Here is a 144179-nt window from a genome sequence, read left to right on the forward strand (position 1 = left end):
AAAGAGGCAAAGAAAGTGATGTGGGAGGGGCAGAGCTCTTAGAAACCATTCCTGGTTTTGTAAATAGGAAAAAGCAATTTTAATTCAAGATGATGTAGTTTCCAAGTGATTAAGCCAGAGAGAAAGATGATTTATTTTTCCAGTGGAATTGGAAAAGGCATGTAGGGATTCACTAATGCACTCATGGGTCTAAACTGCCAGACAGAGAAGCTAACACTATATTCCTAAAATCTCAGGCTAAGTTTATCGTTAGCCACTGATTTGACATTATAAGCACAAATAAGTCCATCGAAAGTATTGATATTGAGGCCCCTTTATTTCCAATTCGTAAAATTCAGATTAAGTTTAGTCCAATCCCCTGAATTGAACGTGTGTTGCCCCAGGCATTTACCAGTTGTTCAAGGGCTGCATTACAGGCTTGGACCCTCACCAGCTGCCAAAGTGGTTTTGGTGTGCAAGCAGAGCAAAGCTTCTGATTTAGTTTCTCTGAAACGAAACAAAATTTAGTTAACTCATACCAAAAACATTTTGCAGACTAAACCAGAGCTCTGTAAGTAGAGACAATTGGGGAAATAACTTCAAAACTGCATTGCTGCTCCAACTTGAAATACCATGCACAGCCTCAGGCACCTGAAGAAAACATCTTGATTTTCTTAAAGCAGTCAAGTGCCAAGAGTACCCACTTACTGTTTACCTTACAAAACAAAAACATAACATTAAGATACATAACAATGGCCAATTATTATTTCTTTTAAGCCATACACAATAAAAAAATATTGAAGTCTCATCTATTCTTTCTAAGGTCTTGTATGATAAATTACAGAATTAGAGCTCCTAAACTGAGTTTAGAACAGGGAATGGGAAGCCAAATATTCAGGCCAAAAGCTACAAAGGTCTAAGGCACCAAGCAGCTGTGTAGATGGCCAGCTCACATTGAAATAACTCAAACACAGTGAGGTGTCTAAATAACATTGTGTCTCCTGTCTCCTTCTCCACCAAATAAACTAGGGCAAATAATCTTTAGATTTCTGGGGTTAGATTAATAGATCTTTGCTCAGACAGTTATATAATAATTTTACACTTCACTTCAAATGCAAAAACAACTGAGAGATTTTCAGAGTGTAGATAAACTAATAATACACTGCACTTTTAGTTTGTTATTCAAGGGATGTTACACAAAGAGATTGATTTTGCAGCTATTGCACTTGAGCAGCTCCTATTTGGGGCAATGGGTGCTTGTGTGGGAAGAACTGCTGTGGAAGCAGTCCCCATAATGCACTTATTGACAAGATTAATCCTTAGTTTTCCTTCAAAGTGATTTCAAGCTGCATCACCATCTCAGTGATCTTAGATGGTTTCTGTGTATTTTCCCATATGGTTTTTGCAAGAAGTTTTAAAAAGTTATATGGCAAAAGCTTGATTAAAAAGAAAATAAAATCCCTAAATTGGGTCATATGTAGGACATTTCTCTTGGTAATCTCTCTGTATTATAGAACAGCCTCACAATTTAAATAGAAGTCAACCCAATTTACAAAATTGGATTGGACAAAACACTAGAGAACATGTTACAGTATAGGGAGTCATCATGCATACACAGTGCAGATGCACTGCTGAATGACCTAACTTGCCCATTTGCATCTCTAATTTCTATGATATAATCTCCATTCCACACTGCAATTATTAGAGAAAGAAATTAATTTCTTGGTTTCAAGGAAGTTGGTAGAGGAATAGAGGGGTGTGGAGAGGAAATAGAATTTTGCAGAGCCATGATTCCAAAAATAATTCAGAAAGGAAAAATCCTGTGGAAGAAGAGGGTACAAAGTTAGGGAAAAGAATTGACATTTAGCATGCTGTTAAAACTCTGCATTGCTAGAATAGTGGCAACAAAGTCACTCTTTGTTTCTATTGCATTCCAACTGTTTTGTTCTCTTCCACTATTCTTTGCCATTTGTTTTTATATTTACTGTTCCATATACCAATTAAGAATTCTTAGCAGGTCTTCCAAGCAGTAGAAATTTAAATTAGATTACAAAAAGAACCTCAAAAGCAGAATGAGATTTTAAATGGATCATTGAAACTAACTGCAAAATTCTTTTATCGGAAGGGGGGAAGGTAATACTTTTTAAGAGTGCCTTAAAATTAATCCAAAATGAGTGTCACTTATTTTAAGCATGTCAAATTTGGAAGGTCTGCTCTGAGGTTAATGTGAAAGTGAATGTAAAAATATTTTAAGCTTCTTATTTGCCAAACTAGAATACCATGAAATGAAAACTTGAGGAAACCATGGTGGTATCTACAGTACCAGCCATATAGTAAGTATAATGCCCTAAAGTATATTCTATTGAGGGAACTGAATTGGGGTGCAAGTTGTTTAGAGGAAGAATTGCTGCTTCTCCTTCTGCCACATGGAATAGTGACAAAGGTATCCACATTTCTTGAAGGAATCTGCAGTTCTGCCATAGAGTTACTCTGTGTTGTATAAACTGGCAAAATAGGTGGTCCAGTCTTTCCCTCACACTACTCCCATCTTTGCCTCCTGCTCCATGCTGGCATGATGGTCATATGTTGGCCAGAATCACAGCTCATCTTGCCACATTTAAACCTGTTATTTTTCACTAGCAAAAGCCAACAAGTAGTAAGCAAGGCAACCTGCAAAAATTGCAGTGTGTGCTGTTTGGGACGCAGTGGCCTTGTCTGCACCAGAGTTTTTTCTGTAGTCTCTGAGGACTGGCAAGGCTGGTCTAACCCCATCAGTATCAGGGATGCTCAGTGCACAGCTGCAGATGGAGGTCCCTAGACAATGACTGATTCAACTCCATCCACATTGCCAAAGGTTTAACAGGAGCTGTGCCCCACGCATTGCCAGTGCTTCACAGCCACTGAATTTAAAAAAAAAAAAAAAAAAGGAAAAGGAAAAAAAGAAACAAACACCCACACCAAATCCCCTTAAGGGAGAAAGTGTGTCCCTTCCTGTGAAAGGCCTCAATTTCAAAGAATCTCTGCTCTTGGGTGCTGTACCACTTCCCACACACTGTCACAAGTCTCTAGTACTTGGTGCCATTCCTTTCTGCCACCAGGTGATCTCAAATCCTTTCTTTTTTCTAAGTCACTTTCCATTCCTCACACCTATGAAGAAGAGTTTAATAAAGGTGAATCACCTAAAGCTAGGTGATCTCTGTGCACAGTTTTGGCTCGTTCCCTGGGCCCAGCCAAGGGACTCACCACGTAGGACCACAACTCTCCTCCAGGCTGACATTTCCCAGCTCGTGGGGACAAGACAAGCCTGCTCCAAATTGCAAAATGTGCACAGCCACCTGTCCCAACAGGCACAGCAGCAAAGGGCACTTGGGCAGGTGCTGCTAGCTGAGGTGGTGTCCAGAGAGAGGAGGGCGATGAACTTTGAGGATTGAGGAGTTGTGGAGGTTGTTTTGTGAGGCCTGAGAAGAGGCACCAAGGATGAGCAAGGCTGGGGTGAGGCAGCTGGAAGGCCCTGGAGTGTCAGGCAGAGAGGAGCTCTGGTGGGGAAGGGAAGCCCAGGCTCATACACCTCATAGATCTGGTGTCTGAGCTCTCCTGCAGGCCAAACAGAAACCTGAGGAATTTTCCTGAGGGACAAGGTGGCAGCTGCTGATCAATCAGTACCAAATTTAGTCACCAAGCATGGGATCACGGGGTTAAAAGTGAAACCTCAGCAAGCCCCAAACTGGGGTGTGGGTATGTAGATGCATCACTGCTGAGGAAACTTAATTTCTCTATCTTTTTTCTTCAGCTCCTGAGTGGCTGAGAGAACTGCTTCTGCAGAGACTGCTACTTGTACGAAACACAACATTCTGCTGAAACAGATTTAGTTTATAAAGTAGCTCCCCATCCCAGCAGCACTGCAGTAGTACAGACCTGAAAGTCACCTGTACAGAACACTGAAAAAACAACATTCATAGCAACGAAATCTTCTGGGTCAACAAACAAAAGTTTGTGAAAAGAAAGGAGGCTTTGATGTCAGTTCTTTGGATTTTGAGCAATTTTGTGAAGTGGCAATGGGGAACCAGGGGATGTTACTTAAACAGTGCAAAGGCTTTGAAATAAAGAGTGTTCACAAAAGGCTACTAAGGAAAGTCAGTTGTCAGGAGGAGAAGAGTGGGTAACACCCAGCCAGTCATGGATGCAAATCCAGTTAGGGGATAGCACGCAGGGGCAGAGCAGGAATAATTGCTTGGTTCTCTTCACAGCATTTAAGTAGTGGGGTGCCTCTAGGATCAATACAAACAGTGGCATTGTTTAATGTATTTATTGAGGTCCTACTAGAAAAGCTGGATCTGTAAGAGCAGTGGGCAAGACAAGGCTGGTGAGGCACCTTGGTAAACCTTGACAACACTAAGTAACTGAGTAATGCAGCAGCAAAGGGAATGCAGTGTAGATGAGTGCACAGTAATGCACCTTGGAAGGCATGATTTAAACTAGTAATATACACAGATAGGCTCTGAATTAATTGTAACCTTTCAACAATAAGATTGAGGCATCAGCATGGACAGCTTAACGAAGATGTCTGCTCAGTGTGCTGCAGTGGTCAAACCCAGAAAATAAGCTGTAATAAAAAAAAAATGGATGAGAAGATATTGTAACATGATTATATAAAAAACATTCATAGAAAATTTCAGTTATCCAGCCTCAGAGGGATGTAGAAGAGAAACCTGCCTAGAAAATAGACCAAATGAACTTGTAGAGGTCAGTCATGCCAAGTGCTGCTTATATCCTGAGTTACTGACTGCAGTACATCCTAGAATCTCAGCACCTCAACTGAGCAGATTGATGACTTTTAAAGAAAGACTACATGAAAGTTTGTTCAATGAAGGATGGAATGGATGTGGCACATGGCATACTTATGTACCTAGTTCATAATAAGGAAACATGTAAAAAGACATAGTCTTTCAATGCCGCCTGTAACTAATCTGTAGAAAACTGGTCATAAACTGTTACTGTGGTAAATAGCTTTTTTTACCACCAAAACCAAGCAGACTTAAACATACATAAAAAAGGAAAGAAAACACAGCCTCTCTGCTCATGTAAATAGAGTCAGTCCATTAACTGTTGTAATCAGTCAAACTGATTATACAAGCCATAGAGGTATTATTTTATCAGTTGTACAGAAAATAAAAATGACAAGAGCCTTCAATTTCCAGTGTTCAACAGTCGACAAGGTTAAGATACAAATCCCTCAGATTTATGTCTCCACCAGTGATGATATAGCTGGCGAGTTGCTTTATATTAAAGTTTTGTCCTCTCAGTTGTACAGTCATGAGGGAATCCTTCTTCAGGTATTGTTGAATGCCAGGTGCATCAAAAATTCTCTAGAAGACATTAATGTTGGCATTGCTAGTTAGGCAGATACTGAACTTAGTGTACCAGCAGCTTTTCCTGTGCTATGAATACCTGTCTTCAGGCAAAATACATGTGACTGAATTTCAGGTGTCCTTTTAGCTATTTGTTCTTTCTGAAATCAAGTTCCCTTGAGCTGTGCCAAAAAAAAAAAAAAAAATTGAGCAAGGGATTGCTAGCCATATTACATGAGAAGCAATATGACAGTTTAAAATAGCATTAATCAGAGCTATAGATTGAATTTAAGTCAGTATTTGTCACAGAACATTTTGTTTTATTATGCAAGACATAATAATAATAATAATAATAATAATAATAATAATAATAATAATAATAATAATAATAATAATAATAATAATAATAATAATCTTGAGCAGTCAACTAGCCTGGAGATTTTATACATGAAAGACAATGAATGAAATGTTCAAAACATTGCAAACTGTCAGGAGTTTTGCCCTTAAATGGGAAGACTTACAGAAAATCTGTAAATGAAAATACAGAGTGGTGAATATTTCTCAAACTCTTGGAGGAGTAAAAGCAATATGCACATGTCCATTATTAGTAACAGTAATAGTAGTAGTAGTAGTAATAATCCTCTTCCTAACCTGGCATGGGAATGGTGGGTGGAGGGAGGAGGATTGGAAGTATACTGAAGTACAAGTGTAGGTCAGCCTTCGCCCTTGGATAAATATTTTTCTTAAGATCTTGGAGACAACTTTAGATGGATGCAAGAGCCCTAACACATATTCATGCTTTTGCTGAACATCTTCCATACCAGAGCATGGTATCTTCCATACCAGAGCAAATTATATGATGTTTGGTTTATCATGTATGAGCATAATAGCGAGGGAAGTTGCTGGATTTAACATTTTCTAAATGAATGGAAATTGGTTATTGGGGTGTCAGAGTCTGGAGGAAAGAAAGAGGCAGTGGATGTGGTTATGCAAAGAAGTTGTCAAAGAACTTCGCTGTGATTGATAATATGTTGCTGGACTGCTGCCATTCATCCTGTGAGAGATTTGATGGGGGGTGTTGCACGTAGCTCCAGGAAATGGGCTATTTGGAAGGAAAATTGCAGTGATCTTCCTGGACTAGAACTATGAGGATTGAAAGTTTGCAGGGATAATTCATCCTGGAGCAGAAAGGAAGCAAGAGCCTCCAAAGAGTCTTGCAGAGGTAATTGGTAAGAGGCACTGGGAGTGGAATATTTAGGACACAGGGAAGGCAGAGAAGAGAGGGGAGAATTTTGTCCTGTTGCTTGGGTGGGACTGAACACAAGGTTATTGGAAGGGTTACTTTATGGATAAGATTGAAAATGCCAGAGTGGATCCTGCCTACACTGAAATCAGTGATGGTAATGACTATTTCTACTGACATTTAAGGTGGTCTGAGCCCCTCTCATGATCAGAAATAAATGCAAAAAACTAGGATAGCTGTAAAATGCTTTGATGTCAAATGTCTGTGGCCACAGTAGTGATTCTCAGGCATTAATCCAAAAAGATCTCTGCAAGGCATTTTCGAGGAGAAATATATTATTTTTTTCCACTTTACAGAGAGATAAACTGAGGTCTATGTAGGACTTTCAGGAGGAGAAAGGAATTTGGGTGCTTAAGTCTGATTTTAATTACACTGCTGGAGCTGGGAGAGAGGAGAGAACAAATACCCTGGCTCCTGGCCTTTTGATGAGACCACTGCACAGCTATTAAAGGACTTGTTTTCCTTTCTGATTACATTTGACCATTTAAATCCATTTAAGCTTCTACTCTAAAAGGAAAAGAGTGCATGCTCAATTCTGGAGTAATTAGGTAATGTTGGTATTATGCTCTGAAGCTGTGAAGTGCTAATTTATGTAAAAGGCAAGTAGTAGTATTATTAGTGCTTGAGTATGATATCATCAGGCTGATGCATAAGAACAGCAAAGTGTGAAAAATTACATTCATCTGCTGTGCCTTCCTAAAAACAACTGAAACCAAAAATAATCAATTAAAAAAAAATTGATGGTGTAGTTTGCAAGATGTATCTCATCAAGATATGTCTGATCAGAAAACAGGGTATGTGCTTTCAGATAAGGGGCTACCAAACTTGAGTTTTGAGTAGTTTTAGGAAATATAAACTATATTGAATATTTACAATTCTTTGTTTACATTTCATTATTTTTCAGGGGTTTGACTGACTTACTGTACATATTTCAGAGCAAAACTTAAAACATATGAGAATGGAGTCTGTCGTTTCCAAATTCTAGGGCCCACGAAACAGCTACTTACACAAATGGAAACAACATTTGCTGGTGCCAACCAAAATGAAAGTCTGAAGGAAAGCAGGAAGTAATCCACATAGAAAGTATGTAACTAATCTTGAGAGGGATAGCAGCAAGGCTCCTCTGCAGCAAGCATTCAGGAAGGGAGAAGCACAGATAGGCATCTTCTACACTGAGAATGGCTTGTCTGAGTGAGATTAACCCTTGCCACAGAAAACAAAGATAGCCTATCAGTGTTCCAGAGAACAGACAATGTGAAGTGCTGGATTGAGATGAGGCCAAATCTGAAATATAAAGCCTCAAAATACAGCTCTGCAGTAAAAAGGTTCTCAACTAAAGAAAAGCAGTGAAAATCCACTGATACGACAGGTCAGACTGGAATGATTCCCAGATTCTTCATCGTTGTAAAAAAATGAACCACTGGAGAAGGTGTATGCAAAGTAAGTTGCTTAAAATGACAAACAAGATGAGAAGGTTTATTGCTTACAAATTCTCCTGAACCCACAGCATATTTCTAAAGGCCTGGAATGGATGGTGCTGCCATTACCACACAGTACACACATTAGAATTATTTAATTTAGGAGAAGAACATAATCAAATCAAAGGAGAAAAATGTAACTGAAACTGCAACTGTCTGCTGACAATGTATGAGACGTGACACCAACACCCCAGCTGCTTGTAACCCTTTATCATCAGAAGGAGGACTAAGCTACTCCCCTATTTCTTTAAATAAAAATTTGAAGTGGCAAAGTTGCTGGAGAAGCCTTAATGACCATAGTGGTTATATGGAACAACTACTTTCCTACATATTACAACACCATTTTTGCACACATTTGTTTGCTCTACATGGAACTCTTGCAGTCCCATGAAAGTATTTCTCATGTGATTTAGAGAGATTCTGCTGCATATGATACCATTAGGTCCAATAAGCATATCCAAAGTATGTGCTTATCCATATCTAAATTGGTGTTCAGCATTACAACAGAATATTTCTCTTATATAATAACCATTATGTTAATTTTACTAACATTTTCTTCAAGTCAGAAATACTGAAATTGCAAAGACACAATCTGGAGTTAATCAATGGAATAATATAATTATATTTTTAATTGGGTATTATTAAATTTCAGGCCAGACACTCACACTGATCAGTGTCTCAAGTGGACTGTTGTGCTCTAAAGATGCGATCACCTGAAAATCCAATCCCAAGTACAGACAGTTGTGGGATCTAAGTTGTGTCAATTCAATCGGTTGGAGGTCTGAGAAGATAAGATTTTGTCAACCTTACTCATACTGAGAAGAATCTTACTTCCTGCATAGCCTCAACCAGTTAAAATAGAATGTTTGTATGCAGATACAAGAGAGTGGGGTACTGTGTAAAGTGATCTGCCCAAAAAACGTGATTGTTAATCATGTGTATAAATGTACCTGTATTGAGCCCTATATTTGTAATAATTTTTTTTTTTAGCATTCCAGTTCATTCTAATAATAAGTTTCAATTATTCAGTGGACTTTAAATAAATTACTTGTCAACTACCCATTCAATTAATTACAGAATATATGCAACAAATGCTTTAAGTGTACTCATCCAGGTCTAATACATACTTAGATGTATGCACACTGCTTTCTAATAATTTTTAATTAAATAAAGCATCTCATTGTACCTAAAAAAAAAAAAATTGAAAGTCTTCCTTGACCCAAACAAGTAGTATTAGTACGTGGCTTGGTCTCCAAATGAAAAAAATATTTGTTCATACAACCTAGCCCCCGTGACTGCTTTCCACCTTTGTGCTCTATTTGAAGCTTGTGTTATTCAGTTTACTACAGAAGCTGCCACTGCTTTGTCAAAAGCACCTGAATGTTTCCTTTTGTTATTCCTGGTTCCCACTGATACCAAAACATAAAAGTAGTGAAATGGTCTGTGTTGGAGTTCTGTGTGACAAAGTACAAATGGAATGATGCTTGATCCATTATTTCCTTATCTGTATGTTTATCTTAGTGTATTTACATCCTCTTGTGCCTATATATGTATTAAGAAAAATTATTCTTAAGTTTTTCCATTTTTGCGGAGTTACTTTTTCAAAAAAGATATCTCACAGTGAAATTACACTTAAGGAATACTCTCAGTTGTGATTACACAAGTTTGAAAGACTGCACAAGGAGGGCATATAAGGGTAAAAAAATGGAGTTTTCCATGCCTCCCAAGACATTCTCACATGAATAAGATCATGCAGATAAAGGGTGCAAAGTGACATTCATTATTATCAAAATAAAATATACTGGCACATTACTCGATCCATCTAACAAAACACAAAAAAATGTGGGTGGGAAGAGAGTAGCACAATTTGCATAGCCTGTGTTCCTTAGCTTTGACCAGCAATTTTATGTGTACATTTTTGGTTCCTGACATACCAACAAGAGATTCAAGTATATGAAACCCTCTAACATATCCCCTAATGCTTCAATGAAGTTCCTTGCCCTGGGTAACTCCTTTCAGAATGATTTGCTGCTAATAAAGCACTCCTGTAACCCAAATTCTCAACACAGTAGCCACTTGCAACCACCACAGAGATAGTTTATCCTGTGAAACCTGTCAAAGAAAAAATTAATCCCATACAGACAAATTGAGATAGCACATTCTATGTCTCTTTCTGCATTTCCACTGACTTTCTCCCACTAGCCAACTCTTAGGAATACAATACAGATTAATATAATACATTACATTAATAATGTAAATAGTACATTACAGGTTTTGTAACTCCTGGTAACATAGGCCACCACTGAAAGAAATCCCCAGTGGGTCATCTCATCCACACTTGGGCTGCCCACCTGTATGTCAGGTGCAGTACCTCTCTGAACAGTGGCCTTCCTTGGGATAGCAGATTGTTGAAATGGGAGGCTAGATGCTCAGCTCTGGGGAATGCCCAGCTAGTGTCTGGACCAACAGAGGGGATCTGTGATGGGTTTAGGAAGCTTGTGTCTGATATTGAACTAAGTAAATTGAGTTAATCCTGTTTTCTGCCATAGTCTGGACTTTGGGGCTGTTCGAACAGTCAAACTTTCCATGGTAATTCTTTCCCACCTGGATACACAGAGGATCTCATGACTAGACCCATGGTTAATCTTCTGTCCAATCTTTCCCCTCAATCCCATAAGAATAACAGGTCATCTCTCAGTAACACAGAAAACAGAGTTCCCTGTTAATCAAAACCCCAACAGCAAAAAAAACCCTAACTGTTCTTCTCACAAAGGGAATTCCAGGGGGTAAGAAACAGGCATGTTGAGAGACCAAAACATATTTCTCTGCTTCGTGGGTGCCCACCTGGAGCAAAGTTGTCATTTTTCCTCAGGGTAGGCAGTGAAACTAGGGACAGCCATCCAGCAACGAACTGGAGACCTCCTGCACCACAGTTCCCTCTTCCACCCCAACTGTCAGGTGCCTCTGGGAAGGGTGGGATTGAAGGTAGCTTTGAGGAGGTCAGATGCAAGAGCAGCCATAAAAACCATGGCTTGTCTTCTCAGAAGCAGAGTGTCATTTCTACAGAAAGGGCACTTCTTCCAGGATATCATTATAAAATTTCCTATCAGATAACCCTAGCAGCTATCCTGACCTGGATTTTCCTGACTGCTTTGTGTCAGCGTGGGAGGGAATACACAGAAACTCACCTTCACAATCATCTGGGACAGACAAGTTATAGAGAGTTAGGGATTACATTTTCAAAGTTGCAAAAAAAGGACTTGAAGATCCAAGTCCTCCTGAAATTCACTGCCCTGGGTGTCTTGTTCCAGGGATATACCCCCACCACTCAGCAAGCTTAAACATTTCCAGTAAACACACCATCTGGGATTCTCCTTTGTGATTTTCCTTTCCTTCCTTTCACCACACTCAGCAGACATTCCACTCTGGAAGGAGTGAACAGGGCCGCATCTGCAAGCCAGCCTTCCAATCCAAAATGTTAATTTTCAACTGAGAATCCATCTTTCTCTTTCTTTTCCATTGTTGTGTTTGATATTTCTCAGTGATTTGTCCTAGACAGGCCCTTCAGTCTCATTCTGAGACTTCAGCTTTCAGCTCTACTCCAGTTCTTCACTTGAGAAGCAACTCTGTGAATCCTGCTGTTTTCATTCCCACCCTTGGCCATCTCTGGCTTTCTCCTGATATGCAGTGACCTGCTTTCTTGCTGTCTGACCGAGGAACCAACTCATATGCAAAAGACTTTGAAGAATATGAGTGAAAACATTTATTTAAATAACCATGGGTTGGATCAGGAGTGGCAAACAAATGAGATTCAGGGTTTCCTGAGAGCTCAGTGGTGATGGGCTCATGCTTTGTCTTGTGTTCCTTTAGCTGCCAGTCACAAGTCTTCCAGTCATTTCCTAGAAAGCAACCAATTGAGTGTGTTCCCACTTTTCTATGGCCATGAACAATGACAGACTTGCCTTGTCTGGCACCGCTCTGCTGAGCTTTATCTGGATCCCACTGCAGCTCCTGATGGAGAAACACCATCCCACCTCATTCTTTGTACGTGGGCTGTAAATACCTGAAGATATGTTTTGTGTAAGTGAAGTGTCATGAGGGCTGTGACTTCCCTACTATTACTTCTGGCAGTCTCACACCAATTGTCCATAACTCACTTTGTCAAGCTGGCAGCTTCCAGCACCTGAAAGCTGAAAATAGGAAAGGGCATTTGCAGGGTGGTGATACGATGTGTGCTTGGCTTTAAAAAGGATCACAAACTTAAAGCAGCGGAGAGCAAAAAGGCATACCAGTATCACCATGGATATGTGACATTAAACAAACTACTTGTCATGATACACAGCTGACTACTTGCCAAATGGAACAGGATCTTATTATTATTTATTGTTTTGTCCTGCTAAACCTGCACACCAACAAGAAGAAAAAACTCCAGAAAGATACTGTCACTTTTTCTGACCATCCCTGGCTGTATTTGAGATCCTTGTTCAGTGGTAATTCTCACATCCATCTACTCACGTGCATTTGAAGACCAAAAGGTGAAATCATGGTAAGCACCCTACATAACTGCTGCAGGAAAGGGAGAACCAGGATAAGGTAACTTCCTTGAAGTTTTAAAGCTTCCTGTCCTCACAGCGCTTTGATTTCACCCCTTTTGTCCCTCACAGCTGGGACATCAGCCAGGTATTTTCCTGGTATCCCATGTGTGCCCAACCACTGCCACCTGCCCACGTGGCTTTGCCAAAGGATTGCACCAGCCACACAGAGACACTCATCCATCACACCTCAGTGCATCCAGGAGCCCAGCTCCTCCTCCATCTCAAGGAGAGACAAGGCAGAGTTAACCATTCTTTAGGTTTCGTAAGTCACTGCAACCGAGTAAGAACCTGGCCCACCCAAAAGGGGGAAGACGCTGCCACATGGAGAGCCTCTTGAAGCATCCCGTTTGCCTCACCTGTGCCCTCCCAGGGAGGCCCTCCTGCACTGTGGTACATCCTTGCAAAGCACGTGGAGGAGCAGAAGCCCCATCTCAGCCTACATGATGGCCGTCTTGGTCTCATATTCACAATTCCTTGGGCCGGGAGGAGTGTCCTGCCTATCACTGCCCTCTCTATGTGCCTGTAGACAGCTCCAAGAAGAAAAAGAAACACGGAAGCAGAAAGCCAGGCAAAGGCACTGTGGAAAACTGAGCCAGCATCCAGCACTTCCCTGTGGCATGCCTCCCCCAGCCCCTCAGTTCTTCCCTGCTACTTCAGCATGGCTGCCCTTCAGAGGGGAGCTAATGGATCTGGAGCACTAGCTCCAGAAAGGCAGGAGCGCCGGCCTCGGGGGGCGGCCTGGATACGCGTGGCCCTTGCCGGGGCTGTACAGCCAGGCAGGGCTCTGCCGGGCTGGGGGGGCGACAGGGGACATGCCCAGCCAGGGCGATTGCCCGTGCAGAGCGTGTGCCCACCCGCAGTCCGCATGTTCTGCTTTCTTTGCCATTCCAGTGAGAACAATCGTAAATAACAGTAATAAACCCCGCCACACCGGCCAAGGGCAAGAGTGGGTGGGCATTCGCCCTGCACAACCCGGGTGGCAGCGGGGAAAACACAGGAGATGGAGGGACGTGGGAAGTGGGGAGCGTGCCGGTATCCCCACATACACCTCCCGCATACGGCGCTCGTGTTCGTGGAAAAAGGCGGATTTTGGATCTCGCCCCCGGGAGAGGGGCCGGCCCCAAGGACGCCCACGCGGGTTCTGGGGCCTCACGCCGGCGGATCCGGGCACCTGCACCGCGGCGGCGCCGGAGGGACGGACCTCGCCCTGCCCGGGCAGCGCTGCCGGAGCGCTCAGCCCCACGCGTGTCGGCGGCCGCCGCGCTGCAGCGACACGAGCGGACGGGGCGCAAGGGGCAGCGGCGATGCCCGGGCACGGGGCCGGCCGGGGCCGTGGGCGGCGGGAGAGCGGCCGCGGGGGGCGCGGGGTGCCGCTCCTGCCGCCCCGCCGCGGAGCCCCGCTTTGTTCCCGGGGGAGGCTGTGAGCGCGGGGTGCGCGGGTGCCTTCCCGAGCCGCCTGGCCCCTTCCCGCGTGTCTCCGAACACGCGTGTGTCCCGCTGCCTGCGCGCGCGCGCTGGGTCTTGGGGGTTTGGGTTCGGGTTTTTTTTTCTCTTTTCTTCCCCCTCTTTTCCCTCCTCCCCCCCCCGCCCCCCCGCCCCGCTTGCTCCAGGTTTTACTTCTGGTTGCCTGTAAGGGTTTTGCTCCTCCCTTCTGAAATCCTATATTAGCCGCGGCCAAAGCCGTGTAAGGAACACAGCTCATTGTTGGCAAGTGCCGATGCGCCTCGCGGAGGGGCGAGAACCAGCTCCGGGGCTGCGGCAGCGATCGCGGCGCCGGTCACGTCAGCGCCGGGGACAGGGAGCCGGAGAAGCCCTCTCTATGCTGGGTGACTCTCGCTGACTGATTCCACCGCCACCTTTGAAGGAGAAGAAGAAAGAAGCCGGGAGGTGAGTGCGGTGGTTCTCGTGGCTGGTGCCGGGTGTCCCTTTTGTGTGCAACAGGAAAAACGTGACTGTATAAACATGCGAGGAAAGGTGTTTCTCAGCTGCCTGGCTTCATGTCCTTATCTGTGCATTACCGTATTTTCACCAAAATAATTGGGACTTAATTCCAAAAGTTGCTGACAGCGGCTAGGTGGGACTTGGCAATTCTTTGCTTGTTCCCCGCAAGTTAGCGAGAGTGCCGTGGGAATCCGTTGCCTGCGCGGGCGAAGCCGGGGGGCTTGGGCGGCTCCGGAGAGTGCGGGGAGGCGGCGGCGGCGGCCGAATGCGACGCTCCCCGCCGATAGGTATGCGCGACTTGGAGTGGGAAGGCGTGCTGCCCGCCGGATTAGCGGAGGGGACCGGGATTTTCGTTCCGCGGGCTCCCCTTTTATTTTTTCTTTTGTACTACATGATGGAGACACTGTAGATTTTTAGGAGATTTTTTTTTTTTTTAATTCCCTCCACCGGGAACGAGAGGGGACTGCAGGATCAGCGAAGTAATTTCTGCCACGGCCAGGCAGATGGAGCTGGTCCGGGAGAGGGCGGCTGGATGTCCGAGGAGGGTGTATTTTCCTAATGTATTTACACGCTAACTTTCCAGGTGAGCCATGGCAGACCACATGATGGCCATGAACCACGGGCGATTCCCCGACGGATCCGGCGGGCTCCACCACCACCCTGCGCATCGGATGGGCATGGGGCAGTTTCCCACCCCCCATCACCACCACCAGCAGCAGCAGCCGCCGCAGCAGCACGCCTTCAGCGCCCTGATGGGCGACCATATACATTACGGAGCTGGGAGTATGAACGCGAGCAGCGGGGTGAGGCACGCCATGGGGCCGGGCAGCGTGAGCGGAGGGCACCCGGCCGGCAGCATGCCGCCCCCCGCCCGCTTCAGCGGCTCCCAGTTCATGGCCCCCCCCGTCGCCAGCCCGGGAGGGCAGCTGAGCGCCAGCATGCAGCTCCAGAAGCTGAACAACCAGTACTTCAGCCACCACCCTTACCCGCACAGCCACTACATGCCGGACTTGCACCCCGGTAGCCACCAGCTGAACGGCGGCAGCCAGCAGCATTTCAGGGACTGCAACCCCAAGCACGGCGGCGGCGGCGGCAGCGGCTTGCCGCCCGCCGTCCCCCACGTCCCCGCGGCAATGCTGCCGCCCAATGTCATAGACACGGACTTCATCGACGAGGAGGTCCTCATGTCCTTAGTCATCGAAATGGGGCTGGATCGCATCAAGGAGCTTCCTGAGCTGTGGTTGGGACAGAACGAGTTTGACTTCATGACAGACTTCGTTTGCAAACAGCAGCCCAGCAGGGTGAGCTGCTGATTCATTTAAAACAAACAAAGGACTTTTATCGGTGCGAATGAAAACATTCCCCTAGACACGGTGTCTCACTTTTCAGGGCTTGAAAAGGTGAGAATCTGGAAAGCAGAGTCAACTATGCGCTTGTATAATTTTTTTTTTTTTTTTAAATCGTTGCCACTTTTTTTTTTTTCCTTTTTGTAGCTTTGTCACTCACCTCCCCTCCTGTAGTAATAATATCTAGTGAACTCTGCCTTTTTATGTTGGTTGCCCCCCTCCCGACCTCCCTCTCTTAATTTCCTTGCAGTAACGTGCCCATAATTCCCACAGTGCCGGACTGTTAGGTATTAATCTTGGCAAATTGCTTAATCTTGTGGATTTTGTAAACTATGATTTCCAATGACTTGAACTGCATTCAAATTCTGAGTGAACAGGGAAAAAAAATTGCATTAGTTGGTTGCATGAACTTTGAAGGGCAGATACTACTGCACAAAAGCTGCCATCTTGCTTAATTTTTAACTATGCATTGCAGTGCAGACTAATTTTTTTTTTTTTCCTGAATACGCTAAACTGGAAGCTTAACAGATGTGGGCCAAACCTTTCCAGATCAGGAAAAGTAATACTGTTACTTAAAAAGTCTGCTACCCATTCCCCCTCCCCCATATGTACAGACAATAATATGGTGTGGATGGAATGTTGACTAGTGGCAAACATTTCACAGATTTTTTTTCTTTTTCTTTTAAATTTTGTTTCTGTCTTCAGCGTTTTGACACTGTGCTAATATAGTTTATTCAGTACATGAAAAGATACTACTGTGTTGAAAGCTTTTCAGGAAATTTTGACAGTATTTTTGTACAAAACATTTTTTTGAGAAAATATTGTTAATTTATTCTATTTTAATTTGCCAATGTCAATAAAAAGTTAAGAAATGCTTTAGTTTTTCTAGAAGTCATTTTACCAGTATTTTTCTTCAAAACTCTTCCCCACTGTCCCTGGTAAGTAGAACATCTATCTGTACAACCGTGTTGGTGTGCAAAAAGACATTCCAAGATAGAAAGTACACTACACCTATATATATGTCATGGTGAACTCGGTAGGTGAGCGGGATTTGAACATACTTACAGCATAAAGCCTCATGCGTTACATTGTAATATGCCTGTCAGTGTGGTTTTCTGAAAAATAAAGTTGCTGAGGGCGCAACTTTTTTTGTGACTTGCCAACATACTTGCTTTAAATGTAGTTGTCCAGAGTTATGATGCATAAAGTATTTATTATATTTATCTATTAAACTTGTAATTTTATAAATCTGCTTTCATTTATATAGTAGACTTTGTTCTTTTGTATATTCATTATGTCACCTGGAAGAGCTATGTAAAAGGTGGAAGTGGGAAGGGAGGGTGGTGGGTGTCACCCTCTGCCTCTCGCCTCTCACAGGGTAACGCAGGAGATGGCTGTATCAATCCACATCTGCGTGACACTGGAAACAGTTTCATTTCCAGTGACTTAGGAGAAGGGGAGTATAGTGGGACATCTCTGACCCCTCTCCCCCAGAAATCACTGCCACTGACACAAATCCATACAGGTCTACTTAAAATATTTTGGAGAAAAATGGCCATTATTTTAAGGCAGCTGACATTTAGTGCCAACTGTTGCTGCCTTCTGCCCTCACTCGGCCTTTGGCAAAGCTCCCGCTCAAGTTATTAGTTCGGTGAGAGCTGTGGGATCAGGACCCTAATAATACATGTAATCCTGTTTAGCCATGCTTCCCAAGTTCGATAGAGGAGCAGTACCACTGAGCTTTCTTTTTGCTTACTTTTGAATCCATGTCTTCTGAATTAGGAAGAAAAACAGCATGGTGGATGCAGTTAAATTTTAAACCTGGTCACGTAAACAGGAGGATATCACCACACAATGGGAGTGTAAATAGCAGTGTTTTGAATCAAGCTGGGAAATTAAACTGATTACTATTTCTAAGATTGCCCCAGCTGGTGAGAAAAGTGATACTTGTGTTCTTTGCCTTAGACATGAAGCAGCTAACACGTTTATGAATGCAAAAAAAAAAAAAAAAAAAAAAAAAAAGTAAACCTTAAAGTATTAACAAAGGTAAAAAGAAGGAAGTGTATGCTGGGAAAAACTGAGATGACAAAACGCACTCTGCAGGCAGTGACAGTCCATTCCTAGAAAACTCAATACCAAGAATTTTAAAAAAGCAGCCTTCTGGTTCCAGCCAGTGATTGCTAATGTTTTGTGACAGTAAATATTACATCAAATGACACTAAATCACAACTTACCAACTCACCAATAATGTAAAAGAGTGTTTAGAAGAATACAGCTGTAGTTTTAAGAGCTATTGCCCAATTTGCCACTATATAAATCCTTTTTCCATTTTAAGGCTGTTTGATCTGCACACGTTTCATTGCCCTCTTCTGCGGGAGTTCAGGAGGGTGATTTTTCTGATTCTAATCAACTTCTTGTAAAACAGACTATCAAATTATGTGCATACCAAATTGCACAGATGTTTAAAGCCTCGATGATCTTCTAAAACCAAAGGGAATACTCTCACTTTAATGATAGGCACTTTTGCTTCATAAAGTTGGTTAAACAACAGATTCTTCACAGTTGAGACATCACTACTTAAGTCTGTCAATATTAAATCCTTCCATGCAAGCCTTTCCAAGAGTAGGCAGTTCCATGGGCACACTGGTAGAGTCTATTTGTGTACAACTGCGCGTAAAACTGAGAGCTGCTGCCTCTGAGTAACAGCAGCTACTGAAAGCACTGGTTTGGGCAAGGCATCGCCGAGGGGTTTTATGATTTCTTAAAAGTAGACCCTGGGGAAATTTGCCAAACAATCATATTGTCTGCCTTGTCCCTTAATTTCTAATGAAGAGTCAGATCCCAGTAGACAGCACAAGTGTGTATTTTTTTTTTTTTATTCATTATATCATCCACTGAGCAATATTGGGGGCCTGACCCTCATCTTGCCAACATGAACCCCTTGGCAATGCTCCTTCTGGCTCCCACGGCTGAGGCAGTAACAGGCTTTCAAGCAGATTCTCTCTGTCCTCCACACTGCTTCGAAATAGATTGAAGTCATTTATTATTGGAACCCGGCGATTAGTGAAGGATGCACAGTGACCCAGTTCTCCAGCTCCTCACGAAGGACACTGCCGGCTCGCTAAGTTGCTGTCAGTACAGGAAACTTGACCTCTGTACTTTGGCTGTTTTTCAAGAACTTCCAACACAGTACATGAGATCTGCTCCTCTTTAAGCCACGGCCATAAATAGACGCGCTGCTTTATTTGGAAGGGAGATCAGCCCAAAGCCGGCCCGCCACGCAACGCGCGCTCGGTGGGAAATTAGGCACCGATTAACGCCGTCCTCGTCCTTGTTCCCCGGGAGTCAAGAACTGACGGCTGGGCGCTGGGCTGGAGGCCGCAGGAGGGAGATCTGCCCGCTCACCGAGGGGCTCGGCGCTGCCCGCCGGGGTCCTGAGCGCCGCGGGAGCCCCGGCCCGGCCCGGCCCCTCAGCCACCTGCGCGCGGCGGCCGCGGCGCCAGCGCGCCCCCGGGCGGCGGCCGCGCGCCCTGCCGCCGGCCCGCTGAGGGGCGGGGGCCGCGGGGCCGGGAGCCGCGACCGGGCCGGGAGCCTCCGTCCGCACGGCGACCAGGGACTGTGCGGGGCCAAGGACCCAAACGAGGCGTGCCGGGGCTCAGGAGGGGCACGGCGCTCAGCCAAGGCAGCCGGCCCAGTGCCCGTCACTGCCCTGCCCGAGGGACCCCTGGAGAGCCGTGGAGGGCGAGCCCTGCCCGCCGACGGCGACCCCGCCCAGCACCCGGCCCGAGCCGGGTGCGGGCCCTCCCGAAATTTCTCGGCGTGGATTTGGAAAAGAAGCACACAAACCTGGTGAAAACACGCCTGTTGATCTCAGGTTTTATTAAAAAAAAAAAAAAAAGGTTAAAAAAAAGAAAAAGTTATATAAACAAGGATTATCCCCTGCTTATCTTGTCTTGCTAGGGGGATTGGAAAATTCCAACATCTGGATTTGTGGAGTTCCTTTCATTTGTTTCATTTTTCAGTCACTCTTCTTTTTTTTTTACTTTTTCCCCAGGGAGATGTTTTCCACACTCGGTTGGATATGAAGGCCTGTGGATTGCTGGTGTTCAGCCAAAGGCATGTGTCTGTGGAGCCCCACAGAAGTAGCTCGTCAGGGCATAGGTGACTTCTGCATCAACATCTGGCTATAGGATTTTCCCACCTTGTGCCTGCCCTCTTCCTCCTGCTCTCTGCTTCTGCTTCCTCCTGACTGCGTGGCACACCAGGGCTTAACATGTGAGCTGGTACCCAAGGGGACAATACACCCTTGTATCAGAAACCCCAGCAAAATCGTGGGTCACAAGCATTGAGCGGAGGGAAATGAAGTCAGAAAAAGCAGTTCTTGTCCCTGACCCTTCAGGTGTCCTTTTGAAGCTTTAATTTCTTCAGAAATACTTTGGGTTTACTGCAGACAGGAATAAGAAATGCCAGTGTGTGATCTGGGCTACACACACCGACCTTAACCTGGTCTATTTCTGTATCATCACTCATAGGGATAGCAGTGTGAACAAGGACTAGGTAACATTGACAGGAGCTGTTTAAATGGTAAGACAAAGTATTTTTTAAATAGTCTGGCAGATATATTTGTCAGATAACAGTGCATGTGCAATGAAACTCAGATGAGGAATCAGAGGAATTTGGAACCCAAGGCAGCAGCATTTTCTCAGGATTTCATGTATTCTAAGTGCATCATTTTGTCAGTAAAGAGGAGGTGTTTTACATAGTTTATGAAAATATATTTACACATTTCAATATGGTGTCACTATTGTGCTCACGCACAAGATAAAGCTGAGTCTCAGTAACTGCAACAATAAAGAGATACATCAAATGACTGAACAGATGAGCTGCTGTTATGGTAGGTTTTCTGTTATACTCTTTGCCTCATTTTAGAAAAAAATTTGCAACACCAGGTTTTTAATAGAGTTGGTTCAGTCCCTCTCCATCTGCTGTGCCTTTCCCCCTCTTAAAAAATTACAGAGGGCCAATTTGATCACAGGCCTGAAACAGATTTTGAAAGACTTACCATATTAAAACCAAGCAGAACACTTTCCACCTTATCAGGCTTCGTGAAATGCTAACCACTTTTCACACCTTTTTCTTTCACTGGGCCATTTTGTTATCTCTCTTTATTTGAGTGTTCACTTGGCAGCATATTACCTATTTTATAAGCAATAAAGTAAAATAAAAGAAACTTTCAGAACTGTCAAGTTCCTAAAACTCTGGCTGAAGTTATTAGTGTGACTACACAGCATTTATTAAGCTCAAAAGCTAATTATTCAGCAGATGCTCATAGCAATAAGATGCTGAGGGCAATTTTGACCAAGAGCCTCCTAAGAACTGCCCTGTGAGTTTTCTGCTGCAGGCTGCTTTGCTAGCACTAGTGGACTGTGAAGGAGAGGGGGACATTTCTGAAAGTATATAAAATTACTTATCTGCTGATATTCAAACTCAAGTAACACAGAGTATTTCAGATTTCTCTCTCTCTCTCTGTCAGGATATGTATTCAAAGGCCTGATACTCAAAATCTTTTCTATTTACTTCTAGTTACATTATTTGGTCTAATAAGTGATATTATCTCCATCTACAAATCTCATACATTATATGCCCTCCATCAACTTTATATGAAGTAGAGTATGTATTTGAAGGCAGAAATGAATTCCTAGGATTTCCCAATGATGGGGAAAGACACCAAGCTTCTGCACACATCTGCTTTGTACAGAAACTAAATTGTTATATTTTAGGTTCCTTATAGGATTGTAAGGGTTTTATAGTTATATTTTGTGTTGCTTATCAGCAGGCTGCACTAAGGCTAGTGTGTGATCCAACAAGGGGATGAAGGGCAAAGTTTAAATACAGGTATGGGGATGAATACAAAGTCTTTCTAAGTAGCAGGCAGAAAAAAATTAGTGACCATCACAGAGAAAGTTTTAGGGAAAAGATCTGAAGACCAGTAAATCCTTAACCACATGCTGTGAATGGGTGCCTATCAGTGGAGTGGTCAGGACAGGTTGGTTTTGCTCATCATGTCTGTTAGGGCACACTGTATGCCAGAGAAGTGGAGAACTCAAGAAAATATCAGGTGTTGAAGTGTTAACCTTCTTCACAGACTATTATTTACAAGAAAAAACTGAATTTTCTTAGGTGAATGTAAGTGAGCAAAGCTGCTGCTGGATGGAGCCAATGAAGCCTGCAGTTTTGAGCACCAGCTTCTCTGCTCTTGAGGGTGGACACAGGATGCATGTCCCTGCTCTTGGGCTGCAAGTGAGGAGCACTCCCATTTCCATCAGTTGTCACATTGGAAACCGTTGTAGCCAAAACATGGGCTTGAAGCCTGTGCTCAGTGCTGCTTCTATAAACCACCTTCTCTCTTCTTAAATCCCATGTAATACACTATCTCAGCTTTGTCTGGTGGGACTCCTTCAGTGGCCAGGAAGCACCACAGGCCTTGTGCTTCCTCATGTCCTCACTCCATGTTAATCAGGGCAAATGTAACCACTGGAAGTATTTAGGGCAGCAGAGTGTTTGCTTTGGGATGCACGGTCAGCCAGTGTGGTGCATTATCGCAGCTGTGTCCTGGGATGGTAGGGTGACAACTGGGCTGTCACAAGTCACCTTGTGACTTTGTCCTATAAGGAGAAGAGCAATCTCTGACAGGCATCTTGCCCTGCCCCTGGCTCCGCAGAGAGGGGCCTGTTGCAGGGCAGCCCGCCATCCCATCGCCTTAATTCTTGGTCTCCATCTGACCTCTCACCTTTTGAGACCTTGACTGACATTTTAATTAAGCACTTTACATGAAAGATGCCAATGCACAGATAATCACACAGATTTTTACAGGGAGCTGTTTAAATTGTTGATACTTACTTGGAGGTGCTTAGTTTCAATTCACAGTTTCTGTACTGAAGCAGAGCAGTAGTTATTTACCACGACAGATAAAGCCTCGCTGTCAGTGCTGTGGAGAGGCTGCAGTACTGGGAGATTGTAGCTAGGTGTAGCTGAAGCCCTGCCTTTCTTATTGATTAAAGTATTTAAAAGAGCAGCCTTTTAATTTGATTTATCGTATACATTTTAACTGAATGAATGTAGTCAGAATGAATAGTGATGGATGCTTATGGAGTAGAACCTTTACCTAATGCAAGAATTGCTTCTTGGCAATTCTTCAACTCCACAATGCCTTCACAAAAATTAGATTAATACACACAGCAGCTCTACTAGACTGACTCCTTTAGCCCAAAGCTCTTAGTCCAGGAGTCTTTTTGACATGGTTTGTTTTACACATAAATATTGCAAGCAATGAAGTCCTTTATTAGAGGACTATGTTGTTTTCCCCCAAGCTTTGTTACCAAGGTCTGTATTTAAAGGGCAAGACTGGCTCTACCGGAATCAGTGAAGCAGAGCACTTCTAAATCTCAAAGCTGAACTCTCAGTATTTTGGCCTAAGAAAGGAAAGGAGACTACTTTTCGTCCTTGCCTCTCTTTCAGATCTCTCCAGCTCTTACTGTACATAACAGCTTTTCCCTGAATGGCATTCTCATAACTGTGATTGAAGATAAGGCAAAGTTCAGGAGGTACATTCTATTCTCCCTCTTTGGTTTTTTTAGGTTTGGTTTGGTTTTTTTTTTGGTGGGGTTTTTTGTTTGTTGTGGTTGGTTTTGGTTTGAGGGTTTTGGGTTTTTATGGTTAGCTTTCAAAAGACAGTGGTCTTGAATTGTAAATATTAACAGGACTTAACTTTATTATTCTCCTGTGATTTTTTTCCAGATATGCTTTATAACCAAAATCTAGATCAGTGATCTTTGTGTCCAGTTCTGACCTAGGTAACTGCTTGTTCAGTGAAGTCCAAGTCAAAAATCAAGTCCTGATTGATGGCTTATCAAGTATAGTCATAGCCTTGGGATCCTTTTTGGAGTGCAGACAGTACTTTATGCCAAAACTGCATAACATATTCTGAATCTAATGCAGTTACTTCAGCTCCCCCAGAGTCACCCCACCAGAATCAGTGGGCCTAAATGTGCTCAGAACACATTATTTATTTTAGGGGGACTATATGTTGCTTGGTCAGGTTATACCATAGTGGTGTAAATTAGTCTCGGGTCTTTTAAGTCCTTGAGATTCTGGAGTGGTGTTGCTGGAGACACTGCTGGATCAAGTGTTGCAGGAGCACAGTACTGCAGATGCAGGCATGAACCATCCTCTCTAACTCCAACACCTTATGTAACAGTGGTAATTTCAGATTGGATTTCATCATAATTTGCAATCACTATGAGGATTTAGAGTTTATCTGATGTTCTCATTGGCTTAATTCAAATATAGTGTCACATATTTGAGTATAATCTTAAAGTGGTGTTTAGGCCAAGAATGGATTAGAGTACGTTCTGATCCATATTTCGCTCTGACATTAACTTATTGCAGTTTATTACTGTAAAAATAATTCTGATAAATAACTACTATGATCTTCTGATTACCTTTTTTCCTCAGCCTAAAGTGAACTTTTTTAGTTTTGTGGGTTTTGTATCATCCTGATAGCAGGTGGCCTTTAACTACTGAGAAGGAAAGGAAAGTAGATGGAAATATGATTGACTAACATTTTCCTAAATTTTTTCCTTCCTCCACAAAAATGAGCAGCTCCAAAGTGCTTTGTCAGTGGCTTTGGTCAGCCTCTTTCATTGTGAGGAAAATTGCATGTTGCTTTTTAAGGAAGCTAAAGTACATTCATGAATCATGTATGTCACATCTTTGGGATATAGACACTTTTGTTTTCTGGTTGTTTTGCTAAAATAGTAAAAACGTAAGTGTATATAATATTTAACATCCAAACCAATTCACACTGCCAGTAAAGCATCCATTTTTATCAAGCAGATTTTGTACTTTCCTTTAGAAAAGAAAGTTGCCAGCTTACACCTGCTTGTGCCAAGAGTTACTGGATTCATGACTCCTTAGTGTTTGTTGCCTGAGATGGGTGATCATGCTGAAAGGCTGCATGACTTTTTTCTTCCACTTTGTTGATGAAGGTTATGTGGAAGATTGATGACCTGTGAGTATCCTTGACACCTGACAGTCTACGAAGGAACTGGATCATGGAACAGGATTTTGAAACTGATTTAGCTTCACAAGGGCCCAGCTAGTCAAACGTTAGTTGGTGACATAAATGGAAAGAGAATACAGGGAAAACCAGATGTAAAAGAACTGTATTTATTTCCTCCTTGCTTGCTGTTGGCTGGCACATAGGAGGTTTCTGGGGGCCTTACTGACCAGTGTGCCCTCCAAAAACAGTTTCCTCTTTGTGACTGGCAAAAAAGTGAGAAAGGATAGGACTAAAGACTGGTTTGAATTTTTTTTTTTTTTTTCTATTGTGGTTGGTAAAACAGTCCACAGTCTTATGAATTGTGACTATCCTTCTTACCTGCTCTGCTAGCTGATCTGCTCTAGAGAAAAGATTATGGCACAGAAGCCAACACTGAAAAGCCTGAAGGTGTAACCAGGCAGTAGGAGCCTGTTGCACCAGGAAAGAACAATCATATAACAGAATGGTGGCTCTGGGTGACTTACTGTCTATCATACAAGACAGGTAAGACAGATGAGAGACCAAATGAAGGCGGGGGGGGGGGGGGGGGCAGGGCGTAAAACAAATGGAGAAAAGGTAATATTTATTAGTCATTAGAATAATGATACTACAGTCCTGTGATTTAATTTGCATTCTCCTGTGTGGGTTGTCATAGGCACAACCTCTGAAATGTCTCAGATATCTCACAGATATTTTCTGAATTTAATGAAAATCAGAATTACACATTCCCCTGGTCATGTGGACTATAGTTCCTTTGTACAGAAATAGATTGGTTAACATTTAGGCCCTCCCGTCCTATATTTGCTTAACTTAGCCCTCCTTTGTGTGGGTTTTAGACCATCTGTGCTGCAGCTGACTGGACAGGTCACATGAATTTGTCAACCCATGTAAACCCTTTGCAGAAAGTGAAGCCACAAAGCACACAAAGGCACGGAACATTTTTGTGAGGTGGACTTCCCTTTAACTACCTGGTTGTCCTGTATTAAGCAAGCATGCCACAATTAAAGTAGAGAAAAGAAACTGAAGCACATCTTGTTCCCATCTGCATGACCTTGGGCGAGTCCTTATTTATTGTGCATTAACATGTAACACTTTATGTCTCAGTTTACCCTTTCAAATAATGAGTACAATGTGCTTTTTTTGCAGTTCACTACTGCTTGACGTTGAAGTTGCTTAATAGGTTGTATTACAATCTTGCATGCAAGCTACTACACAACTGGAAAACACTGGAAGCCACAGAAGCAAACAGTAACTAGTGACTTGCAATGCCAATTGACAATATTACAGATTGCCTGATGATGAGTTTCCAAGTGAACTAGAGTTGTTCTCTCTGATTCCAGGTTGGGGGCTAAATAGTTAATTTACTTCCCCTTGTTCAGCAATTCCCCATACTTGAAATAGTTTGAGAGTGTCAAATTACATAACTGCCCTGAGGCTATTGAAAAGCACTGAGATCTGACCCATCCTCTCCTTTAGAATGCTGTTAGAGGAAAAACACTCTTTCAATTAATAGTTTAGTTTTGGAGATACATCTGAAGATACCTAAGGCTAAATATTATGTATGTATCTTTCTGTATACTCCTATTCAAGTCCAGGATCTAAATTAGAGACCAAATTGCCTTTCTCAATAAATATGACTTACATAGGCTTTTTATGTACACAGAATGAAGATTTACTATATTCTAACAAGTTGGGGACATTGGTGCCACCTCTTGTATTTGTCTTTCAGCTTAGTAAAATATGAAGCTCACTCTCACCTGATCTTTTCTTTATTCATCCTTTCATCTCTTGGGTTCTCTTTTCTTCTTTATTAACTTGGTCCCACAAATGTTATGTTTAATAAGGTGCTTCTGCATAGCTAGAAAACCTATATAAAAAATCCGATTGACACAATTTTATAGTTCTGATCTGCCAGTGCCAATATACCCCTTACATCCTTTTGCATTTTCCATGTAGTGATTCTCCTTCCATGCATGCCTTAAAATAGGTCATTGGTGTTTACATCAGCAGCAGTTTTAGACATCACAGAGTAGTGCTGCCAGTTCTGCTGATCACAGGATCATTCCTTCTGAGCTAACAGTTCTTTGTCCACCCTGTCATTATCCTATAAAATAAGATCCTCATTAGGACTTATTTCACTATCGCTATCTCTTCTTTTCCCACTTCTTTCTACAGATCTTTATCTTTCACCACAAATGTTCCCCCGATTTCCAAGTGTCATTTATCTCAATCTGTCATTTTAATTGTGTCAGCCCCTAATCTTTCATAGACAAGTTAGTCATAACCTCAGTGTTGCTCAGCCTCCTGCCCCCTCAGCTTCCTTAAGATTATTAGCAGAATTTGGACCTTTCCAGGGAAAGATGCTTGGCTCCAATTATGAGATGCTTTCCTGACCATGTACAGCCCATACAGCTGAAAGATTCAAGCCTTCAATTTCTAATTTGCTTTATTCTCTCTGCTGCTCACAAGCAGGTGCTGCTTGGGAAATCAATGACAGCGTCACACATGAAGCAGCTGCAGGACTGAGCCTTTAATTTTCTTTTCCATTTCTAATTTTTCTAAGCCAGTTCTAGCAGCAATCTAACATAAATGATACATATTGATAATGAAACTTATGCAAGTGAATGTTACTAGCAAATGGAAGGATTTAGAAAAGGGAGGAAAAGACAAAGACAAGTACCTTTTATAAAGTAATTCAGTCTACATTATCATGCCAGAATAGATAATTTCTTCTCTATAACTCACCCTTGACTGACATAGCACTGGCATTTAAGACTTCCCAGTTACATTTGATATGTGATTTACAGCATGATCACATTTGAATTGGGCCCAGAGATTTCCCCTGGCAGATTCAGAAAATGTCTGGGGTTGATGGTTGACTTGGCCCAACTCTGTTCCCACCATGTGTTGATATAAGTTCATTTCAAGCTAGAGGAGTATAATTTTAAAATGAAATTACATGACAAAAATAGATTGTTTCAGGATTCAGTACCTTTTTGAAGTTTCACGCTAGATTTGTGTCCGCTTATAATGGTGTAAATCAGCAGTAATTTCACTGCAGTTCCAGAATAACCAGAAACAGCTAATACTGCTCTTTCTCTTCACAATAAATTACCTTTATATATTGGAGAAGAGTTATTTTCAAACTGCTGATATGCATTCAGGTGTGACTGCATGCCTCACCTGAGGGTTTTCTTTACCTTTTGTGTGATTTTTCAAGTGGAGCTATTCTCGACTCTGCCAAATTCTCCAAGTAGCACATAGCATAATGTATTTATGTAGAGTCTGTCTCTTGGGCAAGCTGAAACGGTGGAAATTGCCCGGAGAAAATTGAAACCCTGATAATTGATTTTGCTAGCTGTTAAAGTTTCAAAAGACTTGAATCTTTCCAAGAATAAATCAAAAACTGTTCAGTAGCAGACCATGGGGATTCCTTCTAGATTCTTAGAGTGGTTTCCTTGCTACAATGCAGAAATTATATTCTCAGTGATGTAGATTAAGAATTAAATTATTTGCTCAAAGTAGTTAAATCTGTTGCCTGTTGGGGTTTTCTGTATCAGCTAATTTGGCTGCATTATTAAGTGTCATTGGTAGCCAGGATCTTTGAGCTCTGGAAGGAAAAAACGTGGCAAACATTAGGTATATGACAAACCCTTCAGGCCATAAAATCTTATTAGAAGGCAAATCACAACCTCCCAACCCTTTTGAGATTGATGTGGAGCTAGGAAATCTGTAGAAAATTGATACAGTTTGGAATGCAAATATATTGCTCCCCCTCCTCTCCTTTTTTTCACATTAACACAGGGCTAAACAGGAGAGAAATTATTCCCAAGAGACCACCATGGAAAATGTCCTGTTGGTCCCAGTGTTTATGTTTCTTTCAAAGTAAATTAAACCCAGTGGAGATTGGTCTTGATAAACTTTTCACTGGAAAACCATAGGACTCTCCCAACACTAGATTAGTTGTAGGTACCAATGGCAGAAATACACTGCCAGATTCAGCATTCTTCTGACTTCTAGACCATTCTTCACATGTCACTATGCTTCTGTATCTCAAGACCTGTTATGAGGGCGCTTTCAAAATTTGAATTATATGTTTTATGTTTATAGGCATTTCTAAATTCTTCATCAACACTATACTTTAATTATGTATTTTACATGCCTGCTTGTTACCATATATTATCATGTTATAAGTATATTATTATATAATGACATAAGTATTTTATGGTCATATTTAAACAGAACAGATCAATGTTATTTTATAGAATCACAGAATCATAAAACCATAGAATGGTTCAGGTTGGAAGGGACCATCTAGTTCCAATCTCCCTGCCACAGGCAGGGACACCTTCCACTAGGCTAAGTTCCTGAAAACCCCATCCAGACTGGCCTTGAACACTTCCAGGAATGGGACATTTGTAACTTCTCTGGGCAACTTGTTCCATTGCCTCAGCAGCCTCACAGTAAAGAATTTCTTCCTCATATCTAATCCACCATCTCTCAGTTTGAAGCAATTGCCCCTTGTCCTATTGCTATCTGTCCATGTAAAAGGTCACTCTTTCTCATTTTTATAAGATCCCTTTGAGTACTGGAAGGTTGCTATTAGGTTTCCCCAAATCTTCCCTTCTCCAAGCTGAACAACCCCAACTCTCTCAGTATTTTTCATAGGAGAGGTCCTCCCACATTTCTGTGGCCCTGCTCTGGACTTGTTCCAACAGGTCCACACCTTTTTTGTGCTGAGATGGGCAGGTGGGGGTCTGACAAGGGCAGAATAGAGGAGGAGAGTCATCTTCCTTGACCTGCTGGCCATGCTGCTTTTGATGCAGCCCAGAATGTGTTTGGCCTTACAATGATGTTTATATTATAATTGACTGAAATAGTGGCAAGTGGTTCTGTCCCTGCACACTGTAATTTGAAAAACCTGTATCTGTCAAAAAATAACCCAAAAACTATTCAGGAGGAAAGCCATGAAAAACTCATTCAGATTCTTAGAGAAGTTCCTGCACAATAATAAAAAAATTATATTCTCACTGATACAGATCTGGCACTGAAGTAGCAGACCATGGCAGTCCACTGAAGTCTGCATCTCTGTGTGTGACATGACTGGGAATGCTAGTCTCCAAAGTTTCTTCTGCTGCTGGCAAGCAAGGTCTCATGGAATAGAGCAGCTACAAGTTGCAAAAGGGTGCAGACAGCCCTTTCCTTGCCAGTGCAGAAGGCAAGAAAACCCCTGCAGCCTCTTTGCCTTCTGTCAAAAGACTGGCCTGTGGGACAAACTGGCCTATATGGCCTCCAGGGGATATTAGGGCTTCTGCAGAAACTAAGTGTTCATTTAGGTGGAAGAAGAACTAAGGCTTGTCATTGCTTGTGGTGAAAAAGAAACCCGCAAAACTTTTTCAAGTGGTTTTAACCAACACAGTATTGCCTTCAGAGTTGGCATTTTTTAAAGTCCTTGAGCATTTGAGAGAGACTCTAAACATGAACTGTTGGTCTTTCACCTAAACTATCCCATGGGACACAGAAAGAACACATAAAACTCCCAAAAGCAGCATTAGCTGGAGGGAGTGAGGAGAGCAGGGAGCATCAGCAGGTGAGAGCTGAATGCTGCAGCTGTGGAAAATGGCCTAGGCAAAGAAGGGAAAAGGTATGTCAGAGGAAGAAAGGAAGAAAACCCAAAAGCTTCAATAGCATGGACTTAATGATGAATTTGTCCTTCCATTTGGTAAGGCTGAACACATTTAATATTATGTAGAGAAAATGACAAATGCAGGTGGAAATTTTTTTTCCTCCCCTGGCAAGTCTATCCTTCAATAGATTTATGTTGATGATGATTACATTTAATCCTGAAATTATTTGTTTGTGATATTCCCTATGACCTCCATGGAAATGTCACTGTGCAACAAAGAGAGCATAGGGTTACTGATATGTAATCCAGCTCATAACTAAACACACCTATAAAATAAATTCAGTTTTGTTCCTGAAAATTCTCAAGGAGTCATCTAGCTTTAATGTAAGGAAGGTACATTTCTCCTCCTTCTCATGTATTAGGGAATGATTTCTTTCTTTTCCTCAAAACAGGGAGCCTAAAACATTGCAAAAGCTGAAATTTCAGACACTGTGCAGGTTTCACAGAAAGTGTTTTCAGTCCACTCACTCCTGAGCTGGTCAGATGTAACCATCCCAGCATGCAGGGTCCAAGTGCCAGGCAGTTGGTTGTCCTCAGCATGTAAACTGCCTGCATGGCAGTTTCAACTCTAAATTTCTCTGTCTGAGTTTCCATTTCCATTCCTAAGACCGTTATTTCAATTCATAGCCCAAAATCCAGCATATCCCTTTTAGTCTTCTGAAGCTACACCCACATACTCCCCACAAACTTAGTAATAATGATTTTATCTGATTTCTATTTCCTGACTCTACCACAGACTGTTTTATTTACTTTCTTATTTAGGAACAAGTCAGAATATGTAGCTTTGTACTACTAGTAGCTGATTTTTATAATGATGACCCCAACTAATTTCCTGTTATCAGTACACTTTGATGTCCCAGGAATATGACCAAGTTCCCAGTGCCCAGTGAATCCCATCATATCATTTGAGCTGTGATAAGAGTTCCCATGCATGCTGTCAGGCTGTTGCAAAAACAAGCTGACACGTAATAACCCCAGTGGAAGAGAGCAAAGCTGAACCTGTCTTTCCTTGTGTTTGCCAAGGAGTGAGAATATGCCAGAGTAAGTTTCTGCAGGTCAGCTGTCACTTAGTTCCTTGGCAGCTCAGTTGTGCATTTGGATCTCAAATCTGATTTCATTTCAAAAGAAAAATGAACAGGGACTGAATTCTTCAGTCAAATCAGGAGGAGCACAAAGAGCCCATACACTCTTCACTGGTATTCTGATCTCTCACGCTGCACTGTCACAAACATCCCCAGAGTTTTATCTTCTCTCAAAACACATCCAGCCAGTTTCCAACTGTCTCCAAAAAAAATTCTACAGAACCCCCTGACCTTGCAAGCTCACTCCTTTTCATTACCCCTAAATCAGTAACTTTCTTAGGAATACTATCAAGCCACCAACAGTGTCTGAAGAAAATTGGAAGAACTGATGTTTCCTGAAGCCACAATGCCCGTGCATCCCCAGATTACAGAAGCTGCCTTTTCCAAGTAGAGAAACAAGACTAATGAGAAACCACCCCAAGTGCGAACTTTTTGCCAATCTCCATCTCCACAAGTATAGCAAGACTTTTAGTCCTCTCCAGTAAAAGTCTGAGATGCTGCTAACCTATGGATTTCTGAACTGGTACTCCTTGATACTGAGCTACCCAGTACTGCTTTCTCTGACATCTCTTGTAAATCAGGCACAAAGCATTACTGGTACTTCTGTTGCCATGCATTGGTTTGAAGGCTTACCCCAAATCATTATAGTATACATTTGTTTTGCCATATTTTCTTCTGAGTCTGTTTGGGTTTTTTGCTGGAGACCAAGGCCTCTTACTCTTCTCATAGCCCTGGCTGCCACTTTCAATACCAGCCTATCATTCTCTATTTTTTGCATATTTGTGCATTAAATTAACCTATATCTCCTTCTAGGGAGGAGTGGGTAGCAGATGGTGCTTTGGTGATATGGCATCTCAAGATGGTGCTTGAGTGGCTTATGGGTCACAGAAGTGGGAAATGCTGGCTGGTTGCTGCACAAGCAGCATGCAGCTGAGCTGCCTGGGGAGCTCTCTGCTTATTTGTATCAACAACTTTGGGCCAACATGAGGCAGCACGGTCACATCCAGGAAGTAGGTCAGGCAGGTGATCTTGGCTGTAATATTTGTTTGGGAGCTGCTGGGATCAGGGGGGCAGCTACATCACTCACCTCTTTCAGCATTGCTACTGGAATGGAAAAGTTGGTCTTTTCAACAGAGGAGCACCGTGGTGGCTGGCACTGGAGCTCTTGTCTTGTGAGGAGAGGTTGGATGTTCAGCCTGGAAAAGGGATGGCTTTGGAGGAGATTATCAAAAAGATCATGAAAGGGTCTTTAGAGGAGTGTAAAACAGGAAGACAAAAGGCAATAGGCACAAACTGGAACAAAGGAAAGTTAAGGCTAGGTTGAAAGAGAAACTTTTTCAGTGCCATGACAGTTAAGCCAGATAACAGGCTTCCCAGGGAGGTCATGCAGTCTCCATCCACAGAGGTTTTAAAGTCTAATTTAAAGCCCTGAGAGACCTAGTCTGAGATCACTGCTGAGCTTCCTCCAAGCAAGAGCTTGAACTAAAGAAGTCCTGTGGTCTCCTCCAGCCAGTGAGTCTATGATTAAGAATCAGTCTGTTTTTAACAAATTCTGCCCAAATCTCAGGCTGCGAAGGGCAGTCACAGCTGGGAGTTCACATTATGGAAATCCATCCCAGTCTTTGTGGTAGACACAGAAAAATTCAACCAAGTTCGACCAATCCATATTCAATACAGACAAATTTCAAACAGCACTATGCCTCAATTCATTGAGGGATTAAGACTTAAATTTGAAGGGTAGCAGCTGTGTAAGTATCCTTCCTTTATTTTCTCTTTCTGAGGGCCCAAGTCTCTAATCTCTTGTGCTATCTCTGTCAGAGCAGGGAATAGCCAACATAGCTGGCTCATGCTGCCAGCCAGCAGGCAGCTTCCCCTGCGCCTATCAGAGACGGTCCCTGCACAGTGCGCACTCAGTCCCTGCACTGTTTGCTCCTCCTGTGTCATTCTGTCCTTCCGTCCTCACTTGGTCTTCTCGTCCCTCTTCCCTCAGTGGCAGGATTACAGAACCAGTGTCCTGTTGCTGGCGTGCCCTTGTCTGAGCTTTCTGCCCAACTTTTTTCCTCTGCTCAGCTCTTCTCTTTGCTCCGGTAAGTCTGATGAACAGCTTCCTTGCTGTCACTGCTTGGTGACATGTCACAAGGGCTTCAGTGTAAGTAATTCCCTTCGGGAGCGTCAACCCGCATTTTCTAGGAATAGCCCTAGGAAAGTCTGGGCACCGTGTGGCATCTGAGAAAAACAGGGAGGTATCCAAGGTTGTTGGAAAGTAAGGAATTCTTCTCTAAAGAGTGATCAGAGAAATTTAAGATTACTTTGGTAGTGCTTGTGTTGAATTGAAACTGGGAGCCATGGGTGGTCTGCTACAACAGTCACTGGTCAAGATTCAGGTGCTTCGTGAGAGGTGAGGCAGGAGGCCTCAGAAATCCTCGAGGTCTGGTTCTGAGTCTGTATGGAAAACTGCCATGAAAACGCCAAACTTTTGTTCAGTTTTGTACTAGAAAATTGCACATAAATCATAAAGCTATTCAAATGCAGTGGGTTGCTGATACAGCTGGTTTTATCTCTGCTTTCTAAAGTAACACATAGGGCAGTGTCTATCTAGACTGTAAGAAGGTACTTGTATTTTTTCTGAAGGGTGATCGGAGTTACAGTAGCAAGGACAATTCCAGAGTTTAATGTTTGCTGCTTTGACTGCAGACCAGTTTTATATAAAGATAAAAAATCAGATTTTATCAGCATGTGTTGGCTGGTGCAAATATATGTAAAGCTTTGTTTTAGAGAAATGTGTGTGTATGTGAACTTTGAGCATGAAGTGCTAAATACCATCACCCATTTTAGAAGAGCTTAAAATAGCTCCCGGCTGCAGAGCAGGTGCCATGTGTCCTTCTGCTGAATACATGAGGATGCAAAAGCTAAATATAGACCAGTGTGTAAACCTTCTAGAAGTTCAAGCTGCAAGAAGAAAATCAGGAAGCAAATCCCATGGGAAGGAAGGGGAAGCACACTGTTTGTAAAAGATAAACAAAATTCTGTGACAGTCTTCAAGGCAGCCTGCAAGACAAGCTAAGAAGAAGACATTTAATTTGTGTTTTGTTCATGCCAGGAGAGTGCCTGGGCAGCAGTGTCAGCTCCCAGCAGTGCAAGAGGTGGGCTGGAATACCCCAGCACAGGAACAGTTTTCCCAGCAGCAGTGGGATGGCTATTGCAGCTCTGCTAAATCAGTCATTGTCCCTTGCCTACTGACCTTTTACTTTGGAAATACTGGCTGTGTTCAAAGCACAGTGAAGGCAAATTGTGCTGTAAATGTGAAATATTAATGGATATAGTTGCAGAAAAACAAACTCAGCATGTAACCAGACTGATCTGAGGCACACACCTTTTGCTGTTGCCTCTGGGTGCAGCTGTGGCTATGGTGTGTGCTCAGCTGTGCTGTAAGCTCCATTTCTGTCCTGAGTTATCCCACGTTCTTAACAGAGGAAGAAGGAGAATGGAGAAGATTCTTTCTCACAGTGGGGAGGCAGCAGCACCCTCAGGCTCTTGGGGGTGTTTCCCACTGAAGGAGAGGAGGACCACAGTGAGCATTTGTAGGCAGCAACCACAAGTGTCAAGTTTCCATCTGAAACACCAGGGCCAAGAAAGGTGCTGATCTCACAGCTGTGGAACAGGTCCAGGACTTGAGAAGGCAGGAGGAAAAGAGTAAACAAGATGCAATGCTCAGACTCAGTGAGCCTGGTCAGTCCTCCCCCTTGACACAGAACAGAATAGAGATGTGTTGGAAATTCAGGTGCCTGGAGCCAACGGTAACAGGTTGCAAAACTGAAGAGGTGGCTAGTCTAAAATTGGGCAAGTCTGAAAAACCAAGGAATTCCTCTTCTGGACTCAGCCACTTAATTTTTAGGCATTACTGTGTTGAAGATAGAGTATAATGTAAACACTTCACATTATAAAAGCCTTGCTGAAATTGGCACCGAAAGTGTTTTATGGCCTGATAAGAAAGAATCCCTTGTGTACATCCAGGTTAAGCAGTCTGGAGTACAAGGGGGAACTGGGGCCAGCTGCAGTAAAAACTCCCAACATCAAAGGCTGTAAGCAGGCAGCTCTCAGACGCTGTGACTCCCTGAACATAAACTGAAGCGCTGTGGAAGCTGTTATGCAAAACAAGGTACAGAAGTCTTCATAGGCATTGTGTTTGTGCTGGAAATCAGACCTCTGGTTTAGCCTGAGGAAGAACAAAATGAAATATTAGGATATTTATTTGTGTGTGTAAATACAGTCCCAGTATGACCCAGCAGGTGGTCACCTTTGGGCTAGAAGTTCCTTGCTGTGTATTTCTGGGGTTCCTGCCTGCTCACCATTCTGGGCTGGTGGATGGAAACTCAGCAGATGTGAATTGCCATGGTTTCAGACTGATTATAACTAATCTCTTTCTAGCCAGGAATGTATGTTAGGGAAGATTTTCTGCAAGGCCAGCTTGTACACATCTTGTGTCCTTGATTCTAATAATCCGGTTTCTCTTTCATTCACCCATGCTTCTCCCTTGTCACTGAGACACATCATGCACAGATCAATTGCCACCGTGGATTTAAAGCCTACAGTACTTGTAGACATGCTTTGTGATTCACATTAGAGGAAACCTTTAGCTAGACAGTGCTGCCACATGAGTGATGAAGTTGGGAGGCAGCCAAGGGAGAGGGTCGGGGTACAGAGAGAACATAGATTTGGAGCCTTCTTAAAAAGAGGTGGAGATAGTCAGAAAATAAATTAGTATTTGGAAATGGAGCATTTTGCAGTCCTGCTCTCCCTCTGTGATGAACATATTAAAAAATACTTATTTTAAATTGAGATATATTTTCTGAGAGTTTTATTCTGCCTAAACAAAGCTGGTAGTCCTGGATTTTCTAGCTGATTGATTGCCAACTGCCAATTAGCTCAAATTAATGATCGCAACAGTAAACACTAGCCTGAACATGTCAGAGATAAACATGTATTTTGTGGAGTGTCTAGCTTAGCCTTTACAATACTCTTACTGACCTTGAATTAGTTGGCAGTCAATTAACTCTAGTTAAAAAAGATCACAAACAGGATGCTAACCTTTGTGCTAACTGGAATGATTCACTTAAATTTCACATATAGGGTCTAATTTTTCAATGTAAATTAAACTTGATATGACATCAGATCAATATAATTTTACAATCATTTTGCAGTGATATAATGACTGTGCCACAAGGAGTAAGGAAAGAATGGGATATGATTGTGTGACAGGTCTATGTGACCAGGTCCAGATGCATTCCTGAGCCCACTTAATGCTTTCAATTATTTGCTTGAGAGATGGTAACTAATTTGACTACCTTATCTGCAGGCCCAGTCATATAGCTAGAAAATCAAATCTTGAAAAATGTTGCCTTAGTGATGGCCATCACTGCACTTCCAAACATCACTTTGACTGGGGAGAGTTTAAGAACACAGAGTCATTTATTACAGTAAATTACATCTCTCTTATCACATAATGCCTTTGGTCGTGTTAGTTTACAATTTTGAAAGCTGTAGAAATTTAGGCACTATAGAAAATATATGTTACAGCCTGTTTGAATAGGGAAAAAAATGTTTCCCGGTTAGCTCCATGTTTTCAAAGTCTTCTAAAAAATAAGAAAGCAACTGCTTCAGATGCTGGAAAGAGCCAGCCAGGCAAGCTTCTTCCCCTCTGCCTTCCCCAATGGCACTATTGTAAATCATATTATTAAGGAAAGAACCAAAAATCAGTCTGGAAAAGAGAGAGAAAGGACTCACAGCTGGCAAGAGTACAGAGTCTGCAGTCAAAAGCAGCAGTGGAAGTTAGTTGCAGCTCAAGGTCCAGCTGTGCACCCCATGCCTCTACACTACTTCATAAGGGCAACACAGAGGTGCCAGCAACCTGTCCCTCTCAGAGGGAAGGGGCCTTCACTACTCTGAGTTTTCCTGGTGCCCAGAATGCTCTTGCTGACAACCTCATTACCAGGTCCCAAGTAAGCCAGAGCAGGAACACAGATACATTTGGGGGCTCTGTATTTGCCTGTCTGATTGCACCTGCTCAAAAATGTGAGAAAACAAAAGCTTCCCTTGGCAAACTGGGAATAAATTAGTTGAAAATCACCCCACAAAACACCATGGACTATCAAATTATGTTATGTGTGGTTGGGTTTATTTCATTGTGATTTATTCTGTAGTTTGTACTTTGTCAAAGAAGCTGTCAGCAGCATGCAGCAAGTACAAGAGAAGGGTGCTTTAGAGCTATTAATCTTATTCTTTGCCATTATTGTGACGGTACCAAACCACGTCTCTTGTAGACCAAGCACCATGCTGGGCTTTCCAAGGGCACAGTGCAATTTTCAGTGCACCAGTTTCATTTAAAATATTTTTCGTAATTATTGACTTAAGATGTGACAACAGGAGAGAAACAGAAAATGAAGCTAATGCATCTCTGAAGTGAAACTGCCCATATTGGTAGCCAGTGTTGCAGGTAAACAGATCAAGAAAAGTAAACATGTGGCAAATATTTTATTCAAGAAGGAAAATAGTATAAGTGACTGGGCTGTCATTTCATGTGTCATTGCTGGCAGTGGGAATAAGAGGTTCTCCTTTTTAAGTGCTAGATTTGGGTAGGCTTGTCTCTTGGGAAGTATATAATTTGCTTTTCTCCTTGCAGGCAAATCACCTTGGTTATTTATCTAAGTGTGACATATTTGTCAAGCCAGAGCCAATGGATAAAATGCCATCCCAAATTTCACACAAAATCACTCATATGCTTTGGGAACAGCTTGATGGCTAATTCTTTATATGGCTAATTCTATGCCTTTAAATTAACCCTCCATTTGTTTTTCTGTCAGGTGCTGCACCAAGCATGGAGAATGACCAGTCTTCTGCCTCACCTGGGCAGGACATCCATGGGCAGAGTGGGGACAAACCTGCCCCTGGCCTGCCATCCCCTGCACCAGCCCCCATAGAGAAGTCAAGTACCTGGCCCGAAGCAGCCGTGTGTGACATCTCAGAGGAGCTGAGCCGGCAACTGGAGGACATCATTAAAACCTACGGGTCTGCCACGAGCCTGATGGAGAAGGAAGGCACTGCTACAGGAATCGACAAGCCTGAGAAGGGAGAGCCAGGCAGCTTGGAGGATGCAGAGTATGAAGATGGAAATGAGGAAAGTGAGAAAGAGAAGCTGGCTTCTGGGGATGCTTCCAAAGCAAAGGAGCCCAGCAGCAACAAGGAGCAGAAGCTGGAGAAGAAAATCCTGAAGGGATTAGGCAAGTATTTACATACTCACACAGCCCTTCTGCAAACACTCCCTGGTCCTTGCTCTTTACCATGTTAAGTTTCTGGTACGGATGATAGAGACCTCCAGCTACCACTGAAAATGACAGTGACCATTACAACTTTTCTATAACTGATAATTATTTTTGTCACTACCCAGCATGTAGTCTATATCATATATTAGCTCTTTAAAAATGAAAAGTTGTATCACACAATACTGATGTACTGGCTGCCTACATTGGTTAGCCAAAGCTGTCAGTCCAATGGCACACTGCACAAAGTCACTCAGATGAAGGAAAACCTAGCCTCTCGTTTATACCTTAGTGAATGTTTTCTTCTCCTGTCTGCTCATGTATGACTACTCACTGGTCACAACAGTAATAATGGTGCTACTATGTGGCATGGGGACCTGCAGAATAAATTTACTGTCATGCCCAGGTTATTTTTCATTTAGTAAACTCCTGGACCCATTATATAACATATATTAAATAAGCAAATACATTTGTTCTCTAACGCCTCAGCCCTGGCAGGGCTGTCAACTGAGCTAGAAAGAAGTCTCAGCAAGTTTTTGTATATATCTACTTTCTGCTGGGCAGCCACTAGAGAGCAATGTAGTTACATTCCAATCTAATACAGATGTAAATTACTTCCCTTCCTACATTTAACTCCAGCCAATCTTCAAGCCTCTCCTTTGCATAAGAACCTGAACCCAAATGCAGACTAAGCCTGTAAAGAAATCACTTTGTCTTACAGACAAGGGACTAAGCATAGGACAAAGCATGGATTTTTTTTTTTTTCTCAAAAATTCTTTGAATGTCCAAAAGAAAATTCCTCAGTTTCTACTGCCTTAGCTTTGATGCAACAAAAACCAAAAGAAAACAACTGGTTCCTCAGAAAGCTCAGTGAAAACCCTACCAACACACTGTTCTCCACCTGCCCTTGTGACAGTTCACACCAGGATTTGATTTTAGCTCACTTCCATTTATTTATGCTGATGCTGTAGAGAGAACTTAGTGTGAAATAAAGGATTTTCTTCAGAGACAGTACTCCTGGACAACACTAGACTTGAAGTAGAAAACATCCAACCCAAAGCAGAGAGCAGATTTTGTCCCACAGCCTCAGGAAAGAGCATTTGGAAAAGCATGTCCAAGCCCCTGGGACCATATCTCCAGGGATGTCAGGGATATTTTGTATTTGATGAACAAGCAGTGTTCAAGTTCCAGCTCATACCTGGGGCTGAAATGAAAACCAAGAGGTATCACAGGAGAAGCAATACTTAAATGTCTGTGCAGTGATTTAGCTCTGCACGCCCAGGGAGTTTTTAGGCTATCTCTGGTATACAAGCTTTCTTCAGCAAGTCAGGGAACTCATTTACACAAGTATCACATAGTCCAGACCTGGCTGGCACCACCTACCACTCTCTGATTGTTTACTTCCATACCATGATCTCTATATCTGACTTAATGTTCCTGATGTCAGGTGTGGGTTGATCAGCAAAGGAGCTGAGTACACCAGATTTGATCCACTTTCACTTGCAAAGAGATCTGTTCCTAAGCCTTCGGGGTCCAGGCCCTTTCTGTTCTATTTCAGTCAAATGTGCCATGTGTCTGACCTAATCGTGTTGCAAAAACATTGAATGAAAATCAGATTACACGGGACAAAAGCATTTCACAGACAATGCTTTTTTAGAAAAAAGCGCATTACTGAGGTCTGAAATGAGGAAAAGTCCTAGCATGTTTGTTTTTATGGGGCAAAGAAAAACACAGAAATTTATAGCAAAAATTATTCCTTTCCTTCCAAAATGCCTTGTTTTACCCTGTGTTTTTACAGACCCATGCATCAAGCAACCAATTTCATAACATGTTGTATATCAACAAACTACTTCTAGCATGAAATCTCTGCTTCCTCTTTTTCTAAGGAAAAGAAGCCACCCTACTGATGCAAAGTTTGAATAAGCTGAACACTCCAGAAGAGAAGCTGGACCTGTTGTTTAAGAAGTATGCTGAGCTGGTGAGTACAATGTTGGCTCTTTTCCGTGCAAACTGCCTATACAAGAAGGTATAAAAAATATATGACATGTATTTTTTGCAGCATAGTCAAACCTCACATACCAGTAGTGTCTGTCCTGATAAGTGAATCCCAATACAATTGTCATGGTCAGATAATTATGGGTGAACAAGAGAAAAAAAGTAAAAAGTAAGGAAAACAAGATTTGGGTCAAAAAGTTGATGAGGCAGAATATTTGTACTTAAAGGCAAATCTACCAAATGGACCCACACTGGAGACCGGTGTCTTGGCTCCTGCCTTCACCTCCTGCAAGGAGTTTTGCATGCTTCTGTTGTGGGTTTTGCTTTAAGTTATGCACTGGGGATTTCATCAAAATGAAAATAATACAGGACTTAGTATAAAGCTTCCTGTATTAGGAAGCAGATAATAGACAACTGAGACTAATTGTAAGAGAAGCAACAGTACAGTGGAATGAAGAGTCAAAGGCCCTGACACCACAATGTCACCCCTGTAACAATGCCACCTACCTGACTGTTCTTCCCACACTTAAGATTATTAAGTTAAGGTTATTTTCAGATGAAGAGATATTTTTTTCTGTGTATCAAATGACTGTATGACCATAATCTGTGGAAATCTTACAAATTACAAGGCTGAAGCATTTTATGCTTTGTGGAGTGCTGAAAAATGTGCGAAGCAGAACATTGCCTTTGTAATTGGTTTTATGCACAGATGTGTCCATGTCTCATCATAATGTGAAGTGAAATTTAGCTTTCCCTTTTTTCTTGTAAAATCCTCTGATTTCATAAATTGGGCTATTCATAGTTTATCTCACGCTTAAAGGGACTTCATGCTCACGGATCAACTGAAATAGGTCTTCTTGCTCTGTAAAGTACCCTCCAGTTCATTCAAATGGCCTTGCAGCACTCTATAAAACAGGGGCCATATTGCCAGTAGCCCATGGAGAAGAAAGGTGCTAAAACAAAAATACTGAACACTTGTTTCATGTGACATACTGTGCAATGCCACTAAAACAAATCATTCAGTAAATACAACAAAAACCTTGTTGGATACAGCCTTACCCTGCTCACTCAGAGTGGCTGAGGGGCGTATGGTGATTAATGGCTTGTCAGCAGTTGGCTGTAGCTGTCACTCTGCTCCCTCTTGTCCATCCCCATCACACACTTCAGATCACATCTTGCTTTTGCTGAGTTGTTTTCCAGCCAGATCAGCTCCCTGGTCTGGTGAGCCATGTGGTGACACAAACACTTGTTGCAGCACAGCTCAGGGGAAGGTGTAGCCATGTGACAGATGGAGCTGGGTGCTGGCAGTGGCTTCCCCTGCTTCAAGTAGTGTTGGGGCTGGCTGTAGCTGAAGAGGCCACCCAGCAATGTTATTTCCCTGCCAGCCCATGCCCTGGCACAGTCTGTACGACTGTGGGTACACAGCGGGCTGGAGCATGGGCTGGTGAAGGCAGAAGCCATCCCAGCAGGGATGGGGAAGTGGCACGGTGCAGCCATTTGGGCACAAGCTCTGCCACACTACTCACCAACAGAGAACATTTCATTCACTAAATCCGGTGTGTGGGGTTAGTAAAGCAGACTGTGGTTTATGGCAGCTTTTGCTTAGAAACAGCTGTTGCAAAATTGTTTATAACTGAATTATTTTCAGAGGTCCTGAGAGTCTCACAAGTGCTGGGTGCAAGAACAATATGCCAATAAATAAATATGAGCCCTCTCATTGTCTGAAGTGGGATCAAGATAAAACTTTTTTTCTTAAATTGACTGTTTATTTCTCTAGGTCAGCTTTCAAAAATCAAAATTCCTTCTATTTGCAGTTAATTTTAGCTTCTATTTCATTAATTATTCTTTAAAAATTATGATTGGGAACCCTTATTGCATTCTCATTTAACAGTGAATTGCCTTTTTCATTGAAAAGAATATTATTCTAGATATTCCTAAGATAGGAATAGATATTAGATATTCCTAAGATATTCCTAAGAACTTTGAGATATAAGTTCCTAGTGCAATGGAGGGAAAAAAGCAAAAAAATGCTTGGAAGACTTTTCCTATCATGATTACAACCAACTTTATTCTGAGCCCCCTATCTCAAGCACAGCTTGAATGAATTGTGAAATTTGGATAAATCATTATCCACTGAGCACAGGCTGTGCATGCTAAATGTGAAGCAAAAAGAACACTTTTTATGTTTTTCAGCAGAAAGGGGAAGGGGACAAAAACAATCTTGTGAAGGAAAAGGATCTCAGCCTCAATTAAAGAAAATAAATTTCTTTTCCTACGATACTAGAAAAATTATTTCAGCTAGTGCAGCTTGATTAGATGCAAAAGCCCATATTGTGATCTGCAGGAGCAAAAATAGACAGTGCATGTATTAAAAGTTGGACATAAACTGTAAATATACTCCAAGCTGGTGAGAGCATTGTTTTGTGCAATTTGTACAGTTAGCTGTGATTTGATTAATAGTACGCAGAGCTCTCTACTGTAAGCATAAATAACCAAACATCTGCAGAAAACAGATAAAAATGTAAAATATGATGCTGTTGACTGTCTTGTTTGAGCTGCACCTTATTCCCCAGTGCTCACCTACTTTCCCAGTCATGCTGAGGTTAATTAGTACAAGTGGTACCATATTATTAGATAATGTAGTCTTAACAGCAACTGTTATTATTAAGGTTTGCATGTTTAAGCTCCTGTGCTACTGTTTTTTAATCAGAAACCATCTGGACTTCAGAAATACCTTGCAATGTATGCACATCTGTGATACGGTGAGGAGGGTTATTGTGTTGGTACAGGAGATGAAATTATTAAAAGCTTCAGAGCTGAAAAGCTTCTTTGACCAGAAGGTCAAAGGTGTTAATTTACGGTACAGGAATTGTTAGGGTGTTAATTTACGGTACAGGAATTTTTTTCAAAAAATTCAGTGATAGACACGCGTCAAAAGAAATTAGCAGATTGTGCAGGGATTACTATTAGCAATTTTGTTGCTGGTCCTCTTTGCCTCTTCCAAATACACCCCTCTCCCTACCAGCCTTCTAGGGAAGGCAGGATCCATGCACCCACAGAACAGCAGACGCCCAAAGGGAACATCAGGGACTGTCCGTGTTTCCTCCAGGAATTATACTGAAACAAAGAGCCCAAAAGAGGTTTGATTCATCATGACTGACCCCCATTGATGACAGGACCTCCAGAAACACAACTGACAGATGCTCTCACGTGGTCCTGTGAGCCAGAGGAGCCTGACAAGAGGAGGTGCCACATGTCATTTTGGGAAACTCTTCTCTGAAAAGAATTCTCTTCCATCAGCAACAAAGCCCCCACATAAACAGCATTCCTGGTCTCCAGCACCTCTTCTGTTGTTTTTTCCAGCAGGTTCATGGATATTTAGGAAACTGCTCCTTTTTCAGGAAATTGTAAAATAGAATGAGCAACTACTGTATTACCATCATGATCTGGAGAAATCTCACCACATAAAACACTACTGACTGCTCTAGTTCCAAATGTTGAAACAAAAATAAAAACCTCACAGATGTCCCTCAAAGAAATTCAAACGAAAGAAAGAAGAGCTAAAATGGTGTGACAAGAATGTTAAAAATTATGTTCACCCACCCACAGTACAGCACACTTGGGACTGTTGCAGCAAGTGGGCTTGGGAATCTCTAAGTTCCTGTCTCCTCTCACATTAGTGCTAGTAAATACAAAATATTTCCTAAGAGGTTAAGAAAGTATGAAGACTTTCCCCAAACCAAAAGAGCTAATTTTCTTATTTTTTTTCTTTTTTTTTTCTTTTCTATCCCTCTTTGTTTCATTTTAATCAATGTTTCCCTGTTTTAATCCCTGTTTTGCCCAGCTTGAGGAACATCGTGCCGAGCAGAAAAAGCTGAAGTATCTACAGAAGAGACAGGCACAGATCACTAAGGAGAAGGACCAGCTGCAGAGTGAGCACAGCCGAGCCATCCTCGCCCGCAGCAAGCTTGAGAGCCTGTGCCGAGAGCTCCAGAGGCACAACAAGAACCTCAAGGTGAGTGGGAGCCTTATCACAGTATGCAGCAGTGGGGGGAAAGACGATGTTGACACCTTTCTATCTCCCTCTAGTACCAAATCAAAGGGACTTTTGCATCTGCACATGCAATATATAATAATTATATATATGCTCTAATCTTGAGGTCCATTTACAGCAAGACCCCTTTATTTCTCATTTGGAAATATCCCAGCACTTTTGGACACTGGGTTTGCCCACACCAGCTCTACACTCTCCTCCCATTATTAGGGAGCTCAGTGCAGAGCAGAGCAGCAGTGCTAACAGACCAGGTCCCTCAGAGTGCAGATGCAAATGGCACGTATGTGGACAGAACCACAGGAACACCAGCTTTGCTCCAGTGGACTCACAAGAGGCTGGTGGGTGTTTTCATGTAATTCGAGCACTTGGACTTTTTCAAGTGATTTTTGAGGGTCAGTCAATCAGGACATTTGCCTGAAGACACCAAAAGTCAAGACAGGAAGAATGCCAACATTATCTGTGGAAGTTGTTTGGATTATGAGAATCAGTTAAAAGAGAAAATTTTCAGGAGTGTCAAAAGGCTAGGATCCATACACCATGTCTGCCAATTGCTTGGTGCATCACACCATTTAAATGTGAAATTTATGATATGATTATGCTCCTTGAAAAAAAGTATATTCAAGAAGAATATTTCTGTTGTGATCATCCCTTATTTTCTGAGTGCGTGTTAGTGATGGTGTTCGTATCAGTATGCAAAAGACCTCTGTTTTGATCTATTCAAACCCTTTCTTTATGGGGATATAGTTATGTATAGAATTACACATAGGAATTGTCAGCAGCAAGAATTCCATCTGATACAAGCTCTATACTGGTAATGCATTTTCATTCATTTCCACTGGCTCAGGAGTGGGCCTTCAGGATCTTGCTCTGACTTTCATTGTGTGCTGGTAAGAATACAGCTGGGAGAGGGAATAGTCATACGTACACTCAAACTACAATCCTTCCTACTAGAAGGATAAAAGCAGTTTAACAGATAGGGAAGCTAGAAGAAAATCTCTCTATGCTCAGTTATAGTTTCACAGAACTGGTAGTGAAAATTAAATTTTGTGCCTGTCATTTGTATTAGACCTGAGTTACTCTCAATATTGATCCACAGTGATTTACCAGGCCATCTGTGGGTAAAATATTTCAAAAGAAATACAAGTCAGTTTTAAAGTGAATTAAAGATACAGTGCTTTGCATAGCCTTAACTGATATTCCTAAATCATATCAGTGGAACAAATCAGTGTAGACTAGGGCATTTAGAAAAGCTAATTCTTTTGGAAAATATTTGGAAAACATATTTGGAACAAATGTTATTGAATTCCTCACACAGTTTCCCAGCTACTTTATGCTTATTAATCTTACTGCTAGAGAGCATGATTTTTCCATTCTCTTTGTATATAAATATTTCCTTACACATTTCATCTTTACAATTAGGAAAGTCTCTTTCCAACATCTTTTTACCTGTTGGACTGCTTTACTTTGTGACTAGGTTTTCCAAATAAACCTATAAATTTCAGACTTAGTTCTTATTTTTATCCTGTATCTTTGCCAGGTGAGCCAGGGAAGATACTTGAGGTGATCTGGTATTAGGAGGAAGTGTTCAAATTTTCATCACTTCTTTCTAAGAATTTGGAGACTTTTTAAAAAACCCAGAATACTATCTTTCCTCTGGTTCCCGTGCTATCAATGTAGAAAAAAAAACCAAAATTAAATAAGACAGTAAGACAAAGTACACTTGCAGAATGCATGAGAAATAAAGTAATAAACAAAGACATTCATGATCTTTATCCAGTTTTGTTTCTCTAAGAATTTAAGTATAGTTTGTGCTTTAGCTCCTGGAAATCTGTGAATGTCCAGAAACTCATGTTCTATTTATTTAAATGAGTGCAATTTTCTTTCACTTATGACTGTACTGAGAGGGCTCAAAACCAGAAAATCCATCAAATGTTATTTTTAAAATCTTATGCTTAAATATTTTTATTTTGGTTTTGGCAGGACAGAGATTAATAATTTTTTAGTGCTTGGAATGAACAGTTCTTACTATGTTTCAAAACATGGAAAATAGAGGCCAGGAGATTGTGTCATTTCAATAGCAAAGGAGAAACCTGGCCTGCCCACATCAGAAACCCCCTCTGACTTACCATGTGGTATATTATATGCACATCACATCATGTAAATGTCATCTTCACTCATCTGGTGTGTGGAATTCCCATTAACTGCAGATCCGTGCAGCCAAGTGGTGATGAATATGCAATGCAGAGCTGCATTGAAAATCCACAGGGCAGGTCAGAGAAGAAAAATTTCTGGTTAGTATTGGATACCAGCCTCAAATTCTCACTTACGTGCAGCCCAGCTATTCTGATTATTTCCTTGCAGTTACACAGATGTTTCATTCTCCCTCCAAGAAAAGCAGAATAAAGGTTGGTGAAATAGTGAAATGTGTTCCCACAGCAATAGAGAGCAGCTCTGCTCAGAGCAACAGCAACTCATTTCTCTGCATGGAGTTCATGTTCTGCCAATTATCTGACAGTCTGGTAGCTACTTAGCATCTTGTAGTGACACAAACATCTCAGGTCCCTCATCCTTCCTGCCACCAGGCATTAAGCAATGACTTTCATACAAATGTCACAAAAGTCAACAGCCTCAGTTATGGGCTCAGCTCCAAACTGGCTCAGACTGTGGTGCCTGGCAATGAAGAGCACAGTTCATTGAAAAAAGGATTCCTTGTTCATATTATCTTAGCTGATATGGCTTCAGCAGACCAATAGTCTTCTGGAACTGCCCCAGAGAGCCACGAGAACAATTCCAGTATCAATCACACTCTTCTGTTCACAAATGATCTCACATTCCTGTGCTAAATCCCAAACTGTAAAATATCCTGTCTTAATTTTAACAAGGTTTTACTCAATGCATTCTTACATTCTTGGCAGCAAAACATGAGAGCAAAAGCAATATTATACTAGGACAAAAACATATGTTTGAAAGGGTAAACATGGAATGCAAAGGTTCCCAAAGGGCAGAGAAAAGAGAATAGCTTATGGCTAGTCTCTGCTCAGTGCTGTAGCCACACTGTTGTCCTTCTGCTCAGCCAGTTCCCCTCACCCCCACCCACCCTTAATCTGTCACTAGGATCTCAAGGATTTAACAAATGAAGGCTTCTGAGGAGCTCCCCAGGACACATACCAGCCCCCATTCCCAAGCAAATATCCTTCTCAAGTATATTTTTCTCTAAAGCAGAACAGATACAGAGAAATCCTGCATCCTTCAAATAAATGCTTGCTGGCTCAATGTCTTTAACCACAAATCTTTGTATTGTCTCTGTGCTCTGTATTGTATCAATTTTCTACCGCAGAAAAGCAGGAAATAAGATCTTTTGAGTAACACAAATACAGAGGGTTGGGTTTTTAAAATTTGCATGATTGGTAGTCTCAGGATGTCTTGTTTCACCTTGCAACAGAACTGTTTGGTGTGACATATGCACAGTCCCCCTTTTCTGTTTTATAGTCATATGGACTTATTACTCTGGAGAGATTTAAATCATGGTAGCGACATTATAATGCTACCTGTGTTATAACAATAAAATGTTTTTGAGGAAGAATATTTTGAAGCCACAGAAAGAGGACTTCAGACGTGCAAGTTTATGACTGACTTCTCCAAGTGAAGCACTTGTTCACTCTTTTGCCTGCTCAGGGCTGCACCTATGTAATGGAGAACTAAGAGGCATGAGAGGTTTTTTAAACAGTTCTTAGAGATAAAGTGGAATTCGTAATCAAAACTACCTAGGAATTCAAGTCGAATTTGGAAAACGTTTAAAATAAAAAATAAAAAGGATGACATTGTTTGTAAATATGCCCTTTCAAAAGAAAATTAAATGTTTCCTTTTGGAAATGCTAAAGCGGTAGATTTAAAACACCTTCTGAGCAGCATTTTTAACTCTACTTTGGAAGTGCATTCTTCTGCTAAAAGGATTTGAACAAAAAATACTTATGAACAGCTCAGTTGCTGCTCAAGCAAAATGTTTCAAAATCATTCTCACCAACTGAGAAAAAAGATATTGGAGAGCTTCTCTTTCATCTTGCTGCAAATTTTCTGTGTGTCCAATTTCCACACCTGGTACTGAACCAGGACCCAACCCCCAAGTCATTTGCCCAGCTCCACACGAAATTCTTCCTTCCTCCTAGGAGGGAGAGTCCCTTGAGGGAAAGTCACACTCTGTATTACTCTGTTTATGAATACACACACAGGTTCTTGTGTGAACTGCAGGGCACTGCAGGGCTCCGTGGTGATTTCTGTGCACCAGGGTATTATTAACGGCTCCATTGCTTTCCTCCCATCATCCAAGGCATTGTCATCCCTATCGCTCCCTGGACCCCAAAAGGACAAACATGCCCTACCTTGAACAGCAGCTGTCCTAGATCAGGCTCTTGTTGTGCATGCTAAGCAGAAATCGGGTCATTTGGTATTCACCTTACTTCATGAGCAGGACCTGAATCAACACCTGCTATGCCACATTCGTGATACAAATTATACCTTGTTAGAGTTAGCTAAGGCTTTATTAAAATATATTTATAGAAAATATCCATATGCAGTGTTACCAGAGATTTTTAATGAAAATTACTATGCTAGTTGGAACCTTATTAGAGTATGCCATTTGTGTGCTGTGGAGTAAGTTTTTAACATGGTCCTGGCTTGATTTGTAACTACAGCAGATATGGTCCTAGCCATTCTACATTAGGATTATGTTCCCCAGAAGTGCAAACTGCCCTGGAAGAAAATGAGGAAGGCAAAAAATAGTCTGTATTTCTGGATCCAAAGTAATGAATCCAGATTCTTTCTGCATTGTCTTTTATATAAACAAATCTAAACCAGAACTTCAATAATGGGAAGAAAATTAAATCTGAATGTCTGCTTTGATTCTGTAGGAAACAACATACAAGCTTTCCTTGTACTCACTAGCTAGTAAATTAGAGCAAATGTTCATGTCAGTTAAAAGTTAGGGAAGGAAAACTGAGGAATTGGAAGGGATTCTTTAGCAAGTGATGGATTTCTCTTAAAAATTTAAATCCCAAAGGCCATGAATTTGATATGAAGATTCCTTGTTAAATCGAGGCATTGTAAAGGCTGATTTTTTTAAATTTAGTCAAAGAGAATTTTGACAAAAGTGCTTTTGACTGCTTCCACTAAATATCTTTTTCCGAAGCAAAAGCTGCGATGCAGTATCATGAATCAAGACATGCATGTATGTCCTTTCCTTCAGGCTTGCTTTGACCTGAAGCTCTGCTCTACATCCATCTTTATAAATGCAAATTCTTAGTTCCCTAATTTTTTCAAGTCCACTGTGTAATTTGCCTTGTAAATTTAGAATCACGCCTAATGCTGGAGCAGATGAAAGCAAGAAAATCTCCAAAGAGGAATGCAAGCATGTATAATCCTTCAAAGGGAAGCCTTATGCTACTCCAAAACAGTATTTTTTTCTGGAACTGCTTATTATGCCTCTCACTTACTGTGTTCTCTCCCATTCAACAACAGGAGGAAACAATCCAGAGGGCACGAGAGGAAGATGAGAAGAGGAAAGAAATAACTAATCACTTCCAGGGCACACTGAGTGAAATCCAGGCTCAGATCGAGCAGCAAAGTGAGAGGAACATGAAGCTCTGCCAGGAGAACACGGAGCTGGCAGAGAAGCTGAAGAGCATCATTGACCAGTATGAGCTGCGGGAAGAGGTGAGCAGTGCCCTGACTGCTGGCTGGGCCGGGCAGCACACCCGGCTGTCCCAGGGGAAGCAGGAAGCACAGCCAGCAGCCTGGCCATCATTCGGGTGTCTCACAGGGGTAACGAGAGTAGCCCCCACCGTGCTTTGCCATCTGAGGAGCACTGTGCCTGCAGCACAGTCCGGGCTCTGCGGGTATGGAATTGCGTGGGACAGCGCCCTGCCCCGCCAGCCTTGACGCTCTGGGGAGAGGGGCTGGGGCACCCGAGCAGCGAGACGTGCCAGCTCTCTGCTAAGCTTCCCCAACCCCGTCACAGCTCCCCATAATCCCTGGGGACCTCCCCCAGCATGCCTTTCCTCCCAGTAAGCTCCCACTGAGTACATCCCAGCTCCCATTTCTTTAGACAGCCTGTTCTGCAGGTGACAACAAATATATTTTGTTCCCTCCAGAAATAGGTTGCTGAGAAGGGCTCTGATGTAAACTATTTGACCCTTTCCCAAAAGCAGAAAATTAGGATGGCAGATAAAGGTGACGCCTTGAATTGAAATAGATTCCTTTTTTTGCAGGCACAATGCTCACTGAGATCCAGCAGATAGTAGACAGATGGGAAATTATTCTTTCTGTATACATTGGAACTGGCCAGAAAATTTTGACACCAGAAAAAAGTCCTCCAGTAAAATCCCAAACTACCATTATTATTTCTTTTTTTTATGACAAACATCAACAAATATCACAATGGGTCTTTTTATAGTTTCTAAATACATTTATTGTGAGCCTCAGTGCAATCAGACAGCATTATCATACTGAATTAAACATAAGTTATCTGTCTTTACAATCTGGAATGACTGATACAATACCTGCTTTTCCAAATCTGCTGAATCATGTATGAAGTCCTATACTGAATGAAGGAAATGTACACTCCTCTCTTGTGGTGTCTATGAGAAGGAAATGGAAACCAGAGGGACACACTCAGAATAATTGCTCCTAAGAATTTTATTTAAGTGAATTAAGAGTGAAGAAGGCTATCAGCAACATTCATCTCCTGAAAGTCACCATGGAGGCAGATATTTTACAGGCATGGGGACACCTCTAGTTTGTTTGGTCTTGTCTCCAGATGCTCACTCATGTCCTGTCACCCAGGCATTCCATTGTGCAGGTGTGGCCAGACCAAAGGGGATGCACTGGGCTTGTATTTACACAGAGCATGTCATGGGCTGTGCACGTGCTCCAAAATATTGCAGGTGCAATGTGTCTATACCATCATCCACACTGTGGCTTAGATCCACTGGCCATTTAACAATTAAAAAAAAGTGTGTCCATAGCATATTTATTATTGATGAGCAATTATTTGATCTTCACTCATACTAGATTATATTGATTACTTCATATGTAGACCACAGAACTGGCAAAGATGCTAAGGCTTTTTTTTTCTTACAATAAATCAAAAATTATAATGTACACCACTTTCCCCTCCCATGCTAATTCTGGCACAGTTTGTTTTTATCAGAGCTGTAATTTTTTAGTCATTGCAATAGGTTGAGTGTCTTCTTGTTTTGCAATGATTTTGTCTTTCAAGTGTTCCACTAAATAGCTGTTCATGTGCAAGCATGAAGGTCTATGTAGACAATTAAACCTGCACATTCAGCAGAATTTATTTTTTTTCACAGCACCTTGATAAAATATTTAAGCACAGAGAACTTCAACAGAAGCTGGTGGATGCCAAGTTGGAACAGTCTCAGGAAATGATGAAGGAAGCTGAGGAGCGACATCAGAAGGAAAAGGAATATGTACCTATCCTTCTAATTTGTATTTTATTTAGCTTTAAGCCAAAACAAGCCCTGCATGCTATTTCACTAATATATTCAGGTCCAATCTGGGGTACAATAGCAGAGAAGTTTTTATAGCTACCATCAATGCAAAGGAACAGCCTCTAAAAGGCTGCTTTCATTGGCATTTTCAGTTTTAGGAGCACACTGCAGAGCAGTGGGTTAGAGCCCAGACGACTTCAGCTAACTCACTGTTACTGTGCAGTTGGTACATCGTGATGTTGGGTCAGGTGATGCCATTAGTTTTCAATTGTCTCTGGTATTTGATACTTCATCTCCCCACACAATAAATGCACACGTCTAAACCACCAGAGAGGAGACCAAGAATGTGATTGAAGTGAAATGGCTGAAGGCTGCTATTCCCCCAGGTTCCAAGGCTCCCCAGGCATCCTGCCATGGATCCACTTTTGCCAGTGGAGGAATCCACGGGAGCCACTTGCTCTTACAAAGCCTCCCCTTCTCTGTTACACTCCGTACACTGGTTGCCAGTCCCTCTTTCAGGCAGGCAGGGTCTGGGTCTGTTTAGCAGCTTTGTCTGCTCTTCCTCCCTTTCTGGAGGAGAGGACATCTCTAGCAGGGGGACAAGGAAAAGCAGCTCCAGGAGGGATGTCCTCTGCAGGCACAGCTGGGATGGGAGAAGTATGCTCCTCCATCTGTAGTCTCACACATTTTGTGACTCAATCAAACTAAAATTAATTTTCCCAGACTGCCTGGTATTTTCACAGCAATCCTCACATCTACAAAGGATCGGAGTTCAACGCAGGCACGTGGTCCCTCTTCTCAGTGGAGGCAGCAGATCTCAGAGGGCATGACAGGCTCTCATTAGCTGGAAGAAAGCTTTAGTTTTCACCAGTCCTCCAGCTAACTCAGGAGCAGCATGAGAGATTACTATAAAGAGAGGACATTTATCCCTTCCCCATATCTGGAAACAGATATATTAGCAGTGTCGTGGCTCTAACGGGTATTTTAAAATACTTAACTCAAAACAGATGAAAATATGGGGCTCTAAGACTTGTGGTTAGAGCACAAGGGGAAAACAGCATACACCTCTTACCAAAAACAGCCCATGAGAGCATTTATCCTCTTTCTCTGCACTGATCTTGCAGCTGGAACACCCACTCCTGCTCAGCTTTACTCCCAGCTAAGGAGTGAGGGTGAAAAGGATCTGGGGCTTTTCTGTGCTGATCTGCATATCACTGCATGAAAACTTGTAGTCCAGCTGACTTATTCCCCTTCACTCTGAAACCTACATAAAGCCAAACCCCAATATTTCATTCATGACCATTGATTCTTGGCAGATTTAAACTGCAGAAAACTCCAGATGTCCAAGAAATCACTTACAATGGCAAATATGGGTTTACTTTACTGATGTCACTGGGAGTTCTGCTAATGAACACCAGATTTCAAATGCTGAGAAGAAAAAAAAAAAGCAAAACAGAAGATGTATAATACCAGGCATGGGCTCTGTGGAAAACTGGCATTTAGATCCTTGTGTCAATATTACCTCTCGTGCTGCACCTCTCAAAGCATGAGTTTTGGGGCTGCTTGTCACCTATGACTTGTCCCTGTTTTAGTCAAAACTTCTTTGTGTGTGTTTTCCAGAACTGGTATGCACAGTCTTGGTATTTGCATTTCTTTTAAAGCACTGAAAGTTACCACTTGGGAGTGGAAGATTTTCTTTTGGGCTTTGCTGTGTGTAAGAAATAACAGGTTTGAAAACAAGCTACAAAACTTTTACACAGTGGGTGTATAATGGTATGTACTGTGTACAAAGAATATTTTTCCCTTGTCCAAATGAATGCTTAAAAATCCTGTCCTTGAGGCAGGCTGGTGATGTATGTTTAACATCACCTCCAAGCAAGGTAGATTTAGCTACAGAAATTAAGGCCAAAAGCCATGCAATGAGTCAAGGCATAATTAGGTATGTCACAATTCATCAGAGGTAGCCCAGCACCCAGGGAGCTGGCCTACACTTGGCTCCCACCTCCATCCTATTGATGTGCTCTTATTCCCACCCACCCAGCTATTGTGATAGTGTCTGTGGGAGTAATGTATATACATGTATGTATTAAATCAAGGTGCTTTTGATGGAGTTCTCTCACTTAGCTGTAACACTCTCCAGCTTGTTAATGTGCAAAGTTAGAACAGTTTTCAGAACCTTTCTCTCCACAGAATTTTCTCATCCCTGTGCATGACCTTTGCTGCAGGATTTTGCAGGTGTTCTTAAATGAAAATTTTTGTATTCTTTTACCTATTTGATTACTCTTTGAGGGCTCATTCTGATGCCTTCCCATGCACTTCTTCATGTGGGAATCTTTGCCCCTATGCAAAACTTCTTTACCTCAGACAATGAGAGATGTTCCTTCTTGCAGAGCCTGTACACCTCAGAAGGAGGTCGTCTCATTGCTTGCACAGTTCACTCTACACATGCATCAAAGAATGCAATTCCCTATTGAAGCAGCAATGGTTCATAATATGTGGTGGCTTCCACAAAGAGACAGCTTGACCTAAGGATGCAATTTTACCACCATGCCACAATGGGTGGGCACTACTTGTACTTCCTCTCCCCCATACCAAACATTTTCAGCACTTTTAATACAAACTTTCATGAGTAATTAATTGCAGTTTAAAGCATCTGTGGCTTTCAAGTATATGACTGCAAGGTATTGGTCACATTTCTACATAATTGGAATTTACAGAGTCTGACAGCAAAAAGAGAAGCTTAATTTTCATTAAGCCAGCCCCTGTGACTGTCTGGGCCTCCAGCAGCTATCATAGCTCTAATAATAGTGTATCATCACCACCCTTCACTAAAGTGCTGCTCTGCAAACACCACATGCAATATTTATTCATTTCTTGATTCTTCAGCCTCCTTGTTACCACTTCATAGTCTATTAATAAATGTATCAATTCTGATTCGTTTTCTCCCAGATTGGTGTTTGCAGATGACCTCAGGCTGCATAAGAATGTGTGCTAATTTGAGCAAGCCTCGCTGTGGCTTGCTTCCATTACAGAAGAGTTTATTAATGCTTGGATTTTTAATCACTGCTGAAGTTATGTGGGTCAATAAGAGGGATTTCATTAAGAGGCAAAAGAAGCAACTTTTCTTTGCCTTCTCTGTCCATCTGTTGTGCTGTGGCCAAAGACATGTTGCAGGAGGTGGGACCTTTTCTTTATTCCAGTCACACTGGGTATGGGGGTAACCCTAGCTGAGATTAAAGCACTACAGATAAAAGTCCAGTTCTTAGAAGTAATGACTGGCCTAGGGACTGGGTAGCTCAGAAGGCTTTCAAAGCACTTTTCATTAAATCATTCAAACAGTATAAATTTTAAAAAACACTCTAAAATAATAGATATCAAAGAAAGGTGAAACTTAAAAATCCAGATTTCATCCAAACTTTAAAAAAACCCTTTTTTGCACTTGTAAAGCATACCCTCTTCTGAGAAAATAAATGCATAAACTGATGCTCATTTAACCTATACCAACTCTTTTTACTGGCCATGACACAATCTATTTGAAATTTTAATCAACGAGATCTGAATTCAAGAACTTAATTTATGTCCGTGGAACCAAACAACAAATTAAATTCTCAAAAGGAATATTAAGAGGCAGGTATAAAACAAGTACAACACAGCATTTCTTCATAATTGAGCTGTAAAACATTCCCATCTGGGAAACTTTAGATGGCAAAAAATTCAGTAGGTCCAAATCAAAAGACTGAATTGATGGAAGAAATATTTTTCTGGAGCTAATATCTATCTGTTTATATATGCAGCAAGTCTAATTCAGATAGTCTCTGTGCCACAAACAGCTGGAGGCAGTCAGCATTTTGGGGTTCATCCTCAGATCTTTTTCCAGGTGGTATTTGCATAGTTTACATGTGTTATTTCCAATAAAATGGTTAGAATAAAAGTTTTTACTGGGGATCAAATACATTTTCTGCATGTGCTTCTACTCACGTTTCACTTCCAGTATATGATCCACTGACGTACACAGTCCTTTTAATTTCAATATATTTTCAGACCCCAGCTAAGCTATTTTAAATACAATTTACAGTACAATTTAAGTACAATTTAATCCAACAGAGCAAAATCCTGTGGTAAAATAACTTCTTTATGTCTCATTTCTCAAGCTATCATTAGCATTCTTTTTCTAAAATATATTTGGCCTGACTAATAAAACACTTTATAAATGTTTGGTAGACGACAGGGACATTTCTTTAACACTCTGGTAAATGTTTCCTGCTTTCAGATTAAACCAATTGCTAAAATATTACTGTGTACTTTGGAAGTGCTTACTCAGAACTGTAGCTAGGAAAGGTCTCTGTACACCTCATTCCTACAATTCATTCAGCCTTGACCAATCCTCCACCTGTTTTATCTGGACATCAGATCTGGACGTCAGAATGTGATTTTGCCAAACAACTTGGAGCAGGGAAGCACACCTTCCTAGGAGAAGCCAGGAAAGAAACTGCAGTCAAGCTCCTAGTGGGTTGCCTACTGAACCTGAGATATTTATCACCCTGAGCTGGAATTCTCCACTTGTCAGTGCAAACAGCACCCAAAGATAACACATACCAGTAAATGTATGACATTTACTATGCATTGGCTTTCTGAAAACTCACAGATTTTTTAATGCAGGTCTGACTGTGACCGTACCCACACACTAACTCATGCTCATTACTGCAAAAGGGTTTGCCATTCACTGGAGAGCAGGAATTTGGCTGGAGCTGTGCTGAAATGAATTGGCCAGAAAGTATAACCGTTCTCTAAAGGTCTGGTGAAGATGTGGTTAAATACCACACTATTTATAGCCCACTGTACTGCACACTTAATTCCAAGTAGGTTTTGAACTCCTACCCAAATATGCCTTTGGAATGCAAATAGCCCGTCCCATGTCTCAGGGTAACACTAAATTGTCTGTCTTACCTAACTGCTCTAGCTATATTCACGTGAAAGTTAGATCACTCCTTATCACAGTAACATGAGTAGCTGGAGGATGAGGATTTCTGACTGATAATCTAGGGACCTAACAATTTTCTCTCTGTTGCCTAAAACACAGCTCCTGAACCAAGCTGCAGAATGGAAGCTCCAGGCCAAAATGTTAAAGGAGCAAGAGACTGTCCTACAGGCACAGGTGACGTAGGAGAGGTGATTGCATGGTGTGCCTTTGTTTGCCTGTTTTTAACCCATGAGGCACATCCCAGGTAAAGTATGCAAACTACTTTCTGTGTATTCCTTCTAGCCTCATTCTATATCCCATAGACTATTGCAAATGAAGCAGGTTATTTTCAAGCCAACTGTAAGGTAATGCCCATACTGCAAATCATACTCTGACATGTGGGTTGTTTAGTCTAAAGAAGAGAAGAGGAGGCCCTTTTCCAAATTTTTGGTATTTAAAATAGGTTTATAAAGATAGAGAGAGATTTTTTTGCCAGGGAATGTGGTAGGACAAAGGGTAACAGTTTTAAAGTGAAAGAGGGGAGGTTTCTTTCACATATGAGGAAGAAATGCTTTGCTGTGAAGATGGTGAGACACTGGAAAAGGTTGCCCAGAGAAAGTGTGGATGCCCCATCCCTGGTAGTGCTCAAGACTGGCTGGATGGGGTTTGAAGCAATCTGGTCAGTGGAAAGTGTCCCTGCCTAAGGCAGGAGGATTGTACTCATGATCTTTAAAGGTCCCTTCCGACCCTAATCATTCTACAGTGCTGATTTATGGGTGTTTGCAGTGCTCAACCACAGAACAATGTGTGTGCCTTGATTATTTGCCATAACTACCCTTCAGGCAGGTTTCTAATACAGCAAAGCACTGAAGTACATATGTATTAGGAAACAAGTTTACCAACCTGGAACTGCTGTCTTTCTAGACAGAATTCCTGTTAAAGTTAATGAGAATGATGCCTTTGCACCCCATATGTTTTTCTGGACTGGGATGCAAAGGCAGCATTTTCACTAACAGGAATTCTGTCTGCTAAAGCCTTATAGAGAGGGGTGTCTAGGATTTCAGTACTTAACTGTAATTCGAAACTTTCAATAAAATAAAATTACTCACCAAAATGACACCAGGAGTCAAGCTGGAGTGAAAGGCAGTAAAACCAGGAAATAGGCAGAATATACTACACTTTGCGAGCAATGCAATAATCACCTTGAATAGTCAAGTGAGACTTTGAATCAATGAGTGAGAACACTAGATGACATCAAAAAAATAGAGTGTCAGTAGATTTTTCTAGATTTAAGAAACAATAATGTAGATTCTTTGACCTGTCTGTGAGATTCTCCCCAAGCAGAACCTTGAGGGGGGTGGTGTCAGTCTGTCAGCTCCTCTTGCAGCTGCCAATCTCCTCATCCATCAGGAGGTGCCCTCCTAGCCTTACTCATAGTTAATTATACAGGCAAGTTGTCCCAGCTTTTTCCTTGCAAATGGTCTAATTGCTACCTGTTGAGCCATCAAAAAAAGACAGTGTTAAACTGATAACCTGGAAACATGCTAAGAGGGGTTTAGTTTTTCACATGTTTTTTCAGAGGCTGAGATAAGCCAGTGAAGAACATCATATAAACTGCTGCTGACAACAGTTTCACAGGTTCTGCAATCAAACCTCAAAGGTCTCTGAGTCTGTCCTGACTGCAAACCCACTCCTAATTTTCTCAGAGTGGTTTTAATGAAACTCTTATGTTCAACCAGATGAAAAAAAAATTATTCAGGCAGACCTCCATAGCCAGTTTAATGAAGCTGGAGGTATTGATAAAAACTAGAACATTTGAAACAGAAAAGGTGTTTTTAGAAAACACCAGTCAAACAAGTCTGTAAAGGCACTGAGAATACATGTGCCCCTTGCAGACCTGTGCAGATAAAAATTAGATGATTCACTTCCTGAAATGAAACATGCAGTTAAATCTGTTGCTCAAGTGTGAGAGCTCTGTCACTTACATATCAGCCTTCATTTGGAATTACTGGGAATAATAACATTGTTAATATTATTTTTGTGAATTTTTATTATTTCCAGTGTGGTAGCATCAAAGGACCTCCCTCATGGACCAGATGCTATCATGCAAGGTGTTGTGCAAGTGCAGAACAGAAAGAGCGTAAAGAGCACCTTGATGCAAACAACACAAAGCAATAACTAGATATTATGCCCTGTCTCTGGAAGTGTTCCAAGACAGGTTGGATGGGACTTTGAGCAACCAGGTCTAATGGAAGGTGTCCCTGCCCATGGCAGGGATGGTCTTTTGGGTCCCTTCTAATACAAGTCTTTGTATGATTCTATGATCAACAGAGGAATAGCTGCATGGAAATTTATGAGGTGTTGGGTCAGTGAGATAGGGCAAAGCCATAATATAACCTTCACAATGAGATATCGCTCTGTTTTAGAGGAGGTGATGAACACCCACTTCTTCCTTGAGCTGGAAGGAGCTGGGGACATCATGTTCATGCCAGCCTGTCTCTGGATGGCACAATGTGCCAGAGACAGACAAATCTGGCACTTCAAATGGTGACAAGGATCTGGCACCAGCTGAGGAGGGACACCCAAACTGTGGTGGTGCTTCCCAGGATGCTGCAGGCTCTCCCCAGGCATGATGCTTAGGCAGACTATTTTAGCTCCACACATTGAAACAAAATAAAAATAAAGAAGCCAGCTGAGACCTTTAATTTTTGGTAGCCAGCACAGTACAACCACTAAGCCATAGCAACCTAGAATATAACAAGGCCAAAGGGGTGCCCCCATCGTAGCACCCTCTCAGCATGGCAATGCTGAGGAGCCCCCAGTTCCCTTCCCCCAAGGCCTTGCACTCACAGCAGTGCTGCCTCTGCCCTCCCTGCCCACACAGTCCTGCTGGATGCAGCAAGGGGGTCCTCATCTCTCTGACCTTGGAGCACAAGTGTATGCTCCAAGTGAGTGACATCTCTCACAGCCCATTCCCAGACACTATGAAAACATTCATTTATTATTCATTTTAAATTGCAGAAGCTATTCTTAGTGCTATGGTGCTGCTTAGGGCCCCAGCTGAGGTCAGAGCTTGCCCTGTTCAAATGTGAAATGTTTTTGACCTAATTAAACAATACTCAATTTTGGAAGGAAAGCAGAGACAGAATTGAGGCGAGCTTTTTTAAAGCAGATCTGGGCTGGGAGCCTCAGTTCTCTGGCTCCCACCACTGCTCCGTCACCTGGCTTTAGCATGCTCAGACATTTCTCCCTAGAGCTGTGATATCTCTTCCAAATGCCAATGCTCCATTGACACACTTGGTACCAGTGTCCCACCGAGGCTGTGGAACTTGGCCTGCTAAAACAAATCCCTCTGAGTTTTTGTGTGTGCCTAGGTCACAGCTCTGGCTACAGCCTTGTATGAATACAGACATGCAAGCTTTATGTCAGCTAGCTCTGATATTGGCACCACGGAGTGCTCTGTACAGGTAAGCCTCCCATGTCTTCACCCAGCTCCATGGGGAAGAGCTGCTGCCTGTACCCTCCTCAGCCTCCAAGGCCCTTACAGCCCAGGTTATACTTGGCTGGAACCCTGCATCTGTGGCTGTGGCAAGGGGCACCATAACAACTACCTTGAACAAACATGATACATAATATAACCATGCCTGGTTTCAAAATCAGAATGAACCCCCTCCCCCCACTATTAGCAACTTTTTCTAAATCTCCTTTTCCTCAGTAACTTCACAGTAGTATCAGGGGAGGGGGTGAGTTGGCTGGCACCACACTAAAGAAAAGCTCTCTGCTGATGTGGAGAGAGGGGGAAACCAAAATTCCCACACACTGGAATACTGCAGGCTGCTCTTGACCCTCCCTGTGCTCTGCACCCACCCTGCCTCAGCCACCACGTGTGACACCATCGCTTTTCCTAAGAGCTGCCAGACTGGACAGATGAAATGTCTGATGACCTAAACACTGCTGGGGATGTTCTGACACCAGAAGGAATGGAACAAGCTGGAGCTGATCTTCTTTTCCAAAGGGGAAAAAACTAATAAACAAACAAGCAACACTAAACAAACAAAACAACAACAAAAACCAAACCATCCAGAAAAAGCCAAAACCAAGAAAACCTTACAGAAAAACCAACCTCAGATCTTTCGAACATTTGTTCCCCCAAAACCATCTGATGATTTTAGATACAAAATATTGCAATAATGACAAAATACAAACAAAGATAAACTTTCACATGGCTGCCAGGTATAAACTGATCACAAAATATGGAGCTCTGGTAGTCTGAAATGCTGGCACATTGCAATAGAACTTTCTTCCACTCTGCTTCACGGAGTGAAGTGAAACTGGTAGAAGAGTCTGGCTGGAGATGGCTTGCTCTGTCTTTGTTGGCCTTGCCTATAGCTGCAGTCCAAAACAGAGCTGACAAGGTGCCTTCTCAGCTTGCTCAAGCTGTGGTGCAGGGATGCGTCTTGAAGGAATCCAGTGCAGAATCATGGCAGTGTGATAGTGAAGGGTGGGCTTTGCTTACATGCCACATAACATAGAAAGTGAGCAGTGACCCTGCTCTCAACAGAGGAGTCCAGTGAAGCACATCACGCACTGCCTGTGCAGCTCTTGGCCACAGCCTGAGCCACCGGTGGAAAGAAGGAAGAGGGGAAACCATGACTGCAGTGTGGTGATGCCTCTGCCCCAGCTCACTTGGACAAATGTGCATCAAAAGCATCATAGCCAGGGTAGCACCCAGGTCCCAGCCTGCCTGGAGGAGTACTCTGAGTAATCCACAAGACAGGTGAACAGCCAGGCAGCCAGGCAGTATTGACCTGCTCTGTCAGGGCTGAAACCCCAGGTCAAAGCTGGGGTTTGGTGACATCTACATGGTGAAGCAAGGCTTAGAGCTCAGGCACAGCTTTGTTCGCACTGGCTCTCACCTTGAGTTGATCACACAGAATGGTCCTGCTCAGCATCAGTGGTTGGACCAGCTCAGGTTAGTCCTTGCCTATGGAGACGGGCCAGGGATCAAACCAAGGAAAATGTTTTCAGAAGTCTTGAAATCTACAGAGTTACTTTTCTTCAGGACACCCTGAATAGAGGTAGCATTCAACATTCAGGAAAACAGGGAATCAATAACTCCCAGGTATTTTTAAAATCACATGTCTGGCTCTTTCTATTCTGACTCAGTGTTCTTTCTGCAATGGAGGAATCATAATAGTTTGCAACCAGAAAAAGATCCATAGAGTTTCTTTTCCCTGATGTTTGTGCTTCATGGTCTCCAAACAGAAGCTAATTTCCATGTCCAAACACAATACTTATTTTATTATCTTCTACCAAAGTAGAAGTTCACCATCCTGGATGTACTGAAATTACTGAAGGTTCTTTTTCTTTGTTAATGCAGATCACTCTCTACTCTGAGAGGTTTGAAGAATTTCAGAAAACATTGGCCAAAAGCAATGAAGTGTTTGCCACATTCAAACAGGAGATGGAAAAAGTGAGTAGGAGTTCATGCCTGAGCTCTGTAGTTGATACTTTCCTTTTAGATTTTGGAATTTCTCACTCTAATAATTCTACCTGAGATGAGGCCATCTCTGCAGATTTTGAAAAATAATTTCATCAACATTCAAATAAGATTTAGGACACACTCAGCCATTACCAACAACAGGATAGATTTCAGCTCTGCAAGCTGAACAGCAGAAAGGAGAGTAGAAAGCTCTCCATTTCAGCTAAAACTTAAAATGCCTGGAAGAATAAATATTTCACCTAAAATACAATGTGATGGTTGGATACAGATCCCTAAGACATACCAGAGAGGGAGTCTGGGACCATATTTATCAGACCATGTTCCTAGGAGTGCCCAGAACCTTCGGGTGACTGACACTGCTAGAGTTTGACACAGGCTTCACATCTTTCCACTGGAGTGTGTAGGCAGAGCTGAAGCCCACCAACCCCTTTGCACCATGTGGAAACAGTAGTCTAAGAGACTGTTTAAATAATAAATAAAATAATAATAAATTTTTAAAAAATTATTTAAAAATAAATAAATTTCCTTCTTATTTCCTGTAATTATTTCCTGAATGAGTTTAAAACCAAACACATCTACATATTGTACCTGCTTTCATAAAACAATGTTCTGCTCTGCCACCAAGGCTCAAAACCCTCATCTAATAATTCTTCACAGAGAGTTCTGCCTGCAGAAAACCAGCAGGAAAAATGGTGCTATTTAGCTAGTGGTGTGTTCTAGAGGTAGTATAGAGGGGTGACTAGGCCAGGGGGAACTTCCCTAGCCTTGAGGGCTCAGAAGAGCTTTAACTCCCCAGCAGTCTAACACTGCAGTCTGGAAAAGAGACAAACAGATTCCACCATTTCTTTGCCTTTTGTTTTTGTGGTAGTTTGTATGCTGGAAGTTGGCTATAATCAACTGGTCCTACTTTTGGGACTACAGACTAGAGGCTGAAAGTGATATAGCAGCTACTTCAAATGAAATCCATCCCTCAGCATAAATTATTACTTAGCACAGGCACTACAGCCGATGGTAGCAGAGTTATGAGTAGGGCCAAAGGCTCAAATAAAGGGACTGTCCTAATTTCATCTTCAGCATGGAATATCTGTTGTGATTCAGATTTTTTTCCTGATTCTATAGATGACAAAGAAAATGAAGAAGTTGGAAAAGGATACTGCTACATGGAAATCCAGGTTTGAGAACTGTAACAGAGCATTACTGGACATGATTGAAGAGGTGAGCAGTCTTTTCCATCTCAAGATGCATCCTTTTTCCCATGTAAAGCTTTAACTAGGAGGTGAGATAACCTGAAAATCCCAGAAGTCAGAGAAAAATGTCTTCTTGAATCTAAGGGTCTTTCTTTCAAGCTACCTTGATAATTGAATGTCTTTAGAGAAAAAGACAATCCCAGCTGGTACAGCTTTTAGATTGTGCAGGCATCCACTACATCCATGAGAAACTGAATTATGTAACTCTGAATTTTAAGTGCTCTAAAAATGGGTGATTCTTAATGCTCTCCCATAGAAGCAAATTGGCATTAGTTTACTTCATGCTACTTTCTGCATAAGAGCATCCACTCAGGGAATTAATGTGTTCTAGCTAATGAACTTTAAAATCATGCCTTTCATTAACTTCCTGTGTAGTCAAACTCTAAGAGTCAAAAGCAAGTACTGTGTCTCACCAGACTCTTAAATGTACTGTCCCAGGGGCATTGCGAAGGAAGTTCATTCAAACATTGGAACTCATTCAAAGATAAGAGGCTGCCTGAAGTTTCACCCCAAACATATGCTGAACTTGGACCAACTCTTTCTGGTCAGCTTTATAGCTCTGTACTATTGCTGTTTCTGTTTTTATGGATTTCTCTATCTCTTCTTTACTCACTGGGTGTAGAAAATGTTCCAATTCAGGATGCTTTCACAGAACAGAAGCTAGATAAACAAAAAATATAAAGCAGTTCATTTTCCTCCAAATTCACACCCACACCAACCAAAAGTCCAAGTAGGCTTTTGGTTGCTTATCCATATGGACATCCACTATGCTTTTCCATTTCTCCAGATCATCAGCAGGTATTCTGGCAAATATATTTGAGTGAAATTGATCTGAATATGTATCCAGAATGTTAACACACTGTAGTTACAGGGATGAATTTCCTCTTGAAGCTTTGGTCCAAAAGACCATAGTTATTGAAGAGCAGTTGGTGAAAGTCAGCCACCCAGCAGCATCCTCTGCTGCTGGCTGCTTAGATCTCAAGTAATTTCCTAATTGCCAGTTCCACTAATGAATTGCATGCACTCAAACTGAGCCTGTACCTTTGCCTGATGTCTTTGACTACAGAAAGCCATGAGGTCCAAGGAATATGAGTGCTTCATGCTGAAAATCCAGAGACTAGAGAACCTTTGCCGTGCTCTGCAGGAAGAGAGGAATGAATTATACAAAAAAATAAAGCAAGCACAGTTCCCAGAAGAGGTGAATGGAAATGGCATTTTAGAAGAAGAAGAAGAAGATGAAGAAGATGATACTGAAATGACTCCTTCCTCCTCTGAGCAGGCAAGCATTGAGCTGCATGAGAGTGACAAGAGGATGCTGAAGCAGCTGGCTGAAGCTTTCAGGGTGTCCCACAAGGCAGAGGAGTCCCTCCCAAGCAACAGCAGCAATCCAGAGACCTGTGACACTCAAACAAGTAATGCTGTCCTGCTGCCAGAACCCCCCACTCCCCTCATTCCACATTCAGAGGCTGGGAATCACTTTGAGCAGCCCAGCATGAGCACACCAACACCCACTGAACGCACTCCAGCACCCACTGAAAGTATGACAGCGCCCACTGAGAACGTGTCACAGCCCACCAAAAGCACACCCTCACTTCCAGACAGGGCGCCAACACCCACAGAAAGTGTGCCAGTGCCTCCCAAGAGTGTGCTTGTACCCACTGGGAATATGCCAATATCCACTGAAAGCATGCCAGCAAGCCCCAAAAATGTGCCAACACCCACACAAAACACACCCATTTCCCTTGGGCATACACCAGTACCCATTCAGTGCCCACCAAAAGCTGCAGAATGTGCCAATGACCCAGCAGATAGATCTGTCCAGGGTCAGTCTGCGGAGCAAACAGGGGACACAGACATGGAAGCAGTGGATTGAAGACAACCGTGTGTCCAGGCTTGTCTTCTGCAAACCAGAGCTCTGCTTTGTCCTCTAAATGGATATGTTTGTTTTTTTTAAGAAAAAAAAATTGGTTCCTAAAACACACTCATGTATGCAAATGAAATGCACTTCTCTTTGCTACCACTATCCAGTAATAATGGGTCTGCAAATTTTGCAGCCCTTCATCTGCTTGAAGTATAATATTTCCTTAATGACTTGAAAATACAATGAAATCACAGGATCTTTTTTTTCCAGGCATGATGAGTCATCTCATCCAGGAAAATAATTTTAGTGTTGCACTTCCATGTTTCAAAAACCATTGCAATTCTCATGGATATATTTAAAGACTCATAATTAATTCTATTTATTTTGACATTGCATAAAAGATGGCCCACTTGGACAAACAGTGATTTTTATAAATAAGGTGGAAGGAATCTATAATTATAAAGTAAAATAGTGAAACCATAAATGTGGTCAGCCATATCCAAGGAGAGGTGCAACAACCAGAGGTGAATTTTTTGGGCAAAGAAATGACCGCTCAGCACTGTGCCCCAAATACCCACAAGCTTTCAGCCTTACCTTCCATTGATCTTTTCTTCTCAGCATTCTAGAATGGAATTAGAGGGAAAGGGAAAAGATCTTTTCTAGATTCACATAAAATAACTGAAAACAAGAGCAATTTCCAAATTGATGGCAGTTCCCAAAGTAGGGGTTGAAAGTCTCTTGCTACATCCAACAGAAAAATGCTACATTGTCACACTATTTGAAATCACAAGGCTGGCAGTGGGGATCATGCTGGTTTCCAGCTCACAAATGAGGTGAGAAGTTCAGAAGTTGGTTGTAGATCCCAGTTTCTAGGCAAGGAGCAGAAAGCAGAGTGGAAGGTACCAGGATGTATTCCAGAAGAACACAGAACAATCCTGTGATCATGCTTCTGGATGGTGCTGTCCCTCCCAGTTACAGCCACATGAACCACAGCTTCCTCCTGGCACTGCTGCATGTGCTAATGCTCCCAGAAGGATGAGGACACTCGCCTGTCACCCCATTCTGGAAGCAGAGCACAAGTCAATAAGCCAGAAGCAAAGAAGAACCAGGAAAGCAGGAATACCTCTCACAGACACCTCCAGGGACTGGCTACATTCTCATCCCCTTTCTTGTCTAACTGGCTCTTCCTTTCTGCCTGCCAACAGCTATTGCTTGATAACGTCACCTTGTCAGAAACTGGTTATTTTGGTGCCAAGAACAGAGATGAAGAAGGAAGGAGGCAAGAGAGGGTACCTACCTGCACAGCTCTAAGGTCTCAAGCAAGGAGAGTAAGCAGGCTTTTTGAAAGAAGGTTAAAACAATCCTCTGGGCACATTCCTTGTTTCTCACCTCCTTCCTCTGAATTCCATCCTGGCCTTTCAGAGTCTGAGCTGGATAGCTTAAGAATTTGAAAAGGCCAATTAAACAAGATGTTTAGAGGTTGGAAAGGGAAATCTTACAATCAAGGAAATCCATGTTTATAGACAAATCCCACGAAGACCCTGAAGACAAAGTAACTCATTCAAGCCAAAGTTGAAATACAGGTGAACCGAGAGGGAAGATGTCATCTTTGACACACTGTGGGTAACAGTGGTCCTCCCAGCATGCCACCCTGCAAAAATGAATCTTTGAATCTTTGCTTACTGCCAACATGGTCTGTACCCTGGTTAAATATGTCTGTGAACTGCTTGGTCCAGCCTTTTCCAGGGCTAACCCTTGGAGTATACAGAACATAAACTCCAAGTGTGTTTGGATATGGCCTGTAGCTATTATGACAACAGTTTTCAAATGTGAATGCCTTATGTTAGATAACAGGACCTACAAGATTTATCTCATGTCTTTAATCATGTGAAAGTAGATAATTTGAGTTTTAGTTATCTTAAGCTCCTTTTATTAGCAGTGGAGAAGAAAAAACATCTTTTGAGGACAAGTTATCCCATGATAAGACTGGCATCAAGTCAGAAGGAATTACTTTCTTTCTGAAGATGATCTTTCTCTTCAGATTCTAGACCCAGCCCAAGATAACTAATTCAAATTTAATGTGCCTATTGTTAGGTATCTAAATTAGGCAACATGAATCCCATCAAATATTCTGATTCAAAGCCCTAAGTGAATGGCCATCTCTGAAAACCAAGCTAGTTATGTGCCTGTGAAAACATTAATCTTTAACAAATCTGTATCCTAAGATAAAAAGTTATTCTCACCTGATACACTTTTTTTTTAGTTTCCATTGACTTAAGTTGGTAGAAATATAGTTTCCATTACAAGTTTTGTTTGTTATTAGGGTGACTTTTAAAATTAATGCTATTTACATACTTGTTAATGTTTTGGGCATTTTAATTTTTGTTTTATTATGTTGCCATTTTAGTAACCACCTGCATGAAACCAACTTCTTTTTCTTTAAATACACCCTTCTTTTTCTTCAAATAGCCTTCAGTTGTTGATGTTTTCTTTTACATTCAAATATTCAATGCAATAATAATGGCCTTGCAACTTTAGATTGGTTTCACTTTGCATAATCACTATGGTCACATCTTTAATTATGTAATTGATGTCTCATACCTTCCAACTTCAGCAAGCAGGGAGACAAGGATCCTGCAGATAAAAACTTCCTACATGGTTATGATTTATTCTTACAGCATCATTCCTCATGAATAAATACACAGCCTTCTGGGAAAATTACTCCCACTCTATTCCACCTTCCTCATTTTTGCCCTTGAAATTCTAACACTGCACTCATGTACTTGCAGTTCCTATTACTATGATTTTCTCTCACACACCTGTTGCTTCTCTTCTTTAATACCATGTACCAACTGCCTGTTATCCCAGCAGTTTCCTCCTCATTTTCAGTGTATGCACACATACAACACTGAAAGCACAGGAGAATGACCTCCATAGCTTTTAGTTTCAGGATTTGGCTTGACGTGTTTATAGGAGATGAGAATTGTAGGGAAAATTCTGGCTGATCCCAGGCTGCATAGAGCATTTAGAGTCGAACTATGGAGATGGTTTATGTGTAATCTCATGGCCTGTAGAGCTGGGGAAAGTTGGAGTACCCTCAGTAGAAGTAGATAATCTGTAAAATTTAACCAAGCACCTCTTCATCATCCACTGCATCAGACTGGAAGATTAAATAACCATCACCATCACAGATTTCTGTGTGCTAACCTACATTCTCTCATTCTTCTTCAACATTAATTCCTGGCCTCCCTTGCTCTTTTTTTCCACTGGTACCCAGTAAAAAAATTGACTATGCATAGCATCCTTGTGAAAAGCCGTTGGGATGGCCGTCTGCACAACAGCTCTGCTGCACTTCCCTCAGATGCCTCTGCTCTCAAGGCACAGAAACCCACATTTCTGTAGGTTTCAACACTCATTTGGAGGCGGTAAGTGAGACCTGCCACCCCAGTGTTCACTGTTATCATCATCATTCTACTAATCTGGCAGTCTCATCAGTCCTGGTGTGTTCCGTGGTTGCCTCCTTCAGTCTTGCTTTTTTTCCACACAATTATTCCCTTACTATCAGGCACAGATCTGGGGGTGAGGAGAGGTGGTGATGGTAGCCATTTCTTCCTTATTAAGAAGCAATAGCTTTTTTTTTTTTTTTTTTTTAATCAGCATTTGCTGAGATTCATTTGGTTTCTGGAATTTCTGATTTCTCAGTTTAGGTGGTCCAGGTGCCCTATGGCTGACACCATAGAAAGCATAAAACATAGAAAGCTGACACCAGAAAGCTTCAGCCTGCACACTGCCAGCTAGTTCAGGTTCTGAAAAACAAAGTTGCAAACTGAACACACAGTGTCACAGCCAATCCCACACAGAAAAGAACCTTAAGTCCCAAGGGTCGAGCGCTGCTAGTCATCATGCCATCTCTTCCCATGTGCTTCCCACCAGTTTCCAGAGAAATAAAAATAAAATGTCATCTCTGGCAGAAACATGAGTTACAGCTTGTCCCCCTGTGCCCCTATTCAAAGCATCACTCCCACTCAGATGCTGCACCCACTGCCCTCATCATTTTGCATTTGAATTGGGCCACTCAAACAATTCAGGTTAAAAATACACCACCACAGTCACCAAGAAGAGCTAATTTTAACTCAGGTCATTGTAGTGATCCTGTTGGGTTTTTGTTCTGATGCTATCTAGGGAAACACGACCTCAATTCTGGTCACCATAACTGCTAATTGAACTCCACTCATCCTTTGCTCATAAAGGAATCCACACATTTGGATGTTAACTCTGGAGTATAATGCTGTTCTCAGAGTTAATGGAAACCTTTCCATTGACTATTTTAACAGGCATCTCCTAGACTGAATACAGTTTGGAAAGTTGTATTTTAAATCTCAGTCTGACCCCCAACACAAAAGACAGGGAAGACACAATATCCAACACACATCAATAATGACAAGCCGCAGCCTTTGGAGCTGTGTGTTACATCTTCTGCACACAAAGAAAGCTCTCTCACTTCCATACAGACACCCTGGGATCTCACAGAGGAGAACAGGTCAAGTGCCAGCAGTAGGGTGATCATTCAAACTTCAAGGATCGTGTCTCTGGTCCCAGTCACTGTGATAGAGGCTAATTGGCAAAATGATTCAGCAATGTGCATGTACTGAGTTTCCTTCTTTCCTTCCCTTTCTCTTTCCTCTTTTCTTCTCCTTTTCTCTTTTCTCTTTTTTCTTTTTCTTTTTTCTTTTTCTCTTTTCTTTTTTCTCTTCTCTTCGCTTCGCCTCACCTCTCCTTCTTTTCTTTTTTTTTCTTTTCTTCTCTTATTACAAAATGTCAAAGCTTATTAAGTCAAAGCTTATAGACCACAGCATCCCCAAACACAAGACCACTTGTTACACTGGAGGCTGAAGGTAATGTCAAAAAAGGAGGCATTTTTTTCACAGAAAGGAGAAAACCAGTGAAGTCCATGTCATTTTTACTAGAAGCAGCCTCTGTTTTTGTGTTGGTAATGCAGTGTTACCTCCTGAAATCCAGGGTCACATTTGAATTACATCAACTGGAGATAGTTTTAAGACCATCTTTAGACTGCCAGACCATTGCACAAAGCCACACCTTTAACTGGTGCAATTCTGCACAGCTACAGACTGTTCAGAAAAGTCTAGATGACAGAAATAGAGGCTTGACACAGGGTTGGAAACCATGAGAGATGTCTTAGCAGCAGATCTCTGCATCTGCCTTGGTCAACCCATTTATCTCACCTGTCATTTTCTGCCTTTTTTTTTCAATACATCCATAAGACTTTAGATGAAAATAAATGCAGTTTACAAGCATGGGTCACAACAGCATGGTACATTCAGCTGGCTCCTCAGAAAAGTGTCATGGTTTAGCCCCAGATGGCAATTAAATGCCATGTTACCACCCCTTCACTACCCTCATCCCCACGGTGGGATGGAGAGGAAAATCAGAAAATGTAAAACTTATGGACTGAGATAAAAACAGTTTAACAACTGAAATTGATTAAAGTACAATTAATAATAATAATAATAATAATAATAATAGTTATGAAACAGGAGATAACAAAGAGTGAAAGAAGAAAAAACCCAAGAAAGATGAGTGATGCACAATTCAGTTGCTCAGCATCCCCTGACTGATGCCCAGCCTTTCCCTGAGCAGCAATCAGTAGCTCCTGGCCAACTCCCCACAATTCCTATACTGCACATTTCACTCTGTGGTTTGAAATAACCCCTTGGACAGCTCGTGTCAGCTGTCCTGGCCATGTTCCCTCCTGGCTTCTTGTGCACTTGCTCACTGACAGAGCATGGAAAACTGAGAATTCCTCGACTTAGAATAAGAACTACAGAGCAAAAACTAAAGCATCAGTGTATTATCAACATTATTTTCATACTGAAACCAAAACACAGCACTGTACCAGCTACTAGGAAGAAAATTAACCCTACTCCAGACAAAGCTAGGACAAAAGTAGATTGAACTTCTCCTTCTGTATAAGATCACAGAGACCTTGTGTGTGCAGAACAGCAGCTGACAACCCACCCAAAACTTCCACATCTTTAGTTTATTATGTTTGCTGTAATCTATTTCTATGTCTCTGTTACACACAAAACAATAAAGATTCTTAATGAAACGCTGCTTAAGCCACAGTTACTGGTGGATTGACACATCCACACTGACATCCTAATTATGTATTAATGCAACATATCGAATGATGCGGGCATTTTGTTACAGACCTGCAGAGCTGTAAGATGTAAGCTGTAAGACATTTTAGTGGTGTTAGCTTTGCAACACCACAGCTGCAGGGACACTGCTGCTCTGTTTGGTGCCCTTCTACTCCAGAGAGGACCTGGGTTTCTCACTGCACCCTGGGGAATCCCACAGCTACCAGTGGATAGCAGGGGGAGACATAGAATGCAGACACCAGGTGGTGGTGCACCTGGAACTCCTGCAAATTTTGCATTATGATCTCTGTTCTTGGGACCCTGTGTCTCACACAAATGAATGATCTTTCTGCCTCATACTGCTGCTTGTAAAATGTGGGTATTGAATGTGGTTATGAATTATTTTGAGTGCAAGTAACATTTACTGCTCAGTAAGACTAATTGCTTTCATCTAATTTAAGATGCCATTAAAAATTATAATCACATAAACTCTTCTATTGGTAGAGAACTTTAGAGATCATCTCCCCTTCCTAAGGGAAGCAGGACCAATTTTGAAGCTATATCAGGTTGCTCAGGTCCTGTCAGTTTTGAGTATTTCCAAGGACAGAGACTGCATGTCTCTGGATACTTGTTCCCATATTTGATTTTTTTTTACTGTGAATATTTTTCTTTCTATCTAATCTTCCTTGGTGCAGCCCATGTCCCTGACCTTCCTCGCTGCCATTATGCAGCACTGTCTTCTCTATAGCTTCCCATCATTAGTTTAAGATTCCCTCTGAGCCTTCTCCAGGCTGGACAAAACCAGCCCTTGAGAGGACATGGGACATTCTCATTTCATGACAAGAGAGCCCATGTACATGTTTAATTGCAGCAGTGCATTCCCTGCCTGTTCACACTGCTGCTACTCAAGTAAAGCAAACATCACTCCCCATTCACCCACCAGTCTTTCCAGTACCTCACCATGAACTCCATCACAGTGGAAACCCTCCTATATTTCCGGCATGGCAGCTCAGGTGATTGTTTTCTAACCCAACTTGCTGAAAATGCCTCAGGCAGCTTTAGATTGTTATGAAAATACTCAAGCAAACCAAATAATTTTGGATTGGCTTTCTCAAGGGATGACTTTGTAGGCAGCTGTGCCAGATGAGCAGAGCTGGATGAACTGTTGGCCAGTAAGTGGGTTCATCCAGGTCCATTTGGAATGCAAAATCCTCACCCCTCTGCAGCTGCAGCTCCCACAGGATGTGTGGCACAGCAACAGCTACTTCAGCACTAATTCCCATAGGCTCAAGTTCCTGTGCTTGATACAGTTTTTCTCCTGAGGTTTTATCAAAACTTTCTGAGTCCTCAGCAGAGCAGTAATTGTTAACAATAACATTTACACAGGTGTAGGAACTTTCCACACATACTGTTCCTGCTTGCCAAGCAAAATGTTACAAGGATTAAGAAGAAGAAAAATGCAGCAGCACAAGAACTTGGTTAAAGCACACCTACGTGTACTGTGTTCAAACAGAGAAAGCAAAACAAGCAAAAGTCTTTTCTAATCTTTAAAGGTTAAGAAGCTTAAGTCAGTCTTGTAAAGACATTTTGTCTTGTCACACCAGCCTATTACTGAGAAGCCACTCTAGACTAGAGTAGAATAGCAGAGAGTAGAGCAGTTCAGTTGGAAGGGACCTACAATGATCATCTACTCTAACTGCCTGACCACTTCAGGGATGACCAAAAATTGAAGCACTTTGTTGGCACTGTCCAAATGCCTCTTAGACACTGACAGTCTGCACCATCAAGCCTGTTCCAGTATTTGACCACCCTCTTGCTAAATAAAATATTTTCTAATGCCCAGTCTGAACCCCCTCTGTTGTATCTTTGGACCATTCCCATGTGTCCTTTCACTGGATTCCAGTGAGAAGATACCAGCACCTCCCTTTCCAAGTCAGCTCAGCTGCCTCAGGCAGCTATGATGAGCAACAAGGTCAAAATTCAGCCTCTTTTTCTCCAAACTAGACAAGCCCAAAGTCCTCCTCCACTCCTCACAGGACATGCCATCCAGCCCTTCCACCAGCTTTGTTGCCCTCTTCTGGATGCACTCAAGGACCTTCACATCCTTCTTAAATAGTGGGCCCCAGAACTGTTCACAGTGCTCAGGATGAGGCTGGTGACGCCGTGTCTGATGCACCCCAGGATAGTTTGCCCTGTCTGGGCACACACTGCTGACCCACACTGAGCTGCTGCCCACCAACACCTCCAGAGCCCTCTCAGCACAGCTGCTCTCCAGACTCTCCTCTCCCAATTTATACTTGTACCTGATGTCACTCTATCCCAGGTGCAGAATCCAGCATTTGGACTTGTTGAATAAATCATAATAAATCCCATAAATCATTGCCCAGTACCCCAATCTATCTAGATCCCTCTGCAAGGCCTCTCCTCCCTCCTGAGTCATCAACACCTCTCAGTTGAGTACTATCAGCAAACCTGCCAATAGGGCATTCAATTGCTGCATCCAGACCATTTTAAGTACATTAAACAGAAACATACCCCACAGGGCATCTCCCAGAGGTTCTCCAACCACCAAAGTCTGAACAGTATATGTGTGATAACCCTTTTGAAGTCTGTTGGATATGTATTTTTATTTTGAAAACTGCTGAAACAACTTACCTAACAGTCATGGCTGAACTACGTAACTGCAAGGACTTGTGAGGCATCAGCTTGGTCCCAAAAGACAGGAGCAAGATTAAGTCAGTATGATGGTCTTACATGATCTGTGCCCTAGCACTACTGACTCCAGGACTCAACAAAGCCCATCTGAAATATCATCCCCTGTGCCACTGCAGTGTGCACCTGCAGCAGTCAGAGGGAGCAACAGTACTGCAGAGGAAAGTAAGACTTATTTTGGGTAAGACTTATTTGGATATATCCTTACTGCCACACTACAGGTTTCCAAAGTGCAATACTGACATTTCTGGGTCCTATATATTTTCAAATGTACATGGTCAAACCAGTGTAAGTTTCCACACCCGCGTTTATCGTGCCTTGGCATCCATCAAAATAATCAGAAGAAAATTAGAGTTCACAGTTACACGGTATTTTTTCTGAAGATTATACACACCTAGTTTAAAACCTGGCTTACTCTCTCTGGCTTACCTCACAAAATTACATTTCCACTACTCGGCAGCTGAGCACAAAGGGAAGAGAGGATTCAGCTGATTCTGAACTGGAAATTCCAGCTGCTTTATGTGTAGGTGTGTGTTTGTGCAGAGGTGGCAGCTGAGACATCATGGGACAACAGGGCAACCTTGCTCTCAACCCAGGAACAAGCAGGGCTGGGCCCTCCAGCGCTCCTCTCCTGCCAGTGCATTTCCATCAGAGGCCAGACATGAAGCACATCAAAATCTACACAAATAGCAGAACTCCAGTAAGGCCATGACAACTGCAGAGAGTGCCAGCATGAAGACACCATCCTCAGCAAAAGCTGACTGCAACCCACAAACTCCCCTCCCACAGTGTCCTTGCACTGGGCTGTGACCACTGCTATGGGTGGTAATTCCCACCAGCTCCAGTGACCTCAATGATAAGGTAGAGACCAAAGGAAGCCCTTTGTATTTGACAATGGTTTCTTACCAGCTAAACTTTATATTGCAAATAAACTAAATGAGTCATCAAACAGCTTGAGTAAAGCTCTCTTAGTCTTCACCAAAGTGCTAATTCCACCTCTCCCCCAGTCTGTTGAGTCAGATCATTTCTCCCTCCAGCCCTGCTCTGCTGTACACAATCCAGAGAGGAACTGCAATGTTAATTCTCCCATCACCTCTTTCATGTCTTCAACCAAAAGTCCTTACCTTACCATATGAGTCAGATTTCTGATTCTTTTCTTCCTGTGAAAAGGATTTAGCAGATAAACCCTCATTAATATTATAATTCTTATTAAGAATTCCTTGCTAATGAGAGATCTGCCAAACACATGACTAGACTAATTTGTACAGTGTTTGTTCTCAGCAATAGCTGTACTCTGAAGTTCTGATGTCCCTCAACTATCCAAAGCACTAGTACAAATTTTTTTGCATAAACAGGCACAACCCCATTTCCACAGACTTCAGGAGAAAGAGGACAACTACATTGCCAAAATCCTGTCTTGGCTTCCTAGATCTGCTGCAAGCTACTTATTTCTCACTTTTCCCAGCCACAAACAGGCAGCTCCTGAAACCCACTTCTATTAGGATCTTCCCACAGAGGAGAAAGATGGGTGGGCAATCCTGCTCCACCTGCTGCAGAGCTGGGCCACCCCCTCTCCATGAGCACTAAGCTCATGGTCACACACACCATGGTAGTGACAGTGTGCTCCCACCAATCTTCCAGTGCACGACGAACAAAGGAAGGACCCTCCCTCTCCAGATGTCTGCATGGTGCAGGGAACTTGAGCAAGCTCATGACGCCTTAGGTTTCCTGTGTAACAGGTCTCACACCATTGACATGTAGCAACAGCTAAAAAAAAGCAGCTACATTCTGCTTTTTGCCTTGCTCTCCCGTGACAACCTTTTAGATAAATAGTTCTCAGAAGGTCACAAGCATATCAGAGATGACAGAGGCAGAACACAGAAGCAAAACAATTCAGCTGATTCATATCCATGCTGGCCCTCTCCAAGGCTTCCAAGTCTCCACACTGCATCTTGTACCTGCAAGCACCAAGGTGCACAGAGCCAGGTCAGTGGGTCTGCAAGGAGCCAGGTCCATGATCCCCCCCAGCTGTGAGCATCCTTTCAACTCCAGCATGGCTGGGACAGCAGAGGTAAATAAATGGAGCAGGGACTCTTCCAGCCAGAGGCAGAGGAACTTAAATTTAACAAGGCACAAGGACTGCCAATTTTTAACTGAGGAACTGTGTACAAAATCAACAGGAAGAATTGCCATATAACTTCTGGCTGGAAATGGCCCTTAGTCTGCACTTTTTTACTCCAGCCAGCCTGGCTGCTGCACTGCCTGAAGCAGCAGATTACACTTTGTGTGTTACTGTGCTCCCAACCATTCAGTTCCCATGTTACACCCGGCTGTATGCTGAGGTCTGCAGCCTGATCCCCTTTTGCCATCAACTGGCAGCCAATCTAGCCATGACTGCACCAAATGGAGAGGCCATCCAATGGCAAGGAAAGACTTACACAGTTCAATATTAGTCTTTGGCATAAAACGGATTTAAAAGCAGGCTAAATTCAATTATCTGTATAATCGGAATATCCTTGTTACAGGGGTTGTGACCATAGCAATCACTTAAACAAAGCTTTAAAGAATATACTCCCTTATTGTTAAAATATTGATTCTAGATTCTGATTCAGTTTCTCAGTCTTCCTTGTTTCTGATCTCAAGAGGTGCTGTCTGCCTCCAGGTCTCGTAAAATACATGGAAAAGGAAGAGCTCGGCTCAGAGACACCAAGTATCCTCAGCTAGTACTTGTGTCTTGTGCCAATGGAATGATGCCTCCTAAATATACAAATACAAAAGGATCGGGTTGTCATGTGGGGATTGGGAGGTTTGCAAACATACATGTAATCAGCTAGCAGGGATGTTTCTCAGAAAAAGTCTCAGGCAATTAAATTGACTCTACATTCATCACATCACAAATACAAGTATTACTTCAGTTGGAGCCAGACTAATTTAAAAGTTCAGGCACTGAAAAAAAAAAATAAAAAAATAAAATTAGGGAAAAAAGGCTGGAGCATTTGGCAATTAGCAATATACATATATTATGGCTGGATTACCTTCTATCTCCACAGACTCCATTCCACAGTTACGACTCTTGTGTTAGTAAGAGTCACGCAGGCATCACACAAAGGCAGCATTGATTTATTACTCTGTAACTCTATCTGGATAACCAGGGAGAATTTATTTTGAAAAGATTCAGCAGGAGCCTTTTACTTTTTTCAGTTGCCTATTAGATGAGTACGTAGCCAGGAAAATGGGACACAGAAACTGTAAGATGGATGTGATCTGCACACGTGATTTTCTCACAAGAAAACAAGTACACTGTGTGTTAAACAAAAGGGGTAGCTTCAGGGTTACATTATATAATGGAGCTGAATGCAAACTCTTGAATATACAGCACCTCAGGGAGGTACATTAGGAAAGGTACAAAAAAGAAAGCGTTTTCTTCATGTGAGGAAGGAGAAAATTCCTTCTTGAAACATGACTTGAGAGTCTCTCCTGGATGCCACCACAGCTGGCTTGGCTCTACAAACTAGCTCATCTGAGTTTCTGATCAGGTGGTCTGTGGATTAAGGAGCTATACCAGCTGCTTTAGCTTCTCTCCACATCCCACTGATGTTGGTTGGACATTATTGAATGAAAAGCAAACGTGCAGGAGGCTCAATGACTAGCAGACATATTTAAGGCGAAAACATACTCCTGTACCAAGTCAATGACAAAATTCTGCAGCAGCACCTGTTTTAGGAAGCAGGCTTTTTATTATATGGCCAGGTTCAGAATGAACAGAAATTATTTCACAGAATACTGTCAGAATAGAAGCCAAATACAAATGTATCTATCTGTGTGAAACCTGGGCATATATTTTTAGGTGTACACACCCACACACACATGCAGCCTGTTCATTCCCTTCCTCTGACACAATCAGGGATGCCTTCAAGAGGAAAATGAGCCCAGGCATGCTCCTAACCCAATCTGCCTGTGCCACCCCTATTTTAATACATACTGTATCATGTAATGGCTTGAAAAGCTTTTCATCTCTTTTTTTCCTTCCTTTGCATTCTCACAATTCTACTCAGTTTCTTTTAGCAACAGCAGATCAAACCTGAAGCTCAGTGCTCAGTACCAAAAACTGCAGTAATTATGCTAGGGGTATAGTCTCTCCAAAATATTATTTCTCATTTAGTTTTCTCACATTGGCATTAAGGCTTAAACCATGACCTAAACCTTTCTCCTTTCAGCAAAATATCAATATGGAATCACTGCGGTCACTTGCAATTAGCTGATGACAGCTTATTTACGTTCCCATCCCACAAGCAGATACTTGTATTTCAAGCAGCAGTTATCCAGAAGGCTTTTTACAATCAGCGTACAGGTTGTCAGTTTCAAGGTCATTCAAACCAGCCGCAGTATCTGCTTCCAAAATTAAACCTACACTGCTACAGTGGGCTTTTTCAGATAGTGTTTCCAAATCTCCAAATTCCACTTTATGCCTCCTGAACTGTGGCACTCCTTCACTGCCAGCAGTATTTGCTTTACGCTTTGTATGTCCAGATGACCTTGATCATTTGCATCCTTCCTGAATTTCTCTGTGTAATATATAAAGGCTGAAAAATCATGCTATATGCATATGGAGAAAGGTTTGCTAAAATGGATGATTTCATTACTTAAACTGCTGAAAAACCTTAGACAGGAAGCAAACATTTGCAGCCGGGTTTCAGAGATGAAGTGTTCTGTCATAATGTGGGAAATGCTTTTATCCTAGGTGCTACCCTGTTGTGTTCTCCCCTCCAGAAGCTCTTCTGATGTTTCACAGGCATCAGAGGGTACATTTCCATTAACAGTCTCCACCAGAAGTGAAGGATTCAGCACTCTGTCCTCCACTCAGCCCACAGGCAGCAGCTGGCACAGCAGACGGGCATTCCTGAAACTGCTCTTGCGGGACCGACTGCGCTACAGAAGGAGCAACTCTGACGTCAACAAAGTGAAGAGGACTTCAGTTTGGCAAGGTGACACATCACACACACCCCACCATTACCCCTGTAGCACAACAAACAAAGCTTCATTTTAACTGACACCAAGAACCTGGATTTACTCCGCCCTTCAAACTTAAGGCAACTGGAGTAATTCTGTAAAGAGCAGGTGTAAGAAACTACTCCAGAGAACAGGGAAAGAAGAACCCACACCATTAGCTGTCTGGTATTTATTACTTTTTAATACAGAGAACTCACAACAAAATATTCTCTAACAACACATGTAAATGATATCATAACCAATTATTTTAATTTCATCAACATTCATTTGCTATGTACATATTCTTCCATCTGCAAAAGTGCAATCCAAGAATGTCTCAACAAGAAACCTTTATGGACAAGTATATTTTTGAGGGGTTTTCTCACCAGTGGCCTTACAACATGTTTGTCCTTGGTTACTTGGTACAGCAAAATGAGGAATACATGGGAGGGGGAAAAAAAAGGAAAAAAAAAATATTGGGGTAGATGCCTCCCTTGTAGGAATATTCCTTATTTTTCCAATTAAACTCACTATGAATACACTGCTCATTACTGGAGATTTTAGTGTAAATAGACTATAGGATAGTCTATGGTCTGGCTATAAAAAACTGTAGTTTCAATGACTCTGCAGCATTAGACAGAACAACAATTTCAGGCTGTTCATGTTGGTAGATGTCAAATTACACATCAGCATGTAAAAGATGTCCATTTTGTTAGTTATGGTTATCAAAATTTATTTATAGACATCTTACTGATGGATGAAATCAGTGTTACACATCCAAAATATGAAGTCTACCTAAATGCAAGCCTCTCCTATAGAAAGGAGAGTTAACTACTGGAAAGAAAAGCATTTGCACATGCAACTCCTATTACTATCACAAGGAGTATCGTGCACTTAAGAAGAGTAGAATGAACCTCCAAATCCAGAGGACTGCATTCTCATTTACAAAACATATTTTAGGCAAATTTAATCTGACCATGGGCCATCTTAAAAAGAACACACAGCATCAGAAAAATGAAAGGTAATGAAGAATCAACTAGCCAAATAAGCAAAGCAGGCAGGTCCCTAGCTAGGGAGGTAATTTCCCTTATGATGCATTTGTAAGCTCATAACTACTTCCAGTGCTTGTCAAGACAGAAAGCAGAACAACTGTGGTCTAGTTTAACCTCCAAAGTAGCCATAAGGTCCCAAAGAAGTTGCATTTGTGCTTCCACTTCTGCAAAGCCCAGGAAACTCTCCTGGCCAAAGGTGGGGGCTGACTGCTTCACTGGAATCTGCATGTTACAGAAAACTGTGCACTTTGCAGTAACCCAAGGGTAGCTTTCAGTATCAACAAGAAGCAGGGAAAGCCTCTACGAATTTGGGATAATGTACTTTGGAGTGAAAGTTCAGAAGAATCTTTCTGTAGCTTAGCTGGTTTCCACTGAGGATCATTTTTACAGTGCTATGTGTGCTGCTAGCCTCCAGTTGAGAGATGTGTTTTACAAGAAAATAGGCATTTCCTCTAGCAGTAGATAAGACTCATTTAACAGCAGAATTAAAATGAAAAGCTGGCAAAGAACTAAACTGTTTTCTTAAATAGATTTGTATGTAATTCCTTGTCAGCGTTAAGACTTTAAATGTGCTTTCCCCTTCCCATTTTCTCAGTCTGCTTCATTCCTGGTTTTGACTTGGATGTATTATACAATCTCTCATACACTTGTTTTTAAAGCTGACCATATTCCCTTTATTCCATGTCTACTCATTTCTGATTGTCACACATACAGGTCTAGAGAGGCATCCAAGAACTTAAAGGGCAGAATTATAAATTAGGCTACTCTAAGAAGCAAGTGAACAAGTATCTAGGACAACTCCAGATCCCACTTCTCCCCTACCATGTGCATTGTACAGTGACACTTCCTCTCACCCCTGCACAAAAAAGTGGGCACACAAATGCCATGTATCCTATGTGGGAATAGACTCATGACATGTGACTGGCACTCAAGACCGAACCTACAGGAAGAGATGTAAGCTTTAATTGCTCTCTTTAATTGTTTAATTACGGGAGCTTTGTCTTTGCTGCATGATTTCAGGCCACTGCCAACAGCTGCTGTTTCCTGTCTGGTCTGGTTCTCATGGTACTGCCGGGAAACACAACTCCAACCTTGTTAGCCACCCTAACTCCAGCAGGTTGCTCAACACACCATCACAGCTGAAGGGCTCATCCTTGTGGAGGAGTTAATCCAAATTATAATTTGATTGCTCTTCACAAGGGAAGTCTACGCTGCACAGCTAATTAGGTTTTATCTGCTTCCTGCTCAGGTATGCCCAGGCCAGGTCCTGCTCCTATGGACAATGGGTGCAGCGCTGGTCCCACTGCCGCCAGGCCCAGTGTAACTTTGTGGTAGCCATGAATGGACAGTGTCAGAAGTCTCTCAAAGTCTTTCCCATAATTCTCCCAGATTTTCCCAAAACTGTTGCAAAGGGGACAACTACACAAAACTCCAAGAACGTGCTCCAGACCCAAAACCAAGCCCAGGAACTCGCACAGAAGGAGAGGAGCACCAGTGCTGAAGGCTACCACAGCCTGCTAACACGGCTGTTCAGACCAGCACTGGACCACATGTGCTGCGTGGCACCCAAGGACACTGCCACTCAAACTGTGCCAACATAAATGCTCTGTGCAGCCTGGGTATTCCTTGAAGGGTAGCTAATGCTAAAAGGAATTAATTCTGCAGTGAAGACAGCCAGGAAATAAAACTCTGAACTTGGCATTTTTGCGCACAAAGAAACATGGATCTTCAGCTTGAGTTTTATGTGCACGATAATTTTTTAATTCAGCAGAAAGTGTAATTTTCAGTCCAACATAAGAAAAAACACTGTTTTGGCTTCTGACTGTTTTGTTTTCTTTCCCAGGGTGGCAGACTATCAGGGCCATTTTCAAGACTGTGATTTCAACAGATACACTCTATAAAGATTCTACTTTGGAAAAACAAAAGACTTCAGAAGAAACAAAAAAGAATCCCACCATGTAAACAGAAACAAAACTCACACCTCTCCGGTGGACAAACACTTTTTGCTATCAAGAAAAGCATAAAAAAACAAACGTCCCTTAAATCTCAACTGATTTGAGAAACCAAGCAAAAGATTAATGACCTATTTTAAAAAATTTATTTAAGGAAGAGAGAAATGGGAGTCAAGAAACAACAACTGCAGAGTCTACATGGCCAAGCCCTCTGATACAAATTCACTGCTTAATGCAGTCTATTATGTACAGCACAGAGGCATGTGGAGAGTAAATATGCTAAGTTTGCTTTCTTAATAAAACATCTCCTTGTTTTTAGATCCTATACTGAACACAATTTTGAAAGACGAAGGTGCAGCAATGAATTGTTTTAAAAAGTGATGACATGTTTTGTACTCAGGACCTCTCAGTTCATACAGGTCTGAGGGCCCAGCTCCCATTTCATGGCTCTCCTTCCACACCAGGCACACAAGCCTGCAGCAGGCAGCAAGGCCTCAGTCCCACCAGGCACATACAATCCCATCCCCGCTCAGCTCAGCCAGTTCCTTCCCTTAAATGTCTGTGAAGAAACACCTTTAAACAATGCATTTTAAGATTTCCAGCTTGTTTTGGTATGAGCAGATGACCCAGCTGGGCACATGACAGCCCTGTTGGAAGCAGCACTATTGCCTGCACTGTAACTCAGTGAGGGCAATGCACATCAAACACACATGGCAGGAAGACACGATGCCAAAAGAATTCATTCAAGATTGCATTTTCTGGCACACATTTACATTCACTTGTCATGATACCTTAGTTTGCTCCGGTCATGGGAAATCTGAAAGAAAACCTGCTGAGGGGACTGGCAACACAGGGCCAGCTCCTGCACCCCTGGGAACCAATGTAAAAGGCTAAATGAATTCAACAGTAACAGAATCATTTCTTTCCAAGGATTTCCCATTTCCACCAAGCTGGAGGAACAACCCTACGCAATTACCCATTTTCCAACAGGACATATTTCTCTGTCCTTTATGTCTCCCCACACCCTTCCTATAAACTGAATTACAACTATACAAAAAAATAAACCCAAATCATTTTTAGCTGAACTTTACCCCACACATGGGATATACTGAAAGGCCATTAAATTGGCTTGCCTCCAACCTTCACAGAAATCTTGTCAGGAGGATTCTGGTTTTAACAACATGTATATATACATATTAATATGTACACTGACAAAGAAGCTGCTCTTTCAGTTAGAAAAGAAATTAGATTTCATCACAGAATGAATCCTATAAAAAGATATGTAATAAAGTTGAAATACCCATAAAATAGCTATTACTAAAGCAAAGCTTTCGTCAATAAGCCTCCAAAACTTTAAATGAAGAAAATGGCTTCACGAAGTGGTAGTCTAGATTTCCACAGTGAGGACACTGCTGGACGTTGCTGTATTCAGAGAAATACTGCATGCCAATCCGCACATCTATTACTGGCTTCCCACAGTGCTTACAGTTCAGTCGAGCCTGTAAAAAACAAAGAAACAAACAAAAAAACTTTTTGAAATAACCACACTCCCCTCAGCTTCTCACCTCTGGAAAAGAAGGTGCCAGAGGCAGTCCCCTGTCCTCCTCAGCAGGAGAAGGGGTCAGTCAAGACTGTCAGTAATGGCATGTGCTGGTAAGGACATTCCTCACCTGGACTGGGAACTCACAGGCACACACCATACCTTTCACATTGAAGACCACCACCAAATTCTGGGGAGTGGGTTACCTCCCACTCTGACTGATGGGAGGTAGAGAATACCAAGGTTTATTTTGTGCTGCGTAAACTCTGAATCAATTCCTCAAGTCCTAGCACAAGAAGTAGTGTCTCAATAAATCATTAATGAAGCATCAAAGCAAAGAGAGAAATTTCATATTTGTGTCATGCAATTCAACCACTTAGGTTGACGTTTGAACATCATCTGTCTATGAAATACACCAGCATTTTAATCTTTTGGCTTAACAAATGTAAAACTTGATCTGCTTTATCAGCACAACATGGCATTATGTCACTTTAAGTATCTATTTAAACATTTATAGTACATATCAGGTTACACAAACTAAACATCAACACAAAAACCATTCTACAAAATCCAACTGAGAAAGAAGCAACATTAACTGGGTGGATATGAGAAATAATTCAAGGTCATAGGTGAGAAAGGACGGAGCTATTAATATTCAGCTGTTACAAAAAAGTGAGACTTCAGAAGAAATCTAGCTGAGAAACACAGCCCATCTGATACAAAGAAAGCAACAGGCAGCATGAAAGCTCAGCAAGCCCTTTGGAATACTCAAGAGAAGCAGAAAGGATTTGAGACTGTAAAGAAGTTAAAGAGTAAAGGTGACAAATGAGCAGTGAGGGCCTGAGCTGCACCGTAGTTTAACCTCACAGCCCAGTACACTAATGAAAGCTTCAGCCCTGAACTGAAAAGAACAAAAAGTATTGTCTAGGCTGTCTTGATTTAAGAGATTTTCCTGAATGAGGAGAGGAGGAAATTATTAAAGTACTATCCCTGTTGAGACCAGACTCAACAAGAAAGAAATCAACAGCTTCACTACTATCTGCCCTGCTTGAAAAGCAAAAATTTTAAGAAATACAATCTACTAGATTATGAATTGTTATGGAATTCTTAACCAAAGTGTTTTCTCCTTTACTACTGTCCAGCGCATCAGCTAAGAGTTAGTAATCTGACAATGGCTGCAGTTCATTATTCTACATGCAGATTTCTGATGTAGAATTAAATATTTTGAAGGAAGGCGTGAAATTACTCAAAATAAATCCAGAAAGGCAATTTGGAATTACATTATATATCATATTTAAATGTCACTTTTCTGTATGCACAGAACCATCTGTAGCAATCATGGTGAAACAATAATGCTTATTATCTGGCAATCACAGTCATTGCAGCTAATGCTTTTATAGTCAGTTCTTATACCATGTACTGTCACACTGTCCATTAATCATGTAATTAAGGCTATTGTATAATAAGCTCTTAAATCTTTTCTTGTACATTCAACAGAAGCAATTCAGATTTAAAGCTGCTGACTTTTACAAAGGTAGAAAATCAGTATCAGCTTTCTTTACCTTTAAAAGTTTCTATTTTTAAAAAAAGTTACAGCCTCAAGAGAAATTAAATTCGGAGGTAATATATCAGTCTGTAGTTATAATTGCTACCAATGTCACCTTAACCAGCAGCAGCAATACCACATGCCTTCTGAGCAACACATTTTGCTAAATACGTTAAATTCAAAATAAACCATCATTTTGCATACTGACAAAATGGTATTTCAGATGGTTTAAAGTATGCACATTACCATAAAGTGATCCCAGTTTGAATGGGCGCATCTCTGCAAGGCTCCTGTCCTAACCTACTACCACCACCTGTCTGTCCAAGCATCTCAAGCAGAGCACTGAATCATTCCCAGACAGATGTTTTTTTCACAGCTGTCTACCCCTACCTGCACAGCAGAAGTGCTCTGTCCACCACACGGACAATTAATTCTCTGAAATGCAAACAGTCCTGCTGTCTCAGGCACACATCTACTCTGGAGTAGCCCCAGGCACTGGATCTTCCTCTCTCAAGGCAGAGATGAGGTGAGAATTTAATGAACATGACGTTGCTTCAGGCTGTGGGTGGGTGAGTACCATCACCAGGGTCAGCCACAACGAAGAAGATTAAGGAAAGATGAGTAATCACCAAGCACAAAGACACTCTGAACCTTTCTGCTCCCTTGGTGCCTTCTTGCTACAATTACAATAAAAGACAATTTATGAACTAAAAACTCTGGAAACAAGAAACATCTGCTCAAAATGGAACTATACCTGACACTAGTGATGCTAGTGATGAAGCATCAGATTTAATTACCAATGCATTTAAAGGGAGCTTTATTAAAAAAGCTAAGTGTATTAATCACTGACCCTTGCAATGACTTTAGTCTACCTAAAGGCCATTGCACCTCTTAAGACAAAGGGAGAGAACCATCAGACCTCTTGTATTGCGCTCATAGGTACAGGCTGGAAAAGAAGGATGGAAGGAGGAAAGGGAGAAGAGATACACAGCCTTGACTTTATCTAATCAGTTGGAATTTCACCTCATGAGTCTTACTTATGTATGGTACTAACCTGACAACAGGGAGATGCTGCCAGAATATCGTAGGTATACATAGTTCCCAGCTGATGCCAGCTTCCATCCCACCGGGACTTGCACTTAATGCAGATAATTTTGTGAACCCCTTCTAAGCAGTCTACACAAACAGCATAGAGGTGCATAAGCCTTCCTGTGGACAGAAAAAGACACATCTTAAGGAGACAGAAAGAGAAGATTAAAACAGACATTTTCTGAAATGTGGTATCTGACCTTTAGGGATACAAATCACATCTTTTTTTTTTTTCTTTATAAAGAGTGAATTATAAAGTACTTCTCTATAGGAAATACAGAGGGCTTGACTGAAGCTGTGCAGAACTCAGGAATTAGTCATCACCCTGCCCACTCTCCCTTACATCACTTGCTGATAGGTCTTAGCAAAATATTTTATAAAAGGAGTTGCTAAACCTCCAAGAAGAGATGCCAGGTTAAGCTGTAAGATCATCTGCTGTGTTTCCAAAACCAGAACATTGCCCTAGCTTCATCCCCACCTAACGTAAAAAGTGGAGAAGTGCTGAAGCTTATTAGCAAACTTGGTACAGATTCATTTAACAACTTGCCCATATCTTCCAGCAAAGAGGGAACCAACGACCTAATATTCCCCACAGAAAAAATGCAACAGTCTGAAGAGCAAACTCTTTTCGTGTACTTTCTTCTGACTGTTCATTAACAACAAGTATATTTACATTACATATTGCACATACAAAGACCTTAACATGCCATTCAGAACTATGACTATATTGAGCTCTATCACAGCCTTAGGCTCTGTATGCACAATGATTTTCAAAACCTGAGTAACATTTATTTCTATAAAAAACAAGTGGCTCAGACTTGAAAATCAAATATTTTCACTACATACATGTGATTAAACTAACCAATGCAAAATCTGAGACCAACTTTCACCAAAAAATAAACTCCTACATAAATTATAAAGATCTGGAAACTAGATTATGCCTGACTTGTAGTGACTAAATTTATTTGCAACTTAATAGTTGGCTATTAGAAGTGGCCTGACAACGAGTACTAATCCTGTAACGTACCAGATTTTGCACTGCTATGTAAGACAGGGTTAAGCAGTAGCGAAATTACAGATCAGCAACAAAGCAGGACTGTGTCTAACATGTGTTCACCTTGGACTGCAATTTGTGCTCTAGCATCAAAGCACTGAACACACCACAAACTGTAATTCAACAGACACATATCTCGTAACTCTTCTACAAAAAATGGGAACAAAATATTAGTAATTTATGGTTAGTCTATACCAGACACTTCTGAAATTAACAGTCTGTGTTTTTACTTGTTTTGGTTTTTAAGCCAACTATTTTAGAAAAACAAGAAAAATAGACTCTTCTTAAACTACTCATACAAAATGCACTTGCTAGTGTGAGCTGGTAAAAATTGAGTTACTCTACACTGGCACGTTCAGCTTTATAAAACATGATGGGATGAAACTAAAATGTATATAATATACATATAATACATATCATTAACTCTGTTCCTAATAATATAATAAACTCCATTCCTAAAGTGAACACTTGAGATTGGTGATGTTCAAACAACTCTATGCACAGCACTTGTGTTGAGCAGGAAGATAAATAACTTTCCCCATCTGAAGTTCTGCATTGTTTCTGCACTTTAAAATAGTACATTCCCTCACCACCTAATTTCAGGATATTTTTTGTATAGGAAATGAGGCACCTGGTATCTTAAACATGTCTGAAGTGACTTTCTGTACTGAAAAGAAAGTAACAGCCTGGAATAGCACCTTACAGCTTAATTTCATTTCAAAGAGTACTTCTGGTAATAAACCGTTTTACCCAGGACAAGGAGGCAAAAATTTTAACAATTAGTCACAGCAACTTGTCTGAACAAGTTTTTCAGATATATCATCCAACAGTTAAGAAATAATTAAGGTAAAAAAATATAATTTCACAGTTTCATTCTTAGAGGCAAATGTTAACAAACAATGAGTTTCACTATTACTAAACCAGCTTTTTGTACTGATAAAATCACAAGCACATTGTGTGACTCCCCACCAAAGAAAATAAGCATAGTTATCTCACATACATATACTCTATTTATCTTGGAACTTTTCGGGCTTGTGTATTTGCCTATCCTTTTTTCTCCTTAAAGTACATTAGGCAAGACAGAAACAATAATGTTAGCATGAATACAGTTTAGTGGCTTAGTGCACAGTGATTTAAAGAAAGAAAAAAAATAAAACACAAATTTTACTGAGCAAAGATATGTTACATAACACGTATTATGACCATGCATGGGATACAATGTATTTTATTGAAAGGTGAGAAATTTTAATGTTAAAATACTTCTGGTTAATGCCTTACCAACACATGTTTTAACATACAATTCTATGCTTTTGACCACCAGACTAGGAATACGTTGTCTGACTTATTTTAGCCATGCTGACTGCCAGCAGGCTGCAGCACAGGCACATCTAGCCATGTACCACCCTGATCACTTAAGCCTGGGCCACATCTTTCAGGAAGAGCTAAGGCTCACACTCATTTGTTTCTCTAGGAGGAAAAAAGAAACACATGCTGTGGTCTCAACTCATCTGAGACCTAGGACATTATCAAGACATAGCTCAAGCACGTCCAAGTTTGGAAATAAGTCTAATACCTTCACTAATACACTACTACAATTTTAACACACCATATTAAAAGCTTACTCTTATTATATTAAAAGCATCCAACCCTTCCAGGCCTGTGTTATCACAGGCCAGACTACAGCCTTTTCCATGTTTAAGAAATAGTACCTAGCTACAAAACAAAACTGATACTCTCTAGTCTGAAAGCAGATGAGAGGTACCTCACCAGTGGTACAAATACAATTTTCACCCAGGCTGCAGCAAAGCATGCTTAAATTGAAAAGGTTGCTTAAAAGGTTGATGTATGCTCTCAAGAGATAAATGAGCAAGCATATGCTCCAGAACAGATTGGCTGGAAAATCTTCTCATCGTCTACCTAGAAATCAGATCAGAACTTGTTTAGTTGTAAGCCCAAACACAAGGCATGGATCTTTCTATATGGCATCTTTTTGTAATTCCTTCTAAGTGTTTCAATCTGATCCACGTGAGTATTTTGGACATTACTTCAAGCTTTACAGAACTGCTTAAAAATGCAGAATCGGGATGAAAATCTGCAATGGCAGGGACAGGGCACAGAAGGCAGTTCCATCATTTAATGAAACCTAGCATGACTGACAGACAACCTGTACCTTGAAGGTGACAGGGAACATCATATTCAATCTCATCATGTCTTGATGGGCTAAGGAACAGGGTCCCGTCCACCAGCGGAAACTGTTCAAACACTGGCAGCGCCCTGTGGCACAGAGCACAGTTTACAACGTTCCTGTGGCTGGCACTGAGAGCAGCAAGGATGAACTTCCGAAGGTCCTCCCCTTGGCCCACCTGGGCGTCGTCTTCCATCCGCACGTGAAAAGTATTCAATTTATGCCTGGGGATGTGAGTGAGCAGCTCAGATAGATCGAGCCTTCTCAGAAACTGCACAGGGGTATCGAAGTGTCCTGATCTATGTGCTTGCAAGCCAGCTGCCCCGTAGTCAAAATGTGCATTCCTGAACATGCCCCCACCAGCCATGTTCTTCTTGTGGGGCTCCAGGTGAATGGCATTCTTCAAAAACTCTCCCAAGTATCGGGAGGAACGAGGGCCGCTGAAATGCGTGGGGGCGAGGATAGAGTAGCCGGTGGGCGGGGACTGGCCGGGAGAGACACAAGGTGAGCGAACGGCATAGCTGCCACCCATGACGCCCTTCTCCTGGGAATTCTGCCTGTCCATAGAGTGCCTTCGCTGGAGGTCGTTACTCAAGCCTTTCTGCGGCTTGTTGGCCGGCCTGCCTTTTTTGGCCTCCTCTGCTGACTCTGTCATGGACCTTCCTGTACTCTTCTCCAACACTGATTTCTTCTTCTTGTCATCCTGCATTCGCTTCACCTGGTACCAGTCCGTGTCCTTCTTTAAATGACCCTGCCCACACCGACAAGAGCAAAACCGAAAAGCCAGGTCATATCCCTTCTTGGTCCACATGTTTTGGCGACACTGCTTTTCGTTCCAGCTCCTGGCTCTGCCAATGCAATTGAACTGGACAAGGATGCTGCTTTCCCACTCGTAGAAGCACTGAAGGTGCATCCAAGTGCTGTAGGGGCAATGCTCGTTGTTGCATATAACCTTCTGGTAGTCATCCTTCTCCAGGTCCACCGGCCTTCCAAAGCTACAGATCAGTGGAGTAGCACAAGGAGCTTCTGTGGAAGGTAGAACAGATACATTAATAACTTAATGGCCTCTTTATTGCAGTACTTTCTTTAAACACTGTGACAAACACACGCAAGGTCTTACTAAAAACCTGGCTTACTAAAGAGCCACAAGCACTACCTCTGGGTCAGTGCAAAAAGCAGTATTTGCCCAAAAGAGATAAGAATGTGAAAGGAGATAAGGAAATGCACAAATAAAGAATGAAAATGACACTACTATCTGTTTAATATTCAAAACAAAAGCACCTCAGAAGCATTAGCCCTCCTCAAGCATTTGTGGATACCATTGCAAGGCCTTAAGAAGCAAGGAGAAAGCGCTGTGAATGTTTCTGGAGGGCTCCTTTGAACCCTGAGAGGCAACATGGAGAGAACTCACAAAGATATCTGTTTGGAAAACAAGTAAGCAATACAAGTAAGCAAGCAAGTAAGCTCAGCTTCACAATCATGGGGAGAGGCAGGAATTGATCTTTGAGACTGAACAAGAGACAACAGCTAGGGAAGAGAAGGAAGAAGCAGAGAATTTTGAAAAGCAAGACAAAGAGGTTACGTTCCTAGTACAAAAAGGAGGGCCTTCATTACACTGCTTAGGCAAATAAAGACCTGTATTTGCCACCACTGATCTGGATAGCTAAATTTCACAAACCAAACAGTTCTGCAGCACAGACAGGTGAAAAAATCCAAATGCAACATGGTATTTTATCAGCAAAGTAGCAGCTTTGCTGTATCTTTGAGAAAGAACAGTTTCCTTCAATTATCTCACAGCAACGATATCAGCTTCTACACAAAAAAATGCTCTACAATAGAATGTTCTGAATTTATGAACCAGTGACATTTCCCAGTTCCTCACCAAAGTACGACAGACTACATATAACTCCCATTGCTGGCTGCTCTGTTGCAGCTGGGAGACTCAAAAGGGATTGGAAAAATTCTACTGGAGTTTAAGTAAGTAAAAGCAAGAACTTTTTAAATGCTATAGCGGGTTGCCCCCCACCACAGATGCTTACTCAAGTATAAAAAATATTTCTCTGTATTTCTGTCTTCCTAATTCTTCCACTTCATCAGAAAGTACTGCTCCAACAGGGCTGTCAGGCTGCCTTTTAACCTCTGTATGGCTGCTTTCAAATATTAACAGGCTTCTTCAGGGTCTTCTGTGTTCAAGTGCTGCTCACCCTATTTAAAACACAGCAATCAGCTTCCTAAAGTTCCCCTGAAGTCCCAGCCAGAGCCCCAAGACCTATGGCAGAGGTGCACAGAGCCTTGAGGAGAGAGACTGCCATGACTGAAGTTTTTTTCCCCTAGGACTTTAAATTACTATCTGATGAACAGGCAAAAAAACGCCATTCTGTTGTACTGTTTTCAATCCCATTCTTATCACTTCTTGCACAAATAACACAAAATAATTTGCAGTCTAATTAGAGGTTTTATGCTGCTAGACATATTTTGACCCAACTCGGTAAGAGACACACTATCCATCATCACGTGTGCTACAGCAGTAATGCACAAATCAGATGCTCTACAATAACTGACTTTTGCCATGCTAGTGGTCCTTTTCCCAGCAAGTTTTTGGAAAAGGCTATAAACAAACAAAATGTTCAAGGCTACCTTCAGTAAATTCAAGATTATTATAGTTCTTAAAACTTACACTGAAGAAAGAGGCACAAATAACACAGAAAAACTTTCCTGAGACAATCCCTGGAAGATGCCACATCATTCACTTAACTTCTCTGTCCCTGTTTCTAATTCCAGAAGTGGCACACTTGCAAGAGGAGTTCTTCTGCAATACCTTTCCTTCAGGGATTGGTCTATAAATTGCAAGCAAAACACATTCCCCAAAGCTTTCCTTTAAAGAAGAAAAAGCCTATTTAATTTCAAAATATGGACTTTTCAGACATTAAAAACAAATTACCAAATTGGAGAGAACAGAGACAAGAGAGGCTTTCCCTAGAGACTCATTGGAAGTTCTTTCTGTACATGTGACAAATATTTAGTAATTGGTCATCTCACGTCTCTGAAAAGCCCGCTAAGAATGTGCAAGTTTGGAGACGTCTTTGAGAAGTAACAATTTTATTGGCTACCAGTGACTAATTTTTCTCCACTCTTTTACTGTGTGTTATTAAGTATAATGTTGCTATTATTTACTATAATGTTGCTGGCCAAGAGCAGGAGTGATAACTTACCTGCTCTGAAACAAAATCTGTCAGTTCACGAGTTCAAAGAATTTTCCCACCCATTCTCCTAAACTTTGATTCAAGTCATACTACCACAGCAAGCATCTCTGCAAAGATTTTCTTCCTTGTCAGTCTTTCTTTCATCACATTTAAGGTCTGAAAGCAAAGTTCACAACTATAGCATCCTTATGCAATCGACCTCAGAGAAGCCAGTTAAACTGAACCCAAGGACGGAAAACCATCAGAAGTCATATGTGAGGCAAGGAACTGGAGGCACCAATATGAACAGTTCTCACCTATGCATTTCCTTTATTCATCTATTTTGGTACACATTCCTTTCCACCACTGCAAGAAGGCAGCAAAAAAAGAACATGCCAAAAATCCACTTACGCTCTCACTGTGTTTCAGAGAGTAAATGTTCTAACAGTTGCAGGTATAATTATAGCTGACAGCTGAGAAAGTACTACACAGACAAGTCTAGAATTTAATACAGACACTATACTTGTTCATCCATACCGGCATAGTTAACTGACTAGAAAAGGAAAGTGTTTCCTTGATTAGCCTTTGAAGACATTTTTGAGTTTGTAGGATCTCTAGTCCCCTGAGAAGTTTACAGACTCTTCACTATGTGAACAAAAAATGAAATTAATAAAATAAGTGACTGAAGTACAAAAAACATCACCACAGCCCATGTATTCCACAGAATATGTCTGCAATTACTCAATTATGATCACGTACTGTGTGTCTAGAGGCTAAAATAAAGGCGACTTTCAACCGACTTTTTTTCCCCTTCTCCTAGTCAGTCAGTGGAAACACTGTGGAATGAGATCTTCTCCAGTTTCTCCTTAAGAACTTAGAGATGCCAGATTACCTTCCCACACAGCATAATTATGGGGAAGAAAAGGCAAAGCTGCAAGTTCTGGACAGCGATGTCTTCTTCAACATTTAAGTTAACTAGATGATTACAAAGTTTTCACACATTCCCTCATCTGGTCTGCTTTCTACACAGTGTGAATTGGCTGGTCACATAATCACCACCGCAAAACCAGGTCTAAGCAGGTGGAAGACAGCTACAGAAACAAAGCCTTCCATCATGCAAAAGATTCCAATGAACTTTTAAATGGTGGCACTGAGATTGCTTTGGAAAACATCATTGCTAAGAGAAGAAGCTGGTCTCTACTCGCCTCTTCTGGGGACTCATCTGACATTTCACTACTGTCGCTGTAGCTGCATAGGAAATACTCCAGAAAACTAACAGGTCTCTCTGCCATGTTGCCATGCTCCACAGCACAGGTTATGCCATGCTAATCAAAGCACCTGCTTTCACTGATACAGATTTGCTTTTGTCAAGTCTGCTGGTTTGCCTTGATTAAACTGCTGCAGTATTTCCACAACAGAAACTGAGAAGCCCAGCCTGGCTAATTTGTCTCAATCGAAAGTTCTACTGCTTTCTGTAGTTTTCCTGTATTTAAGAAAGCAGAAAATTCCACTGCCTGAAAAGCATAGAAAAACCTCAAGCCAGCATTTGGTTTTGCCACACATTTCAAATTCCAGCAGGTGTATCTGTACAAAACAGACTGTGCAGGACCGAACATCCCTTGCAGACTTCTCTGTACCCATGTCTCCTGCCAAACATAACCATGCCACATGCTCCTGCACAAAGAACAAATGAGAAACAGAAAACAGCAGTTTTTGTGCAATTTTCCCAGTTCATGGCAACAGATATGCCTTAGAAGCAAAAGAGACAGCATTCAGATAAGTATGGGAGCCACATTTCAGGTAATGTGAAGAGCTCCTCCCATTAATCCCCACCCTTAAAAGTGGTCTGAAACAGAGCACTTTTTTCACTATTACAAAACTTTAAAAATTCTTGTTATCAAGCCCTTAAACTTCCCATAATTAGAAATAAATTTTGATATTTTCTTCAAAAAGTCAGAGCTAGAATCATTGACTTCATGTTTTATGATGACGGTGTTAACGATCACGGTCGAGAGAGATTATGATGGGAAGTAAATAGAAATTACATGGCCAAACTGCCCATCCACACCTATAGCCCCAAGCTGATTTGTCACCTAAATATAATTTGCTTTCAAGTAGCTAACAGCTCAACAAGTTTCTGATTTCCAAAGCTATGAAACCCAACTGCAGGGAAAATGAAAGATTACATAGTATCAGAGCAACATCCATTCTCCCAGCAGCCCCTTTCAAAAGAACACCAAAATAAAGATAAAAGAATTTCTGCTTAACTCTCAGTTTCAAGATGGGTTTCACAGCCTAAGAGAACAAAACATGACAGCATGCAGTTTTGTGTAGAAGAACAGCTTCAACGTAGGCTGTCAAGTTGCAACTACAAGCGCGTGCTGCTTCTTTCAAGACGCTATGTTTCCACATAAAAAAATAAATGTTTTCTCATATTCCTCTGTAGTGATTTGGAACAGTGATTTTGAAAATAGTTGGAAGGAGCAGTACATAAATGTCTTCCAAAACAGAAATAACATACAATATTCCAAACACACATACATTTGTGCAAAGATAGCTTAATGTTTAAACAAGGTTATGTTTCACGTTTGACAGAGCCACCATAAAATTAACTTTTCTTTCAAAAACGAGAATGACAGAAGACTGCAAGGAAGCTGGATTGGTTTGTTTGGCTTTTTCTCATTTTCTCTGTTCAGGTTTATAAACATCCATAAAAGCCAGGAATAGAAATAGAAACAGAACATCTGAGAAATACTTCTTTCAACAACAAAAAAAAATCCTCCTACATGAATTGGTTCTACCTTTTAATAAAAAAGGCAGTATGTGAAGACCATCCTTCCCATTTTATGACCCAAATGAAAGCAGCAGAACAACAGCTGCCTGAGGAACTTCCTTCTGGTGAAGTATATTAAGGAGAATGTTGTTTACTTCTGTTTATACACCCATCATAAAACCAAAGATGCACCCAGCAAGCCAAATGCAATGATTCCATGGCTTCAGTTTCGTGACTGCTGTCATTTGTTCCAAGTCCTCAATGCAGATGCCTAAAGCAAAATTCGCTCTTCCCCTGCTACGCTCCCACATTATCCATTGTGTTAAGCACCAGAGTTTTTCAGTCAGTGAACAGAAACAGATAATTATTTCCCATACTTGTTGGCATAGGTTTCAGCTCACTGCACAGATTTGCCATCTCTGGTAAAACTCAAGGGAGGTGTTAAACATGTGAGTCTGGGGGCAGAGGAAGAGGGAAGTGCGGTGGTGGCTGGATGAGACGGCCCTACTGTCATCTTAAAACAACTGTCAGGCAACAGTAGGTTGTGCTGGATCTGGAAAAAGAAATTATCTCCAAAAGAAGGGAAAGGTCTTGTCACTGGATTGGTTGCAAGACACTGACTATGGCTTGCTTTCGGTCTACTGTTACTCTAGCATCTCTTCATCTATGCCAAGGACACGCTAGTTGCCAGCACATTACCTAGGCCAGAAGGGTTCCTGTGGGACATATACCTTGCAAACCAAACACTTTAACCTCTACTCTGCTTTCCCACAAACACTGCTCTCTTCACAACCTTACACAGCTAGGAATTGTTCGCTCTGCCAGCCTGAACCAGAGCTGAGTCATTCCTGGGGAAGGCCACTCCCTACCAACCATCTGCATGAATCTTCTGAATTTCCTCTGCCATCAGCATAGCTTTATTTTAATTGAAGTCACACAATATTAGTGTACTAATACTGTAATGTAGCTGTAGAAAATAAACCAGCACAACAAAACACACAGAAAGAGAAAACTTGAATTAAGTATCTGATGTATTTGCTTTGTTGAACCTTGTAATACAATCTAATTTTCCAAAGATTACCAAGGTGTGACAAAATGGTACCGTCATACTGATAACTGGTTAAATAACACAAATAATATGGCAATACAGGAATGGTTGGTCACTTTTCTAAGAGCCTAAGTGCAGCAGAAGAATGTAATGAGAAAAAACGTTTCACAAATTGATCCAAGAGGCAGGCTTGGATCTTCAGTGCAGCAGCAACAACAAATGACAGCTGACAAACAGTAAAAGAAGTATTTCTAAACAGCTCAGCTTGGGGCTTATACTGGTAACACTCACTGATGATGACTGATATCTCTTCAAAACTTCTTAAGCATTCTTTGCAGAATGATCAAGCTTCCAGGAGGATTCTCCAGGAGGGAAGGGAAAACAACAAGACAGCAGTACCTGATAAGCCACTCTTAACACAGGCTTTTTTCTGTGCCATGACTCCCTCACACTCTTGGAAAGAGAAGCCAAGGCCAGCAGTCCGTTCTCAGCAAGCAACGGACAGACACACTGCCATTGCAATGAGAAGTCGTCTGGAGTCAGTCTGGCTGACAGCTTTGCATCCATTACACACCTACATATTGACACTGCCAATCCAGAGCTCAATCCTGCCCCCAAGGACCATGCAGCTGCAGGCAACACCTACTCTCACAAGTGATTTAAGGAGAGCAAAGCCATAAGCAGCCCAGCTCCCTCATGCTTTACCCCATGTGCAAGACGTCACTAATTCTACTGAGCAGTAACATGAAGTGATTACCTTTCCCTCGAAAAGATTTCAGGTAATTTGGAGCTGCTAAACCCTGGTTCAGCTGAGAATTTAGGTGATGGGACTCCCAGAGGGCTCAGTAGCTGCTAGAAGCATCTCCATGCACTTCACTTATGTTAACTTCACACTTGACCTCCAAGGCAATCTCTCGACAATAAAACAAATAAATTTAAAAAAACCACACCTAGCAACTTGACATCGGCAGGAAAACACCATAGAAATCATGAAGGCTTAACTCATACCTGCCACATTAACACCTTCTAACAGCACAGTCTGAGCTAATGCCTGTTTATGAAATCAGCAAGTAGCATGTGATACAGTTCTCTGCAGCTCTCATTCAGCCACCCACACCCAGCTCAACCATCACCTCACCAAAGTAAGGCAGAAAATCAAGATTGAAACTGTACAAACTAAGGAAGATAGGCACTCACATCTGCACAGTAATTCTGTAGCTTGTTTACACAGCCATCTGTGCTCCAAGCTGAACCTACTGCCTATGCTGCTGAAACCCAACATGAGAATTCATATGGTCCTGTAGAAATCACCATAATCTCTACAATCATCATCTAGCCAACTTAGCCAGTTTCTTTCCATTGAATATGTGTTGTCCAAATACAGAAAACAATCATAAACAAAAGCTTTGGCTTTTGCTTGGGATGTACAGACCCTCTCTGTATAGGAGAAATCTTGCTCTAGCCTGTGCTGTAACACCTGAATCCAACTGGAAATATCCCCACAGAACAGACCTAAGCCTCTACCTGTATCAGTACCAGGATAACTATGTAACCCAAATATTCCCAGGTGAACACTGAATTGGTTTAACCAGGTCAGAAGACAATTGGTTCTTTGTGCCATTAGCAATCATGCTCCAGCTAGGAAGACTCCTCAGCATTGTGTGGATTTTTCTGATTGCCTCTATCACAGTGAATGCAGAGATTAATGACTATCTCAACACTGGTGGGCCTTAATGTGTTTTGAACATTGGCAGTTGCTTAGTCTGCACATGAATTGTTCCCAAAGAAAAGCACTTGCACCAATAAATCCTCTCACTTTAGCCTTCCAAGAGCTTTTAATAACTTAACTGCTACAGAGAACTCACCTTGGTGCTTCAAGAAACAGTTATTCTAATAATAACTAAAGCAGACTCTACAGCACCTGCCCTAGCAAGTTTTCAGTGGCAAACTCCAACTCATGCTGGAAGCAGAGGTAACTGTGGCATGCACTAGATGCTCTAATGCCAAGCACAGATGTAAACACTGCAGGCTGGACTCACTCAGACTGAGAGCCAGCTAGCCACCGCACCCAGCCTAAAAGCACAAGGCAAGAGAGAAGGGAAAGCAGGTTGAATCAAGAGGTATCAGCACCTTTTATATTTTCATATCTAAGGGTATTTGTGTCATTGGTCTATCCTTCCCAAGTTTCAGGGCGACAAACCATACTTTACTTTCCATGCTGAAAGCTAAAGAAGGTGGTAGAAACTCAGTGGGAAACAGGAGATGCAGTACCCAGCGTCTCTTCAAGACAGCAGCTCCTAATGTGGAGCTGTTGGGTCCCACAGCCATCTCCCTCCCGATGCCATGCTGGCTCCCAGCCTTGTCATGTAGCAACCTCTGGCATCTGTGTAGCACACAGAGACCCCCGTTGTACACTGCTCCCATTATGGGAGCACAGAGTGGAGATGGGCAGTGCCAGGCACACTCAATAGCCCAGCTCCAACAGAAGGTACCTCCTCTCCCAGCAGGAACAACAGCAATATCCCTCTCCAGCCCAGGAAGGAGCACTGATAGACTGAGAGAGACAAAGACATAAAGGTTGAAGTGAATGCTCTCAAGATAAATGTCACTAAAGTCTACCAAGAAATGCCAGTACTCCACTCAAAATCCCACAAGCTTTCAAAATGGAATTACCCACTCCAGTGACTAGATTACTGCTTCAAGAGGCCTCCTTGAAGTTATTTGAATTTCTACCAAAACAGTTTAAAGAAAACCCATGCCCTACTAATCCTCCTATAATTTAGACACCTTGAAGATTACCTATAGTATTTTACTCTGAGCTGAATGCAAGCTTTTCCTCTGTTTTTTTCCCCTCACACATCCTGCAGGAAGAAAAGCAGAGAAGGATGGATGTCTGCCAGACATGACAGTACTTTAATATCAAAGGATGTCTCAATATGCATGGATGTAAGCAAGGCTGAAGAAAACTTACAAATGTCTCCAAGGGCTAGAAATCATTTTGTCATTACTTGTTAGATCACTGGGAGTAAGATATGGGATGAGTACAGACAAAGCAAAGCAATCAGTTCAAAAACTGTATTTCCTTGTATGAAACAGAGCAAACATCAAGTCTAAACCTTACTCATGAAAGCACTACACTTGAGCAATAACTAATCACATGAATACAGAATGCTGTCAGGGCACTGATAACCATTTTGATAGAAAGTAACTTTAAAAACCCCAAACTTAAACTGGTGTGGACTCACTTGGATTAAAGGATAATATTTGACTCAGTAACATCATGAACATTATTCCATTTGCAAAGATTTACAGAACATGAACTGCATTTGCTATCAAAGCATGTAATTGCATAGTTTTAAAAACCCTAAAACTAACATGAAAGTCCTTTTGAACCTAATTTGCATTGATAGAGACAGAGAAATTTGCATTCAGTTGATTTCTGCAGTTAGAAGAACACAATGGTATTGTCGGCAGAATGATTTCCCCTTAGTAAATTAATCGGTACTAAATTTTGTAGTCACTGCAACAGAATAGAAACCTAATTTTCCAGGTGGTCTCACTGATACCAATGGGACTCCCTCAGGCTAAATAATAAGAAGATGCCAATACTAAACATCACTAGAGTGCCAAACTGGAACTGGATATTATATGCAGCAGGGAACATTTGACAGCAAATATTAATCCAGGCTTAAATACTACAACAATTCATTGTCTGGAAGCACATTTTTAAATTAAACATTGCATTGATGAATTTTCTGTCCCTCTTTAACTATCCCACATCCAGGACATAATTTTTTTTTTTTTTAACAAATCATAATTGTTGGCCAGTCACAGCATTCAACACATGAGTCACTGCTGTGCTAACTGACTTCCCTCTCCATACACTTCTCCTACATTAAATTTTTTATTTGAAAGTAAATTAGTCTAACAAATTTGTGAAACACAGGTGAAGTGTTCAAAAGCACACAAATCTGCCAGCAGCTCCACCTGCCAACCCACCAATTCAGCAACTCTGCCACTTGTGCAGTTTAAGGGGTCACCCATGGCAGGGGGAGAAAAAAAAAAAATCTTAAAAAAAGTGGCCAGTATACCATAGGACAGCAATTTAGAGACAGTTATGAGCTATGCTGAGGGCTTTTTTATTATTATTATTATTTAATTTGGCTGGCTTTAATGAATTCCATATTAAAGGGAAAAAGCATAGCTAAGGAGACAGCTTTTCCTTCTCTCTAGTCTTCTCACAGCACCAGTGCTGGAGAGAATGGAGTGACAACAACAAGGGGATGACAACAACAGCAAGTTGTTAAGATAGGGATGACCAACCCAAAGAAGAAGATTTGGCTCGACTAGACAATGAGATGAAGAATGGAAACAAGGCAAAGAAAACAGAGAGAATAATGAATACAAGGTCAGAAACAACTGTATGTGAAGACTAGAGCATGAGGTTTAGAGGATAGAGAAATAAAACAACTGGAGCAGAGAGTCAAAGTGTCCAGCCTCAGCAAGGCAGAGACAGAATAGGAATTTGCTCCTCAGATTTAATAGTAAACCCCACGGATTTTCCTCTTCTGATGATGGGGCAAAGTATCCACAAAATGTTATACTCATTTATGTCTGCAGATGAAGGTAGCCAACTACTGCCATCAGGAACACTGTCATTCATGGGCTAAGTGCAAAATCCCATGCAGTTGCTGGTATAATTTTACATGATGACAGCTCAGATTTTAAGAAAAGTAACCCCGAAAACTAGCTAGAAAATGAGAAAATTAAATTTTTTTTAGAAACATCAATCACTCTTAAGATAGGTAATCTAAGAAATGAGGCTTTCTGTGATATCACATCTCTGTTTCCCTGTGCACTGTGATGCTGTTAAACTAGTCCACCCACACCCCATAACCCCCTCTCCATGACCTGTGCATCACCTAGTGCAGGAAATGGATGCACTTTGGTCAAGAAAGATTATTAATCTATCATATGGTCTGATATGGAAGAGATAGGAACGGAGGACATAGCTAGAGGCTGTGAACCCCTTGATCATAGGCATGATCCCAATACCTGCTGAGAAATTAAGAGTGCAAGGTGAGAAAAGGCATCACATCTGGTCAGTGGTTATGCTCGCTGCGTTCCGGATTCTCCTGTGGGAGTCTAGAACCCTTAAAGCCACAGTTTGAGCTCTGAACATGCAAAAATTGAAATACCACCAAAAAAAAACATAAACAAATGCCCTCTTGGGGCAGGACGAAAGTCTGCTGGATATTTCTCAGTCACCATGCCAAAACTGACTGATTGTTTAAAGTGAAAACTGTGCGCAGATTGAGGCAAAATTTATCAAAATGTAAAAGTGAACAAGAACTTTCCACAACAAAGGGATGCTGTAATGGCAGCTCCCAATCATATGGCACAGCTAGTCAGGGCTGCACAGAGAAGCCCAGAGGAAATTAAAAATTCTATTTCATTATGCCACATAGATGAGGGGCAGAAACAATACATGGACCACACAGTGAACTGTGGAGACTTAAAAAAATCCCATATCTGAATCATTATCTCTTCATGAGTGAAGCAGGGTCCTGATGTGACTGCATAATTAGACATCATACTGACATCGTGACGCAAAGCCAAGGTCTGCGCAGACACTTTCAACTGTTAAACCTGCAGCTTTCATCTCTGCATACTTCTGTCCTGTCACATTCACGAAGGAAAGCAGGTTATGTCATTATGATCATCCACCACTTTTCCAGGGTACAGGTGGAGTAGGAGAGCGGTGATACCACAAATTACACACAAATTACGCTAGAGCAGCACATGGTGACAATGCAGAAGAGAAAAGTGAGCCCGGTGTCTCACAGGACCAGTGAACCCAGGCAGCACAAGTCACAGCGTGCAGCTGCACGGTCCAAAAGCAGCATGGCTAGGAGCTACCCTGCAAACCAGCAGACTTAATCTACAACCCAGACAGTCTCCCACAAACAGTCAAGACTTGACTGTGCACAGCAGAACTCTATTAACCCCACCGCTCACTGCAGCAGGCCACATCCTCCATAAACTGCTTAGTGAGCAAGCAACCCTCTAGAGCACAGCCTCTTACAAATGTCTGAAGTCTAGTAATGGGCTAGTTGCCTCCAGGGTTGTGGCTACACTACAGTGCTTCATTTCAGATTCATTGGGTTTGAGAACTTGATGGAATCTGTTATCACTGTCTCATCTTTTCCCTGCACATGAGCCAGATTCCCAATTCTGCAGCACAACCTGAACCAAAACTGTTGAAAGCTTTGCACGTACCAGCGAGAATACAATTTACAGAACTTACAGCTCAGGATTATCTGATGGGCAGTAGCCAGTGTAAAATAAAGCTAGCAACCACATCTACCCCTCCAGCCTTTATGATTATCTGAAAAGAAAAGCATGACACGATGCAATGATCCTGCCAAGGCAAAGATCAGGTGTGCTGACCAGGCACTGTACAGCAAATGTTGAAGCCAAGGCTGTTGTACCTCTGTTGTGAAGGGGCAAAAAGGGGGAAAGTGAGGGATTTGGTGATAGAGTCAAGGGATGTTTCTGACCATTAAAGTCATGTGGAAGCAGGGGGAGAGAGAATAAAGGAGTACCTCTGTTTGGATGTCAGAAAGGCAGCCTCAACCTGTGAGGAAGCCAGCCAGCACAGGGGAAGGATTTGTCAAGCACAGAGGATACACAGTCTCACAACCGAAAAAGACTGACAACTTGTCTGGCTAGCAAACTACCAGTGTTCACTGGCATCACCTCCTGTGGCATGTGCAGATGGAACACCGCCTCATCATCTACAGGCAATACAGCCACACCAGAAACGCACCACTACTGCCACTTGTGCCTGAGCAAAAAAAAAAAAAAAATTCAAAACATTGTTTCTCCCCGACCACAGAAAAGCCAACTGCAACGTGGATGTTGGAGATATTACATTACCATACTGAAGTCATGAGAAAAATACTCTAGCAATATTCTAACTCCTGTTAATGTCTCTTCTTTTTTTCCCTTATTCACTCACCTAAAGCAAATAGTAAAGAAAAAAACCCTAAACAAACCCAAAAATGAAATTTTAATAATTCTCCATAATTCTCTGGAGTAATACTCTTACAAAAACAGTCTGGCAAAGACCTTGTGAGCTAAAGTGATTCGTAATTAATTGCTAATATTTCCAAGGAAAAGTTTCCAATAAATAATACATGGGAATCAGACATCTTGAAAACCAAACCAAGACACTTGGAACTGCCCTTCTAACAGCAGTAGGCAAAACAACCACCACAAAACATAATACCTGTTGTAGCCACCCTCCCACTTTTGGAAAAGCAGGGAGAGTAAAATGCTGAAATCCAGCTTGGGAGAGGAAAAAAGTGAAGAGCAGGGACTCTGCACCACAGTTTGTACATCTAGCAGCACACCTAAGAGGTGGGGTTTTTTGGCTTAGTAAACCTGTAATAAAGTCTTTGCCTGCCTTTAGTTTTAGCCTGACACATCCTTTTGCAGCAAAACAAACAGGAATAGCAATGCAAGTTTCCGCAAGACACCACCTTACCGAAACCGCTCCGAACCAAAATCCAACCCACCGACCAAAGGCAGCATAAAATGGTTGATGCGAAGTGAGCACGTTACCCTGACAAACCCAACTGCTGTACAACGGCAAACAAAACTGACCGAAAAGCAGGACTCCATTTTTAATCGTGACGGAATAAAGTGGGGATTTTTCAACGGAGCTCCGATTCAGCCGCTTCCCGCCCGCCGGGGATGCGCTCTGCCCGCGGACCGCGCACCCGGGTGCCCCGGGCTCCCGCCGCTCTCAGCATCGCCGCCGGGCGGCCCCCGCTCTCCGGCGGGTCACCGGGCGGGGACACCTCGCCGCGCAGCCCCCGCCCCGCCGGGCGTTTCGGGGAGATCCCTCCGGCGGCACCGCGCACGGCACAGGCGACACCCGCCCGCCCGTCCTCCCGCGCATCCCCTCTCTTCGGGCGCGCCCCCGCCCCGCGGGTCCCCCCGCGCCGCCCCCCCGGTCTCCGCCGCCGCCTGCGCCACGGCGGGAGGCCGCGGGGCCCGGCCCGCCGCTCACCGCTCTTGACGTCTCCGGGCGCCGAGCCGCCCGCGGCCGCCGCGCCGCCCGCTCCGCCGCCCGCTCCGCCACCGCCGCCCGCGGCCGCCGCTCCGGCTCCGCCGCCACCCGCGGCGCCGCCACCCGCCGCTGCCGCGGCTCCGCCGCCCGCCGCCGCGCCGTTCTCCTGCTCGTCGCCGCTACTGTTGGCGCGCTTGTTCTTCTTGCCCTTGCCGCCCTTCTGGTTCGGCATCGCGGGCCCGGCCGCCGCCGCGGCGGGGCGGGCGGGCGGCGGCGGCTGCGGAAGGCGCCGCCGCCGCTACCTCCGGCTCATGGCGGGGCGGCGGCGGCCGCGCTGCGCTGCGCCGCGCCCGCGGTGGGCGGCGGGGCCCGGGGGGCCGGGCCGGGGAGGGTGAAAGGCGTGTCCCTCCCGGCCGCCCGCTCCCGCCTCCCCGCTTCCTCCCGGAGCAGGCGCGGGCGGCAGCGGGAAGCGGCGTGCGCGGGGAGGGGGGGCCGGGGCTGGGGCGGGCGCGGCCGGCGGAAAGGGCTTGTCGGGAGAGGGAAAGCCCCCGATCCCGCCGGCACGGGCTGTCGCGCCGCCCGGGAGGGGCAGGTCGGGGCGGGAGTGGGAGCTGTAGCCGGGGCGGGCCAGCGGGGATGGAGTCTCCTCGCCCTCAGCGCCTCGGCCCGCGCTCCCGCCGCCGTGTCCCGGGCGCTGTGAATGTCCAGACAGCGGGGAACACTTGGCAAATGTCAGCTGAACGTGCAAGAATAGAAAGGGGATGGAAGGAAACCAAAACAATGCCGTCTCGTGGGGGAGGGAGGGGGGTGTGGGCGGGTTAGGGATCACAAAGCCTTGCAACAGCACAACCCGGACTTTGGATTTCTCAGCTCATGTGGTTCCTGATGGGGAACCTCCGTGGTTCAGGGGAGAGCCTTTAGGATATGAGTTACAGGAAGAATCAAACTGCTGCCGTCTTCCGGAGCTGAGCTGAAAGCGCCGTGCCTTGAGAGAGGCGTTGTCGACGGGCAGCAGCCTCATCCTCTGCAGGAGTCCGGGCTCGGAGGCAGTGCGAGGCACTGCGGAAAACTGGTAACTGATAATCGCGGGATTCCTGCACCCAGGGACGCGAGATGCTGCCCTTCAGCTGCAAAACAGCAGCACTCGTGACGTGCCTTTTCCTGGCTGACGAACAACAGCTCATAGGTGTCACCTGCCCGAACGCTCACCTTGTGTACCTAACAGTTTATCCAACTTGGGAATAAAAAACTGCAGCCTATCATAAGAACATTACACTAGCTGTAAGGATGAAGGATGAGCCGTTATTCTGAGCTTGGCAAGCTTTTGCTTGCACATAAATTAACTTTTTTTTTTCCTTCTCATGCAGATCCTGGAGATTGGGTTTCCATGACTTCCTTATGGAAGAAGTACACAGGCATGCAAGAAATTGAGCAGTTGTGTTACTGGTCTGTGACTGGTCTGTGGCTGGAAGGACAAGACTGTGCCTGAGCTGTTTGGGCTCTAGAGACCAAGTCAAAATAAGTGAGATGTCTTTGATACGAATGTGCCACATTTTGTAAGTCTCAATTTTGTCTGAGGTAACTGGGCAAACTGTTTGACTGGAACATTTCCCAAATATTTTCCTGTGAAAAATTGCATACATTCTGGATCATCTTGTACCTGTAGCCAGGGCCTTAGTTTCCAAAGAAAATTAGCTGCCATATTTTTAAGTACTCTTGAAGCAGCTATCACAAGAAGTTTTGAGTCAAATAGCCTAGTTTCTTTGCCTGCAGACGTCAGCATTTCAGAGATATTTTTAAAAGGTTCCTTGTGTTGGTGGAAATGTTCTGAAAGTATATGCTTTTCAATGTCTTGCATTCCCAGAGCTAAATGTCCTGCCTACCTTAGTTCACAGTTTTGAAGCTTCTAAATTGCATTTCTGCCTAGAAACCAGAAGAATGGAGTTTCTGAGGCCACAAATATGGGCAAATCCTGATTCCAGCCACTTCACTTGCAGGACTTCAATCTGTTTTGGCAAGAGCAAATTTTACCCCTAGTCCTGTAGGTTTACAAAAGAAAAGGAAAAGAAGGATCCTTTCCACTATTTCACAGGCACATAAAGATGCTTGCCTGCTGTAACAGGGGTTCAGAGTTCCAAGAAAAACTTCTCAAGTGTAAGTTCCTATAAAATGGTAGAAACTCCATGGATGCGAAATAGCAGCCTGATTCACATGTCCAGAGTAGGTGTGGAGTGTCAGACTAAATGGCTCAGTTTGAGCCAAGAGAGCAGCTCTTTACTGTGAATCAGAAGAGCTGGAGGAGTAACTTCCATGGCTGGGTACAGGAGTGTAATATCTCGTTATTGTGCATCAGTTTTGCAAAATTTAAGGTTCCTGGTTTTGAAGCTCAAATCTTGGTGTTGCCCAGTCAGCCTTTACACCCTTGTAAGGGTCATGCCGTGTATGGGGAAGACCTTCTCAGAGTGAGATCACAGACATCAAGTGCAGAGGTCAAGTAATTCATGGCAGTTTCAGTAGTCACAGAGACCTGGTGTGATGTTCTGGGGCTGAAAAAGTTCTTCCACCAGTTGGCCAGTGCTGATGCTACCATGTATGCTGCCTGGTTTGCCTCACCTGGTCCGTCAGGGGAAGGAGATTGGCACGGTGTCCCTGGAACATGTCCTGTTTAGACACATGGTTGGTTGTGGGGTGATGAGGATCCCTACACATAAGGGGTCTCCACCAGTCTTTCCACAGAGGCCTTCCCCTTCTCTGTCCCATGGAAGTGAGGTGGCTTTACTTGGGTCTGCAAGTCCCGACTGCACGTCATCAGCCATGATTTGTCCTGGAGATGCATCTTCCTGACAAGTGCAGCAAGTCTACACCAACCTGTGCTGCAAATTATCAGCAAATTCTATCTGCACAACCCAATCCTTTGCAGAAGCCTTGTTTTTCATAACTAAAAATAAGTATATCTTTTTCTTTTTAGATATAGTACACAAAGTAGTTGCGACCATTTCACTCTGAAATGAGTTATTTTAAAAATCAGGTAATTTGTTATATCATTCATGCAAATTTTGGAAAACTTAACCAGATTTCTGTTCACACAGATCTTTTCAATTTACCATACTTCCTCAGAAGTTCTTTTATCAGAATAGATATGATCTCCTTTAGTAAGTAAACAAGGAAGATGTTAGCAAAACATGCCACCTTCCACTGCATTTTATTCTTATTTGTAATTTTTAATATTTTCTTTCTTTCTTTGTACAAAGACCTAGCAAAACTTCCAGAAAGCTGACCTTAGCATACGTGATTTGCAGCCATTCACAAATTGTTAAATCTTCCTGTATTTTGATTTAGAACATAAAAGACACCTTAAGACATAGCTTCAGTAGTGTAAACAGCATCACATTTGTATACTTCAAAAGAGCTGCACATAGAAAGAATCAAGAGGCTGAGAAAATGTCTGAAGTCTGTTTTCTACAGAGAAAAAAATTCCCTGGAGCAATATATTTTAGGTTTACAGGAATTGGCCAGTATTTCATTCTTGGTGAATCTCCTTTGAGGTTAAAAAATGAACTTGAAAACATCAATAACAGAAATAAATTACTGCAGCTAATCAGCATGATGGTATAGGAACAAACAAGACTTTCTCAATGGATACAGACTAGACACTTGAAATCAGGGTCAATCAACAAGAAATGGGAGAAGATAAAATAGTGCCATTCTACTTAAATTGCTGACAGAGAGAGACATATTCCACACCATGGCTGTCAAAAAGTGTGAGAGAGAGCTAATGGGAAGATATTGTGAATCATTTTGGAATCTTCCTCTCAGAAATATTTAATACAGAACTAATATTTTATGTAAGTGTAAGTTTAAAAATAAATAATTAGATTAAAGTAGTGAAAACTCAAACTCAGACCTCTGCAGTTCTCCAAACAATGAATTGAACAACAAATATTCATTCACATCCAGGTTCAAGCTGATCAAATAGAACTACCCATAATGAAGAAATAAAAGTAAAACATCCTTTGTAGGAGATAAAATGGATAAAATTGATTTATTGCTAGCTATTACTGTCACCTCTCCAGATAACAGATTACTGCTCACCCAGCTGCTTAAGATGACTAAAAACTCACATCTGGGCTCCAGTTAGTTGCCATTCACAAATGCCCACTCTGAAGAGGAACGAGTCCCTCATCCTCTCACTCTGTCACCCCCATCTGTGATTTCCGCTGGTGCCACTTTCACCTCCCATCTCCTGCTAGTAAAGCTGAGTGCCTGGATACATTTGTGCTGTAGCTTCCCTCTCTTCAGTGGCTTTGGCCCAAACTCCAAAAGCAAGAGATGAAGTGACTTTGGTTCTTCAATCCAGTCTCTGTAAGTAGTTTCGGTCTGAGAAGTCACTTACTATTTTTCCTAAGTTATGTTACCTGAAGCCTTCCAACTTTCAAGACAATAAAAGCTGGGTTTCCTGAAGCATCTTTCTTTGTCTCTAGGCTGGAATAGTGGCAGACAGGCTCATTGCAGTTGGCCAGTGAAGTTTGTCAGGGAAAATGTGAGCTTCTCAGCTCAGAAGTAATTTGTGACAACTGGCTGAATTCAAGCTCCTGTGAAGCCCCAAGTAGTTTTCAAGTCTCAGGAGCTTTGCTTCCAGAGCAGCACATTCATACCTTTTGCAGCTACTGAGAGAAAATTGGTGGCATTTCTCACCTTCACTGCTGCTGTTCAGAAGTTCAGGTGATGAAGCTGAAGAAAAATATAACAATTTCACATAATTATTGCTGAGATTACAAACTGGGCACAGATTTTTCATAGGAATATCATGTTTGTGAAAAAAAACTTGATAAAACTTGATTTTTGGGAAGCTGCAAAACACAAAATTATCCATAACCTGAAATCTTTTCCAGTTCTCCATTTACTACAAAGAAGTTGTTATTTAGCATTTCTTCCTGCCATTTCTTAAGAAAAGAAAAAGGAAACACAGCATATAATGTGCCAGCTGTTATTCATTCTTTGAATAATGGATGCTTTTTTCTGCAAAGGCTCCAAGCCACACATGGGCAAGCTTTCTCTGCAACTGTAGGAAGGTGATATAGCAACAGTTGTTGAAGGAGAAGGGATGGGAAAGTCTTTATTTCACTTTTGTGGTGTTTACTTTTGAAAAACTCGGTTGAGTTTCCAAAAATCCAGTGGGGAAACATTTGCCATCCCTGGGATGAGCAACAGGCAGGGGATTAGTCTCTCCTGCTATCACTAATTATGTGTAAACTCACGGGTTTGGGGATTTATAATGAGATCTCAGGAGATGGGTTCTGCTATTACTAATTGCTACTACTCAACAGGATGGAAAGATTGGTTTAGATATCTGTGGTAGGGATGCTGCAAAGCACTGCAGAGCTGTAGGTGGAATTGGGGAAAGTGGTGCAGCATGCAGTCCCTTGAACTCAAGGGAGTTTGAGCACTCGTGATCAAAGGTGAAGGTCCTAACTCCAGAGGAAAGCATGAGCATGATGTTCTCCTTGTGCTGAAACCCAATCCCACTGACCCAGAGTTTATTTCCTGGTGATGGGACCAGGGAAGCTGCAGCACAGGGACAAGGTCTCTTTCTCCAGCCTCCTAAGCATAGCACAGCAGGCTTACCTGTCCCTTCCCAGTCACCAGGTAAAGCCCTCCATGGTGATAACAGTCAGCTATTCCACATTCCATGTCTGAAAACATCACCAGGGTTTGTAGCAGTTGTGTATGCCCACCACTGCGAGCAGCAGGGCAGGCTGCGCTCAGCGCTTGCTGCTCTTCTCCCACCGTCCTCATTCTCACAAACAGATGGGCCTCCTGTACAAGTCATGTCTCAGTTGCATTTAGCTAACAAAAGCAACAATTGAAATCTCCACTGCACCCACAAAGAAAAAAGAGGATTAGAGTCTCGTCCAGTGTGCAGGGAGGCTCATTTGCATTCCTGGTCTGGTGATTCCCCTCTTTTCCATTCTGTGAAAGGGCCCTCTCCCCAATGTCTTTCTGTCCCTAAGACAAGAGGGCTGAAAAGCTTTCATTGATGAGGGAAAGTGGAAGAGCTTGTTCATCACATCTCATTTATACATAATTCCCACACATCATATGCTACTGCTACAATTATCATTTAATTAATTTCTCTCCAGAAAAATACACCGATCTTCTTCATGGCTGCCCTGTTTATCGTCTCCGGCTGTGGGAGCTGGTAGCAGCCAGGTGCAGGGACAATGGCTGGCTATTCATTTCTCTGCACCAGCTGTTACCCTCAGCATGCACCCAGTCTGGGTCCTGCTGGTAACAACCCTGTTATGGCTGCTGCTGCAACTTCAATTTTATTTCAAGAGCTAATCCTGAATGATTGTTCTGAGAACATGCCTAAGTATAGTGAGGGGTAAGTATATTTTATGTTCCAGGCTTTAAATCTGTCATAAAATAGCTTATAGGTCTGTGTGAACTTTTAGGGGGTTTTCTTCCCCCTAGACTTGTGGGAGTTGCTGACTGGTACAGTCAGATAATGCCAGGTAGTGAATCACTCCCCTGCTATCAGCATCCACCAAAATCTGTGTTCCAGTGTATTGGTCAAATTGTGACTGAAGGCACCAGGAATAACCAGTGCCCAATAAAAAATGTATGGATGCCGAAGAGGAGCCCACAGTATATTTCAGCCCTACAAAGATCCTCAAGCCAGCAGGGAGCCCATTCCATTGGGACTGCTTGTGAGCACAGGAATTGGTTTGCACCAGGCAGCTTAGAGGTCTAAGGACTCTGATTCTGAGTTTTTATTATATGGAGAGGAAGAGGAAGAGGAAGAGGAAGAGGAAGAGGAAGAGGAAGAGGAAGAGGAAGAGGAAGAGGAAGAGGAAGAGGAAGAGGAAGAGGAAGAGGAAGAGGAAGAGGAAGAGGGATTCATAATGAACTGATGGCATAGGAAAGAAGAGAAAATTTGCATACTAAATGTCATGAGGCTGCTGAAGCCTGGACTGAGGATCGAGGTATCAGTCATCCAGTCATTTGCTTTCAGAACCATGAAATCCATTATTTCCCATTTTAAAAGCAAACAAGATGGTCAGGGTTTTCAGGGAAATTCTGGTTCTGCTTTCAAGTTCTACCATTCACCAAAACATTAACTGTGAGGTTTTTAAAAATGGCTTCAAACAAGATGTGTGGTAGCGGAGGAAAAGATCCAATTTGCAGCTGTATAGAAACAATGTAAAAAAAAGAGATATTAGACTTAGAAAATATTTTCTTAGCTTTGATGATGTCATTCACAGATCTCTTCCAACTAATTGTCTTGAAATTAATAATTTTCAACTAATTGCTTTACTTTCAAACCTTTTTCTTCATTATTAAATAGAGACAAAACCTACTCATAGCTATGTCTGTTGCATTTTATTTAAATTGATTGGATTTTCCTCCCCCACATTCTCAGCTCAGTCTGTTATATTATCGGTCAAAATTCCACATTGAAGAATGTACTTTCTTCCTCTGAGATTTCTGCTCACTTCCTTCAGATGAGAGAAGGAATTTGCCAGTACTTTGACCTTTCTCTTTCTACTAATCCAGCTTGAATCGGTAGATGCCAAAGGCAGCTTAGTTATTTCTTATTTTCCTAGTTTCATATGCCAATAGGGCGTCATTCTTTGTATAGACTCAGGTCTGAAGAATGTTACATTTTGTTCTTTTATAGGCCAACAGAACAAGACAAATGGGATGATGTAAACACAGAACTAAATTTCATTAATAAATGAAACCACAAGCTTTGAGAGAGGTCATTCAGAAATATCTTCAGTTCCAATAGACGCTGTATTAGTGACTCAAAACTGTGTACATAGCCAATCAAACCATCAGTTCATGCTGAGATACAGGGACTGCTGGATATTTTCTGTGAATTACTGACTTTCCTTGCAGGAGATTTTCCTTCTCTTCCCAGCAATTCCACACATTTATGGTATGATAGTGAGCAAATCATCCTCCCTAGTTTAAAATCTCACATTACTTAAAATAAAGGCCATGATATGGATGCTCTTTGTAAAATTCCTTGAAATCCATGGCCAAAATCAAGCCTTACACTGAAAAATCAATGTCATTATGCATTTACAGAGGAATTTCTCAGAATGCTATCCTGAAATTACACAAAAATGTATGCAGTAATTCAGGAGTGTTCTAGTTAGATGAAGCTGTCTGAAAAGGCCATATTCCCACTTCAAGGACAATTTAAATTTTTTTTCTCTTTTTCATTTTCAGCTTTGGCCCAAATTATATCAAACTCAGAAATCATTAATATTTCCTGCAAATGGCAAGTTCCAGGGGGAAAAAAATAATCAGAAATAACAAGGAAGGATGGCTTCCAAGAGCAATTACAATCCCAAGTGAATCCTGAGTTATAGACAAAGGGTGCCTCAGGCAGGGGGTAAGGAGGAAAAGAAAATTAGTTTTGCAGGATGCCTGAAGACAACCAAGCAAACCTTGTGTATTAAAATTAGTATTTATCTTCTTTTTGTGTTTTAACCTCAATGCCCAGCCAAAATTCAAGGTTGTATAGTAATTTTCTGGTAAGAAGAGTAATGATAAGAGAAGCGGGTGTTTTTGACACAGCTGACACTGTTTACAAATAACGTACAAGACTTTACTTCCTTGAACAAGGCAAAGCCAGCAAGCTGGAGACAGCTTCTCAGAAGGGGGTCTGGCATGGCCACCTGCCAGCACTCAGAACGGGAGATTTTCCCATCACCATCTTCCCTGTGCTTATTCGCACCATAGCTCATGTTTGGCTTGACCTCCTCCCTCTTGGGTTCCCCGGGCTGCTTGCATGGAGACACAACCCAGGCAGTGGGTGTTGCAGAATGAGGCCTCTCCCAAAGGCCCCGCTGCTGGGCACAGGATTAAAATAAAAGAGCCCACTGCAGATAATTTCAGTGAAAAGCTGAAAAAAAGTTTTCATGGCAACCTGAAAACTCAAAAAGGAGAAGGTATGAGAACGCCCAATGTACTTGCTTTGCCACAGAAACATACCCTTAATATGAGGGTATTTGTTACTCTGGGCCTGGCTGCTGCTTTGAACATCTGAGGTTTGTGATTTTCAGGAGCAGATTCCATTGGGTAACAATTCAGCCACAAGAAGCATTTGGGATGATTTGGGCAGGATGAGGATGGGTAAAAGTCATAACACAAAATAGCACAAAGGTGGTCACAAATGCCATCAGCATCTCCACTTGGCACAGCCATCTCCGTCACAGGCTGGAAGGTCTCTCTTTCTGAAAGAAGTCTTTTTCAACTTCTAAAAGAATAGTGTGTTGGGTATCACAGCTTTTCACACCAAGGAACATGGATGAACACACTGTAAATTATAATAATTAAGTTGTAGTATATATGTAATTTCCAGCAGAAAAAAATCTGCTGCCAACTAGAAAACAGAAACTAGGAAAAAAATGGAGATGTCTTTCTCATTCTCTAATTTTCCATCATTCCTTGATATCTCTAAGCAGGACCGGGGGCTCTGGAGCAGGTCATTTAGGTTCCTTCTCTCTTTTCTGTAGTATAGGCCTCTGCATTACGGTAAGGAAAAGCTGGTATTGGAACCACAAGCTCTAGCAATTCTAGTGAATCCAAATGTAATGTATGGAGTATAGCTCCAAGCACATGATGCAAAGGGCGGAAAGTGTGAAGGTGATACTTAGTCTTTGGAAACACTGACAAGAGATGATGAGTCTTGGAAGTGCTGAGGTGGGTTTTTTTTTTCCTGAATTCCCTTATCTGTAATCTGAAAGAGTATATCTCTCAGGTATTGAGTGTAAATTTAGATTGCAGTGTTGTTTATTACTCTGTTACAGAAGTCAGATAGATTTAATATCCAGACCTGTAAATCCTTTGCAGTGAAGCAGGGAAAAATAATAAAGTCACAGAATGAACACCAGTTAATGGAAGTGTATGGATGAATCACCTGTGGGGTGTTCCCACTGACCACTGTGCTGATTTATATTGTTGTCATCATAAACTTCTTGTATCGTTTCTCATTGTACTCAGAGAATATCATTACAATTAGACTGAAATTTGTCTTCATGGGAGGTATTGCCCTGACAGAAGGATGAGGATGGTGTTCCTGGGCAATCTGTAATACAATTGGCTGCTTCAGACTGCCAGATGACATCCACTGGATCTTCATCACCATGCAGAGGGCCAGCCCAGAAGTTGGGGAATGGCTAACCACGGGCCTTCAAAACACCCATACCTGCACTAAACCTTCAGGTAAAAGACAAACAACCACCTTTGTGTGGAACCAAGGAAGGGAAAATCCAGGCACCTCCCTCCATGGTTGAGGAGGAGTTGAAAGCAGCTGCTCCTGCTGAGGTTCATGCTCATGCTGCTGAGTGGTGATGTGTGCACACATTGCAGCTAATCACATTCTGCACATCAGACTGTAAAAACCAAGGCAAATTAATCATCATTTCACCTTGCCAAGTAAGTAAATACTACAGCATTCATCTTGCATACAGGGAAAACGAGTCATCAAGCTGTCACAGGAAGAGCTGGGGCCGGTGCCAGGACCAGGAAACAGCTATCCAAACTCTCCAGTGCACTAACTTTCATCCTGCTCCCCTCAGGAAAAACAACTGATCTCCAGCAGAATTAAAGTCTAGCTAGCTCCTCTGAAACAGGGGAGAGTGGCAGCCCACCTGTCATGGTATTCCTTGGACCTTCTCTGTGAGAAGGACATTGGACTTCCTAACTTTTGGATACTTGTAACTTGCTCTTTGCTGAGAGGAAATGAGAATCCCCATGCAGTAGTTCTAGGGGTTCTGATTGCTTCAATAGTGGCAAAATAGCAGGCACAAAAAATAACAGTGGCAAGCTTTGAAGACTAGCTAATGTTTAATTTCCACCTAATTGTCAAAATTTCCTATGTGTGCATCCAAAACACAGATGAAGATTAAAATCTTCCCACTGAAAAATAAACCAACAGCCTGGACTTTCCTTAATCTCAGAGGCATCACAGTGAGATCTTCACAGATCCCGTAGCTGACCATTTTTTTCAATGGCAGGCCAAGACAGACTTCTTGCTTCTCCTTTTAGCTCAGTTCTCTGCTTGTAGGACCATGAGATTGCCTGTCTTGATACACTCATGCAGGTATGGTTCAGTTTGCAGATTTTTTTCTCTCCCTACAGGAGGAAAAAAAAAAAAAAAAAAGACAAACTAATAAATAAATAAATAAATAAATAAGTTTAAAAACTTTCAAACTTAGCAGAGAAAATAAGATGCTTGGACAGACCTAGTGCCCTGGGGGAGCTGATGTTTGATTTTCCCTACTAACACATCGGTAATTTTCTGTCCTATGAAAGAACTATGTGGTTCAACTTGTTTGCTCTCAGGGTTGTTGCTGAAATCCCCTAGCCCTAACACACTCAGGGAGGAATCCTTTTATCAAGAAGCTTTGCACTTTGCACCACAAGTATTGTACCTGGCTGATGCCACCCTTCATTGTAGCCTTGAGCGGGACTGACCTTAGCGATGTGGCAGCGATGTGCTGACAACTGAATTTAGCTCCAAGGCAAACACACAGATTTTGGCACTTCCATTCAGGAGGGCTAATAGCAAGAGCTAATAAAAAAAACAAAAACGTGGTAGAGCAAAAGGAATGTGAGGGAGAGAAAATAATTTGAACCAGTTGGAGGAGTCCATCTCCAAGACAGAACCAGCATGAGTGAAGGTTGTATTTATGTGCACAAGGTTAGAGGGGACAAATTTTGTGTGGAAGCTCTGCCCTTTCCCTTCCAGAAAGTGAAAGGATAACTTGTTCTTCATTGAAAAAAAAAAAAAAAAAAAAAAAAAAAGGAAACAGGAGAAATGCTACAGCGGACTGTTCTTACTTCACCTGTGCAAATACTTTTGTATCCATTGGCAACAAATCTGGAAGGTCCATCTGCTTCTAGCCAACACATCAACGCCCACTGATCCCACCTCACATGCACTTACTCTGTGTCCCCTCATTTTACCAGATCATAGGATGGGAGGAGGAGGGACAAATCCAGTGGATTTACTCTAATCCTTGAATGCAGCTCTGGATCCACTTTGTATGGTCTCAGAGCCACCCTTTTGTCTCTATAAACAATATCCCATGCTGAATAGGAGAGACTCTACAGCCTATGGAGAAGAAAAAGGAGAGAAGAAAGGGTAGTGAGAAACAGTATTTAGCTTAGGGAAATATAATGTAATAGTGGTAGAGTTTGCATTTTATGCCAAAAAAAATCCTACCAGTTTTCTCAGCTTTTTTTATAAGAACTTGCTGAAGTTGAGAGGCAGAGTGTAATTTTACAGACTCTGACACATTTAGCTGACTAGCAGAGCAAAAAAGCTTAGGAAATACCTTTCACATTCAAAGGTACAAAATAATACATCTTTTGGTTAGTATCAACCTGGTTTTCTACATGCCTAGGATTTAAATGTAAATCTCTGCCAAGCATAAGGAGTTTTTCAGAGTGTTAATCACCTAGCCCTTTTTATAGTGTGTGAAGTGATTTGGAATCATTGGGGAACATTAATACTTTGTGGAGAGAGTTCCAGGATAGAAGACTGCAGTTTGTAGCACTGCTAAGACATATAAATCACTTCAGCTGTGGTGGAATGTGATGATTTGAAGCCATTTGGTTTGAAAATGGAAAAAAGACATGATCTTGAAAGATTCAAACGGCTTTGAATATTTTGAGCCCAGTCTTACAGCTCTGATTGAGACATTTTCAATAAACACCAAAATACTTTCTTCTGGAAAACTTCCAATAAAACTTACCCTTTCTAGTTCAGCATATGTTTAGAAATACCGGGTTTAATCATACAGCATTTTGCACTTGATGTAATTGCCTGCTGTTGGGCAAACCGAGCTCAAGCACCTTCTCTGAGCTAGTAATATTCTACATTATTTTGCCATCTGTGTGAAATGCAAAGTCACAATGGAGTAATTCTTTGTTCTGCAAAGGGAAGGAAGCTAGAGAGACAACATTCTTGCTTCCACAAGACTGTCCTGCTGTAATAAGTAGAAAAAAAAAAGATGGAAAGATGAAGGACACTTACAAAATTGTGTAAGTTACATAAAATGGAAGTGGAAAAAAGTGGGAGCACAGCAGCTTCATTCCTTATAAGCAACGTCAGCAAGAGTGTAGGAAAACTATAATTTTTATCATCTTGTCCTTTAACCCTGTCCATAGGCAGTTGTGGGGACTGGAGGGAAAACACATTTTGCATCCAATTTACATATTATTTATATGTCTTGCACTGTCTGAGATCTTGTACTGTGCTAATAGGAATTGCTAAGGAAGGAAATCTCTAAAAAAGGATTTAGGAACAAACAGCTGTTGATTGGTGATGATCAGTAAGATGTCACTAGTGACACGGGATCAGACAGGATGTGTTTAAAGATTACACTTGCTTCTAAAAGCCATTGTGTGTCCACAGGGGGAAAAAAGAATAAAACACATTTCTAAGTTTACCAAATTTAAAGCACACCAAAATCATTCTTCTGAAGAAGTTTCCCTGCCTTTGATGACTTAGTTTATGACACGAGAGAGCAAACTCAACTTGTATGTGCAGGTTGTGAGGAGCTACATATTTAGCTTTATTAGTTTTTGCTATTGCAAAAGATACCTGACCTTTTCTGGAGGAGCTCAGCTGCTACCTCTGCCTCGTGGCAGGCCTTTGCAAGCCTGGAGTGGGGAGTGGTGACATGGGTGCTGCCTTAGCTCCCATGGAGTCCATTCAAGCTTGGATGACAAGCATTTTTCAGGTTGCTGCAGTCCTTTTGCCATCTGCATTTACCTCATCTATATCCTGCCAAAAAAGATGGAGCACCAGCCTTTGTGAAAGGGTGAACAGAGTGTGGTACCAACAACTCATACGCAGACCCAGAGTGAGACCCTGCTTTCCATCTTCCTCGTGAAGGATTTGTATGCAGAAATGCTTATCAACATGGAGATAATGCTTATAAATGAGTATATAGGTTCATCATACAACACCTACATGATATGCTTTAGAATGAGGTTAAACACCCTAGAATTATAAAAGGCATCTTTCATAGAGTCTTAATTTGGATCCTAGTGTATGTACAATGGAAGATAATCCAGAATTAAATGTTATTCTTTTTTTTTTTTTTTTCCCTACAGTGATCTTGTCATACAGGGAGAGCAGTGATAAGAAAAAGAAGCAGGATTTAGAATTAATGAGGTTCCTTGCTTCGCTTGTTCCACCATGTAGGAAATGAAATTTCTGCAAAAAATAAAGGCAGAAGACTAAAGGAGAGAACATGTCTTTTGGAATAAAGCAAGTGAATATTACAAAATGAAACCCTGCCACTGCTGCACACTTCCTCCCTGACTGTAACCACAGCTCCCTCAGTCTGGTCCATGGGTGGTGAATTGACCATTTAGACATGATAGGGTGGAGAAGTATCTGGATCAGTATGAAATTGGTCAACATTAGAGTACCTGGCAGCTCTGGAAATCAGAAAAGACAAAAATTTTACAAGAGAAAGGCCCAAAACCAGCACATGACACCAAGTAGGATTAGGTATGTTTTAATATCCTAACTCTACATGATACAATGTAGTTCTTACAATATAGAAAATGTGCATTTGGCAAAATTCCCATTGGGACAATTTTTAAAGTCCATTCCAACCCACAAAACACTCAAGTTCTCATGAAGATCTGTTACTCTACTTGAAAACAACATCAGAATGTACTTCACCAGTTTTTCTTCCCATTGTCTCTGGTACATTAAATTACTTCATTTCAGAAGTGAGACAAGGAAAAATGCTAGAAGGAATCAACTGAAATTCATCTGTGTAGTGATCCTCACCAGGAGGCTGCTGTGCACCAAGGAATCAATCACCTGCCACAGTGAACTTGGGCAGTCCCAGGCCTGTGCTGTGCCACACTGCACATCCAGCATGGCCCTTCAGCCTCAGCTGTGCTGCACAGATTGACCCCCTGACCATGGGACAAACTTGGCCAAATCGTTATTCAGAGAGGAGCCTGTGTGCAGCTCCCCCTTGGTACGAGCAATTACACCATCCCATTTGGCCTTGGCCACATCTGAAAGTGTTATGAGAAGCTCTCATGAAAACATCCTTCAGGAAAAGGGTTGGGTTTTTAATAAGGAAGTTATTTACTAGCTCAAAGGACCAAAAAGGAAGAACCTTACCTTAGAAGGTTCTGCCCTGAGAAAATACATGTATGGGGTCTGTCTGATGCTGTCAGGACATAAGAATTACTTACTATGTTTCTCTCCTTATTCTCTTATTAAAATGGCTATATTATTAATGTACTTGTCAGCCATTCTTTCTGAAATCCAGAAAGAGCCCTGCACTGTACTTCTCTCCATTTCTTTCTCTCACTTTGCCACCTACCCAGTGCAAAACAATATCTTACATGGATTTTTAAAAAGCTTTTTGCCGTAATAGTGGAAAAAAAGTCTGACAAGAAAAATATTTGGAAAGCAACTAAATTAAAATCTAGATGATACTGTCATTTGCAGCATTACATCAGTAGAACAGATGTTCCAGTTAGGACTGGCTTTGTGGTGCATTACAGGACAAATTCAAAGGAACAATACTTACTCTGGAGATTTTCCCACTTAAAACCCATGGTGCTACCAGGAAAGCCATAGGGACAGGATCTGTGATCAGATGCCTGAATGAGAACATCTTCCAGGATTTATGGGCTAAGAATTCAAAAGGTTGTTTTGTCTACCCATTATGCAATGATGGAGGTATTTTGTAGTATAACAGGTACAGTTATGTTGCTTGGGCATACCCTAGAGATGCAAACTAAAACAAAAGGTAATGGATACCTGTAAAATGGACTGCTGGTGTTACAGAGACACAAACTCACACTTCACCTTCTCCAACAAGGGCAGAGATAGTCACCCTGTTGGATAGTCACCCCAAAAGGCACATCTCAGGGGTGGGAGGTGGAGGCATCATGCCCACCCCTCAGACTATGGACCTCCAGGTGAGGAGGAACTACATGGCTGTATCCATGGTAGAGACAACAGTGTCTCTGGAGCAGAGCCTCTTCTTATAACCATGGGCAGAGCACACAGTGGGACCTCAGATTTTCTCAGAAGTTTCATCCCAGGTTTCTCAGGTTTCTCAGTTTTCATGTTCCAGCAACCAGGTGACCAGATGACCCAGCAGACTCCCCAGCTGTACCACCCCAGTGAACGTTTAAACCTGAAACACATCTCATGCCAGGCAGGTATATTTTTTTAACAGTAATGGCAATGGGTTAAGCTGGTAATATGAACCATTCTCATGTGTCAAATGTGTCTAGAGTATGATTTTATGTCCAAGCTGTGGCCTTGGTACCATCTGGTTTAATAGTATGGCAGCCCCAACTACAGTGGTTGTGAAGCCACAGGATCATGATGTAATGCATGAGTGGCTCACTACCTGTGCTGAGGATGGGAACGTGCATAGATAGTGAGTGCAGTAATAAAAATCATGATTTGCACACTGATTGCTTCTTTCCTTCTATAACCACAGCCTAAGTTCACGTGGCTTGATCTCATGTGAACTGCCCCACTGACTTCTAGATGTTCGCAAAGAGAAAGGTTCTATAAAATCCAGAAGCATTCTTAGAAATTTGATGTAAAAAAGTGTATTTCTTTTGTGGCCTTACCTTAGACATACAGTACCCTCAAGATTTTAGATTTAATGAAAACATTACTCTTGTACTGCAGACAGCAGCTTGGAAATATGACCAGAAAAGTAAGGAAGGCAAAGAAAAAGCACCTCAAGCATTCTTTAAAAAGAACATTCCAAAATCTAATTTTCACATCAGCATCTTGTTATTCTTGCAGCCTGACTCATAAAATGCTGAGTGTGTGTGGGAGAGGCGACGGGGAGTGAAGGGATGGCACTGCCATTTAAAAAATTATTATAAATGGATAAAATGCCGACTGTCTGCATTTTACCCTCAAGACATCATTAACTGACCAAGATTATTGCCATCGTCTCTATTGAACAATGCAAAGATGATTAGTTTTATTTCTTAAATTTAAAGGAGGCTGTCATGAGACTTGACAGCAACAAATGCAACTTGTAAGGAACAGCTCCAGTCAGGAGTTTTCTAGACAGTTTTAGTGATGTTTCTTTTTTTTGCTCAAAACACAGCAATTTAAAATATGTACTTGCATGATCACGAGTAGTCTGGATTGCCATAAAGAAAAAATTCCCTGTATCATTTAGTTTGCTGTGTTTGTACCGTTTAGTCCCTCTTGCTTCTGCTGACACAAACTGGTTTTGTTTTCTTTTCTGCAGAAGGGTTTCACCCCTGGCTGTCACGCACCACAACATCCTGCTGGCGTGCGGGCTGCAGACCGCAGAGAGGAAGGTTTGACTTTTACATCCAAATGCAAACCCTGCTGTCTTTGGTGGCTTTGGAAATGTAGGAGAAGCGTGCTGTGTACAGCCTAAACTTAGTAAAGGCAGTGGGACTGTGGTATTGCCATGTTTTAACCCTTCTTTCTCTGGGCCGCGTATCATTATACTTTTAAGACAAGATGTGTTCAGTAATGTCAACAAAGCTGCCAAGACCTGTACCAGAGTGCACATCTATGAATGGGGTCCCAAGCATGATTGGGAGCTCTTTTTCTCACTATGCAAGGTGTCTGAGAGGGAGCAAGCAATGTGTGCTACAAGCTTATGGGTGCCTTCCTGCTTGAAATATTCTATGACTTTATAAACCGCCAAAAGTGTTCATAGAGAAGAAAACAATTCTGAGAAGTCCCACCACATCAGTTCCCTGCTATTGGGCCAGCTGGCTGGACGGCTTGAGTGGAACACAATGCAAATGTAAGCACACAGAGAGGTCTGGTTTCCCAGACACAAAGACACAGGTTAGGGAATCCCGCTCTTGGCTCTGAGCAAACCGTTCAGCCTCAGTGTTGCTTGACACAGAAGCACAGACCAGCTTCCCAAGGAGCCTGAGGCCCAGCTTTTCACACAGCAATTTCTCTTCACCTGCTGACATTTTTTGGCACACCATGGTGCCACTCAGGGGCCTAGTAACAACCTGCACCCACCTGCTGCTGATGCCACCACCCTCTTCAGGCCAGAACCAATTCATCAAGATAATGAAAGGTGTCTGAGTGGGTGCTTAAGGAGAAAATTACAAATATTTTTGTGTAAAGCTAAGGTCTACTCAATGTCCCTGCTTCCCAGCACACATCCTTGGTTGACTTTAGGCATGTGTGTGCCTTGATACCCTGTGGTCGTGTGTCTGAGACAGGCATTTTGGTGTTCAGTAGAGACAAGGTGGCAGTGCCTCTGGTAATTGGAAGGTTTGCATGATTTTAGGTTCCCAGCAAAGTTTTCCAGTGAAACCTTAGGTGACCGTGGACTTGGAGCTACTGGAGTACCTTGCAGGCGTCACATAATTGAGTTTAAATATTCCAATGCCACTGAAGTTACCTGCAGCACAGTAATTTCCATGTTTGTGTCTTGACTTTTGTGTGAACTGTTTCATGGTGCTGAAGTCCTGATGGTGGGGTGCATCTTTGGCTGCTGTTGACTTTATTTCTTTCCCCCAAGAAAATTGAAAGCAGATTTCCAAGAAAATCATCCTGTGCTCCAAAATAGAATTTTATAAAGGAAGCTTTTTAGAACATCAGCTGCAGAGCTGGACCAAGGCCTCTTGGCTAATAAAGACCTGGCAGTAATATATCTTCTATTAGCAAAACTTTGCAAAAGACTTAATCCTGCAAGATACAGACTATCAATTTTGCTAACATGATCTTCTGTGTATTTAGCAGACTTAGCAAAGACCAGGAAATGTAGATCGCTATATTCTTATTCAAACATAATTGTCATTTTACAGCATGTTTCCCCACTGGGGAGAAAATAGTCAGGTTCTGAGTATCTGTTGTACCAATATGTATGCATAATATGCATATACAATTATATGGTGCATATCATTGTGCTCTCTGGAAAAGAGCATGGCAAGGTGGCAGCAAAACCCATAGTGTCACTCAGCTTTCAGTGGTTGTGCAGAAAGAAGATCCAAAAAGGAACAAGGTCATGGACATAATGCTGCTATATTTGTGAAAATTCTGTACTGGAAAATGCTCAGGTCTGACTCTAAGCATTCCTCTGAAAGGAGTTTTGACCTGGATCTGATCTGACAAGACTCAGGAGAGCATTTGTAGGTTGAACTCCCTCTCTAGGTTAGCAGGCTGATATTTGAGTCACTCAGGTGCTCTGGCAGAGATAAGCATAATCTGCAATGACATCTAGGCTACACCAGAAGATAATGCTGCTTCTGGTGTATTATTCAAAATACGTGCCAGCAGACTGGCTTCCACTGCTTAAATATGCACTGCAGTGCATTTGTGGCTAAAGCTGTACTCAGAGTGGCAGAACTAAACTGAACTGCCACCCTCAGGAAAACTTCATTAGAATAATTCACATTAGGCAGTTTATGTAACTCGATGTGAAAAACACTGCTTTCTAGAAACACTGTCAAGTACTTACCATCAAATAACCGATTCAACTTATTTTTAAACCAGAGGTACCTGGAAATACTGACCATACAGATTCCTGGAAATTGTTGCGCTGGAGCAACTCCTCAACCTGCTCTTGACTTTCTTTGAGAATGTAATTTCAAATCAAAATGCTGAAGATGTCTTGCATTGAAAATCAAATCACGAGGAGATCTTAACTGGTATGGGGTTTGCTGCTGAGAGAAAAGGCAGATCACATGAATTCTGCAAAATTACTGACTTTGCCAGTTTCCAAAAGAGACACGTTGTGCGTTTTTAAAAGTCCTTGAAAGCATGATTGCTATCATACTGTTATCACACAAAGGATTTTCAAGTAATGCTGAACATAACTTATGCTGCAGACAGTGGAACAAACTTTTAGGACTGTTTTTTATGCTAGGTGAAGATGATATAAAGACATCATTAAGGGTTAGTGTTTTGGTATAGAGCCATAAGGCCAGTCCTGTGACAGTCGTGGTGTCATCTCAGCAAAGGCTCTGCAACTATTTAAACATACTTAATATTTTGTGCTGCCAGAGTAGAAGAGAATCTCAGCTTATTTCTAAAACATCTAACTAATTTAAAATAAAACCACTAAGTATCAGTGGCAATATAATAAGTTTTCAGTATGTAAGAACTTCCTGCTTCTCTTCTTCATGTTCTTTCCTTCAGGTGTTTTTTTGTGGCAAAGCTTTACACAGGAATGAATGGCAAAAGTGACATTGCTTTCATCATTTGGAGCAGAAAGAATACCTCCAGCCAAGCTTTGGAGGAAATATGAGAAACACTCAAAACACAACATGCATTTTCAAAATTCGTTCCAACATGAGAGGCACATAAAAGAGTGTTGTGTATATTTCAATCTTTGCTTTGCTCATCCTCCCAGCAAAAGAACCTAAAAAAGCTATGCTCACTAGAGAAATAGCTGCAAAGTTTAAGATGTCACCACCCCTGTTATATATATGTTTTATATATAACATATATAAAATGTTATATAACCCTAAGAGGTTATGCAGACCTGCACCTCAGCACCTTCACAGTTAAAACTCTTTGAGAAGCACATGTATCTCCAGGTGCTGGATTTTGTATGGAAACAGCTGAGTGAGTGTGAGTGCACACACTCTGCTCCATCAGCTACTCTAACAGTCCCAGCTGAAGACATGCACTGATGACATCCTAAATTGTATCAGTTAGATTTGCCTGGAGCTCATCCAGCCTCTCTTGAAGTTTCCACCATGCTCTCAGGTGTTATGATGGAGACTGAATTAGCCAAGCTACACTTTCAATAATTTCCCAGCATTATTGCAGGTAATAGCTACCAATAGCTCTCATGCTGTTGTCAAAAATCTCTGATTCTTCCTACTCCCCCACAGTCAGAACTACTTTCTATTTTGGAATGACTGGTGCTCCTGTCTGACCTGCAAATTCTCTTCAGACCCATAGCTGGCAAGATCATGAACCCATCACGGAAGAGGGCTGATTGTACCACAGTTTACAGAAATAGGTAATTCCTCTTCCCAGCTTTCTATTATTGTGTCAAGGGCTCCAGGAACTACTTCTCATGTCCAGGCCATTTGCTGTGGAAATTATTTCCTCAAGAGATGTGTTGTCCCATGTATGGGAAGAAATGTTAGTATTTGATTTTCTCTGGGAAAAAAACATAAATTAGAAAGTCAACAGTGCTTGTATATAACCTGAAGTGAAAACCCTATGCAATTCTGAGGCCAGTAGTTACTGGATTAAACTTTGCACTAGAGGCAAATTCTTGGATATACATCTTTGTTCCTGTTGTTCCTCTCCTGCTTTCAGAAGCAGAAAGAAAATGAAACTCAACTGCCCCAGGCAGTACACAAGTCACATTCTTCTCTGATTATTACAGATGTATTTTAATTCCAAGTTTCTCTCTCTTTCTACGTGGTGTTCCCAGAAGCCCTGAGCGCTTTTCTCAGTGTTGTTAAGATAAATCTAAAATAAGAGAGACATAAAGGTCTCTTCCTAGTCCTGTCTCGGCTCCAACTCAGCTCTGAGCCTTACATTTACTGGTTTGGTTTTTACTACATTTTCAAGGCTGAGCCCTTCAGTGCTTAAAGAGCTGTCAGAAGCTTGAACAGAGAACTACTTGGCTGGGATAGGTTGGTACCCTCTGTACCAAAACTGGCATCTCAGACAATCACAAAGCACTTGGTATCTGACAGCATACTCAGGCTATTTTGTGAATCCAGACGATCCAGACTCAGACTTGCAGCAAAGCAGAAGCAAAACCAGCTGTAGTTATCTGGCAACACACAGCTGTCTGTTCTCACCCCTCTGGCAGAAGGCTTGGGTCTTAGTCCCCCTTCTTTCTGCCTGAGGAGCACAGGGGTGCAGGCACTTGCCAGCAGGTCTGGAAGCAGAAGAGCTGCATCAGAGTGACAGAGCACCGGAGCCAGTAAGCTGGGCTTAGCTCCTGCTCTGCTCCTTCACTCCAGCTGGCTTGGACCCAGACAGCTCAAGTTTCTCTGCATATCACCTCCGTGCTCTCCAGATTCTGGGGCCAGCACAAGCAGAAGCAGCCCAGATCTGTTTGCACACAGGATCTAAGTTGTTATCCTGTTGCACAAAGCAGAGCAAAACAAGATGAAAGGGGTAGCAGCTGGAACTACACAGCTTTGTAGAGATTCCATAATGATGCACTTATCAAACATTTTGCACTTGTAAAAGGCTGCTATGAGAACTTCACCCATCCTGCAGCTTTAAGAACTGCAGCTGTGGAGTAAGCACAGAGCAGTAAGCAATTTGCTTACCAATTTGCTGCTTTCCTTGTGCAGCAACTCCTTCTCCCTACCGGAGGGTGCACTTCTACCTGATAAAAAGAATCAGCAGTAAGCTCAAAAACAATCAAAAGGGCTTTTTACTTCCCCTCCCCCGGCACCTTCTGCCTGGAAAGGTAGGACTTGTGTGAGGAAAAGAATCACAGCCTGAAGCTGCTGTACTAACTTCCGGTTAACACTGCATGAAAGCATTCAGGGAGCTCCTCACCCACTTCCTTCCTAAGTCTAGAAGACAAGGAAATGAAAGGATATGACCCTGGCACAGATGAAAAAGGTACATTTAACATTCATGCCTTTTTGTGCACAAACTGGTCAATCCGAAGGACAGTCATTCTTCTATTGAATCACGCTGCAAAATTATTTCTATCTCGCTGTCTTGCTTTCTGAACAGCTGCTCCTTGCAGGAATTCAGTTTGCTTTCATTTCAAATTGCACATAAAAAGAGAAACCAAAGCAGTAAGAATAACACAAATTTAAATATGTGCTTTTATTTTATATTTTCATGGCACATTTTCATTTGTAAACATTAAATTACCGGTGCTCTTCTTCATATGTTGAAAATAACCACCAGACAGTTGAGAGAATTACCTGAGATTTAAAAAAAAAAAAAAAAAAAAGAAAAGAGAAAGATCTGGCATCTTTTACATTTCTCACATACAGTACCATTTTAGGAAGACTTACAAAAGGGAATGTTTTCCAAAATAGGACAGTTTTCTTTTGACTATAAAGATATACAAAATACATCAAAACACCTTGGAATGATCAGCCTTATTAAGAGTATGTTTCAAATCAAACAATTGCTTGATTGATCAAACTGTTTCAATCCCATTAATGCATAGCTGAAATACTGCATCAGTCCTGCAGCAGCATGATATCCACGTTGTCATGAACACCTTGTAAGAGCAGCTCTCCTTGGTAAGTGACGATCTTCCGTCGTTTTGCCGCCTTAAGCGTGCCCACCAGGGCCTCAAAGAGGTTGGCACACTTCTCATCAGCAAACAGCACACCAAATTTCACGCTCACTTGTCCATCAGCATCTAAATAAAAGACATAATGTAGATTTCCTTCAAGTTAGGAGGAGATAAGTAACTGAGGAGATAAGGTTAAACAGAGAACATTGAAAGTAAACCCCACTGTTTCCCAGTTTATTTGGGATCATATTATGAATGTTTATGATAAACAGTAGGCAGAACTCCTGCCTAATCTAATTTTGCCTTTCCTTACAGAGACTCATATCAAGGACCATATATCTGCTCTGTTGACTTTTATTGATGACTTTCTGAAACCTATGACAAGCACAGGCTATTGAACCTCTTTGCAGGGTTTGGAGGAAATTAGTTAAAAATAATTTAAATCCTAGAATATCTCAAACTGACGGAGACCCATAAGGATCAAGTCCAACACCCTGCTCCTCCAACCTAAATCTAAACCATATATTAAAATATATTTTTTTTTACATTTTTCCACTCATTAATATTTGAGGGTCACATTGAAAAGGCTGCAATGTGAATTTTCACACAAAGCAAAAATTAAAAAATATATGTTAAAGTTATATTATTCCTAAAAAGCAGATGCAGTCGTACAAAATGCAAGATGTACATAGGTGCTTAGGTTTTAAAACATAAGTGGAACTGAACAAATGGCACCAGAACTGACGTATAGGAGCAGGTAGCACATCCACAAACTGCACAAATATTTGTAAAGAAAGACCAGTTTCAGCAATGAAAACCAATCTTAAGAGAATATGGTACCTTCTAAGCAAGTTTAAGGAAGTTTGGAACTACACCTATAACTCCTGGATTAGTTTTAGGCATACAGACCAATTTCTTCCGAATAATATGATCACGAACAGAATTGAAATACATGAATTCTGAAGTAAAGAAGGAGGAAGGAGATGGAATGACAAGGTGCAACTTTCTTCTGTGGTGACTGTAGTGAGTACTGAAAGCCTAAAGAAAAGGTGACTCTTGCAGCTGACTCAGGATTCAGGGGGCAGGATTTCAGGCTGATATCCTCTGTGCTGGAGAGCCTTAAATGTTTGACTTTATAACAGAACTAGTTTAAAGGATGGAACACAGGCAGTACCGTACAGTCCAATATTAAGTGCATATGCAGGTTTTCAGGTTACCTGCTTATTTGAATTTGCCAAGTTCTTAGTTTGCTATAATACAACTACACCTGTATGACATGCATGCATGGTGACATGTATGGACATACACACATCTGTAACATGACTACATCCATGCAGAGATACTGCAATACTCACTTCTGGTTCCCAGCCGCCGAATCTCCTCAACTAAGAGGCTAATCTCATGTTCCACATTCATTGTGGTCTAGAAGGAAACAAAAAAATTTACAAGGTTATAAGGAATCGTGTAAATCCTTTGCACCATTCTGGCATGTTCTCATTTCTTTAGGAATGTCATGACACTTCATAAATCCCAGTAGCCTGGAGATGCATGACTACAGGATAATCTAGGATTTTAGTCTTGAACAGGTAAGAACCTCTGCACCTCCACATTTGAAGGGAGGAGAACAGAAGTTGCAATCTTGTTACATTCTATACACAAATATAAGGAGCCAATCTCAAAATATGACAGATGTAGGAAGGTCAAGGAAGAGAAGGGTTGTTGGTTTTAAAGAATGAGCTTAAGCTGCCACAGAATCAGAGCAACTCACTAACATCACAGGTCTTCAGGGGCTTTGCAACTTTCCATCAATGGCCTCATTTAAAATGGAACATCTGCCTTTAAATTTCTCTCTGGGATATGTGGTAGATTTGGTTTCTTAAACCACACCACAGCTTTCTACATATGCTGGGAGGATATTGCAGGCATGTATTACTGGTTATAGACACACATGGTGTATGAAAGGACAGAAGCTTCTGCATACCTGCTACTGAGAGCAGAACTGGTCCAAACTATGCAAGGGACCTAAGGCAGCCAACATTTCTGCCATTCAAAGTGATCCCGAGCATCTGCTTCGCTGTTAAACATATCCTGAGCACCTCTTTGCCATGAAATGCAGGGATTTGCACCAATGTCTACCAATGCCTTGCAACAGTTTAGCTTTATGTGGCACAGCATAGGGCAACACTACAGTCACGCACAACACTAGCTGGCTACAAAGCGTCCAAGGTTAGCAACTGCAGACACCTGAACCGCGTTTTATGGCCTATGCTGTGCAAAGCAGCATCAACACAATGAAACCTTTAGATGTTGAACTCCTAAAGCAAAAACTGACATTGAGGTAAGCACAAGAAACTGGGCATTACAGGCATAGTAAAGCATTGAATGCAGCTTTCACAGGTGCCAACAATGCAGCTTAGAACAAAAGCCATTGAGAGCTTCTGGAGCTGAGCACTAGCTAAAAAGGGCTCAGTGAAATTGCTGTTCAACAACTCTGTTGTTCAAGAAACTGGTGTTTCTGCACTAGTATGCAAGTGGAGTCAAAAAATAGACATCTGAATGCATCACAAACTCTTCCTATGAGAAAAGCTTCCCCTCCTTTCTTTTTTTATTGAGTTAAAATAGGTAAGAGTGACATAGTTCCACTTCCTGACGCCTTACGATTTACCCAAGAGGCAAGAAAACCTTTTCAGCAGAGTCTGATTTTTAAATCCAAAATTCACATGGGAAAAAAAAAAAAAAGTTTCTTTTTAACACGCAAAACTGAGCAGACTTAATTATCAGCATGGGCTTTGGGCAAAGCCCCAACCAAACCACAGATTCATTCCCTAGTGCACGGTAACAGCAGCACTGCAGCTGACACTGTTCATTCAATGACAGGTGACATGGAAACTGGATGTGGGACCACCGCTGCAAAGGGCAGGGCAGCCAGGCTGCACAGCCGCAATTGCCTTAGGTGAATTCTATAAACTTCCCGATTTTGTTTGACTCGGCACTAAATAGATCAAGCCAGCAAGGAAAATATGACCCATCTCTTAGAAAGCTTATACTCCCACTATTTGTCAGACTGCCAGTTTGGATATTGGTCATCACAACGGCATAATTATCTTCTCTTTAAAGACGTTCTTCTCGCGTTAAAGGCTCTCTTTTACTTTCAGCTTTTTAAATTCACGTTGACTTCTAATTATTTTCATACATGCACACCATCAGTATAAACAGCCACTATTTAGAATTTAAAAAGTTAAATTCTACGTTATCAGAAAAGACTTTTGAGATCAGAAAAGCGTGGCTGAGCAAGGAGCAGGGATGCTTGGTATTTCAAAACTTAAATATTTGCTTTATACTGTTGATGCTCAACACACCAACTACCGAAAGTGCACGCCAACTATTAGACTCTAATATTCCTGGTAGCAGTACACTGCTGCAAGGCGGTGCGTGGTACGGAAATTAAACTTCTCCTTATTTGGCAGAAACGCACCGAACCGCGGCGAGCGCGCACACGAACACACATACGAACACACACATACACAAACACACAAACACAAACACAAACACACACACACACACACACACACACACACACAGAGACATCTGACACCCACCGCGCCAACCTGTCCCCTCGCAGGCACTGATGGCCCCCGGCGGGACCTCACCGGGAGGCAAAGCGCGGTTCCGTCCCACACGCCGGTGGGATCCGAGTCCCGCGCAGGGAGCACCGGGAAGCGGGCCCCGCCCGGGCGAGCGGCAGCCGCGCCCGCTGCCCGGGCAGCGCCTCTGCCCCCGGCGCGGAGGGAAGGAAGGAGGGAAGGACGGCTCCCCGGGGCGCAGGGAGGGAGGGAGGGAAGGAAGGACGGACGGACGGACGGGCAGCAGTCCCCGACCCGCTCCCGCCCGCCGCCACTCACCCGCTGCCGCTGCTGTGGCCGCTCGGAGCCGGCGGAGCCGCGGGGCAGCGCCGGGCGGGGCCGGGGCCGGCGAGGGGCGGGCGGAGGTGGCTCTGCCCCCGCCGGGGCTGCCCCGCCCCCCGCGCTGAGCTCCCGCCGCCCCGGGGCGGCGCTGCGGCCATCTTGGCGCTGCCCGTGAGGGGTGCTGTGGGAGTGAGTGCTGGTGCCCTGCCCTGTTGGGAGCTCTCTCCAGGGTTAAATTCTTCCCGCCGCACGGGCGCTAGTGAGTTTGAGAGGTAAAACGCCTTCCAAGACCAGCCCTTCAGCAGCTCTCCCCCTCTTCCAGTGGGTTAGCTTTCTATAATTCACCGTGTTGCTTCTCCGTCACCGTCCTGTGCCCCATATGCCCCATCTCTGCTGGGTTCCCGGAGCGACATCATGCCGCATGCCTTAGGCCCCCCACGTTTGTATTCTCCTAGAAAAACAGTTCTCCTTCCAAAGAAAACGAACGAGCTAGGTTAATACCATTTACCTTCGATAAAGTTGTATTGCAGTGTATCTGTGTGTCCATTCAGCACCCATATCCTCGCACCCGGCGCTGCAGAAAGAACGCAATTTGATTTTTTCTGTTTTGTGTCATGGCATTCACTACTATTGTCTCTCTTTCTTCCTGTTCACCTCACAAAAACGATTACGTCCTCTCTCAAGGACTCAGGCATTTAAGCTGAGAGCTGCATCAACTCCTACAAAGCAATGAAGCTGCCGCCAACCTCCCAGTCAGAGTCAAGGCTCACACCAAGGCTCTCCCAAAAATTCTCACTGCCACAGCTGAAGGCATTGCCGTTCCCGGCTGTCTCTCCCACCTCCTCATCAGGCATGACTGCCCCTAAAGCAGAGTTGATAAAAGAAACTATTTCCAGCCCTTACAATTCACAGTTTTCATGCACTAGTTTCTGAAGGTGCCGCTGAGATTCTTTTTCAGACTGTGAGCTGTGCCGGTTGGGGCTGGTCCCTTATTACATTCTCCTGTGCCAGGTGTGAGGAGGAATAAATAGGTGATGGCACCTCAAACCACTGCATCAAGCTCTTCTAGGGCTCAAACCTGCAGGTAGATAAATTGGTTTGCACGATAGAAATGATGCCAAGAAGATCACATTTTTATCGCTGCAGGGATTATAGGCAATGCCCATTACTTTTCCAAGGGATTTTTTTTTGTTGCTGTTTCCATGAAAAGATTAACTTTCCCATTGAATAATCACTATTTATTGATCAGTTACAGAATCTTTGGTAGTTAAAAAAAACCCCAAAACATAACTGCTTTCTGGTTTTGATATGCTATCAAAATATTTTCCAGAACAGATTAGATGTATTTTACATCAGTAAGGAGTGCTTTTTGCAAAAAACAAACCTTGACAGTTAGGAAAATGAGATGAAAAAGGCTACATTCCTAAGTTGCTAATGAAATAAACAAAATTTATATCTATCTGAATTGAATCAAAAGATAGGGAAAATTCCCAGGAGAATATAGTATCTGAAGAGCACTGATGCTCTGTGCATATGATGCCATATGTGCATGCTGCTTTTCTAAAGTCTTTGTTGCACTGGCTGACAAAATGCTAAATACTACAGTAAAAAAGAAGTATTTTTTTAAGGTAGATTTGAGATAAATCTTTTAAAAGTGAATCTGATTAGTATGTTAGCAAATACATCAAAGATTCCCAGTTATTTAGCAGTATAGAATGAAGGTGCTTATCTTCTGGTTTTATTGTTGACAACATGCTTTCACTTGCACATAATCTAGATTTCTTAATCATAGAAAAACCTCATTACATTTGCACCAATAATGTAGGCCTTTGCATAATGTGATCGTTATTGTGGATAATTTATGTTTGATCAAGTAATAGTTTGTGACTTTTCAGACGAAAGGTATTATTAATATGCTGATGATGAAATCTTTTCTAAAATTCTTTTCAGTTTTGACTCATAGACCCTAATTTATAAGAAGCATCAATTACATATCTGAGAAAGATGAACAAAACTCTGTAATTCCTCATCTTATTTTCTTTTAACACATTTTTTTTTCTTTGAGTAAGCATAATATGTTTTTTTTATTCTGTCTTTTGAAAAGGAAGTGTTACACCCAAGTATTTGTCTCCAGGCATCAGGAGATTATTGATACACTTTTGTTACTATTTCTTTCATGGCCCTTCCTAGTCATAAAATGTTAAAATAGGTTAATAAGAAATCAAAACCATCTGTTATAATTGTAATTAAGGTAACAGATACTGCCAAAGCACAAATATTAGCTGGGCAGCATCAGAACTGAATGACTGATTATGTCCTCACAGGGGCAGCAGCAGTGAGCAGGACACATAATAATTACAGAGATGGTGATTTCTCATCATTCTGTTTCCACAAATTGTTGCTGTTTTGAAAATGATAGAAGTGCAAAATTGTCCTTTACAAGCTCACAGGACATGGAAATAGTGCTCATACATATTTCATATAACTGGTGAAGGACATCATCAGACTCATAATTCATTATGCATTTTAGCTGCATAAGTGTGCTCCCTAAAACTCATGAGATTCTGTCTTAAAGCAGACTATTCTGATTTGACCTTCCTTGGCATCTCACTTTATTGTTACTGTCCCCCCAGATGCCCATGAAGGCAGCCAAACAGAGGAATTATGCGCAATGTAAAAAACTTCGCTTGACAGCAACACAGTAAACATACTGCATCTGCTCAAGCCATCAATTTAACTGGACATTTTGCCTCCAGCAGGGACCAAGAGCAGGCATTTGGAAAACAGTGCAATCAATGAAAGCTATTGGGTTTTCTCCTGGCTCCTGGCACTTACTGGAGCAAGTAATTATTCAATCTTCTCCTTTCTCCATCACATTCCCTAATTTAATCTCATATAAGATGAATGTGTCTCCATGTTGCTGACCCTTCTTGTTTCTCTTTATAATCTTTCAAACAATTCTGTGTTAGTTTCTGGGATTGAAGTAGCAGAACTGTCAGTATTACTCAGCATGTGGGTATAGTATATACAAAAAACATAAGGATGTTTCCTGTTTTGTTCTCACTCCCAAGAATAAAAATTCCCAACATCTTAATTGACTTTTTGAAAAGTTCTAAGTGCTATGCACAATGGTTTCAAAAACTATTTCCAAAGCGGTAGGAATTAATTGTTCTGTTACAGATAATTAGGATTACTCTCCTGCCAGTACACTGCTTTGCATTTTTCAGTACCACCAGGTATTTTACTGTGTAATTTAAAATAGGTCACACAAACTTTATCACCTATTTTCCCATGTCTTCAATAACAGCATTGAATAGCACTGGAGGTCCAAATATAAATGGTACTAAGAGCGCTCTATAGAGTAATTAGTAACCTCTCTTGGTCATGACTATCAATTGACTATCAGCTTTACCTCCTACCTTTCAGTTGTTCATTGATTGTGAATGGAATCTGAATATCTTTTCACCCCATGAGGAATTAGTTTGGTAAAAGTACTTAATGTTTACAGTAAACGTGTGGTAAACATATTTGTTGTTACAGGTTTCTGTGGAGACAGGTGTGTAACACCATTAGGGCTAGGCCTGAAAAATTTAGGGGAAAGTTACAAGGTCATTTGCTAGGTAATTTGTATTTATATAAATTTATATTGTTTACATTGTTTTCCAGCATATATTAACTAGACATTCTTGCTTTACTAGTATATGTTGATAACCCATGCTGTTCTTGTTCTGTATAATAATGTTCTTTTTAATTTTTGTTGTATTATATGTGCTAATGCGTAGGCAGGCATATGCATCAGATGTGCATATACAGAGTGTTCTGTTGAGATCCTCCCCAGCTAAAAACCGATAGAACTGACACCATGATTTGCAGATTTCACTGTTAGATGAGATCATCTTAACAGCCTTCTTACATAATCCATGTCTTACTTTTGGCTTACAACACATTTTTGTTTGACATGTTGATTTAGTAGCGACATCAATTCCTGCTGCATGTGCCTGTGTCCCATCCCCTTGCTTTAGCACCAGTAACTTGCACCTGTTCAAAGTGCCAGATTCTCCTTACTGTCTCTGAAGCTGGATGGAAACTGTGGTACTGTGGTTCAAACAGGGGTGTGTGGATATGTCTTGTCTTAGCCCAGCCCCATCAAGTGCCATTGACCTGCCCCAAGTCACTTCTCACCATGGGTGTATTGCACCCATCGTGCAGGTGTGCTGTAGGGTTATGGCTCACCGTGACTCAACATGAACTCATAAAGCCACATCAGCCCAGGAATTCATGTGATTTAAAGATTTCAAGTGGTAGAGGATCTACAATGTTCCTTATTCCTGTGGACTTTGCAACAGAAAATGTAAGATATCTTTTGCTAGAACACAACAGGGTCCTTGGGTACCATGAGAAATTAAAATTCAAGCCAATGCTGTTGCAGAAAGCTGAGGGGAATAAGATTCAGAGAGTTTGGATATTTGGGGCAGTGCGAAGATTAGCTGTATTTTTTGAGACAAGCCAATCAATGAGGAAAACAACACTCCATATCCAAAGCATCTTCAGAGTTTTTGGTCCAATCATTGTCTTCCTTGGCCACTCTCTCTGTCTTAAGACAGCAAGGGAGAAAATAATTTAACCAAAATGAAAAGCATAGTGATGCTCTGGAAAACTTTCCATGAAATTGCGTGCAGAGCCACATTTAAAAATATTAATTGTACTGGGTCTTAGCTTTACTTTTCCTATAAAGACCAAAAAAGACCAAACCAAAAGAGAACAACAGGAAAAAAACCCCAACAGCTTCTCTTTTTTACTCTCTCAGAGAGCTGAAAAAGTAACTTAGCAAAACATAAACATTTATTTTAATGTAAAACAAATATGCCAGACCAGCCTCAGAACAAGTGAGACTACAAATACAAACACAGTGACTGCTGGCAGTGTTGGTTCTTGAATGAGTGCTTCAACTGAGGTTGATGGAATGTTTCATTTAAGCTCATTCGTGTCTGTCCAGGAAAGAGGACTTACTTCAGGAATGGCCTCAGTATGTCACAGCCTTCTTATTATTCACTAGGTGCCTTGGACAATTTCATGCTGCTGCTTCCTAAATTCAGCATGTAAACCTTTACTAAGTGGAATAGAAAAGAGAAGGAGTATTTAAAATCCTGGAGTAAATCACTGAAATTATTTGCTCTACCCCTAAGCCCAGAGTAAACCTCTGCATGAAATGACAGAAAGATGCTGTATCAGTACAAGCTAAAAGACAGGGCCCACAACATTGGTTATAGAGCACACCATATGTCTGAGAGAAGCTACTTGAAAACTGTAAGATTGAACCCAAAGCCTTTCTCAACAGGCACAATCAAAATTAGTTGGGGGGTGATGCTTTTCTGCACAAAAGGATGTGAAGTAAAAGAGGGTGTGCATGAGAGATGTTTTGAGAGAGCAGAGCATCAAACAGTGTTTGGAGACACTTAAAGAAAAAAATGTATAAATAACTGATTGTATGTAATGTGTTTTAGATTGTTCTTTGTTATAGGAGCTGAATATTTGAGAGAGAGCAACATGAAGCCTAAATACTCTCACATATTCCTGGTGTCAAAAATTCTTGTGTGGCAAGGAAACAGCAGTACAACTCCTGATCTCCAGACAGCATGGGAACAGTTGAATCATCCAGTCCTTCTGTCCTCTTGTTTGGTATGCACCATGAAAAAAAACTTACCTCCTTTTCTCCTTTCCATCTACACGTATACATACACATACTGATATTTTGGCGAGTTTTTCAGAAAATCAAAAATAAAGGCTTTGCATAAAAGATGTCAAATAATGGTGGCAGAGATGACAGTTACATTAATATGGAATTACTATTCACATCCATATTAAATACAGTTGTAGGTGTAGTATCTTTATGTATTGGTTTCATATAAATTTCCTTCCTAAAGCTCAGGCATTTATTATGAGTCATAACAGAAGTACATCAAATCTTTTCCTGAAGGAGATCTTATTGAAATGGAACTGTGGATTTGCATTTGTCAGAATGCATTTACTTAGCACATGAAATCGTGTCATGGCAAAAGTCATCACAGTATTTTTTTTTTTAAATTGGTGAAATGTCAAGACCTGCAGACCATGCAATCAGGTTCACAGAAGTTTAGGGTTGGCTAAAAATAGGGAAGAAAACTTTATCACTGGATTAATGACAGTTAATGATTACCTAATTTAAGATTTGTGTTCATTAGCATTTTTAAACACCAGTTTTGTCTGTAATTTTGCTTGTCTGCATTCCAGGTTCTTAGCTGAAAAACAGTGCTTATGGTGCATATCACACCATTTGAATCTGATAATATTTGTAATTGTACTGAATTTATATTGTATTTATAAGTCACATACAGAAATACCTTATTGCTTCCTGCATATGAAGAAGTGTATTTTTTAAGATAAAATCTATATACAAACTGTCTTTCAGGAATTCTTTTCTGGCTTCAAGATACAATGCCAGCACTGAAATCCAAATGAGGTTCAAATTCACATGTCATCAAATTTTATTAATTTCACTGGCTCTGCAGCCACAAGTCATTTGATTTCATGCTGTGTGAAGCTGCAAGAGAGAACAATGATCAGACTCCCAGCATAGCTTCCCATGGAGCATTGACAGTGGTCTCACATATTGACCTAATAGCCTAGGAGGATTTCTGTCGTGGTGAAGAAGGTTAAGTGGTGTGTTGATTTCAGAGAGGAGACAACTATCTGCTGGGGAAGTACTATGAGAATATCAAATTAATTTTCACTTTTAACTATGCCACATGATTTGATTACAAATGGGACAATTTTCTCCTGCATCTAGCACCTAAGTTTTATGAATTTTTCATCTGCAAAGTGAATAGCAATTGTGTGTCCCAAGCTTCTGGGATAAATCTTATCTTTCCTTATTTTTCCTTGAAATTATGTCAAAGGATCTCTGACATGTTGGAGAAGCTTAGCTTTAAAAATACAGTTAAGAAAAATATATTACCATCCTTTTCTTTGATTTATAGTTATCCTATGTGATTGTGTTACATGTATATGAATAATATTTGCCTCTGAAGATATTGTAATGTCATATTTTGAAGCCGATATTATTTGTTCTCTGTCACACAAATCACACAGATGGATCCCACTTCCTTTAGGTCTACTGAAAGAAGCAAAAAAGCTGTCTTGCACACAGGCAAGTCTGTTCTCTGTGAACAGTTACAGAAACTTCCCAATGCACTTCCTCTGAATCCAAGTCTTCCTTGAGTAAGTTTACACCAACTTGTTCTTACAGTTTCCTGCCTCCTTTTTTCACAATGCACCATTCAAAAAAGCAAGGGTTTGCCACTTGGAGTGCAGCATTACTATGTAGTGTGTTTGGAAACAGCATATTACTCCATTGTAAACAGTTAATCTCCACTTTGATTTGAATGGAATCTTGTAAAACAATATTAGATGACATTAAAGTTGGCTTCTGCTGATGTACAAATTTGGCAAAAATAATGAGGGTGAGGAGGGGGCTGATGATTCCAGAATTTGTGTATCTATTTCTGCTCTAAAATCCAAAAATAACTGTAATTGCAGTGCTAACAGGAAACAGAAATTGGAGTTTTATTTTTTTTTTCTTCAAACAATCAATTGTTTCATAGACCAGGCAAAGTAAGTCAGTGTTAACTAATAATTAGTTAACAGTGTTAACAAATACAAAGGCTCAGTATTAACCACTTCTCATATTAGCAAATAGTCATCAATAAAGACTTGGTATGTTGATTAACTGGTTACTGCAGATCAAAATGTTTCCATCACAGAGGCAAGCAGAAGGCTTGAGACTAGTATCTCATACCAGAAGAAATGAAGGCATTGTTTTGTTTACTCACTTTCTAAGGAGTACATATCCTTTATTTCATTACTGGGAAATAGAGCTTGTATGTGTTCCCAAGCTAAAACTGACTGCACAGGCTATTTTTCTCACAGGTCAGATGTGAGGAAACAGAACCATTTCACTTCCTTCATAATCTCTATATAAAGAGAAGAGGAAAATGGAACCAGACCTATTGTTCTTACAGTTTCCTGCATCCTTTTCCACTATGCCTCATTCAGAAAAGCAATGGTTCGCCACTTTGAGTGCATCATCTTGATTTAGTGTATTTGGGTGTCTAATAATATATATATATATATGGCTTTTCCAGTACATTGACAATATCAGAAAAACCTTTATTGATAAAAAGGTTTTATATGAAAAGTAACTTCTGAGTCTGTGGGAGGGGGGTTCATATAAAATATTGTAGCTCCACATTAAAACTGTTCTCTTTCTTTCAAGTTAGTAAGATTAAACTACACAAATAAATAATCTGACCAAAAAAATCTCAATAAACTATTTTTGGGTTTCCTTTTCTCAGCTGTTTTTCCTAGGTCTTCAGTCAATTGAGTGGCTAGAGTACTATGATCAAATACAAACAAGAGAAATGTTTGAGTTATAGAATCACAGAATTATTTAGGTTGAAAAAGACCTCTAAGTTCATCAAGTCCATCATTACAAAACACATTTGGTGCACTCTTGGCCACTGTAGTCTCAGGCTTTTTGCCAGGACTGCAACAACATTTATTGAAATGGACTGGGAAGTGGGACAAGAAATTTCTGTTCTCAGTCATCAGTGAGCTGTAGGTGGAGATGTGGAAGCAAGCATGAGCCCACCGTGTGCTCCTGGCAAGCCCTGCTTTGCTCTCCAGTCCTTAGCCAGGTAGCAGCAATGCTTAGGTTCTTGCAAAGAATCAGCATTACCTTCTATCACGATTGGGTTTTGGTCTACTGGGGAGTACAGAAGAGATTAGAATTCAGGACACAGCCCTTCAGTCAGAGAGGGGACTGTACATTCTAATTGTTTCCTGAATAAATTATTTTTTTATAAGAGTCAAATTGCTCTTAGCCTGAAAGAAAAGGCACATAGGAAGAGTAATGTTGTCAAGTGCTGTTTTTCTGCACCTTTTATTTCATATTCCAGTATAAGAGAGATATGTGCTTCATGCACTCAAGAGTATTCTCTCTCCTCTGTCAAAGACACAAATCCTGGAAAATTACTTTGGCAGAAAGCACACACAAGTTGACAGTTCCATGAGAAAATGTGTGGATAGCAAAAGATGCAATCATCTCTCTGTATTTATGCACATATACCCATTCCACCCTGCCAGTCTATAACACACTCGTTTTATGATTAATTTAAAGAACTGTAAATTGGAACCTTTTTTTTCCCTAAAGGAACAGGGAGAAATAAAGAACTTGGCAATGATTCCACTTAAATTCAGAAAGTTGTAGCACTATGTGGGCTTAGCCCAAATTCTACCAAATATAGACCCACTAGAATGACTGGAACAGAACATGATGTTTCAAAAATAAAGAAATTATATATTTATTTAGAACATTTAAATGTGTGTTAATTAAGTGTATTTCCACTCTGCTCAAATCATGGGCTTAGTTCAAATAACTTCTATTGATTTTACATTACAGGACTGTCATTAGCATTTGCCAACTGAGTCAAGTTCCAGCGGTAATAGCTTTTCTTCAGGAATTATTTATACACTGACAGGAAAACTACATCCTTCTTCTCTAACATCTTGAGACTCTCAATGAAAAAAGAAGTTGTTTCAGTTCTGTGTATATTTTATATATCTTACTGTCAAATTCAAAAAATGGGGTCTGTGAATGGTTTCTCTGAGTAAAAATGGTAAAACAATGAAAATGCTACTTTATTTTAAAGTCAAGTCCTGCTGTCAAATATACTGACATAAGTACAAAGTAATGCTCCTCAAAGTGATGGAATTATCCTAGCTTTCATAAGAATACATGTGGGCTGGGGATGTGTAGGTGAGGTCAATGATCAAAGGACATGGGGATTTGGCTGTGGGGGTCTGGGTCAGCTGCAAAGGAGCTGCTGGAGGGGCAGCCACAGCCAGGGCCAACCTTATCCCACAGGAGCTGCCTTCATCCCAGGTTCTGCTGCAGCCCCACTGCATTGCAGCCCTGTGTGTCCCTGGCTGTGGGCTGCTGGTCCAGACCCCTTGGTCCTGCCCACTGTCTGGGCTGGGGGCAGCAGCACAGGGTTTTTGCCAGCAAAGATCATTGCCTGAGATCCCAGCTTCCCTTGCTAATCCCTCTCAACAAATGTGGATAAAGAGATGCAACTGGAAATAGATCTTCAAAATAAATCAGGATGTTCAGAGGGGAAAAAAGAGAAAAGCATAAGACAGGGGACAGAAAAAAAATACATTAGAAAGTGTGAAGATATGAGAGTCTGTAAAACACATTAAAGCAAAACTATATATAGAGAGGAAGACCTTTAATTATCAGCCTCCTTCCTAGAGCCACCACAGATGGAGCACACAGCATCTTAATATCACTCCTATACCTGACGGAAACATCAGAGAAATGTCACAACAGTGTTGTTTTTAACAAATGAAGCATATTTGGACATGGGGGTGTTTCTGCTCTAGAGGAATTTAAGAAAAATAAATAAGGTAGATTATTGCTAATTAAAAAATTGCTATTTAAAAAATATAAGACACAGAGGGGCTTTATATTTTATTTATCTTAACATACGAAGAACATCATCATGAACAAAAAAAAGGAATGAATTAAAATCCTTGGGAAATTGATATTAATGAAAAGCAGCTAAAGAAACAGGCTGAGTCGAATTCTGACCAAGAGCGAGAATCGGTCTGTGAAATAACAAACCCATGAATCCAGAACAGAGAAGGTACCAAAGCTCAAGGAAAAGGCAAGCTGGAATACAAACCCCATGACGATCAGTATTGTGCAGGATTTCATTGCTGTCTGTGAGGAAAAAACATGCAGAAAGAAAGGTTAAAGGGGGAAATTAAAATTCTTGCATAACTGATTATAACTGAAAACTCTTTAGGTAAAAAATAAGAGGATGGAAACTAAAATGTAAGTGAAGTAATGTAACTGTAAGGAAAAGGACAGATGCATTTATATGTACAGTTAAAAGCAGGGAATATAAAAAGAAGGGAAGGGTTGAGTATGTGTGTAATATGGGAGAGATGTGAAATTTTGCTTTTAGCACTTCTTCCCACCTCGTAACCAATTTCTGACAAATTCAGTAATGTGCCAGAAGTTTCCTGAAGTAGCTATTAACAACCCTCCCAGATGGAGATCGTTATTCAGTGGAATAATGAGGAATAATCAGGAAGGAATAATGAGGAGCAATCCCATCAGGAAGGGATAACATCCTATTTCATCATCAAGTTACATTGCACTTCCACATTCAGGGAGCAAGAGGAAAGAGTGAAAGGTAGGAGAACAATGAGACCTGCTCAAGAATCCAGGGTGACGGAAACTGGGCAAATAAAGGTAACGGAGGTTAAGACTGTTTTCA

General features: G+C 41.9%; 4 protein-coding genes across 5 annotated transcripts; 2 read left to right on the forward strand and 2 right to left on the reverse strand.

Annotated features, from left to right (window-relative positions):
- Positions 1–14323: 14323 nt before the first annotated feature.
- Positions 14324–17248, forward strand: CITED2 (Cbp/p300 interacting transactivator with Glu/Asp rich carboxy-terminal domain 2). The gene is made up of 2 exons (XM_058836450.1): positions 14324–14590; positions 15228–17248. Exon 2 carries the CDS (start codon positions 15235–15237, stop codon positions 15955–15957), a length of 723 nt encoding a protein of 240 aa, XP_058692433.1. The 5' UTR covers positions 14324–14590; positions 15228–15234; the 3' UTR covers positions 15958–17248.
- Positions 17249–33776: 16528 nt separating this feature from the next.
- Positions 33777–68710, forward strand: TXLNB (taxilin beta). Its single transcript, XM_058834126.1, has 10 exons — positions 33777–33945; positions 38719–39135; positions 41061–41152; positions 45014–45184; positions 50738–50932; positions 52588–52707; positions 57809–57883; positions 63069–63161; positions 64311–64406; positions 65505–68710. Exons 2-10 carry the CDS (start codon positions 38733–38735, stop codon positions 66309–66311), a joined length of 2052 nt encoding a protein of 683 aa, XP_058690109.1. The 5' UTR covers positions 33777–33945; positions 38719–38732; the 3' UTR covers positions 66312–68710.
- Positions 68711–80338: 11628 nt separating this feature from the next.
- HECA (hdc homolog, cell cycle regulator) lies at positions 80339–106004 on the reverse strand. Its single transcript, XM_058834807.1, has 4 exons — positions 105657–106004; positions 90562–91602; positions 87303–87457; positions 80339–84661 (listed from the first exon to the last, which is right to left on the reverse strand). The coding sequence occupies exons 1-4, from the start codon at positions 105886–105888 to the stop codon at positions 84497–84499; spliced, it is 1593 nt and encodes a 530-aa protein (XP_058690790.1). The 5' UTR covers positions 105889–106004; the 3' UTR covers positions 80339–84496.
- A 22446-nt stretch (positions 106005–128450) lies between these two features.
- On the reverse strand, positions 128451–132863 carry ABRACL (ABRA C-terminal like). Of its 2 annotated transcripts, none has more exons than XM_058836859.1 (3): positions 132796–132863; positions 130249–130315; positions 128451–129019 (listed from the first exon to the last, which is right to left on the reverse strand). In XM_058836859.1, the coding sequence occupies exons 2-3, from the start codon at positions 130307–130309 to the stop codon at positions 128835–128837; spliced, it is 246 nt and encodes an 81-aa protein (XP_058692842.1). In that variant the 5' UTR covers positions 130310–130315; positions 132796–132863; the 3' UTR covers positions 128451–128834. The 2 variants fall into 2 exon arrangements, with proteins under 2 accessions (XP_058692842.1, XP_058692843.1); XM_058836860.1 differs by lacking the exon at positions 132796–132863 and adding an exon at positions 132493–132723.
- Between the last annotated feature and the right edge of the window lie 11316 nt (positions 132864–144179).

The sequence above is a fragment of the Poecile atricapillus genome, chromosome 3 (assembly GCF_030490865.1).
Source record: "Poecile atricapillus isolate bPoeAtr1 chromosome 3, bPoeAtr1.hap1, whole genome shotgun sequence".
NCBI classification, from domain to species: Eukaryota; Metazoa; Chordata; class Aves; order Passeriformes; family Paridae; genus Poecile; species Poecile atricapillus.

What these genes read in the sequence shown, in the direction of transcription:
- ABRACL (XM_058836859.1), bottom strand. Translation starts at nt 130,309, where the DNA reads ATGAATGTGGAACATGAGATTAGCCTCTTAGTTGAGGAGATTCGGCGG. An exon ending in TCGGCGGCTGGGAACCAGAA is followed by an intron (nt 129,020 to 130,248) that starts GTGAGTATTGCA and finishes TCTTTTATTTAG; the next exon opens with ATGCTGATGGACAAGTGAGC.
- CITED2 (XM_058836450.1), top strand. Translation starts at nt 15,235, where the DNA reads ATGGCAGACCACATGATGGCCATGAACCACGGGCGATTCCCCGACGGA.
- HECA (XM_058834807.1), bottom strand. Translation starts at nt 105,888, where the DNA reads ATGCCGAACCAGAAGGGCGGCAAGGGCAAGAAGAACAAGCGCGCCAAC. An exon ending in GCCCGGAGACGTCAAGAGCG is followed by an intron (nt 91,603 to 105,656) that starts GTGAGCGGCGGG and finishes TACCTTCCACAG; the next exon opens with AAGCTCCTTGTGCTACTCCA. An exon ending in TGTTCCCTGTCACCTTCAAG is followed by an intron (nt 87,458 to 90,561) that starts GTACAGGTTGTC and finishes TTCTGTCCACAG; the next exon opens with GAAGGCTTATGCACCTCTAT.
- TXLNB (XM_058834126.1), top strand. Translation starts at nt 38,733, where the DNA reads ATGGAGAATGACCAGTCTTCTGCCTCACCTGGGCAGGACATCCATGGG. An exon ending in TTAAGAAGTATGCTGAGCTG is followed by an intron (nt 41,153 to 45,013) that starts GTGAGTACAATG and finishes TGTTTTGCCCAG; the next exon opens with CTTGAGGAACATCGTGCCGA. An exon ending in AGTATGAGCTGCGGGAAGAG is followed by an intron (nt 50,933 to 52,587) that starts GTGAGCAGTGCC and finishes TTTTTTTCACAG; the next exon opens with CACCTTGATAAAATATTTAA.